This window comes from Anopheles bellator, chromosome 1 (genome assembly GCF_943735745.2).
Source record: "Anopheles bellator chromosome 1, idAnoBellAS_SP24_06.2, whole genome shotgun sequence".
Taxonomy (NCBI): Eukaryota; Metazoa; Arthropoda; class Insecta; order Diptera; family Culicidae; genus Anopheles; species Anopheles bellator.
The window spans coordinates 6,087,053-6,221,977 of NC_071285.1; the positions used below are offsets into that span (position 1 = coordinate 6,087,053).

The 134,925-nt window shown below is 51.3% G+C and overlaps 19 protein-coding genes and 1 long non-coding RNA gene across 22 annotated transcripts; 10 read left to right on the plus strand and 10 right to left on the minus strand.

Annotated features, from left to right (window-relative positions):
• Positions 1 to 469: 469 nt before the first annotated feature.
• On the plus strand, positions 470 to 4,189 carry LOC131213918 (equilibrative nucleoside transporter 4). The gene is made up of 6 exons (XM_058208150.1): positions 470 to 1,119; positions 1,568 to 1,722; positions 1,793 to 1,996; positions 2,060 to 2,274; positions 2,344 to 2,441; positions 2,500 to 4,189. The coding sequence occupies exons 1-6, from the start codon at positions 896 to 898 to the stop codon at positions 3,662 to 3,664; spliced, it is 2,061 nt and encodes a 686-aa protein (XP_058064133.1). The 5' UTR covers positions 470 to 895; the 3' UTR covers positions 3,665 to 4,189.
• Positions 4,190 to 4,309: 120 nt separating this feature from the next.
• LOC131214827 (uncharacterized) lies at positions 4,310 to 5,893 on the minus strand. Its single transcript, XM_058209189.1, has 3 exons — positions 5,698 to 5,893; positions 5,147 to 5,652; positions 4,310 to 5,071 (listed from the first exon to the last, which is right to left on the minus strand). The coding sequence occupies exons 1-3, from the start codon at positions 5,891 to 5,893 to the stop codon at positions 4,310 to 4,312; spliced, it is 1,464 nt and encodes a 487-aa protein (XP_058065172.1).
• Positions 5,894 to 7,236: 1,343 nt separating this feature from the next.
• LOC131206194 (phenoloxidase-activating factor 2-like) lies at positions 7,237 to 10,467 on the plus strand. Of its 2 annotated transcripts, none has more exons than XM_058198642.1 (5): positions 7,237 to 7,433; positions 7,535 to 7,618; positions 7,767 to 9,297; positions 9,406 to 9,740; positions 9,811 to 10,467. In XM_058198642.1, the coding sequence occupies exons 2-5, from the start codon at positions 7,550 to 7,552 to the stop codon at positions 10,366 to 10,368; spliced, it is 2,493 nt and encodes an 830-aa protein (XP_058054625.1). In that variant the 5' UTR covers positions 7,237 to 7,433; positions 7,535 to 7,549; the 3' UTR covers positions 10,369 to 10,467. The 2 variants fall into 2 exon arrangements, with proteins under 2 accessions (XP_058054625.1, XP_058054626.1); XM_058198643.1 differs by having other exon boundaries at positions 7,767 to 8,145.
• LOC131206198 (inactive CLIP domain-containing serine protease A30-like) lies at positions 10,468 to 13,514 on the minus strand. 2 transcript variants are annotated; one of them, XM_058198647.1, is made up of 3 exons: positions 12,351 to 13,514; positions 11,176 to 11,901; positions 10,468 to 11,098 (listed from the first exon to the last, which is right to left on the minus strand). In XM_058198647.1, the coding sequence occupies exons 2-3, from the start codon at positions 11,749 to 11,751 to the stop codon at positions 10,529 to 10,531; spliced, it is 1,146 nt and encodes a 381-aa protein (XP_058054630.1). In that variant the 5' UTR covers positions 11,752 to 11,901; positions 12,351 to 13,514; the 3' UTR covers positions 10,468 to 10,528. The 2 variants fall into 2 exon arrangements, with proteins under 2 accessions (XP_058054630.1, XP_058054631.1); XM_058198648.1 differs by lacking the exon at positions 12,351 to 13,514 and adding an exon at positions 11,964 to 12,163.
• On the plus strand, positions 12,315 to 18,432 carry LOC131214946 (uncharacterized). The gene is made up of 6 exons (XM_058209299.1): positions 12,315 to 12,663; positions 12,727 to 13,854; positions 14,730 to 14,876; positions 16,801 to 17,055; positions 17,121 to 17,270; positions 17,345 to 18,432. The coding sequence occupies exons 1-6, from the start codon at positions 12,571 to 12,573 to the stop codon at positions 18,329 to 18,331; spliced, it is 2,760 nt and encodes a 919-aa protein (XP_058065282.1). The 5' UTR covers positions 12,315 to 12,570; the 3' UTR covers positions 18,332 to 18,432.
• LOC131206195 (phenoloxidase-activating factor 2-like) lies at positions 13,524 to 15,596 on the minus strand. The gene is made up of 2 exons (XM_058198644.1): positions 15,432 to 15,596; positions 13,524 to 15,361 (listed from the first exon to the last, which is right to left on the minus strand). Exons 1-2 carry the CDS (start codon positions 15,531 to 15,533, stop codon positions 13,916 to 13,918), a joined length of 1,548 nt encoding a protein of 515 aa, XP_058054627.1. The 5' UTR covers positions 15,534 to 15,596; the 3' UTR covers positions 13,524 to 13,915.
• A 1,184-nt stretch (positions 18,433 to 19,616) lies between the features above and the next one.
• LOC131206196 (phenoloxidase-activating factor 2) lies at positions 19,617 to 21,608 on the plus strand. Its single transcript, XM_058198645.1, has 3 exons — positions 19,617 to 19,757; positions 20,149 to 20,404; positions 20,460 to 21,608. The coding sequence occupies exons 2-3, from the start codon at positions 20,174 to 20,176 to the stop codon at positions 21,510 to 21,512; spliced, it is 1,284 nt and encodes a 427-aa protein (XP_058054628.1). The 5' UTR covers positions 19,617 to 19,757; positions 20,149 to 20,173; the 3' UTR covers positions 21,513 to 21,608.
• A 27-nt stretch (positions 21,609 to 21,635) lies between these two features.
• On the minus strand, positions 21,636 to 22,927 carry LOC131214965 (uncharacterized). Its single transcript, XM_058209323.1, has 2 exons — positions 22,219 to 22,927; positions 21,636 to 22,142 (listed from the first exon to the last, which is right to left on the minus strand). The coding sequence occupies exons 1-2, from the start codon at positions 22,822 to 22,824 to the stop codon at positions 21,636 to 21,638; spliced, it is 1,113 nt and encodes a 370-aa protein (XP_058065306.1). The 5' UTR covers positions 22,825 to 22,927.
• An 857-nt stretch (positions 22,928 to 23,784) lies between these two features.
• LOC131206200 (phenoloxidase-activating factor 2-like) lies at positions 23,785 to 25,146 on the plus strand. Its single transcript, XM_058198649.1, has 3 exons — positions 23,785 to 23,893; positions 23,972 to 24,257; positions 24,314 to 25,146. The coding sequence occupies exons 1-3, from the start codon at positions 23,822 to 23,824 to the stop codon at positions 25,075 to 25,077; spliced, it is 1,122 nt and encodes a 373-aa protein (XP_058054632.1). The 5' UTR covers positions 23,785 to 23,821; the 3' UTR covers positions 25,078 to 25,146.
• An 806-nt stretch (positions 25,147 to 25,952) lies between these two features.
• LOC131206197 (phenoloxidase-activating factor 2-like) lies at positions 25,953 to 28,401 on the plus strand. The gene is made up of 4 exons (XM_058198646.1): positions 25,953 to 26,221; positions 26,901 to 27,235; positions 27,312 to 27,477; positions 27,546 to 28,401. Exons 2-4 carry the CDS (start codon positions 26,928 to 26,930, stop codon positions 28,332 to 28,334), a joined length of 1,263 nt encoding a protein of 420 aa, XP_058054629.1. The 5' UTR covers positions 25,953 to 26,221; positions 26,901 to 26,927; the 3' UTR covers positions 28,335 to 28,401.
• Positions 28,402 to 28,980: 579 nt separating this feature from the next.
• Positions 28,981 to 30,862, minus strand: LOC131216589 (uncharacterized). The gene is made up of 5 exons (XM_058211120.1): positions 30,764 to 30,862; positions 29,836 to 30,702; positions 29,548 to 29,781; positions 29,348 to 29,488; positions 28,981 to 29,261 (listed from the first exon to the last, which is right to left on the minus strand). The coding sequence occupies exons 1-5, from the start codon at positions 30,788 to 30,790 to the stop codon at positions 29,058 to 29,060; spliced, it is 1,473 nt and encodes a 490-aa protein (XP_058067103.1). The 5' UTR covers positions 30,791 to 30,862; the 3' UTR covers positions 28,981 to 29,057.
• Positions 30,863 to 64,480: 33,618 nt separating this feature from the next.
• Positions 64,481 to 92,882, plus strand: LOC131215061 (uncharacterized). Its single transcript, XM_058209440.1, has 11 exons — positions 64,481 to 64,527; positions 64,575 to 64,936; positions 65,021 to 65,354; positions 66,878 to 66,880; positions 70,557 to 70,746; positions 85,697 to 85,898; positions 87,332 to 87,699; positions 87,767 to 88,487; positions 88,557 to 90,977; positions 91,035 to 91,624; positions 91,679 to 92,882. The coding sequence occupies exons 1-11, from the start codon at positions 64,481 to 64,483 to the stop codon at positions 92,081 to 92,083; spliced, it is 5,643 nt and encodes a 1,880-aa protein (XP_058065423.1). The 3' UTR covers positions 92,084 to 92,882.
• LOC131207951 (uncharacterized) lies at positions 85,439 to 86,865 on the minus strand. The gene is made up of 2 exons (XM_058200590.1): positions 86,209 to 86,865; positions 85,439 to 86,044 (listed from the first exon to the last, which is right to left on the minus strand). The coding sequence occupies exons 1-2, from the start codon at positions 86,520 to 86,522 to the stop codon at positions 85,915 to 85,917; spliced, it is 444 nt and encodes a 147-aa protein (XP_058056573.1). The 5' UTR covers positions 86,523 to 86,865; the 3' UTR covers positions 85,439 to 85,914.
• A 118-nt stretch (positions 92,883 to 93,000) lies between the features above and the next one.
• Positions 93,001 to 94,503, minus strand: LOC131205211 (uncharacterized). Its single transcript, XR_009156735.1, has 4 exons — positions 94,262 to 94,503; positions 93,746 to 94,202; positions 93,486 to 93,691; positions 93,001 to 93,400 (listed from the first exon to the last, which is right to left on the minus strand). It is a non-coding gene; the product is annotated as an uncharacterized LOC131205211 (long non-coding RNA).
• Positions 94,504 to 94,701: 198 nt separating this feature from the next.
• LOC131216531 (uncharacterized) lies at positions 94,702 to 97,104 on the plus strand. The gene is made up of 6 exons (XM_058211040.1): positions 94,702 to 94,757; positions 94,817 to 95,677; positions 95,732 to 95,965; positions 96,041 to 96,172; positions 96,514 to 96,582; positions 96,676 to 97,104. The coding sequence occupies exons 1-6, from the start codon at positions 94,731 to 94,733 to the stop codon at positions 96,871 to 96,873; spliced, it is 1,521 nt and encodes a 506-aa protein (XP_058067023.1). The 5' UTR covers positions 94,702 to 94,730; the 3' UTR covers positions 96,874 to 97,104.
• A 301-nt stretch (positions 97,105 to 97,405) lies between these two features.
• LOC131215072 (lectizyme-like) lies at positions 97,406 to 98,270 on the plus strand. Its single transcript, XM_058209451.1, has 2 exons — positions 97,406 to 97,502; positions 97,552 to 98,270. Exons 1-2 carry the CDS (start codon positions 97,406 to 97,408, stop codon positions 98,268 to 98,270), a joined length of 816 nt encoding a protein of 271 aa, XP_058065434.1.
• Positions 98,271 to 98,340: 70 nt separating this feature from the next.
• LOC131216573 (uncharacterized) lies at positions 98,341 to 103,005 on the minus strand. Its single transcript, XM_058211101.1, has 3 exons — positions 102,279 to 103,005; positions 99,110 to 99,477; positions 98,341 to 98,941 (listed from the first exon to the last, which is right to left on the minus strand). Exons 1-3 carry the CDS (start codon positions 102,376 to 102,378, stop codon positions 98,816 to 98,818), a joined length of 594 nt encoding a protein of 197 aa, XP_058067084.1. The 5' UTR covers positions 102,379 to 103,005; the 3' UTR covers positions 98,341 to 98,815.
• Positions 103,006 to 104,131: 1,126 nt separating this feature from the next.
• Positions 104,132 to 106,637, minus strand: LOC131213444 (leucine-rich repeat neuronal protein 3). The gene has a single exon (XM_058207488.1). It carries the CDS (start codon positions 106,422 to 106,424, stop codon positions 104,979 to 104,981), a length of 1,446 nt encoding a protein of 481 aa, XP_058063471.1. The 5' UTR covers positions 106,425 to 106,637; the 3' UTR covers positions 104,132 to 104,978.
• A 3,314-nt stretch (positions 106,638 to 109,951) lies between these two features.
• LOC131210032 (general odorant-binding protein 56d-like) lies at positions 109,952 to 110,461 on the minus strand. Its single transcript, XM_058203222.1, has 2 exons — positions 110,374 to 110,461; positions 109,952 to 110,296 (listed from the first exon to the last, which is right to left on the minus strand). The coding sequence occupies exons 1-2, from the start codon at positions 110,434 to 110,436 to the stop codon at positions 109,952 to 109,954; spliced, it is 408 nt and encodes a 135-aa protein (XP_058059205.1). The 5' UTR covers positions 110,437 to 110,461.
• Positions 110,462 to 114,757: 4,296 nt separating this feature from the next.
• Positions 114,758 to 115,372, plus strand: LOC131215161 (general odorant-binding protein 56d-like). Its single transcript, XM_058209550.1, has 3 exons — positions 114,758 to 114,829; positions 114,898 to 115,035; positions 115,112 to 115,372. Exons 1-3 carry the CDS (start codon positions 114,758 to 114,760, stop codon positions 115,370 to 115,372), a joined length of 471 nt encoding a protein of 156 aa, XP_058065533.1.
• Positions 115,373 to 134,925: the final 19,553 nt, after the last annotated feature.

Consider the following 134,925-nt stretch of genomic DNA (forward strand, 5'->3'; position numbering starts at 1 on the left):
TGAGAGATTAATGTCTCTCTCTCTCTCTCTCGTTTTCGCTCTCTCTCTCCCAGCCGAGTTCACGCACACTCGCCGGTCCAATGCGCAGGACGTGTTTCGCGCGACGTGTGTGGACCAACCTGGGAAAAACAGAAACATAAATATCATCGCTTTTCCGATGCCACCGCGTTCGCCAGCGGCCAGTCTCGTGCGCCAGAGGCAGCTGACCGGGTTGCGGGTGGGATAAGGCATTGCAGCATTCCGTTATCAAGATGCACTCTGCCCATCCCGGTGGCGGGGACAATCTCTCCGTGCAGTAGTGGTTTTCCGGAACAGGTCCACGGGGCTGCTGTTTGTGCGGTGTGCCACAAGGAAAAGCGGGTGTCATCCGGGTCGGGAGTGTGAAAAACTGAAAAACGACAACACGCGGCCGCACGGGAATGAAATCGATTTCATATTAACCTTGCCCGATTGGCGGGGCTACCGCCTCCCCAGCAGCAACAAACAACAAAGGTGTTGGAAACAGAAAACAAAACGTTCGAACTTAGTGTGCCGACAGAGCAGGTGATGACGCAGAAGCAGCATGCCACGACTCGCAGCGCAGCCGGGATGATGGTGGAAAATCGAAATCGGCAAACTTTTCCAGTTCAATTCACCCCCCGCGTCGAAGTAGGCTGAGCCGACTGAGCTCTCCGGTTAGGTCGGTCGGTCGGTCTCTGTTTGTGCCAATGGCGACCGTTTTCAAGCAAACCCTCATCGTCAGTGGATCTTGTGAAGTGATTTACTAGGCAAAGGAACTGCTAAACAGACATCTCATCGCAGTGGTGCAAGTGCAAGTGGGCAACCGAAAGGTCATCAGAATCTCACTCCATCAGTCTCGTGTGGGAAGGACGACGGTGGGGAACAAGCAGACAGGATGATGGAAGCGTCGGAAAATGGCAGCACCGGTCGGGGAGTGGGTGGCAGTGGCAGCACCAGCGGTGGCCACAGCTCATCCTACGAGCCGCTGGAGGGGCGCCGCACCTTCGACAATGCCGACAGTCCCGATCTGGACGGGGGAGGGCCTCCGAAAGATCGGCGACGGCTCGTGTTCTTCGCCCTCATGACGGCCGGCGTCGGCTTCGTGCTTCCCTATAACAGGTGTGTATCGGCGAACGTGTGCATGCGAAGGCGCGCTCAGTACAGCTGCACTTGCTGGAGCCATTACGACATCGTTCAGGACGAGTGCACACGTACCGGGGGAGGTAGTCGACTGTTTGATTTTCCCCTATCGAGAAGAAACCGGCAATGGGGCTGGAATGGGACCTCCACCGTTTGACCAACGACCAAATAGGTCATCAGGATCTAATCATGGGTATTTTAAGGCTCGCTCGACGAGAGCCAATAGTAGGCTGCGCTGCTGGCTGTCACCAGCATTCCAGCTTCGCACCACGTAATTGGAAATGGACGGCCTACTACTATGTGAATGGGTTTGCAAGCAACAGGAATGAACATCGAGCTGTTTGTCCTGCGAAATCAATGATAACAGAATCCTCAGGGGTTGTCGTCGAGAGTAACGGTTCTCTTCTTCTCGACCTTCCCTCGCCAGCTTTATTATAGCCGCCGACTACTGGCAGTCCCGGTTTCCCGGTCAATCGGTGGCACTGGACATGTCGATGACTTACATCATCGTCGCACTGGCCACGGTACTGTTGAACAATGTGTTTCTTACGTTGGCACCGTTCCGGGTTCGCGTGGCGTTCGGTAAGTGCCACCACGCTGCTCATCATGTTTCCAACCCGTCCTTCACTTTGCGTCTCTCACCCTTTTACAGGCTACGCCGTGTCCTTCACGACGCTGGTGTTTGTGGCGCTGTGCGAAGTGGCCTGGCACATGTTTACGGCGAAAACTGCGTACTCGGTGAACCTGGCCGCCGTTTCGCTCGTCGCCATGGGCTGCACCATCCAGCAGTCGAGTTTCTACGGGTTCGCCAGCATGCTACCGAAGCAGTACACCCAGGCGGTGATGGCGGGCGAAAGTATGTCCCGAAAGTATGTGTCCCCCCCGGAAGGGTCCCGTAACCCGCCTGTTTCCGTTGCAGGTTTGGCCGGCTTCCTGGTCTCTTCCAACCGGGTCGTGACGAAGCTACTGATCAAGAGTGACCGCGCCTCGACCGCCATCTTTTTCCTCACCTCGACCGTGTACATTGCGTTCAGCTACGTGCTACACTCGATCACGACCCACTCACCCTTTGTGCGGTACTACATGAAGGCTTGTGCCAAAATTGTCCTGCGACCGGACGACGATCAGACGCTGGTGAGGCACGGCGGCCCGGAAGGAGTACGAGGTCGCGCAGCTTACGATTTTGTTGTACCCTCTTTGCAGAGTGAAACGCTCGAAGGAGGAGACCGGTACGGGGTGCTGACTCTGGATTCCAGCCCCCCGGTTCACATGCCACCGGGTTCTACGGCGCTAAGCTTCAGGTACGGCCACAGCGCAAACTGTACCGCAGTGAAGATTAACCCCTCCTTCCGCTTCCAGCAATCCCGTGTACGATCTCTCCAATCCGACGGCCAGCATTGAGACGGTGCTGGAGACGAACCTGACGTCCACGTCGAACGGGACACGCTCGGTAACGGCCACTGCGACCGTCCCGGTCGGATCCAGCGACGTTCCGAACGTGGCGTTCAAGGTGGAACACGTGATGACGCCGGACATTTGCAGCTCGGGCCGTTTCGGTAGCTTCCGCAGTGGGCTCGAGTCGCGGTGGAAGGTGGCCCACGCCATCTACCCGTACATGGCGTGCATCGCCATGGCGTACTGCGTCACCCTGTCGCTCTACCCGGGCATCGAGTCGGAGATCATTTCCTGCAACCTCGGCACCTGGATGCCGGTGCTGCTAATGTTCACGTTCAACGCGTCGGACGTGGCCGGGAAGCTCCTGGCGGCGGTCCCGTACTGCTGGTCCCGCCGGCAGCTCATACTCATGTCCGGTCTGCGGGCCCTTCTCGTGCCGCTCATTCTGCTGTGCTGCTCGCCCCGCGAGCAACCCGTGATTGCGGGCGAAGCGGCCGCATTCATCTTTACCGCGGCGCTCGGCATCAGCAACGGGTTGGCCGGTAGCCTCCCGATGATGCTCGCCCCGGACAAGGTGTCGGCCACGTTGCGCGAGGTGACCGGCAACATGATGACGCTCTCGTACAACATCGGTCTGACGGCCGGATCGCTCGTGGGCTACGTGTTCGAGTCGATGCTCGGACCGCAGCTTCCGAATCCTTGCCCGCAGTATCCGTTCGTACCGCCGAAGCCCAACCAACCGGCGGGCACGATCGGTCTGAACGCGAGCCATCCGTTTGCGACCGGAGGCACCAGCACTGGCGGTCAGCAGAGCACCAGCACGTCCGCCACCACACTGGCCTCCTCCTCCACCACCACCACCATGGCCACCTTGCTGACGACACTAACGGCGGCGGTGCTGCGCAGTACCACAGTGGCGAGTAGTAACTCCCCGGACACGACCACCTCCATATCATCGCTTTCCGCCGGCCCCAGCTCCACGAGCGCTTCCACGCTGCACGATATGCTGACCAGCACCACCACCGGCTCGCCGAGCGCGTTCGAGGGCAGCCAACTGGCGACGATGGCCGCCACGCTACTCTACAACGCCACCAGCTCTCTTCTCGATCCCTCCATGAACCCCGAGTAAGGGCGACCCCGACGAGCGCCACCCGCACGAGGACAGCTCCAAAGTATTAGAACAAGACATGAAAAGACGTGAATGTATATTGTACTCCTGTTACAGTAAATCCCTGACTCTTACTCTCATCCACGGCCGCCCGTGAACGCTCAGGCTCAGGCGGATGCGGCGGAGGAAACACATAATCGCTGTGCGAATGGGCGACGGTTCCACAGGAACACAGAACGCAGGAACATGTCCGCTCGTTTCCGTTTGGACTGAACTCTCCTGGGACTAGATACGTGGTAGAAACTAAAAGCTAGGAATGGCGACCGGAAGATGAAGTAGGGGCGATGCAGTTGTTGTAGGGCATGGCCGGTGCTAGGGGTAAGATTGATATTAGGATCACGGAACACAGGGGCACGCTACAAACCGAAACAGATGCGCAACGCGTCAAAATACCAAAGAAACAGACAATGGATGTGTGTGGGGAAAGGTGCAACGGACCGCGATTTGGTTCGGGATAAAGCGAGGCAACAACTACCGCCCGACCCATCCGAGGGCGCGACAATTTGTGACCGACGTAAAACCGTAGAAAATGTAAAAAAATAAACGCTATAATAATTAACTGTAATCTGTTGCTCCGAAGGCGCCGGGGGTTATGCAGAGCCCCTCTCAGACCGATTCATCGTGGCGACGGATGCAGAACAGGCTGGCCAGCTTGTGGCGTCTCGTTTTTCGCTTTCTCTTGTTCCGCTTGCGCCGACAGTCGCGGCACCCAAGGCTGCTGGTGGACCGGTCGAGAGTGCAGCCCGCATCGGAGTGATCCTCTTCCGGGCGAACCCGTCTCAAGTCGCGCCGGTAGCTGGTGGAGCCGACGTCGCTCCGCTCGATGGTCGGTATCAGTTCTTCGTAGTCAGGCGAAAACTCACCCAGGATCGGCGAGTCAGAGTGACCGTGCGTAGTACCGATTGCCGCAATTCCGCTGGCAGATGGATCGGAATTTCTCCGGAGTCCGGCGGACGAAAGATCGGCGGGACTGCTGGCGGCACGCCGACGGTCCTGCTCCGTGGGCCCCGCAGAGGCCGGCTCGTGATCGTGTTCCGCCAAGCCGGCCGGACTCGTCTGGGAGGCCACGGTGCTGGTGGCGTGCACCTTGTGAAGGGATGATTGGCTCCCGTAGCAGCAGACCGTCTCAGTTTGGCGCAGCAGTTGCCGCTGTTGGTCCCGGAACCGCTCCTGCTCGACCAGCTTATCGTTCTCCAGCCGGAGCGCACTGTTTTTGTACTTTAGAGCGGCCATCTCGCTGAACAGATTGCTCTGGTACAGGTCGCGCAGTGCCAGCTGCTGCTCCAGACTGCTCACCTGGAGCTTCGTCTCGCGCAGCAGCGTTCGAAGGGTCTCGACGCTCGTATCCTTTTCCACCAGAGGTACGGCCTGTCGGCGGGCAGAACGGAGAATGGAGTTGAACAATAGATCAGGGATCCCCCGTCCGCCCGTCTGCACACTCACCTGCACTTGCGGCTGATCGTCGTAGGTCTCGGGCATCGATTTGTGCCGCACGAACGTCCTCCGGTCCTGGTTCGCGGGCTTCAGCTGGTCGATCTGCTGCTTTACCTTGCTCTGCACGTGCCCATACTTGTGCCGGTGACGGTGATACTGGGCACTGCTCCAGTTGCTTCCGCCACTCCGACCACTGTCGGCCGGCACCGGATCACCTCCTTTCTTGCGGTTTTGCGTTAGCGGTGTCTTCAGCCGCTCGGAGCCGCTCCCGGGTTGCCGGTTGTCGAGCAGATTATCCAACGAGCGCATCTGGCGGTACTTGCTCCTGTCGTTCAGTGGCACTCCGCCACCGATCGCCGATCGGTCGAACGAATCCTCTTCCTTCGGGGCTTTCGTGCGATCGCGGCTCGTGTCGCGCTCGCTCGACGCACTCCGGGTGTCGCCCTCGGTCGAAAGCGACGAAAGGCCGCTGGAACTATTGGACGAGCCAGACACCACCATGCCATTTCCATCGTCTGTTGGAAACGGAACGCACCGAATCAGAACCACCGGACCTTCACCTGATCTACGATCGGACTCACCGGTCGCTTTGCCGGAAAGGGGCTCCTTCTTCTTCGAGTGGGGCCGCTGCTGGTACTCGGCCTGCTGGTGACGCTTCGGTAGCTCCGGGCTGACCGAGATTTCGTCACTTAACTCGTCGAACCCGATCAGCAGACTGCCGCCCGGGAAGGTTTCGTCACTCAAATCACGGCTCATGGTTCTTCCACGCCGGCACGCCACACGCGATTAACGGGCAGTGTGTCAAATGATCGGACCTCGATTGACCTCGTTCATCGAGTGCGTTGATCAAAAACTGCACGAAAACGCCTGACACTGAGACGGGGCATCGATATCAAACTGTCAGTTAGCGTATTGTTCGGTTGCTATGGTTATTTATTAATTAGTGGTGCTAGCAAAAGTGTGCTTTGCGTTCTTTGGCACTCCAATAGGCATTCAACCCGTGCATTTTACCGACGTAAATGGAAGAGAAGGGAATTTTATTTCTAAACTAGTTTAATTTCTTTTGCAGAGGTCCACACGAACCCAGCCGTGTTTGAATCAAACAACCTTCATCGGGTTTCCGTGCTTTGGTACGCGTGCGGGATTTCCCCATTGGCCGGGCCGATAACCGTTGTGGGCTGGTTTTTTCCAACCAACGGTGGGTATTGAAGGTTGTTGAAAGATTGTGCAGTCCCGGCATGCGTTCGGATTACATACAAATTAGGGCACTCATCTGTGTTCCGTCCGGCTCTCTCTGGCCAGGCGAGCGAGGATGTTGCTTACGTGGGCCTTACCGGTGTCTACTGTTTCGAGATCACTGGTGAAAGCAATGCTAAAAAACAATAGGCTGAAAGCCTAAAACCGGCCATCCACGAGGTTAGTGATTTGGCAAAAAGGTTATCGCCATAGAGTAGAAAACACGTCGTTTCGACGATTTGCTTTGGCACAATATATGACTACGAGCTAACTGTGCCTTCTATATTTTCTAGAAAATCGGCCTTGCAGCCGGACACACGGTAGCGAGGATATTATCCGCGGAAGGTATGCCTTCCGAAATGATGCGCTTCATCTCGGCCAGTAGAAACCCCAAAACAAAACTCGTTTCTGTAGGTTCAATATCTGGCTAGGTGGTTTACAAAACGTGGCGCGTAGAAAAGTTGTCAACAGCGCATTCTTTCGGTCACCGTGTGCGTGTCTCGAAGTATACGGCGATCCTGTTCCTGTCCGCACTCCGAGATGAACCACGGTGAGCGAGGGCAAGCGATCAGCTGGATCAGCGCTGTGTCTCGGGTCGAAATTTCCGACACATTTGATTGGAGAAGTAAACATGATCGCGTCGAAAAGTGGAAATTAAACAATTCCGCCAACGGCCACCACCGTGCGCGACACCTTCGGACAATCCGCGTAATCCGCGCTGTATGCGTGCGATCCTCAACTCGGTCGGCGCCTGTCGCTACTAGTGATCGTCTTGGTGATTGTCCAACCCCGGCGCGATCGACGATCGCTCGCTTACTCGCCACCGATCCGACGCACTGAAGATTCAGTTCGTTGCGAAACGTTCGACGCATCGGTCTGCTCCTGCGACCGGGGATCAACCGGAGTGTGCAGTAGGGCTGTTCTGGTTATCAGGCACTATCAAAACCGCACCGGTTTGCGTTCAGTTACACCGGAGCCCAGAGTGTGGTAGATTAGCATCGATTCTGACACGCGAACGTGAGATCCTCAGGGAGCCAGTTTTACGTGAAACCTTTTCAATGTAAGTGTACATTGGTGACGTTTGAACGATAAGATCGCGGAACGTCGTTTTAGAATAATCCACTATTTTAAGACTGTTACCGTTTTCGTATTTCCGAGCAGAGTCGTGGAGAAGCGATGCTCCTCCGAGTAGGCGTACTCGTGGGCCTGTGCCTGACCTTGAGTCATGCGGCGGAGGACGTGATTGTGAGTAGGAAATTCGGCCGCTCGGCGATCCGATTGTGGGGAGCGTCTTATCAACACCTCTGCCCTCGCCATGGTGTAACAAAACATTTCTTCTTATTTCGGTTCCTTTTCCGGCACGGCCGCTGCCACTGGTGTCCTGCTAACACAGCCATGCACAACCGACAAAGGGGGCAAGGGAGAGTGCGTCAAACTGCACCTCTGCCCGGATGGAATTTTGAACGTGGATGGCACCAACATAATCGACATTCGCTTCAATCCGGAAAACGAATGTGAAGACTACCTCTTGAAGTGTTGCCCGATTCCAGATGACGAGGATGACGACCGGGTCGTCGAGCCGCAGACTTCTCCGACGATCGATAAACCGGTTTTACCAACCACTGGAACGACTGGCCTCACCGGGCTTGCCACGGGACCGAATTCGGGCCCTGCACCACATCCAACGGCAACAGGCCCCGGTGTCCCGGGTACCACTGGCCAGAGTACTGTCCCTGGTGGTCTTCCTCCGAACACCGCAGACCTTGGCACGGGTAATTTAAAGCCTCCGGGCGGAACGGGTGGTGGTGAATGTACGGGTGGCGGTAGTCATCATGGTCACGGTCAAGCTCACGGATGCTGCAAGGGAAATAATGCTTGTCAAAGGCCCGGATCACCACACGATGAGCAGGTGGACATGGTTGGGGCGGATTTATTGCCGGCGGCAGGCGGTAAACCAGCATCTGCAGATCTTACCCACGACGTTGGAAAGCCACCGACAGTTCACGGAGGTGGTCCTCTGGTCACTGGCACAGGACTGAATCAGATTGCATCGGGCGGCAGTGGACCGAATCAAAAACCGGTTGGTTCGGGCACTAATCTGGCACCAGGTGGTTCAGGTGCTGGAGGTGCTGGCACTCAGCCAGTGGACAGTGGTGTCGGTAAACCTGGTGTTGGAGGAAGTGGGTCACCCACCGGTAGTGGATATGGACCTGGGCAAGGTGCTAGTGGATCTGGCTCGCAACCTGGCGCTGGAGGAGCTGTCACACAACCAGCTGGTAGTGGTGCAGGTAAACCAGGAGATCAGAAACTTCCTGGGCCTGGACCTAGTTCCGGTGTTGTTGGTCAAGGTGCTGGTGGACCTGGTTCTCAAGCTGGCGTTGGAGGAACTGGCACGCAACCAGCTGGTGGCGGTGTAGGTAAACCAGGAGATCAGAAACTGCCTGGGCCTGGACCTACTTCCGGTGTTGGTGGAAGTGGCGCACAACCCGGCGCTGGTGGAACTGGCCAAGGTGTTGGTGGACCTGGTGTCGGAGGTACTGGCACGCAACCAGCTGGTGGTGGATCTGGTCCTAGTTCCGGTGTTGGAGGCCAAGGCGCTGGTGGGCCTGGTCCTCAACCTGGCGCTGGAGGAAGTGGTTCCAAACCAGTCGTTGGTGGATCCAGTCCCCCATCCGCTGATCGCAATGTTCCTGGATCAGGACCTGTTTTAGCTAGCGGAGGAAGTGGCACGCAACCTGTTGGAGGTGGCTCTCAACCCGTCGGAAGTGGGTCTGGCCCAAGTGTTGGAGGAGCAGGTTCTCAGCCTGTAAAAGGCGGGGCTGGAAAACCAGGAGATCCTTCCGGTCATGGAACAAACCAAGGAGCAGGGGGGTCGCCTCCTGGTGGACATGGGGGACAATACGGTGGTGGTGTTACTAAACCAGGTAGCTTAAAGCACTAATCTTCCGGCGCTAACTAACCTATAACCGTTGCATGTATCGTATTTCCCTTCGAACTCCTTTGCTAACTATGTTTCCATGGACTTTACCCAGATCGACATGGCCAGGGTACAACCCACAACCCGCTGGATCCGAATCTTGTGCCGCAAAAATGTGGCCTGCGCAATGCCGACGGCGTTGGCTTCCGCATCACGGGCGACAAAGACGGCGAATCGGAGTACGGTGAGTTCCCGTGGATGGTCGCTATTCTGAAGCAAGAGAAGGCCCTGGATCAGGTCATCAACGTGTATCAGTGCGGCGGTTCCCTGATTCATCCTTCCGTCGTCCTGACGGCAGCGCACTGTCTGCAGGGCAAGAAACCGGAGGACGTTAGGATACGGCTCGGCGAGTGGGACACGCAAACCAAGAACGAGATGTTCGACTACCAGGTATGCCGAACTACGGAATTCGGGTTGGAGTGGCGCTGACCTAATTTTTCTCCCTTTTGCGCCGTTCTAGGATCGCAATGTTGTCGAGATCGTATCGCATCCCGAATTCTACAAGGGCGGTCTCTTCAACGACGTAGCACTCGTGTTCCTCGATCAGCCGGCCCAGCTGATGGAAACGGTGAACACCATCTGTCTGCCTCCGGCGGACTTCAACTTCGATGCGTCTCGCTGCTTCGCGTCGGGCTGGGGCAAGGATGTATTTGGCAAGCAGGGCACGTACCAGGTGATCCTGAAGAAGATCGAGCTACCGGTCATGCCCCGTCCAAAGTGCCAAGAAGCGCTTCGCACCACTCGCCTGGGTCATCGGTTTAAGCTGCACGGAAGCTTCATGTGTGCCGGTGGCGAAAAGGGACGCGATACGTGCAAAGGTGACGGTGGGTCGCCACTGGTCTGCCCGATCCCGGGCACGGTTAATCACTACTACCAAGCCGGCATGGTTGCCTGGGGCATCGGCTGCGGCGAGGATGGCATCCCCGGCGTGTACGTCAACGTACCGCTGTTCCGCGGGTGGATCGATCAGCATCTAACGCAGAGGAACGTTTCCCACAGTTCTTTCCTGTATGCATGATCGGGCTTCTGTGCAGTGGTAACGACCGCTCTAGGATCGCCGAAATGATCGATAGCCTTATCGGGCGAAATAAAACGAAGAAAATGGTTTCTTTATAGCTGTTAAGTTGTTTTTTTTTTGTATTTAGTCCGCAAGTCCGTTGCTTCGTTCAATTATCACCTTAGTGCCTCACCACCGGATCCGGATGGTAGAAGGAAGGGTGACGCGAGTGCTCTTTCATGTGCTTGTCGATCCACCGTTTGTAGTGCTTGACGCTCACAAACACGTTTATTTCGGTTACGTTTTGACATACACGCAGGGCATACGAAGCGATCCCTACCAAGAAGAACTGGCCGCTCCGATCGGGCGACTCACATATCAGCCCCGATCCTTCCGCCCGCGCGCACGGATGCTTCTCCATTTCGTCCAAATAAGCGGTACAGGTGTTCTCCTCCAGCAGATTGAAATGACTGAGCGATGCGTACCGCCTGATGGACGACTCGCAGACCTGGCGGCTCTGGAATTCCACCCGGAGCTTGAAGAGCGGGTTTGACGGTTTGGGAATAGCATTCCAGCCGACAATGTAGCACGTTTCGGTGCTGCCCACGTTTTGCTGTGGCTCGGGCAAGCAAACCCGATTCACCCACCGACCCAGCCGCGCGTTGTCGTCCAAGAAAAGCAGAGCGATATTGTGCTGCCGGCTGGAAGGTACGTACTTCGGGTGAAAGACTATTTCTTCCACGCTTAGTTCCTGATGAGGAGAGAGAGAGACAATTTTTCACAGTACTATTAAATGCCGACTGTAGTGGCCACACCTACGAACCGTACCTGGACGCACTGCTCTGTCCTATCGGTCAAATCCCACTTTCCGAACTGCACCCTTAACGTGGAGTTTTTCTCATTGCGCACACACTTGGCCGTTGTCACAACGATACCATCTTCGATCACTGAGCCACCGCAAAGGAACTGATTCATGCGTCTGTTACCGATCTCGATGATACTGAATACGGCCACACTCCACGGGAACTCCCAACGGTTGGTCTCCACCAGGCCCATACTTTCTTCCACGTCAGCCTTTTCGCCGCACTGTTGGCTCCAATCTTCGTCCCCGCACACCGGCGTCTCTGTGACGGAGTCGGTCGGAATGGGACAGCAAACCCTTCCGTATTGGTTGCACTCATCGAAGTCATCGCCGCTTAGTCGCGGCACCAGAATATCTTCTCCATCGACGTTTGCCTGGCCGTTTGGGCACTGTTCGATTGTCATACAAATCCCAGCGTTGCTGTTACACCTCGTGAACCCGGCCAGGATGTCCTCGTTCGCTAGCACAACTCCAGCGAAGACGATGGACAGGAGCAGCACCGCTAACCAGCGCCTGGGGCGAACTTCCTTCCGCTCGTTCATTGGGGTCCGTTGCGTTGTAGGAACTATGTTTTGCGTGGTGTCACTGGCGCGGTGCCTGCTGTGTAGCCGTTGACGTTTTCGTAGAGTGTGATAAGCGGTAATCGTGGCCTCCTTAGCCGCTGCTTTGCATCCAAGCTCGCGGACACGAAACTGTAAAATGAACATCGATTAAACGCCAATATGGCGAACTAACGCTTATCAAGAAGCCGCACCTCATGAGAGTACTAGTGACGATCAATGTCCCCGAACCGGTTGGCGGGTCGTTGGGTAAACTGAACGTTTGAACGTTTGATGTTTGAATCTATTTTAATTTATTTTATTGTAATAATTTAAAACATCCCCCAAAACAGGGCAACAAAAGCATGGCACTTTGGAACTTCGGTACGCGTTCGCCTCGTAATCAATACTTTGGCAAAAACACTGTGTGCCAATAGTAATCCTCGCCTCGGGAATCACCGCTTATCGCTGGGGATTTCCGCGGGTCGAAAGATTAGCACGCTTATCAAGGATTCACTAGGCGTTCGGTGTAAGCGGAACATGGGACGAAACGATCTTTTCCGCACAAATTCCCAACCGATTCAATTATCCAGCCTACTTACAAGTACTCGGCGGTAGTAAAACCGTACAATATTCGTCGAAATTTTCCTTCCGTTGTTGTTCGCTCCATCAGGCTCTGGTGACCACCGAGAAGACCGAACGAGTGTCTGAAACACTTATCACTGCGTTGCCTTCTAGATTCATCCAGCGTGCAGTCAGTAGTGGTTAAACCATTCGTTACAGGCACGTCTTGTGAGAAGGAAGTGCTGCGGCTCGGCAAGAATGGAGAAATGGCGGCAGCAAAGGCTGGGTTGCTACGTTTTCTGCGCGGTCTTCATGCTGTGCACCTTTGCCCTAGCTGCGGAGGACTACCAGGTGAGTTCGAAACTACACCACACGGGGTGCCGGTTGGCCTAATCAAACGGTTCTCTTTGACAGAACTGCACCACGAGTGACTCCAAGCCAGGCATCTGCGTCTATCAGTATCAGTGCATCAAAGGAGTCCTCGGTGCTTACGGTGAAAACATCATCGATGTGCGATTCTTCGATGACTGCAATGATTACCTCATGAAGTGCTGCAGTGAACCGGATGACGATGAGCCGGAAACGACGACGGTCCCTCTGACGCAGGAGCCGCTGCCCCCCACGGGTGGAAGTGACCGTGAAAAAGGGAACCGTCCCGGTGTGATAGTGCCACCGTACGTCCCGCAGGATTGTGGGCAGCGGAATCCACGGGGTGTTGTATTTCGAATCCAGAACGATGAATTTAGTGAGACCGAGTACGGCGAGTATCCGTGGGTGGTGGCCATCTTTCGCCGAGTGAACGGATCCTCGCTCCAGTATCTGTGCGGTGGAGCATTGCTTGATGGAGCGGCGGTCCTCACGACGAGCACCTGTCTTTACAAGTACCGCAACAACCCTGCCCAGCTGGTGGTCCGGCTGGGTGAGTGGGACATGAGCACGTCCCGCGAACCGATACCGCACGTGGACAGCGATGCCCAGACAGTGCACATCCACCCCCAGTACAGGGCGACGAGCAAGATCAACGACATCGCCATCGTCATTCTGACCGATACGGTGGAGTTCAATCACACGGTCGGCGCGGTGTGTCTACCGCCGCCAACTAGCGAGCAGTGGCCGGACGCTAGGGACGTCACCGGTGTTGGCTGGGGTGACGTACCCAAGTTTGTCCAAAAGCAGCCCCAGACCATTCTGAAGAAGGCTCAACTGGCGTCCTTAGACCACGAGTCCTGCCAGCGGAAGCTGCGCAAGCTGGTGGGGCCAAAGTTCACGCTGCACCCAAGCTTTCGGTGTGCCGAGGGTACACCGCCGGAGATGTTACCGTGCAACGGGGACAACGGATCGCCGTACATGGCGGAGATCGAACGGGGCAGCGAGCGGTACTATCTGGTGGGGCTCATCTCGTGGGGCTTCGACTGCAACCACCCGAACGCACCGGCCGTGATGACCAATGTGGCGTACAATCGAGCGTGGATCGATGAGGTGATACGAAGCGAGCATCTCAGCCCGTGGAGCTACACCTATCAACGGACGGAGGAGTTCGGAGATTAATAAAGCCACGCGCTTGAACAGGAACTCTGTGGTTTTATTCTCATCCTCGCGGTGGTTAATTAATTTTTTTCAGCGTTTTAGCAATCCACTTCCGGAAGTGAGCGACGCCCGTGAGGACAGTGTGTACGGTAACGTTCTGGTAGCATCCGTGGCCCCACGAAACCAAACCGTGAATGTAGTAGCGATCGTCGGAACGGGGCACTTCGATCACAGCCGGTGCTCCTGCATCACCGCTACAGGGCCGCTCGTCCAGCTGCGTACTGGCGCAAACGAAACTTTCGTCGAGTCGGAAGTTACCAGGCTGATGGCGCTTTCGTAGATCCTTCTGACAGATGGTCCGATCGATGGAATGCAATAGGACCGTCTTGAGGATGTTCGATCCCGTGGATTGGGCCTCCACCGGTTGCACCGTAGCACCCCATCCGGTGACCAGGATGTTTTCCGTACTACGCACCGAATATTCCGGCAATGGCAAGCACACGGGTTGAACGGTAGGACCGTAGGTGACGTGGTCGGTTAACTCCAGTACGGCTATGTTGTTGATCATCGAGGTAAACTGAAAGCCGGCGTGTTTGTGAACCCGCTGCACTCCGTAGTCCACCGGAGCCAGAGGCTCGACACTTGCGTTCAGATCCCACTCGCCAAGTCGAACTCGCAATTGATCCTTGGCACGATCGCAAAGGACAAGGCAGTACGCAGTCGTCAGCACGGCCCGCTCGCTGATGAGGGCACCGTTGCAGCAGTAGCGCTTTTGAGGCATTGCAAAAAGGGCCGCCATCCACGGAATCTCTCCGTACTCGGTGCGGTCCAGGACGTTCAACGATCGCTCAGCGATACCATTGGCGGTCCGTTGCCCACACTCTGTGTAGCTGAACAGCGCGCTGGATACGGTCGGTTTAAGCACCAGCGTACTGTTGCTTCCAGCATCGGGCGAAGGTGATGCGGCCATTGTTGATGGGGATTCCGGTGGCGACGACGATGGTGGCATGGTTCCACCGGACGTTAGTAATGGTTCGGTAGCGTGTTCTTCACTTTCCGTTCCGTTGCCGTGCTGATCGATGATCTCATCCAGATCGCCCATTACCGTGGTTGGAAGTTCGGGGTCTGGAGTCGAAGCGATCTCTTCCGACGGTTTCCATGTGGTGACGGACGGTGTTGGCGTTGCTGCTGGCAATATGCCGTTCGTCATTCCTCCGACCTGCTCAACAGTGGTGGACTCCTTCGGGCAGCACACCTCTTTATACGTTGCGCAAGCGTTGGTACGCAACCGGAAAACGCGAACCTGACACTCGCTCTTGAGAACACAGTATCCCCGTCCTCCATCACACTCCAGTATCCGGGTGGCAGGAGGTTTCGCTGGTCCCCCAGGAAGGGTGTTCGTCGCGCAACAGTGGTAACCCTTGGAACAGGTATCGGAAGTGCGAAGATCTATCCGTGCTTCTTCATCGCATTCCGACTGGGGAAGGCACTGGCCAGCGTACCCGTTGATTGTCGTGCAGCTCTAATGGAGATGCAAAATAACATATACCACCCAGCCTTGGTTGTGTCCTTCGGCTCCTTCTCCAATATACCTGAACGCCAGTGCCACCGGTAGTGGTTTGCTGTGCGGAAGTCCCGGCCCAGATCACGAACAGTACCGCGCACAGGACACGGCCAACGCATCTGCCGTGCATTGTGGTACAAGCTTAACTGACATTATTAGTTTCGCACGTCTCCTGGGCGATGGTCAGCTACCGGACACGGTTGTTGATAACCGCACACTGATAGCGGGACCGGCGTGGTCGTGACTCCGGCCCTCCGGAGAATGTTTTAAGTATCTCGAGAAAAAAACGGGAATCCCACTGACGGTGAATATGAAATGCGCGCAATCAAAGCAATCAAAACCACCGTAACGGCGATCTGGTGCTCTTGATCCGACAACGATCCTCGGAGGCAATGCTTGAGAAAACTGAGAATATTCGTTCGGGGAGCCCCACTTATTTTTGATCGATTTAAGAACCGCATTTGGGGTGATCGCTTGCTACCGTGGTGCTTCGGTCCGGAGTTAACGAATCTGACCCTCGATGACTCCTGTGCGTCCCAACTGATAGCCCTACTTCATCCCTGTTCGTGGGGATTTCGGGACTACTTTCCATTTGCGGTCACCAATTGTAGCTGTAAGTGTAGATCCCTCCCCGTGTCACTGTCCGATCGGAACCGATCGTTCGGAAGCCGGTGCATAGCCAATTGCAGGGCGGACGGCCGACAATATGCCGGATATCAAATGATCGCACCGCCAACCAGTGGTCAAACCGGTTGATCACGGGGGGTTTCGTTGTGGTGGCTTTTCCACAATCCTCATCAAAACCTGTTTGCCGCGCGCCGCGGTTCGATCGATCAACTGGATGAGCAAACGAGGGCCAGGGCCTTTACTTTGCCTTCGTAGAATATGATCACCACCGGGGGGTCAGACTGTATTGTCACACGTTTGTTTTTTTCAAATTCTTCTTGGACCTCACCCCATGGACGATCGTAGACTGATCGCACATCGCCAACTGCAGCCGCGCGAATCATAAAACGTAGAGGTCAATGGTAAACAGCAGGTTTTCGGAGCCCGCTCCGTCCGTCGGAACCGGTTTTCAGGCCGATTTGCGCGTTCCGGCCATCAAATTCGTTACGGCCGGTGCCGGTTTCGGACTGCTGCCCTCACGTTGCTGCTGTCACCGCTCCCATCTGGCCGTCGCTTTTTGTTTGTTTATTGTTAGCACTTGCGGCTCGGAGGTGTGCGTGCCTCGATCGAGCTTATCAGTCTGCGGCGGCTCGGCTGTGGTGGTACCGGATTCTCTCTCTCTCTCTCAGGCACGAATACTAGTTTGGCGAAAAAAAAAGTCCGGAACCCATTCGCCGCGCGAGATTCGGCCCCGTTAGCAGCCCGTGTGAAGTTAAAACATACCAACACGCCCCGAGCGGACCTCATTCTCGCTTCAACCGCTTGACCAGTTCGTGCTCGGAATGCGTACTCCGCGGACGGTGACATTGGCAGTGACGCTGCTGGGGGTTTCTATACTGCTCGGCTTCACCCCGGCAGCGGCGGACGAGCTCAGTTTGGACGATCTGATCAACAATGTGTTTACGACGGCCCCACCGGGAAAGGGGGCTCCGCCGGCAACTCCGGCCCCTCCACCACCGCCACCGGTACCGCCGGTAGGCCAGAAGGTAAGCGGTGCGATCGGTGGAAGATGGCCGTCCACGACGCGCTGACGTGCTTTTCCTTACTCCAGGGTGGACCGTGCGGTGGTGAGGCGGTGTGCATTCAGAAGTTCCTCTGCTCGAACGCCAGCACCTCGGGCGAAGGGCTCATCGATATTCGCTTCTCGGACGACAACCCGTGCGTGGACTATCTGCTGCAGTGCTGCTACGAGGATGACATTGTAAGTAGCAGAACAGGAAGTGCGAAGTGTCCCGGGTGTTAACGCCAATTGAACTGCTTGAATCCCGCCGACAGATCCAGCCACCGGGTGGTGAGGGTATCGGCGGGGGTGGAGGCGGTGGTGGAATCGGTGGTGGAGGCGGCAGTGATGGTGGCCGACCCCCAGTCGGGCCTCCCGTAGGACCTCCGACGGACGGATCTGGTGGACCGGTGCCCCGGGAACTACACTGTGGTTTGCGTAACGTGGACGGTATCGGGTTCCGGATCACCGGCTCGAAGGACAACGAAGCGGAGTACGGTGAGTTCCCGTGGATGATGGCGATCCTGAAGTCGGAGGAAGTGTTGGGGCAGCTGCGCGAGAACGTGTACCAGTGCGGCGGTTCCCTGATTCACGAGCAGGTCGTCCTGACCGGGGCTCACTGCGTCCAGAACAAGCAACCGTCGGAGCTGAAGGTCCGCGCCGGCGAATGGGACACGCAGACGAAGAACGAGATCTACCCGCACCAGGACCGCTCGGTGGTGGAGGTGATCGTCCACCCGGAGTTCTACAAGGGCGGCCTGTACAATGACGTGGCGCTGCTGTTCCTCGACTCACCGTTCAAGACGAACGAGGCCATCCAGCCGGTCTGCCTGCCGCCGCAGGACATGGCGTTCGATCACCAGACGTGCTTCGCTTCCGGCTGGGGCAAGGATGTGTTCGGGAAGGCCGGCTCCTACCAGGTGATTCTGAAGAAGATCGATCTTCCGGTCGTACCGAACGATCAGTGCCAGTCGGCCCTTCGCACGACCCGGCTCGGGGCCAAGTTTAACCTGCACAAGAGCTTCATGTGCGCGGGCGGTATCCCCGGCAAGGACACGTGCAAGGGTGACGGTGGCTCCCCGCTAGTGTGCCCGATCCCGAACCAGCAGCACCACTACTACCAGAGCGGACTGGTGGCGTGGGGCATCGGGTGCGGCGAGAACGGAAAGCCGGGCGTGTACGCCAATGTGGCCAAGTTCCGCGGATGGATCGACCAGCACATGAACCAGCGCAACTTTGGCACCGCCAGCTACACTTTTTAGTCAGCGCGCTGGGGGGCGCATCCCAATCCGACCCGGCCCATCCCGGGAGATGTTATCAATTCTCACAGAACTGTAGGCAATAAAATGACACGCGAAACTGACGGAAAGGTCCTGGCGTTCTGATCTTGAGAAAGCGCTCCGTCCCTCATTTGCATGTTATTCGACGATTTTCCGTGCTTGCTGTTTACCCGGAACCGCGATCTTCTAGACGGCCGATGGGACCATCTTATTTTACTCCGATCTCGACTGCGTCAGAAACCGACAATCCGGCAAAGTGAGGATCGGGCTTTGCATCCGCCAGCGAGGTGTTAATGGTGTTCTCATAGAACTATAGACAAAAGAATGAGACGCGAAACGGACAAACATCCTGCAATGTCTCTCCTCCGTATCTTCCACGAAAGCTTTCAATGGCTCATTTGCAAGTTGCAAGTGAAGACGGCTGAGTAAAGCAAATAACGAACCGGTTTTCTGTGTGCCGGACCGGTTCGGTCTGTGTGTCGGACCGCAGGACTCTTCAGGGCCACCGGAAGATCGTAAAAATCATGCACCTAGAGATACAAACCCCGCGGAGGTTAGTGACGTGGAAATTCCAGCGATCGACACCCGTTTGGTTCATTTTTCCCGTTTTCGCATATTAATGACTTGTATTCGATAGCTCTTCGATCGTTCGAACGTTGAGGACCAATTAAAAAACGGAATAATTCAGACCACAGGGGAATCACAGCTTGAGCGATCGGCCTTCTGCGGGTTTTATTGCATGAGGATCGTACGATCGCTAGGCTTTCCCAACTTGAGGGTTTCGGGTTTTCTGCTGTCCCGATAGGTCGATCTTCTTGACGGGGAAAAAGTGAGCACAATGTTTTTCTAAACAATCGATCTTATTATCAGTGGCCACCGGGGAAAACAGCTTCTCTTTGGACTGGCGCGCCACACCAGTGATTGTGAAAGGGGATTGTGGGCCGAAAACATTGTGGCCGATTTCGTGAATTAAGGTCGACGCAAGGTTATCGAGGGTTAAGCTTCTGCAAGGTTTCTAAATCGTGGCGACGCGCTCACGTCTACCGGGTCGTCTCCGGCAGCTTATCGGTGATCAGGTTTGGGCAGTTCCACGGACACCACAGTAGAGAGTCGGTTCTGAGTAACGGCCGAGCTGGCAGCAACAGTAGTAGTAGTAGTAGACCCGTGGCGATCGATCCGCTCTCCGGATCTCTGGCAGCCCCCGAAGGGAGATCGAGAGAATGAATGCCTTAAATCGTTACGATCGTCGCAGCGCTCGGCTCAATTGCGTTTCGACTGCGAACGGTGTCGCACGCGTTTTCGGGTGATCACACCTCAGCTGTGAAGCTCCGTGGCCAAACCGGCTTCCCGGGAGCAGCTTCCTCCTACTGCTGTTGTTGTTGTTGTTGTTATTGTGGTCGCTTCGAAGGTAAGCCCGGTGACCGGCGAAGGGTAGCGACGGTGGTCCCCCGCGCCGTTCGCCATTGCGTGCTGTAAGTGTGAGTGGTGTCCGTTTTCCGTATTCCGATCTCCGGGGCTGCAAACGAGTTTTTCGGTGAACCCGACAAGCGGATGGCTTTGCATCGATAAGCATCCGTATGACGCTAATTAAGAGGAATTCCCGGCTCGGATCGGTGCCCGTGGTGGCAGCGACAGCGACTATAATCCTTGCCGCTGTTTGGCTGATTACTTAGCAGCGGCTCGTTCGCTTAGCTTCATATGTTTGGGTTTTTCTGTGTTTGTTTGTTGGAAAGCCAGGCCGAGGTCATCTGCTGCTGCCCAACGTTGATTAGCATAACTTCTCTATTTCCCCTCCACAGTTTCCGAAGCTAGTGGGTCATAAAAATGTGGACAAAAAAGACGATGCCACTGGTGGCCGTCGTGCTGGCCGTCTCCCTGCTGGGTGTGGGCTTGGCCCAGGACAATCTGGACGATCTCTTCAACTCGGTATTCAACTTGACGGAGAATAAGAATACCCTTCCCGAGACGACGACGAGTGGACCGGTGGCACCGGCTGCACCGGTTGCACCGGTTGCACCGGCTGCACCGGCTGCACCGGCCGCCGCCGATCAATATGTAAGTGAACTGACTCCCATTCTGAACTGGCCAACTAACGTCCTTGCATTTGCAGACCTGCACGGGCGAGTGTGTCCTGTACTATCTGTGCAGTGACAACGAGATCGTCACGGACGGGGCCGGCATCATCGATATTCGCGTCGGCGAGGATCAGACGCAGGTGAGCGAGTGCCCGCACTACATGCAAACCTGCTGCGAGAAGCGCTCGGTGGTGGAGGAACCGCCGCCGTCGACGCAACCGCCGGCGGACCAGCAACGGCGCGCCTCCTGTGGGTTCCGGAACGCGAACGGGCTCGGCTTCCGCATCACCGGCAACAAGGGCGGCGAATCGGAGTACGGCGAGTTCCCGTGGATGGTGGCGGTGCTCCGTGAGGAGCAGGTGGTCGACAAGAATCTGAACGTGTACGAGTGCGGAGCGTCGCTGATCGCACCGAACGTCGTCCTGACCGCGGCCCACTGCGTGTTCAACAAGCAGCGCGAGCAGCTGCTGATCCGGGCCGGCGAGTGGGACACGCAAACGCGCAGCGAACTGCACGCCCACCAGGATCGCCGGGTGGCCCAGATGATCACGCACGAAGCGTTCAACAAGGCTTCGCTGGCGAACGATGTGGCCCTGCTCATCCTGACCGAACCGTTCCTGCTGGCCGAGAACGTGCAACCGATCTGTCTGCCGCCGCCGAACGCCAAGTTCGACGCGACCGAGTGTTTCGCGTCCGGCTGGGGCAAGAACATCTTCGGCAAGGAAGGCAAATATCAGGTGATCCTGAAGAAGGTCCAGCTGCCGGTCGTACCGCACGCCAAGTGCCAGGAATCGCTGCGCACGACACGCCTCGGCCGACGGTTCGTCCTGCACAACAGCTTCCTCTGTGCCGGGGGACGCGCCGGAGAGGATACGTGCCGCGGGGACGGTGGCTCGCCGCTGGTCTGCCCGATCCCGGGCTCACCGACCTACTACTACCAGGCCGGCATCGTGGCGTGGGGTATCGGTTGCGGCGAGAACAATATCCCCGGCGTGTACGGCAATGTGGCCTACTTCCGGGACTGGATCGACAAGCAGCTCCAGAGCCACAACGTGGCCGCCCGTGACTACGTGTTCGCGGCGCCCTAAGACGATCGATCGATGAAATAAAATTGCACCCCGTCCGGTCCGAGATGTGTCGGGACCAACACAGATGACAGAACCGAACTGGTGTCCCACTGTGGTAGCGAGATAAGCGTAAGCGTTTTCCATTTATTTTCCCTTCCCGTACAGCGGAAGGTATTGACGTGAGGGAACCGGTGGTTGAGGCATCTGCACGAAGGTGGGGTTTTCCTGGTGCCGAATCCAAGCCGACAGATGGTCCACCGCCAAACCGGTGCAGTTGTTAACGAGGAGCGCGTGTAGCTTCCCTCCCCGGCGGCGATCACCACAAACGACGGCTGAACCCTGCATCGAACGATCCTCACAGTTGGCTCCGGGTTCGAAGCAAACCGTACCACGATCGCATCCATTCACGTTGAACCTCGTTGGGTAGCTTCTGACGGGGCTTTTGGAGCCCGCTGCGTAAGCGTCCTTGTTCCAACCGAAGACGTAACATTCGCCCAGGGGATCACCTTGGGTGGTGAACCTTGCAAAACACTCTTCACCACCCTGTGGCCACACTTCTGCCGTCAGTCGAAGCAGGGCGACGTTATTGGGCGCTGCTTCCGTCGCTGGGTCGTAATCTTCGTGGTGGATCACGTTATCGATCGTGTGGGTCTGTTGAAAACAATGGATTGGAAAGGCAACGGTTTACGGTCTTGGTCTGCACTCTCTCCCCCCCGAAGCTACGTACATCCTCGTCCCGAATCGAAAACCGGTTCACAAGGTCATAGTTACTGTCGAGGATCACGTAAAGGTCACTGGACGCCGTACGGCCCACGCAGCTGGCCAACGTGAGCACGGCTTTTGGCGAAACCAGTACCCCACCGCAGAGGAACCGGTGACTGAAGAAGCCTTGCAGAACTTCCAGCCGTGCCCAAACCGATACGAACCAGGGCGGGGAACCGTTGACACCACAGCGGGTCTCGGGCAGCTTCACACCGCTTCCCGGGTGATCGATCGCATTGATCTCGTTTATGAGTCCTGTCCACACGTTTCGGTTCATCCGACAGCACACTTGGCCCCCGGTACACCCGACGGTTCCAGAGGATTCAAACATGGTGCACATGCCGCTCGCTACGCACGTTCCATTGCACACTGCTTGGATCGAGGGCTCCACGGACTTACAGCAGATGTAGCCGGCGGGACAGATCTCGTCGGACATTAGCCGCACATCGAGCAGATCTTCGCCGTACTCGTTGTCCAGATAGTCGCTCGAACACTGGTCTTCGTTCAATACGCACGCAGTCGCGCAGATTGACTGACTCTTGGGTACGTTCCCCACGGGTGACGTTTCCATGGATACGTCGCAGCACACTGCTCCCGGTTGGCAGTCGTCGTCGGTGTCAACCAACCGCAGATCCACTTCAGGCACCGGGCAAAGCTCTTCCGGGACGCAGACACATGCTCCCGAGATCGACACGATCAAGCGGAGAAGAACTATCGCCAGCGCCGCGAACAGCAGCGATCGAGTGAGAGCGGCCATCTTTCTTCGCTGACTTCTGTGGACACTGCCGTGGGGAACGTTCAAACGTTACTGAATGTTGAGCCACCACTTAGCTTAGTTGGGGGCCGATCTTCTCCAGTCTCATATCGGTCCGCTGGTGGAGGCCACGGAAATGTTACATCATTCAGCGATGTTTTAAGTACACAGTTACCCGTCACGACGTAATTGATAGCAAACCAACCTTGACGAGGCCCTACAAGGTGGGAAGATTTTATAACGTTCCTCAATTCCCAAGTGGGTTCGTACCGTGGGTTATAATTATGGAGCATCTCTAGTTGATGCTGGCTGGACCTAATGTCGAATGGCAGTGATAGACACTGGAACGGGTATGATCCACCAAGAGTCTCCACAGCCCCTTTTGGACACATTTTGGACTTTCCATTTTCATGTAGGTCAGCCACGAACCCTGTCAGGTTTCGTGGGTCGTCCGTAGATCAGCTCAGCGGCATTATCTTTAAGTCATCTGTTGATTGTTAAGGCGATTGCCAATTCTCTGCTCGGAAAGCCATAGACATTGGGTTTTATTCGCTCCAGCACGGTTCAGGAATTACTGTCGACCGGTCAGTGTCAAGATGGCTACGACGTTGCAGACCGGTTTGAGTGACTACACCCGATCGTAGCCCGAACCGTGATCGTCGCCGCCGTCATCGTTATAGTAATCGGACTCTGCTGCAGCCGATCGGATCGTTGTTTGTTTACCCCCTCTCGGCCGAGCTACGCGACGCCAGTAGCTTACATCGCGTTCGCGAAACACCATCGCAACGGGTTTGCGATCCGTCGGCTCTGCACCATGAACCTACTCGTGGCGGGATTTATTCCCCTGGTGATCCTCGGAACGCTGGCGGGAGACGTCCTCGGTCAGGTATGCGGTGGGGTGGGGGGGCTCAATCGGAGCATGACCGCGGAAAGTCAACGAACGTCTTTTCTTTGCTTCGGGTAGAGCACCTGCAGTGGTAAGTGTGTGCCGCTCAAGAACTGCCTCCAGGACGAAAACGATGCACCACCGGAAGTGGATCTGCGGATCGGGCAGGAGGAATCGACCGTCGTTGGCCAGTGTGCCCACTACCTGGATGTGTGCTGTGCGGACGATCACATCGAGGAGCAGTCAACATCACCGCCGAATGGTCCTAGAACGACGACGGAGGAACAGTTCCAACCGTGTGGTCAGCGTAACACGGACGGTGTTGGCTTCCGGCTCGGTGGTGTTGTGGATGAAGCGGAATATGGTATGTCACACGTGCAGCTGATGGGGACACTTTCCTTACCGTTGGTACACTTTCAGGCGAGTTCCCGTGGACCCTGCTCGTGATGGAGATGACGGATATCGGCGATTTCGGCAGGAAGGAGATATACGTGTGCGTCGCCTCGCTGCTGGCCCCCAACGTGGCCCTCACGGTGGCCCACAACGTCGTGAACAAGACGGCCACGAACCTGTTGGTGCGCGCCGGAGAATGGGACACCCGAAGCGACTCGGAGGTGCTACCGACCCAGGAAAGTGCCGTGCAGAACGTGCTGATACACGAGCGGTACAACCATCACCATCATTTCGACGTGGCGCTGCTCGTCCTGGCGAAACCATTCTATCCGGCCGAAAACGTCCAGACCATCTGTCTGCCTCCGCCGGGAGTTCGGCCGGCAGCGACCACCGAGTGCATCACCGGCGGCTGGGGCAAGGACAAGTTTGGCAAGGGTGGGGTTTACCAGCAGATCCTGAAGCGCGTAACGCTGCCCATCGTGCAGTCGGGCAAGTGTCAGGAGGCGCTACGAGCCACCCGGCTCGGGGCCAAGTACACCCTGCACAGTTCGTTCCTGTGCGCCGGCGGGAAGGAGGGGGCCGATGTGTGCTCCGGTGACGGTGGAGCCGCCCTCGTGTGTCCCATGCACGGTTCGTCGACGCGCTACTATCAGGCGGGTATCGTCGCTTGGGGCATCGGGTGCGGCGATAAGGTTCCCGGCGTTTACGTGGACGTTCCGTCCGTGCGGGACTGGATCGTGAGCAACCTGAAGTCGCTGTCCGTAAATCGCGTGTTCTACGAAGGGTCGTAACAGTGGGGGCTTATTTAAATTAGCGTAACACGTATCCTGATGAAAATACACAGAAGTCTAGCTGGTAGCTTGACAGTAACCATTTCTGTCCTTGATTTTAATGTCACAACCCGGAGCCTTCCTAATCATTCGTTCGGGCCTGGTCCTTGGGCAAACAACAAGTTCTACTTTTCCACAAATCAAACCAAAACCTGCCCCTTGACCTGCTCACGAGGTTATCGATAGAGCCCACCACCCAAAAGTCTGCTGCCTTTCGGCTTATCTTTTGAAGAAAAAAAATTTATGTGTCACGGACATTTCGGCCGCCGCCGAAAAAGTCCACAGAACCGGGCTCATTCGGGGCCTGGTGGTTTGGAAATGCGCTTAGAAGGGATCAACTCAAAGTTGAGTCTGTCTGACCTCGGGAAGGATTTTAAATTAAATCATTAATTGGTGCGGATCGCTGAAGATTTTGTTCATACTCGTACATTTATGTTATGGGTAAATCCTTCGTTGGGGTTATACTCAGACAACAACGGTAAAACCTCTCGCACTACACAAGCGACGGAACGAAACGGACGAATTGTAAACAAACAGAATTCCCAATCTCCTAATCTCCTCGCACGATCACTCGATCGAGCTCAGTTAGTGTTAGTGTGCGCTTCTACTTCACTCTTCAGAGAGCCTTGTGGGACAGGTTTGCCATCAATTTCGTGGGTAATCCCCGCCATTTGAGGAACGTGTTCGGTCGCAGATCAAGTTTGTAGCTCGGGGTGCTCAACCATGGCGAATCCAGTTATCGACGTGCTTCACAGCGGTTAATCCTTTTCCTACTTGCGCTGCTGCTGTGCATGTGTGCGAGAATTCGGTTGTTCATCTCTTGTTTCGCGAAAGAGAGCCACCAAAACAACGCCGCGCCGAACGCCCCACTCAACGCCATCGGAACACCTTCGCTGCGATCGTCGCGATCGCGGATCGCGGAGTTAGTTGCGTGCCGGCGCTCCAGCCAGTCAGCCAGTCGGATTCGTTTCCTGTGCTTGCGTGTGTGCGTAGCAGTGGCCGTGTTGCCTAGTGTTTCACCTCGCACCGTCGTCTCGACTTCACAGTTGATCGAGCAGCAACTGGCGTTCGTGCGTTCAGTTCGTTTGTTATTTTCCTCTTTCGGGTAAGTAGTGGCCCAATTTTCATTTGCCATTTGTTGGGTCACCACCAGCATTTGGCAGCTCGTTTTAGTGGCGGCCGTTTGCAACAAACTACGGATTGACTAACGCGCCGGCAATTGGCCCCGGTGCATGGTGCAAGCGAAATCGAAACCAAGGCTGATGTGTACCGCGAAACTGTTTTCCTATCCATCAAAAACTGCAGCATCCTTGAGATCTGTTGATGCCGGTGACCTTCTGATAAACCAGAACCGAATCAGATCGCCGATCGTGGCTCCCTTCAGGGAAACCGGATTGAGGGTCTGTACGGAGTCAGTGGGAAGATGGAGTGGTGCGTTGCAAATGGAACAGGTTTCGGTGGCGGCGTCTTATCGCAAGGTCAAGTCGAATATTGGCGAAACATAAGAATTAAACCTATGTTCGGTGCTACGGTGTAAATGAAAGAGCAAAACACTCAGCGAAGCACGATCGGCGATTGTTTTGACTGAAAAACGATGATCGATGATCTCTAAACACAAGTCAGGGAGATTTCGGATTCTCAGTTAGTCGAACTAATCGCATCGCACAGAGACAATGCAATAGAGACGCAAGCACTGGGTTTCCCTGCGTTGCGTAACCGAACGCGCCCATGTTGCCTCATGTTGATTCTATTTATTTTTCTCCTTTGTTTGCCTTCCCCAAAAGACGGTCAACAGCACTCGCGGCTCAAAAATGATCTACGCCTGGACGGTGTTGGTGACTCTCGGTGCGATCAGCACCTTCGCCACGGCGCAGGTTCCGATCGATCGGATCCTCTTCGCCGACAACGATACGATCCTGAACTTTGCCAACCGTGTCGGTGAGGAGGAGAACGTTGGTTCGCAGGCCACGAGCGATCCGCTGGATGCGATCATACCGACGCAACGCCCGACGACACTGCTGACGGCCCAGGGTGAGCGGTGCACCTGCGTGCCGTACTTTGCCTGCCGGCCCCAGCCCGAGTTTGCCGAGCAGAACAAATTCAACGAGATCGATGTCCAGTAGGTGCCGGAGGCGATGGAAACAGCACCGGGCAAGATCGTTTATCCGGTTTGGTGCTCTTCACCTCTTCCGCAGATACAACCCGGAAAGCTGCCAGGATGTGCTGGATGTTTGCTGCCGCGAAGTCGATTCGCTGGTGGTGCCCATGAACAACACTCCGGGGGTTCCGCCGGTCGGGCGGCCGAAAGGTTGTGGGTTGCGCAACATCGGTGGCATCGATTTCGCGTTGACGGGTAACTTCGTGAGTACCTAAGCCTGCGTTCTTTTCGGCCAAAGCACAATAAACTTACGTGTATTGTTTTGCTTCAGAACAACGAGGCCGGCTTCGGTGAGTTTCCGTGGACGGTGGCGATCGTCAAAACGCAGGACGGCAGCAGCAGCTGCGGTGGATCGCTGCTCCACCCGAACCTCGTCCTGACCGGGGCACACTGCGTACAGGGCTTCCGACAGGGTCAGCTAAAGGTCCGTGCAGGTGAATGGGACACCCAGACGACGAAGGAACGGCTCCCGTACCAGGAGCGGGCGATCACGCGCGTCAACAGCCACCCGGAGTATAACCCGCGCAGCTTGGCGTACGACGTAGCCATCGTGGAACTGGAAAGCCCGATCCAGTTGACCGAGCACATCAACGTGGTGTGCCTTCCGCCGGCCAACTTTGACACGCGCCGTACGGATTGCTTCGCCACGGGCTGGGGCAAGCAGCAGTTCGGGAAGGCGGGCAAGTACAGCGTGATCATGAAAAAGGTCCCGCTTCCGCTGGTGACGTCGTCCACGTGCGAGCGGCAACTGCAGGCCACGCGTCTCACCGCCCGGTTCCGGCTGCATCAGACGTTCATCTGTGCCGGCGGCGAACGAGGCGTGGACACGTGCGAGGGCGATGGAGGAGCTCCGCTGGTGTGCCCGATCGGGGCGGCCTCCGAAAGCCGCTACGCCCAGGTGGGTGCCGTGGCGTGGGGAATCGGTTGCCACGATGCCGTCCCGGCGGTGTACTCGAACGTTATCCTGTTCCGCTCGTGGATCGACAACATCGTACGAACGCTGGGCTTCGACACGAACGTGTACGATGCAACGCTATCCGCTTTGTCGGGACTGTTCTAGACAGAGGCGTGTGGCCACCCTTCCTACTCGCCCCCTAGCATGAGGGACTAATAAACGAAGTAACGTTGAATCCAATAACAGAATTGATCATATTTTGAACGTACCCAAAACGTGCGCCTAAGAAGTATGCAATCGCAATACACCTTCGTTTGACGAACTTTCGAACGAGCTTTCCCAGACTTTCGGCTTCCCGTTCTCTCCCATTTTGTTGCTCTTTAATCGGAATGTAGCGCGATTCATCATTTTGATTTAATCTTTCAAAATGATTCGAAAGTTTTGTAATTGAAAGAGTTGTTTAAATGCGAGCCAAGAGGGCCAAGGGGACGGACTAGCTTGCCTCCGCAACGCACCGCGACTCTTGCGTGGAGACCTTTGGGACCGTAGTTCAAGTCTAGCCAGATCCTGGCCTCGGAGTATCCTGGGAGAAGTATAGGTCGATGGCCCTTCGATGATGATTGACTGAGTCTACAGTCTGAGGAAACTATTTGGATCACATCTCGTGTCGAAGCTAGAACTGCACAGAATCCTTGCAATACCTGTCGCTACTGGCACGCGTCCGAAACTAACGAAGCCGTCTTAGCCAGGTGCTCATCAAAGTCTTGTTAGGCCGTGCAGCGGGATTTTTTATTGAAATGGATGAGGTGGATGGCTTTTTATTTGAATCAAATCACAAAATTTCATCTCCTTCCGAAGTTGCACCTTATTTCCGGTCCGCAACGTCTTTCAGTCCGCAGTCACATCGTCAATGGGATAGAAGCGTTCGTCCTCATAGTCGATTCTACACGAGGGCATCAATTTGTGTAGCCGTTCGACCGCATCCAAAGACACCGAGCAGTTCTCGAGGATCAATCGCTTCACCAAAGAGAACTTTTCCGGTATCTCGTAAAGATCATCATTCGTTATGTCCGTAGAATATGTAAATATGCTCTTTGGCGATGAAAGAATTGGGAAAAATTTATTTGATTAAACATCCCGTGGTTGCTCTCTCTCTCTGATATACAATACACACTTACCGAAGGACTGTACAATGTCAAGCTCCGAACGTTGTTGGGATGAATGGATCGAATTTTAATCTTGCCCGATAGTTTAAGCTCCTGTAAGTGCAACAATTTATCGAATCGCACAAAATCGTCGGCTACTGGTTCTTCCAGGAACTGGTAAAAGAAAATATTGAATCAGCGCATTTGCAGCTGCAATCCACATTTCAAATTACCTGATAACCGAAGACTAGTTCTAAGCGTCGAAGACAAGAAAACCTCTCGCAGATGAACTGTAATTCATCGCAAGATATGCGATACGTGATTTGCAAACAGCTCAATTGTGGCACAACTTCGAAAAGGTTCTTGAGTAGAACTTCAGGATAACTCATACGCAATCTAACTGTTTCGAGCGACGTCATAACTCCACGAAGAATTTTTCTATACACTTCTCCTTCTAATGAAAGGTGCTGTAAAAATAACATATTGAGCAAAATGTTCTTTATTGCTTTTTATTTGCTTACCTTAAACTTTTTTAGATGCACCAACGACTCCAACAATCCTTCGTTCGGACTCTCTAGAAAAAGGTTCAGATACGTCAGCTCAGGACAGTGCTGACTAATAGATTCAACCCATGCTACCGGAATAAACGGACTAGTGATGATAGAGAGTCGTCGAAGGAAGGGGTGCCTTCGAAAAAAACCATCAGCTACGCTTGAACTCATCAGCACTTGGACCGAATCAAAGACTGACTTCACGGACAAGTCCTCTAGCAGTGGGAACGTTAGCTTAAGAAGGGGCTGCAAAAAATCTCCATTCAAAACATCCACACGAACGAGCTTCAACTGTCCACTGAAGTATTTCCATGCTTCCAGTTCCAGATCTGTCGAGCAACTCATGTTTAGACATTGTAAATTGGGGGTATTGAGTTTGCTAGGGAAGAAGTAAAATTGAGACCCAACTAACACCAGCGATTTTAGCTTCGGTAAAACCGGAAACGGTCCATTCATTTTGCAGTTTCCAGTTAGCACTAGCCTCAAGTCAAACTGCATCGACAAATGCTGTAGTTCTGGAGCTTCCAGCAGAATCAATCGTGATTGCTCGGTAGTAACATCACATTGAAGATCCAACATTCGAACGTGCAACATTAACGTGAGCAGTAACGGTAATGCACTTTCAAGATGATCGGTTCGCATAAAAAACCTCGTTAGACGAACGTTGCGATACTCTCTTTTTGTGTTGCACAAAAAGTCACAATTGGAATGACGAATCACCAGCCACACACGGTCCATCCTTCGGCCCGAAAATGTAAGGTGCGACCATCGCCGACATACGGAGGAAGCTAGCTTCAACTCGTATAGATCGAGATGGTCGAAAATAGTGCATAAAACCTGCCGAAAAAAAACCCACATGTTAATTAGTTACATTTACTTTTTACTGTGAATCGCTTACTTCATCGGGCAAATCATTTAAGTTCATATTGTCCCGCGAATGTTTGCTGCGTAGAATTGTTTAAAACTGAAACGACCGATGGCAATGGGGGCTAGTTCCGAACTGCATGGAAAACCGAGCTATCAGAGTGAATGTGAAAAGACAACATTACTTCAGTGATAAAACGCTTCTATCCCATTGACGATGGAACTGCAAATTGAAAGACGTTCGGAGCGGAAAGAAGGTGCAGCTAGGCGCTGCAGCAGAAGGAGATAAAGTTAAGTGTTGTGGTTCAAGTAAAAAGCCACTCAAGTTATCTGTTGCAATACAAGTACCAGAATTACTCCAGTGTCGTCTGTGAACATTTTATTAGTTTTCCGGTTCTGTCGAAAACTGGCGAAACCCTTCTAGCCGCAAAACTAAGTAAGTAAGAAAATTATTTCCGATCCAAATAATGCACATATTTAAGACAAACGGGGAACTCATCAACCCTGTTCGGCTAATGCTCGTTTTACTCGAAAAGCACAGCGAGTCATCGAGTATTATTCCGGAACACGTAAATAAACACGTAAAGTCATCATCACGCACTCACACGCCCACCTTTCGCGTGTTCGCGAGAGAGAGAGCGAGAGAGAGAGAGTGAGAAACGAATCTATCACCTCGATCAAGGCGATGAGTATTTCGATGGTGTGCCAAACGTGCGAGAACGTGCAATTGGGGCAGCGTTTCTATGCGATTAATTCTTCCTATTTTTGAACCCTTCGAACAAGGGCTGAATCTCGCGGGACTTTAACGGAGCCGATGGTGTCTGGCGATGCTGCTGGAAGGGGCTAGGGCGATAATTAGCGGTCACCAGCGGCTCCCCTGGGGCTGCTCACTATCCGGCGCTGAGAAGAGAGGCACAAAAATATACGACAAAAAAACGGTAGCTCACCATCTCACTCACTCGCTCGCGCTCCTATCGCTCACGGTACTCTTGCATCTCTGTTTCGCGCGAATAAAGAAACAACCGGACTGAGCGAAGGGGGAGGGGAGGAGCGGGGCGCTGCACTCCCCTCGGCAGTACATTTCGACGTCACTTATGAGTTGCCCCTTGCCGTAATTAAATTTTTTCCATCTCACACGGAAGTCAGGAAACGCATAAATGAGCATTAACAGTGTCGCAAACCTGTCGCAATAATCGCCGTGTCCGGCCAGCGTAACAGAGTTAGAAATGCATCGCCGAAGGTTAATTGCAATAGCCATCGTAAGTGACTCTTGTGGGCCAAAACATGCGGACTGCAAACCGGCAAGTTCGGCAAGCGCATCGATTAAATTCGATCCCCTTTCCGCGCGGATGTGGCGAAGCACATTTTCTCATTTTCTCAGGAAATATGGCGCATAATCGTCGTCTCGGGGCGTCTCCGAGCCAAGGTGTGGCTACGGCAATTCTTCGAGTCTTCGCCGTCCTCAATAATGCGTTTGGTGGATCGAATTAAAATTAAACTCAATCTACAAAACCCTCCCCACGCGTGTTTGTGGCGGATTATTCTAAAGTAATCGAACACAGTTCATTTATTATTTCGACGCAATTTCCACGGCACTCGGTGTGGCGTGTTAGTGGAATTGGCACGAGCAGATTTACGCAGGCAGGACGCACGTTTCGACTCTTCTCGCGCTGCGTTAAATGTATTCCAACTGATTCGCCATTTGCTGTAATTTGATAACGAGCGAAACTATCTCATAAGCATTCGGCCGCCAAGATTTGAGTTTCGGTGATGGGCCGCACTATTCTAGTTAGCAAATGTTTGATTGGCCAAAATTGTAAAATCCAACCAAGTCTGTGGACGACTATGGTTTCTGCTTATCGCGAAAGCGAACTCGGGTTGCATATGACCTAATGTTTGTTTTTTCCCCACTGAGCCCATAATCGATTGCATCTTTTAATGGAGTATTATAATTCGGTTTTGCCGATTACGAACTGTTCGTTAAAATGTCCTTTTCCGCACGCTTTTTATGAGCAGCTTTTATTACACAGTTATCATTTGTTTTTCTTGCTATTTTCTGACGAAATCAAAATCAAGTATCGAGTACACAGGGTGCGACAAGGAGAGAAGAGCTGCTGTGGAATTGAAACGAATGCGAGAGGTGAGAAGGAAGTTCAAGAAGGTGAAGATGTGTGGTGATGCGGGGTGCGAGAGAGCGAGAGAGCGAGAGTGAAGCCGACGATGCGAGAGAGCGAGCCGGAACACTGCTGTGCGCAGCTTATGCTCTCGACTTGCGCTCTCTCGCTCGTGGACGAGTTGTTCAGCAGTTTGTTCGCTCTAGCGTCAGCTATCCTTTTCCCGTTCGTTGGTAACAAAAAGATCCTGGGAACGCACAAATGTTGAGTTTGCGAACCTAGTTCGAAAAACCAGAGAGAACGCAGCGAAATGAGAGAGAGAAAGAGACCGGGAAGGCAAAAACCGGAGACCGGGAACGTAGAGTGAGGGGTTTCAAAATCTTCAGGCGGTCCGAAAATACAGAGACTAGAGAGTTATTTCAAATTTCAAACAAAATGCAAGGCGTGTTGCGCTTTGCGTTCGTTCGGGCTGTTTGCGTATATTTTCGACGTCGAATGTATTTATTACAGTCAAATGTATGATCGATTTCCACTGCAGGCGTCGGATGTGTGCGTGACAGATAGATAATTTCCCGGCGAACAAATCGAAGAACGGTTGTCTTCCGATTCCGGTTGTGAAAAGTGGAACCGTCGTTGCACACGTTTCCGCTCTGTGTGCAATTCCGATGCTAAGAACTAAGAACGTCCCGCGAAACCGTAGGTGTTTTGTTTGCTTGAAGAGGCCGCAGCTCTACTGTGTGAGGCGAAGGGCTAGGGTTAAGCGGCGCATTAGAGAAGAAGAACGGGTGAAACAATAGTGGCCCAACTCGCCATCCGTTGGTGCGTAAAATCGTTTAGACCAGTGACAGAAGGGGATAAAGTACAATCAGCGTAACCCGCTGAGCGAGAGAGAGAGAGAGAACGAGTGAGAAAGTTAAGCAGCAAAAGAAACTTACCGAGTTTTGAACACAAGATGTCATTGCCGGGCGAGAGTGAGCGAGCAGGATGCGCAAAAAAGAAGGAATGAATTGTGTTGTTCGGCTGTGCCTGCGTGTGGTGCCCGAGGAATAAAGCATAATATATGCTGCTGTGTGTGGCGGCTGATAGGGTACCACATGGTCTGGTGTTCCGTTCCGTTCCGTCCCCGATAATGACCACAATATGTGCACCTAGAACGGTCGCCTCTTTGTTGTTCTCGCGATGAGCCCCATCATGAGCATAAACGTCACTCGCGAGTGAGCCAAAAGTGAGCCCGTTTCAATTTTTTTGGTTGATTTGTTTTCAGCAGTTGACGGGTGGTGAGAAGAAACAAAAGACACTCTCCGTCTCTCCGTCTGCCGCTCTGCGCTGTTGTGTTTTATGTCGGTCTTCAAATATTCATTTAACAAGTCCGTGCGCGCACACACAGGCACGCACATACCTGTGTGGCTCTGTGCGTGGCGTGTGTTTTGTGTTGCCTCGACAACGCAACCGAAAACAACGTAAACAGCGAGCGTGTGGGGAGTGATATGGTGGAGGGTCACGCGCGCGGGGGTGGTGGGCTCCGCGGACAGCCCCACGTGTGTGCATTGATGTGCATAATAACGGATTCGATAAGTCGGAGGTCAGGCGGGGGAAAACAATACTAGAGCCCAGGGAATGGCCCAAATAAGAAGCCGAAAGAGACCGAAGCAGCAAAGGTGCTGAAAAAGAAATGATAAAAGTTATTAAACATCCGTCTCGTCTCGATTTATTCAAAATGCTACCGTCTTTCCGTCGGAAATGGCTATTTTTCTTTTTAATTCCTTTTTTTCGGTCACTTGTGACAATGAGAACTACTGAGAATTGTGGAGCCATTGAATCCGCTGCGGTCTGTTGTGTTGGGTGACATTGAAGGAATTTCCATGCGAATTTAACGCGAAGTTGACCAACCGATCAGCTTGAGGTGCATTATGGCAAATTGCATATTATTGCATCTGCGGTATTGTGGCCGGATCATCGCCGGCTGTCAAAGTTTTGACCGGTGTGCAGAACAAAGCGGTTCTCGCAGTGAAGTCGTCATTGGCTCCGCTTTCGCTCTGCCCTGTAGCGCGCCATCTCTGTTCGACCTTCCCGCCGTGCGCCGTGCCCTCTCTTTCACGCGCACGCGCGCCGGCGAACGAGCGGGGACTCTCTCGAGATTCGTTATTCGTTATTGCTTTTTTGGGGAATTTTTATGTTGTTTATTTTCCGTCTCGCCACACCGCGAGTGGTGTGGTTGTGTGCGAAGAAGTAGAGCACGCAGTGAGACGGCGAACGGGGCAACAACGGGGGTAAAAAGAACCGTGCGGAAAGCATTGAATGAATAAAATTATATGAAAGAAAAGTTGGGTACACCGGGAAACCGGGAGAGCAACTTTATGTGGGGAAAATAAAAAAGAAAAAAAACATCATCGAGTGAGCGGTGATGAAACGGAGTAGCCCAGAAAAAATGAGAGTGGAAATTGCATAGTGAGCGAGCGAGAGACTCTGGCGTGTGGTGCAGTCCTTGTCTCTTGACTGCCGCGAGAGCCATTTATCGGAAGCCAGAGCACCCCCCCACCCCCAGCCCCTTCGAAAGTCGGCTTTCGATCTCGGCATAAGACCTCTCGGCATGCCGGAGACTAACAAGAGCACGAGCAGTGTGCCTGTGTGTGTGTGCGCGCTCCGAAGGATTATTAGTTGTTTGCTAATATTTTTTGTGATCTAATTTCCTTCCCCTCCGAAGCATTGGCGATTGTAAAAGCGAAAAAAATGGGGAAAAACGAGCAAAATGATGTGATGTGTGAAAGTAATCAGCTTGAGGTCTAGTTAACAGTGAGCTCGGAGTTGCAGAGTGCGTAAAGTGTAAGTTCATAAAAGCAAAGCGAAAAATTAAACAAAACGGTCGCTGACGCTGATAAGCCGGCTCCCTGGGGCGCGAGAGAGAGAGAGCGAGAGTGAGCGCGCATTGGCAGAGAGTGTAAGTGAGAGAGAGTGTGTCCGCGAAATACGCAAACCGCATTCCCGAGCAAGCGAGAAGAGCCCATTCCCCGAGCCCGTCGGTCTGTCTCGCTCAGTTGCACGACGCTCTTACAGCGCGCTAGCATAGCAAGCATAGCAACAGAAGCAACAAAAAGGAAGGAAAGAAAAAGTGCAGAGAAAGAAACATCAACAGCGACGACCGTTCGCTCAGGTGGAAATACCAACATCAATAGCACATCGAAGGCAGCGCCGACGACGGGCGGGCGGCGACGAGTGCAAGGAATAGCGGCAGCAGCCACAGCAACACCAACATCAACATCAGCAACGGCAGCAGCAGGAAGAACGCACCGATTATGGATATCAGGGTGAGTTGTTTAAATGACAGTTTTGACATTTAAGCCGAACCAAGGCGACGAGGGCGCAGAGGTTACTTTTTGTGCACTCGTTTTATACGCGTTTAGCGAAGGGAAAAAAGGGTCTCCTTGTTTGAGGGTAGCAATAACAAAGTAGGCCCTTCGATGGAGTTGGGAATGGGCCCGAGAAAATGGAGGCATTTCACTAATTTGGGAAGATTGGTCCCGAAAAACAAGAGGCTCATTTCAAGATACGTGCGATTCACGGATAATGCGCAGGCATTATTTGCAACAAAGTTGGACCGGTCCAATCTGCCCAATCCTTGGGGTCGTTTACCACATTCGACTGCACGCGATAACGGCGCGATGCTTTCCGTTATCAGCATGCTTTTCTCGCTGCAAGCTCGCGAGAAGACCTTTGAATGGCTCGCGTCTTATCAACTGGCGGCTTGGAATGCGTGTTAATAAATAGATGGGTACGAGGAAAGGTGAACAAATATTTTCCTTACTCGAAACTCTCTTTGTAATGTGTCAACCTTGCGGGCGCGAACTATTGCTTCGCGTAAACAATTGAAACCAATATTAAACAAAACAATTAACCGTAAAGACTGAGATATTGCAGTCAATATTCGATTCCCTTTCCTGTGTCGCTAATGGGCTTTTTCAATGGCAGGGTCTGTTCCCTCGTTTTTTACACCGAAAAGCCACACTCGGCGACGCGACGGGGCCAACAGATGAACAGATTTTTATATTTTACACCATCGAGACACGAAAAAAAAAACAAGTTCCTTCTTCTCGGTCGGGTCGTGGGTGCGCGGGTCAAGGTGAAGCGGGGCCGACCGCCACCGCCACCACCCGGCCCAGGGGTTCTGGTTGAGAAATCTTTTCCTTGGCCTTGGTTTGGCTCCTCTCTCGCCTGCGTTCAGAGTGCTGCTGCGCTGGTGTGTGCCACGTTGTCTAATCATCCGGTCGTGTTTCGTGCCCCGGGATCGATGTGTGTGCGCGGCCCCGTTCTCGGCGAAGCCCTTCAACAACAGCGCCCAATTTCATTGCCCGTCATCTTCGTCCGTTTTGATGAACTTCTACCGCATCAAAACCGGGCGTATCATTATGGAACCGTGGAATGCCGCCGCGTACAAGGGCCGAATATATTGTGGCTAATCTTCCTCTTTGCTGTTTTAATTGATAAACTTTATTATCGATTTCACTTGATACGAACTTTGCGTTCTTTTTGTTTAGTGCGCAAAGTTAAGGAAATGCGCAGCACAATGGTCTACGCAGCGGTCATACGCCACGGGTACTTCGTCGTATATCTTTACACTTCCGTTCGCGCAGACCCTTTTCCTGGGGTTTATTTTTTTGCCCAACCGGTTAGGAATCTGTTTTTTTCGTAGGTCACTTCTGCGTAGGGTTTGCCGTTTTTAGAGCAATACTGTTACGCCTGATTCGCATGGTTGAAACATTTTTATGTTTCTTTGTTAGACATGCTGCATAAACATGATATTCGATAATGTCTCGTAATTGGAACGGGACAAGTTCGTTTGTCCCTTCGCTCGCCGCGAGACACGCGGCGTTAGCATCTTGCGCTCGAGTAAGAAGAGACGAGATTGCAGCGGAGCGCAGCACGGCCAGCAAGGGGCCGTATCGGCCGCCGCCGGCGTGGTTAGGAAGTTATTTTCAGGATTCGACAAATACAACGCCCCACACAACAGCGCCACACCAATTGCAAGAACTTTTTGATCGAACGTCGCCGAGGGCCACATTGCACAGTGAGACGGCAGGGCGGCTGGCGCTGGTTAGAAAATGGATGTCAAGAGAAGGACAAAGAACGGTTGAAATTTAAATGTAACAATCCAATTTAGGGTACGCGAACGCATTTCACGTAACGAAGTTCAGCAGCAGCAGCGGTGTGTTCGGGGCAGCACTGCGTTCTGCTCTTTGTTTCGCAATCGGAACGAAATAATTGATGGCGAATGGCATAATGTTGCACATGAAATGTTGTGTGGCAAAAGCCACTTAATTATTAGCTTCCCCGGGAAACCACACTGTCGCTGTTGGTGCGCGGGTTGAGAGAAAATCAGTAAAAAATAGGGCCCGTTGGAGGCTGCCAACAACAAGTGGTTTAGAGGTTTAGTTCGCATCCGCAACTCTCTCTCTGGCCAGGTACACCCCGATGTCACGCACTGCGGAGTTAGCTACCTCGAATGCAGATACACATTTTTTTCCCAAATGTTCGCACCGAAAACCGCCCGAACCAGGACCCCTTTCGGGTGGGCAAAGCATAATCGATTCCATTGCGCGTGTTATGTCCATTTAATTACAGCCAGTGCCAGAATGTCCTGGCGTGCCGGGGGACCCGACCGTTGGGTTAATTTTGTACAAAGTTCAAAATAATGCAATCAGATTGTTGCGATGGGGAAATGTGTTAAGGGGTGGCCAGAAACACAGATATCTGTTCCAGTCCGCGCGCTGATGGCCAGAATGTCAGGCTCCATGATTATTACAAGCGCATACGAACATCGATTTTGGCGGGGAATGGTTTTATTACCAACTTCAGTCGATTATTTGCGCCTCTCGCTCGACCCTTTTCTCCACCGCCTCGTTGCAAGACCGAAATGCACTTTTATGCCGCCCAAGAGACGGTCAGCGGGACGAATGTGCCGGCCGTTAAACGGTTGCTGATGAGCCAAACCCGTATCATCTCGCGCACAGCGATCTCCTGCATCGCGCACGGTACAAACCCGTGAAATGCCCGAAATGTGGCAAACATGGCAAAGAGAAAGGACTGCAGCCGCCGGACCCCTGGGCATGGGGCCGGGCGCAATTCACAACACCATTAAGGGTCCTTTGATTTTCAATCTCTGCCAACCATCGGTGGCATTCGTTGCGCTTTTTTTATCACCGCGATTTTATGCCACACTCCGAAAGTATGCTAAGCGAACCGAAAGGGAGAAAGGAAGACACGGTGGCACCGCGCCCGATCGTTGGGTCTAAGAAATGTTTTGCTGTTTATGAACCCCGCCGTAGAAGACGCTAAGATGGGCTGCGCCCGCCCTTTGGGGTCCTTTTGCCAAATAAAAGGCCGTTTATTGCATGCTCCCTTCGGGGGGTCATATAGCTCTGTGCGTGACCAATTAAATCGTACCTTTCCCATCGTCGTCGTACGTGCTCAGCTCATCGATATGACCACAGACGGGGTCGAGAGCGCATCATCAACGAGGAAGCGTGTCAGATGGCCAAACATCTTCATCTTGCGCTTCATTTGGATTTTATCACGAATGATACTTTTCACCGCGATTCGAGTCCGCGATGAATCCGAATGACGTATCGACTCTGCACCTCCCCTTGGGCGGGAATAGACGGCGTGCCGTGCGCGACGACGACGAGCATCATGCTGCTCAGTGGGTCTCGGTCCACACGATGCGGATTGCTTTCGGGGGTTTCCGGAGCTCGCGGTGCTGCTGCTGCTGCTGCTGGTGGTGGTTATTGTGCCGCGAGAGTCTTTCACAATCTGGCGAGGTCAAATGAGGAGTAAATTCATAAATTGATGCTGGTATGGCAGCAATTTGATGTTGATGTGCTGCGCTGCATGCTTTTGGCCCTCCTGCTGGTCGGTCGACTGGCCTGGCCTGCCCTGGCCGTTTATCCGCTCTGTTTGGTTGTGTGCCTCCGCTGCGGTGTGCGGCTGTGTAAAACTGTAAAAACCGAATTATAACTCTACCATGACGGCTGCCGCGCTGCATTATTTCTTACCCTAAAAACCGGGCCATCCCCTAGCACGACGACACGAGTTGTGCCCCGAGAAGGTTGCAAAGTGATGTCACCACCGATTCTCAATCGTCACATCGGCTTTTCGTCGGCCCCCCTCTTTATCCAAATAATCATCGTTTTGCTATCGGTTGTTTAGTTTGACATTTATCACGTTTATTAGACGCGAAGAAGGTCGTAGCAGGTGTAATAAACAATAAGGCAAGGAAACAATAAAACACTGGCCACCATTCACTGATGGGAGCAAAAGCGTGATGAATGCCGCTACATTCACACCGTTCCGGCTTTCCGGCGTAAAGGAAGTTTTCGGAAACATTAGTTTGACGGAAAAGAAATCCATTACTGTTGCGCGAAATTGAATTTTTAAAGATATGTTCCTTTGTGTTGTGAAATCGGTTACTATTTTAAAGGAAGCCTTCGTAATGAGTTGGTCGGTGGATCATAATGGTCAGGTTTTACAAAGCGAGAAAACGGTGGTAAGGTGGATAGGTCCGTACTATATGGTCGAAGCAACTCATAATAAATGATTTCTTTCAAGTCCCACCAAATACACAGCAGAACTGTAACTGAATGGATCAAACCAGAAACAGTTGAAGACCTATTTTTCAGGCTGAAATGTCACCACTTAAAATTGTTTGATCAATACTTTCGCGAGACCTCGATCACCATCAGAGCCATCTACCGAGCAAGTAAAGGATTTCTTTTTCGCCACACTAATATCTTTCTTAACAGTAAACTTTATATCATCTGTAAAAGTGAGAACTTCACATCCTTGTATAAGCTAACTGGGGCTGATCGGTTCATAAAATCCCGTTAGCGTTATTCGCCAACCGGAAGCCTATGATTGTTACACGCCTCAAAGGATAACGGCCGGGCCCAGCAGTCAACGTGAGCGAGTGCCTCAGAAAAGGGGGGGAAAATGGCCTTTTTAACGTTCCTCGGAACGCTTCCGGATGGGAGGCCAACGACAACGGGAGGAGGCGGCTAAAGTGAGAAATGCAGCCACCAGGATGAGAGGGAAAATACTTTTGATTCTGCGCCCAGTTTTTCCAGTTCCCCCCGGCGCGCCACACGGCAATGCTTTCGATAACTTCCGCTTTTTCGTTCTCATAAATAGTTTGGGAGTTCTTCTTACTCTTCCTTCTCTGTCTCTCTCACACGCCTTGTCGCTGTCGTCCTTGTGCAATGCGTGTGCCGTGCCGTGGTGGTGGTGGCCTCTGCGCAACGGCGACGGATCTATTGCTTATTGCTCGTGCTCTTTCTGGTCCGTGGCCTTCGAGCACACATACATACACACGCAAACCGTCAGCAGTTGGCTCGTGGTGGAACCCATGGAATTGATACATTTTCCTTCCTCTCGCCCCCGGCTCACTCGTTGGCGGCGGCCCCCCAAGTTCAATTTGGCTTTCGGATTCCTATGGAAAACTCGTTTCGAGTGCGCCGAGTTCGAATGGAGCCGCCACCGAAAAGAGAGGATGTCCCTTCGAATGACAGCTTCCTGCTTCCGGGCAGCAAAGGATGAAATTCGCTCGGGAAATCTGGTGGAAAATAAATCAATAATGCACACAGCACAGCATAAGGGCAGGCAAAGGAACATTAAAGGGAAACGAGGGAGGATAGTGTATTTTTAGCTCACTTTAAGAAACACTCGCTTCATTGTTGTGGTCAGCTCGGGGTTTGTTTTTCAAATAATTCGTGATCGAAAATAATGATGGGTCGACGAGAGACTTCTCGTGAATGTCCTTCAACACTTATCCCAGGGTCTACGCGGTAATCATAGTCATTTTATTATTGAACAATATTTAAAAATTAATAAAATCGCTTAAGTTTACGTAAAATGAGAGCAAATGTCACTTTTTGACATTCCGGGCTGGCTGGCTGTCAAACTCTTGTACTCTAGCTTTTTGCTTCTTTCTGCAAAGCAAGCTTTGGTTGCTTTTTTATGCTTCTGAAGAAAGCACCACCAAATAGACACTCGAGGGGGAAGTGGCGCAGGCCAGGGAGCGGAGCGGTGATGGGATGTTTGCGCAGAAATCCATTTTTTTCGGGGTTCCATTTTGCTGCCCCCTCGACAAAGTTTGGCGTGCACCGGTGGGTGGGTTGACGGAGTGGGGCAAGTGGTGGTGGGAGCAACGTAACCGTTGCTCTACTGTGTCTGTGCTTGTGTGTGTTTGCCCCCGACATCCATACTTTTGACTTTATTTATTTTCCTATGCTGCCATTCTCTCTCGCTCCGTCCCGCTCGGTTTTATGTTTTTTCTGCTCTCGCTCTCTGTCTCCCTCTCCCTCTTGTTTCGCTATCGCTCACACGTCTATTACACTCGGTTTTATGAATCTCTCCCCTTCTCTGTCCCGCGCTGTTTGTTGTTGGTGGCTCGTTCCCGCGCGCGTGTGATGATAAACGGTTAAAGTTTTCGGTGCCTTCGTTCGCTTTTCCGAAAACCTTCCCGGCTCCTGCTGCAACATAAAAGAAGAATCCATCTATCCGTTCTTCCACCAGCCCCCCAGGCTGTGGAACACCGTTTTTTGTCTATATCTGGCCTCCATTCTAAGCGGGAACACGAATGCAGCCGGCTCGTCGTGTGGTGAAACTTTTCGAAAATTGCTTTAATATTTTAATGCGATCGATTTGTGGGTGTGTTTGTTCATTTATGTTGAGCCACCCGCCCCCCTCGGTTATGTTACTACCTGTAGCTGTTTCTTAGCGAGCCGTATTTTCAATATCGATTACAATCCGTCTTTAGAGTGTGCATATTAGCCTCAAAATAGAATTAGCCGGACAGAGTATGATCGATTTAATTAATTCAACTTGCAAAAGTTAATATGCAACAAAACTGAAGTGGCGAGCTGGAACTCGCGATCCCGCGATCAGACACGTGACCCCGCCGCCACATAAACATGGTCAAAGAAAATAAGTCAACTTTTCCGTGCGGAAAGCCCTTCTCCGATGGCGCCACAAACTTTTGGGGTAACAACTTTTGGGGCACTCCGTGGCGCAAATGTTTTCCCAGAGCCCATTACGGGGGCGCCTTCCAGCAACGACGGTCTCGCCGAAGCCGAGAAAATCCTCAACGACAAGCACCGGCACCCAACCCAACGCTCTCAACCAGATGGCATTTAATGTTTCACCGTATTTTTTTTTATTTTGTCGCCCATCGTTGGCCTTCCTTCCCACAAAAAAAAGGATGATAACATTACGGTGCTCTCGGTGGTCGCGCTGAAGGCACGGCACGGCATCGTCGTCCGCTGGTTTGGCTTTGCACCCACCATATCGGATTGGTGCTGTGCCATCTCCTTCGTATTGATTGTGGCAAAATTATTGTAACCCATTTTCTTCGCCAACTGTAGATTAATAGTTTAAACTTGTGAAAACTTTTAATTTCAATACTAAACTATTGGAAATCTTTCATCAAATAAGAAAATTGGGCAACTTATTTCTTAGACCATTATCAGGGAATGAAGAAAAGGAACTACAAAAACCATATTTAAGCAGTACATTGAGCAAATAAATGCTTAATTGGTTTCGAAACCAATAAGGTTATGAATTGTCTGAAAGTTTATGATAATTTCAATACCTAAAGCAACTACTTCTTAAACTTAAACGGCTGCCGTGTCCGTGGAAATGGCAACCTTTTTTGGGTTGAGAATCACTTTTGAAGAGCTTCTTTTTTAACGAAGCAACAGTTCCGCTCTCTGCCGTCGTCGTCGTCGTCGTCGAGCAACAAATACACAACATTTTCGGTGCGCTTATCCTCGTCCCGTTATTCCGACTCCGAGGACGAAGGATGCACACGTACAGTACGTACTCCGGTGCCCTGTGCACACCAACAGGGAGCCTACCCACACATACGCCAACATCGTTGCGCTCCAGTGGGCTCTGGTTTTGACGTAAAATGATATCGATTTTTCCAATCTTCGCTCCGGCTTCGCGCGGCGCTCCAACACGGTCCGGAAAACTCACTGCTGCTGCTGCTGCTTCTTCCTTAACTTGCGCGCCCGGCCTCGCTGTGTAGTTGCCGCCTTTCGTCGGTCGTTCGATGGGGAAAACTAGAAAACGGCGACGACGACGACGACGGCGAGGACACGGCGGCGCGGTGCTGCGACACGAGGAGTTTTGTTTCCTTGTTATTCCGCACACCACACCAGCGCACACCTCGCCTCTCTCTCTCTCTCTCTCCCTCACTCTCTTGTCTTTGTCGGTGGTGGGGACCCCGCACGACAGGGACCCCATCACAGCGCGCACCCCCCCGTTCGTCGTCGTCTTTCATTCTGATTTTGCACATTTTCCATTCGATTTTTTCTCCAAACTCCGGCTCCGGTTCCTTTCTTTCTTTGCCCCAGTCTCGCCTCGCTTCTCGTCCTTTCGACGTGCCAGGGAACTGTGTGCCGGGTTGTGGGCCGGGAAAATCATTTCGTTCAACTACGGGCCCGCCGTCGCCGTCCCGCAAACGGCTTTAGGAGAGAGAGAGTTGGGTTTTATATCAAATAAATTTGCTAACAGAGCAGCAGAGCGTCGTCGTCCTGTCGGCGGCACTGTGTTGGACATTGGCATAAAATTGTGGCAATTTGCAAGAACAATAACGGCGCGGGGACGCGGTGCTCGGCGTCACCTAATATAAAAGTAATTGTTTCGAATTAATCCCTTTTTTTGGCACGGTCTAAAAAATATTTTTTTGGCCGCCACCATTTTCCTTCGAACCACACATTATGGCCACTTCCGTGCGCTCAAGTAATGTGTCTGTGTTTGTGCCGAATGGAACGAATGGGGCACGACACGCGACGCTCTGGAATGGATGGATTATTGATTTATGTTCACACAAAGTCTCTCATCCACCCACTGCTGCGCTCTCTGGCCAGGCCAGGCCAGGCGGGGCTGGCTGGCTGGCTGGCTGGCTGTGTGGCTGCTGCGGAAATGAAGCGCGGTCGGGCGGGCACTCGGAAGTTTTCCATTACCATCTCCCGGGTGCGGGTGAATATGAATTCAGAGATTATGTTTCCGAGCTTTGCTTTTCCGGTGCGTCCACCGAGTTTCCGCGCAGGATGGGATTTTTCCAAAAATTGTTTTCCACAACACACAACGGCAGGCCGCCCACCGTGCGCACACCTTTCTTCGCCACCCCCTTGTCCCGTTTCGACCCGAGTTCCCGGTGTTTTCCAATTTCAGTACACCACAGAGAGCACCACGAACAAAAAAATAAAATAAGTTGCCGAGAGTTCTCAGCGATTGAATGGGTCGTGGGTGATGATGGTGGTTGGCAGCCTTTTGCCCCTTTTTTCCCTCTGGTGGAAAATGTACTCTTTTATCCCATTTCGTGGATATCGCAAGTGCAGGGAGGAGGAAAATCATCACACCCGCGGACGCACACTTCTGTGCTCCATTTGCGCTTCCACCTCGGTCGGCCGGCAGAATTGATGGCAAAAAGAAAACCTTCATCTTGACGGACACTAATCGGAACCGGACGTTGTGTCTTTGGGCATATTTAAAAGGGAGCGAGGGCACCTTCATGCAATATTCATTACGGGCTTTCGCAACTTTCGCGATACCGAAAACTGATCACCGAATTGTGAAGGAATTAATAGTTTTGTGAGGATCATTTTTAGATTGCCAACATCCTTTTTAAAGTGTTTCTTCATTCCATTTGGCTGGGCTTCACTAACTATTCATTAACTTTTGTATTGTAAGTCCAGTACCCTTACAAAGTTTCGGTGGATTGATATTTCTCAAAAGAATAATCAAAGATCCAACCTTCAAAGTATCTGACGACACGTCTGGTAAATTAGGCGAGTTAATAAATTCTGTTGAACAATTTACCGTTTCACGAACAGAACAGACACATGAACAGTGGAACAGACAATCATTTTTTTAATATCTAGATGAACGTGAATTTCGGCCAATCGGCAGCATGAGAATCGATATACAATAATAATGGTGTTGACTTCACCTTCAGTTCCCAAAGACTCCACCTTCTAATGATCGACTTTCTTCGGAACTCTTCGAATGTTAAAGTGACGCTCCAAACAGGCTCCCTTTACATTTGCACAATTGGACATGCGTCTTACTAAGATAAGAGGCCATTCGCAATACATCACCTTGTTAATCTGCTTGAGAAACAATTGTATAATATCCTGATAAGATAAAGTTCTTATTAAACTTTTTCCACCCTATCTCACTCCGTGTTTAAGCGTGTCCGCCGGCGATGGCGCAGGCAGAGTGTAGTATTTAATGTGTAAACTCTACCTGGGCACTAGGCACTGCGCTGTGACCTTAAAGCCAATTTAATCAGCCTCTTCCCCTTAGGTCTTGTTGCTGCTGCCGGCCGGCCCACAAGACGTTCCATCCAGAGTTTGATAATGCAATAAAGCGTTCGCTGCACAGGTTGTTGTATTTTTTCCGTTGCCTTCTGCCCGCTTCCGCTTTTCTGGTTCTCCGAGAAGCAGCACCTTCCAGGTTGAACCGAGAAGCTGCCGCATTCTGCAAATTCATGCAAACGAGACACCGCTGCGATAGGAACCGAGGCTAGGCCAGGCTGGGCCCGGCTGGGCTGGGCTGGGGTTGATCGAAGTGCACCGAAAACCTGTCGACCTTTTCCTCTCCTATGCCCTGCGTGTGTCTGCGGGAGTCTAGGACACTTTGAAGGTGGCCGGCGGGTGGTGGTGCTCCTGTGGGGAGTTCTACCACCCATTCGCACACATCCCTCCGGAATGCTCTACTGCTTTCTCTTTATCTTTCGCACGCTCTCTCTCTTTCTCTCCGCCTGGGTATCGATCGAATAAAGCGGACAAAAGCGAAGTCGAGAAGAGATGTGTTCTGTGGATGCACTTTTCTGCGCCTCTCGATGGCCACCGTGAGCAGGGGCGCGGCGGCAGCCATTACATATAGTTTCTTTGCTTCGATTTAAATTTCCCAACCCAACGCTCTCGCTCTAGCTCTCTCTCTCTCTCTATATATCTCTGTCTGTCTGTCGGCGGTGTGCGGCGGCAGGTCCCCAACATGATGCTCCACATGCTGCTCGAGAGTCACCACCCCGTGTCTTCTGTGTGTGGGGTGTGTGGGCTAGACTCCGACCGCCTCGGACGGAATGATTCCGGAGGCCGCGGGACCGGTTCTGGAACTATCTGCTGCCATTTCTGCCACTCGAAATGGGCTTTGCCGTCGGCAGCGCATTATTCATCGAAAAGTTTGCACGTGCAATTTCGGCTGCCAACAACCCCGATTCCTGCTGCGAGCTGTTGGTTTTGATTGTCTGTCTGCGAACACTGCAATGTCAGCGTTAAGTAATGCCCTGTTCGAAGGAATCGATCAGCGGCTTCGTGGGACGATGGAATTTCGGCAATTTCCTAATGCATTGTTTGGTTTGAGCTCCACAATGTTCTGTGCGAAAAAGGCGATGGATAGTTCCAGATAGTTAGATTGCCAGTCTGTGATCCTTTCGTGATCCCCGAAATATGCTTATTTCCACGCATGATGGCAACGTCACAACACACTCCTGTCCTTTTTCCATTCATTATTTAATCCGCTCACACTGTTTGTGGCCGACCGAGCGCGAGCCAGCGCCTGGGGCTGTTGGGAGTTTTTCACCAGTTTTCCCGATCCCGGTGAGATACGAAACTAACAAATCGAACTCCGCCGAGAGAGATACTTTGTGAATAAAATGCGCGCGCTGGCCCGGTTCGCAAAAAGCGAGAGACATTTTCGCAGAAAATGAGATTAAATTTATGTGTTTGGTTCAGCGAGCGGCGAGAAACATTAGTCGCCGAAGGAAAGCGTAACATCATTTTTAACAAACGATAAGCCACCCAACACACAGAGAGAGAGGAGAGGATGGGTTGGTTTGGCTTTGATGTTGCTGGCAAACCCGGTGTACCGGTGGCCGCCGCAACACATTGCGACAGGAGCAATCAGCACGAATTGCGAATCATGTCGCTTTTCGCGCGGTCCCACCGTGCCACATTTCCCACGCGGCCCCCGCCGCCGGAAACGGTTTCGGCAATAAATAAATTTTATTTTCATCGAATTTCCACGAAATCGATTTCCAATGCAAATGAGTCTCGCTCAGGCTCGGCTCGCGCTGACTCTCTCGGTTTGGCTCTGGTTGATTTTCGTGCTGTTTTTTAGTTTCCGATTTTGAAAACGGAGCTCTCATCCACCACGTGCCGGAAGCCCCGTTAAATGACCATACAGCCGATAGGTGGTGGCCGATTTTGAAGGCTGGTCGAATCGGATCATAATCATCCGGCTTAAAACATCCCCAAACGGTGTAGTCTCCGGATCATGGCACACAACGCCTCAAGTTCGTTAAAATCAATAATGACACTCGGCTCTAAACGCGTCCCGGCGTCCCGGGGAATATGTGGCGTGTGGTGGCCGGCGCACATATTGCCTTCGTCGAACCAACTCAAATCCCTACACCCTTGGGAGAGCGAGCGAGAGAAAGCCCATCGAGAGACAGAGACGAGAAAGAACTGAAATAAATTGAAGCAAAAGAAAAGTATGTACGGCGGCAGTCCGGAGGGGTCCGTCGTCGTCGTCGTCGTTGGGGCCGCGCCGGCAGACGAGACGACGGCGAAGAGTCTGTGCGGAGAGCGAGAGATGAATGGTGGCAGAAAAGATGGGTCGCCCTGCTATTTCGCCAGATGAAATGGACAAACCGGTGCCACAAGGGGAAGAAGTGCATCGTCGCCGTCGATGCACTCTCTTCTCCTGCACGGATGCAACACACGGATCCGAAATAGAAGGCGCGCACTCGGGACGAAAGCAAGAGGCCCTCGTCGTCGTCGTGCTTGCATTATTATTACTTTTTCTGTTATTTTATTTTATGTTCTGTGCCGGAGTTCTTCTGCGAGGCGGAGGTTTCCACCTGGATTGCTTCGGGAAATGTCCGCGGCCCGTGTGCATCCCGAACAAAAAAGTCACTCATATTTTCTATAGTGAGACGAAATATCTGAGCGCCGATTCGTTTCTCACCAAAGGCCAGAAAGAAAGCGCAACACCGAACAACTTTTTTGTCTCTGTCACGCTCATGTAGCATCCAGTCCGGCACTCCAACGCCAAACTGTTAGAAACTTAGTTTCATACAAAACGTACGACGCACGACGCAAGCAATTCGAAGAGGTTCAAATATTGGTGTAAAAATAATGTTTAATAGTGAATTCTAAGCTGTTGCTTATTTCGGTAAGTAAATTTAAGCATCGGGAAGCATTTCTTGAGAGGTATTTACTTCTAAATCGTAAAAGTAAACCGCATTTGTTTACATTTTCAGCCGACCATGAAATGGAACAAAGTGTCATCCTGCTATTGAATGCCGACAACACAGCGGACGATTACGATGGAGCGAACGATACGACGATGCAAGCGGAATATCGAAAGCGACAACGCAGTGCTAAACATTTGCCAAAAAAACAGTGCCATATAGAAAAGTGAAACAATTGTTCAAAAATCGTTGTTGTAAAAAACTGAATAAATGCAACACTTTGTTTACAACATCACAACGATTTGACAGTTCATGCATTGAGAGTATGTAGGTGAGAGGGTGTATGGAATGAGAGGAAGAGAGAATAAAAAATATAGGGGGAGACGCTCACGGAGCTAGTGAGACGGATTGGGATATAAACGCGATTTTTGGGATATACAAGAAGGAAAGTGAGCCGTTATATCTCAATCCAGCCATAGTGAGAGAGGTTGTCTCACAGGTTGAGATCTGGGGCCAGAAAAATGAAAAATTGAGTGACTTTTTTGTTCGGGATGTGTTGGTGCGCATTCTTCTCCGACTGGTTTCGACTGTTTTTGGAACAGAAAAACGACGGCGACAAGACGGGCTTTTTCACGCTCCCGGAGAGAGAGAGAGAGGAAGTTGTTTAATTCCCTGCCGTCATCATCGATGTTGGCGCGGCGCTGACTGGTTGGCTGGTGGGCGATCATTATGCTATGGTCCGAACGTTTGAATTTATCTGCTTCCATTCAATATTCAAGGTTCCGGGTTTTATCGAAAGATTGTCAACTTCCAGTATAGTTTAAATGCCAAATAGGAATACGACTAACTGCGCTAGAAGGAACTGTAGAAGGACAAACGACACGATTAATGTTCCAATAGAGAACGAACGGCGCGGGTAGTGAGAAAAAGAGAACACAAAAAGTGGAAGAAAACTTTAAACCCGTAAACGTCGATTGCTAACAAGAGAGACCGAGCGAGGAAGAGAATAAGAAAGGGAGGAAAATAGAGAGAGAGAGCGAGTGCAAGAGCGAGAGCGAAACATTTTATCAGCAAAAAGTGGTGGGCGTTAGGTGCCGCCGTTTGGATTATGTTGAAATTTTTCAATCATGTTATCGCCTCTCTAGGACCCCAAAGAGAGAGAGAGAGAGAGTGCCGTTATGTAGCGTTGAACACGGAGGGATTAGACCGCTCCGCGGATCATAACCCGATGGGGCGATGGAACGATCCGGCCGTGTGTTCTGTCAGATTTGAATGGAGGATATGCGTGTATTTAAAACAACGAAACCCGACGATGAATGTTTGATTGGGACCCTCAAATTGGATCAACGATTATGTTGGAGACCCTCCATTATCGTGCTTTTCAACGTTCACGCGCAACATTATGCTCGGTACGTGCAAAGAAAGTCTCAGCGCCACCAACACTACTGCCCTCCGGGCCAGGGAACAGACCTTCCGGTGAAAGAGGCCTCTTCTATGCACGCGAACTGGAGCATGATCTGATGAAGCGCTTCGCTCTCGGCGACGAGAAAGGAACACAGTTACCGAGAGCCGGGCCCTATCAGCTCATCAGAAGCAGCAGCTCATCATTATCCTCCCGGCGCCCACTGACTCCTACTGGCCTTTGGGCCACAGCCATCCATCCATCCAGCGCGGCGATGCTCGAGCATTATTTGCACTGGAAACGATATTGAAAATGTTTTCCCCAATTTCTCGGCCCCGAGCCGCACTGGAGCTGGAGATATGAAGGAAGGAGGTTCGATAGCCCTCGAGCAGGGACCCCCCTCAATAGGTCTCGACGGCGGTGGGGTCTTCATTCGCCTTTCCGTGTTGCGCCGATCGAAGGCGGAAGGGTGTTGAAATTAGTTGTTAGAGAAAATGGACGAACCAATCGACTAGTTTACGAAACGACGGCGGGTTTTACGGTGCACTGCGCGGTGCTTCCCGAAAGATGTCCCAAACACCCGAAACCGTTTCAGGGTGTGTCCCCGAGGGCCCATGATGCAATTGAAAAGTCGTTTAAAAATGGCTCAACGACGGAAGCGTGCGTATGCTTTTGCCACCATCTTAACCGCTCGCATCTCGAAACTCTCCGTGAAGAAGCCATCATCAACCGAGTAACGAAAGGTTAGCTGGTGGTCTCTGGGTACACGCGGAACTTGTTTCGGAACCGAACGAACGCTCGCCTTTTTTTGCCACTGCTTTCCGCACCGGAGGGGCGCGCGGCCACTTGGAGAGGACTCGCTGACTCGTGTTACGATCTCTGGTTGCTTTCTACCCGCCGGAACGCTTTCCTCTGCTCTTTGGCCCTCGCTCGAGGGCCTATGGACGGCGGGGACAGCGCGCGTAATGTCGTTATGCAGAGCAATTACATTCCACGTTGAGCTCTCGTTCGGCTGGCGAATGCGCGTGACTGCGAAATTATGCGTCCGTTAAGAGTTAAATAAGTTTTGTAGAATGTTAATCAATGAGCAGCCAGGCTGCTATTTGCTGCGTGGAATATGAACGCAAAGCGAAGCGAATTGAGGTCAACAGTTATTGATCTGGGAGAGGGCTAGATATTGAACTTAGTATACGACGCACCACAGATCAGAGAGAGACCCCAGTTCCTGACGGACACTACGCAGAGCTGTCACTACTCTCGGTAGTGTAACCTACTAACCGCCAAAAAGCAGAGATAAGATAACCACCATTCCGACTCCATATCTCCATTGTGTTGTTGGCCGCCGGTGACTGGGAAATAGGAGAACCCACCACACATAAGATTCTGACAAAGAACCCTCGAAACCCCCCCGGGGGGGGGGGAAAGCACCGACCGAATGCTCTTATGCTCGGCTTGGGTGTCTCTCTGTGTCTAAAAATAACGGCACATTGGAGCAGAGCAGCATTCCCTCTCGTGCCCTTATCGTTCCGCGTTACTCCCCAGCATCGAATAGTAGTTTGTCGATTATCTCTCGCTAATCGCGGTGAGTAACTCAATTACATTATCTCTCGAGTGTTGTTGGCGTTTTATTGTTTCACGTTTTACGCGGGCCCCAACAAAGCGAGCTTCAAGTGTTTTTGATGAGTCCGTTTCCAATTTTGTTGTTTAATTAAACATTTGTGAGGCAACCCTACACAACAAGGTGCGCGGCTCAACCCTGCCAAGCAGCCGCCTGACCCGCGAACCACCACAGCAGTCCTTGCACCAAAACAAACGGTACACGAACTGGAGCAGCCATTTTACTGCCGGATCCCAAATCTGTAATTTACTAAAGTTTATCCCCCGTGTCACACCCGATTGCGCGATAATAGAATATTTAAGATACTCGCGGTTCGAGTGTCGTCGTGTTGGCCATCTTTTTATTGCAGGCTTCGGTGGTTTTCGAGGCCGCGAGCGGCCGAGGTTCACACCGGAATTAAATATTCATCACGACCCGCTCCGTCCGTCGACGCATTTCGGACTCGACTTTCTCTTTCGTTGTCGAATCGAATATGTTGTCGCCTTTACCTTCGATGACGTTCTTCTGACCGAAGACCGGAAAGTTTAAAACTGGAATCCACGACCCGAAGACTGGTTGACATATGGGTGTTCACCTTCGCGAAGGTTAAACCGGGCCGGATGGAAGAGGATCACCACCAGACCCCCGCACCGGGTCGGGTCGGGCACTCGGGTCGGGCACTCGGATCTGGTTGTTGTGCGTATCGCCCCTGCATTAGGCTTTAAAGTTGCGAACATTTTCATAATGCGAACCAGTTTTGTTGTGCTCTTCTTGTAATGGTTGCCTCTAACCTTTGCTGAAATGCCGGATTTTCTACTCTTTTCGGGTGCTCCTCGAATGCCGATGCTGAAGAAGGTAAACAGAAAAGAAAGTTAAACGCGTGGCCTGGAACCGGCCTGGAAACCGGGTATTTATGTCGTATATCCGGCGGACTTCAATTATTCATATCTTCTGCTCACTTTCGCATCAGCGAGAACGAGACAGAAAGAGAGAGAGATGGCGGCGGTGCGTTACTATCGTCGGAGCGGAGCGCAGGTTCCGGAAATCGATTTAACGAACTCAACAAACGTTACCCATCGCGCGGAGGCGCGACGTGCGGCTGCACTGTCCGCTGATAGCAGGCCCTCTAACCGGCCTCTAGCAGGGCCTTGTAAGAGAGAGAGAGAGAGAGAGTGAGCAGCGATGGAGCGGATTCTTTTTCCGTTGTTGACGGAAGAGGAACGTGAAATACGAAATTTGGTTTGGCCGCTCCAAGATTACGCCCAAGACTCGCGCGCACATCGTCGAGTGGGTAAATTGGGGTCCGTATTTGCTTAATTTGAATATTTTGTTCAACAACAACGCTCGTCCTAGTACGCACCGCGCGCGCGCGCGCCTCTATTGTTTCCAGAGGGCCTCCACTTGGAGTGATGTTTTTTTATTTAACAACAAAATGTTATCATCGTGACAATGACGACGAAGCCGCGTCACTATCAGGCGTTCGTCGTAGAAAACACATCCACCTCCGGAACGACTCGCAAATGGTGAAATGGAATGCAAAAATAATGAACCCATTTATTTGTTAAGAACTTTTGGCTCTCTGGCACGCTGGCCCCCCGTTCCGTTGTTGCCAAGTTTGTCACACACTGGCCGCCACCCCCTGGGGAGGGGCCGGACGCGGGGAAATGCTAGTAGAAGCTCAGTGGCGCACTCCGACCACCCCGCTCGGTGTTACATAAAATCGCCGTCGCCGTCGCCGCCGCGTGTAGCAAAAAAACCCGAGTGAGCGAGCCCCGGGTTGAGCCGAAACGAGACGGAAGGGCCTGGCATGCGTCAAGCATAGGCAGAATGAATGAATAGAAAGTGGAAATAGGTAGGTGCCGGCCGAGCGGGGGGCATCGGCTTTATGTACGCGTTGGCCGGGCCGCGTGTGGTGTGATGCAGGTATGCTGCTCTGTGCTGGTACATAGAGGGCAAAGAGGGCCGGCACCACGGCACACACCACATTTGCACATGATTGGGAGTGGAAATTAATGTCCAGAAGAAGCCAGGGAGTCGTGTGTGAAAAGTGCAGAACTTTGGTCGGGTTTGATTAGGATCCACTTTAAAGTGGTCAAGAAATAGAAATGTGTACCGGACGGTGATCAACTCCGAATGATTAATTTGCTGGGGCCACTCAATCCCTTCCCTCAAGTCACAACATGGCCGCTGTTTAATGGGGAGCATCATGCTGTGAGGTTCGCACCGAAAATGGGACAAGCTGAAAGAGTCATGCTTTATTATGTATGCGAGGCGCGCGCGCGCCGAAATTTATTCACTTTTGGCAAGTGGCAGAGTCTTTCTTTTAATGTTCCTTACGCGCCACCCCCCGGCGGGGGCCTTGACAGATGCGCGCCACCGTCGCCGCCGCCGTCTCAGAAATGATCACAAAATCCGCGCGGCCGTCGTTCGATTATTTTGCTCCGCTCGGCGCACGTTATTTTCGATCTCCGCTCGCGGGGCCGTGTCGCTACTTTGGGTTAATGCTATTTGTTTCTAGCTTTGCGATTTTTTTTTGGCAACAGTTCCAAACCATGATGATGATGATGATGATGATGGTGGTGGTGGGCTATGTTCGGCTCGGTCGGTTGGTTGTGGCCGGGTTGGTAGAATCGAGTTGATCGGTTTCTTGCTGCGTTCCTTTCTCCTCGTACTTTGTAGGGTCGTTATGCTGTGGCCCCCGACGTCGTCAGCGACTAGAAGAGAGAGAGAGAGAGGGAGACAGAGAACGAGCGAGCGAGCGAAAAAGAAGAAGGATACAAATACCATAATAGTGAAAAATGGACCGCCTTATGGTTCATTGTTGGCAAGTGTTCAGTGTGTCGAGCGGCGTTTGTGTCGCGCGGGGCGAGATAGTGTTTGTGGCTTTTAACATGGCGAAGGTTGCCGAATGTGCGCTTTTGATGCGCTGAAGTGAAGTGCCTGGTTTAGGCCAACTCTTAGGCGCCCTTCTCGAGCGACTGATTGCAGCAAAAAATGGTTGCAAACTCAACTACCTGTTAGTTAGTCTACTTCTTAAAACAGGATTATATGATTCAATCATTAATTTATATTTTTTTAAATTTATCAATTGCACTGTTTTTATATAAAAACCTCAGATACACCGTCAATTTGTTTCATTCTTTCACTTTCCCCCCGAAAAAAAGCTTTCCCATTTCCCTTCGCCGAAACATGTTTCCTTTCCCCGACGGAGTTTCGAAGCACAAAGCCGATCTGATTGGGAAACATTTCAAGCATAAATGGGAAACACAAACAGAAAATTAAATCTTTTCGTCAATGCGCCCCGCCACCAAGTGTGTGCCGCAGGGCGACGGTGGTGAAGGGGGGGCCTGTAAATGGACAGAACAAAACCTTGAAACCTTGAATCGGACACGGGCACACATACACGGGCGCCGGGCTGGGGGTACGCGCTAGAGCAGGAGCGAGAACGATTCGTCGCGTCAAACAGAGATTACTACCAAACGTGGCAATCCGCATTTCAAACCAGCCTCCCGAGATCGAACGGCGAGAGCATGATGATGATGATGGCCAAAAGGCCAAACATTAAAAGACACATACAAAAAACCTGCTGCTGCTGCTGCACCGTTGGGAGCGTGAGGAGGAAAAGGACGAACGGTCCCGGTGAGTGAGTGCGTGCGAGCGGGACAGCGAAACGAGAAGGAAAACAAATCAAACGAATAACGCTCACTCTATCGTTGTCGCGCCGAGCGAGCGTGTGAGGGAGAGAGAGACCGAGCATGCAGGTTGAGCGCGTGCTTATGTTGCTCTCACTCTCATCTCATCTCGCGCTTATGATGAGATGTGTGATGAGCTCGGGCTCACGAAGAAGAAGCGTTTTAAATCGACAAATTGGCTCTGTGATCCTCTCGAGGGGGTTTTCGACCTACCAGATAACGGAAAAAGAAGAAAATGGAGGTGCCCCCCACAGCGGCCGCCGCCGTTGCAGGTGCAGAGAGTCTGCGGGGACTAATTTCTTTCGCAATGCAGCCGGGCGATGGAATTTTCGGAGCCGTTTGGTTTGTGCGATTGAAACTTGCATCACTCCCCCCGTTAACAGTAAAAAGAACACGGCTAACATGTTAGACAGGATTGTTAGATTGATAAATACACTGTCAAAGAGCTGACTTCCAACCCTCCAACGCGCCGTGCACGCCAAAGCATAAACAAACTTGCCGCAATTATTCGATGAAAAATATTCTCAACCGGGTCCGAAATGCGGTGGTGAGGTGAGCATGAGTTGGAAAATGAAAAATTATTTGCCATAACTCAATAACCGAAAATAACACAACACGGGAAGGTTAAATAATGATAATTTGTGATGCGCAACGAAAAAAAAAATGGTGAAAGGTAACACTTCTTTTGGGTAAACAAAGTCTCGCTTCGGGCGCACTCTAGAGATCCGTTCTCGATCTCGATGAGGTAAGCAGCGCCAACAGTGACTCACAGCATGTCAGCAGCATGTACAAAAAAAGGGGTCTTCTAGTCCCTCTTTGTTAACCCCCGGGAGGTACGTTATAAAGAGGGTCTTTAAGACCCGAGCATGTGCGGCTCGTGAACCGGTGAATGCTTATCAAAAGGGCCACTTTTATTGGGATGTGGCGAATCATACGTGTAAGCCGCACTACATCATCAACCAACGGTCTGTGACACCTTTTTTCAAATTTAAACCTCGCCTCGCACCTCGCCGGGGGGACGGTGTGGTTCGTTAGTGATTTTACGCAACCCGCCCAGAAACGTGACACTTTGCACTTTTCTGTCGAATGTGAGACATGTGCACACACATCGACCGCGAATGCACCACGAACCGGTGGGGAGTCGGTTAGTGCGTCGAGGAGGGGACATGGAGACTATAAAAATAAACCACCTTTTAGAGAGATGCTGCTGCTGCTGCTGCTGGCGGTGCATTCTCGATGATCAATTTTGTAGCCGTTAGACGGAACGAACATTTTACGGGGAAAGGCTGAGCAAGTTAGAAGCAATTTGTTCTAAAGTAGTTAACACAAGGTTATTTATTTTCTAGTTTCAGAAAAGGGCTTAAAAACACATAATGTTTTAAATTGTTAGTGAAGTATTTTATTATTTATTTTAGTATCGTTTGAAATGCTCGACAGTTGCAGGCTTGTCAGCATAAACTCGACCTTTTTTTACCTTCGCTTGTTTCGGTAGCCGTCAAGTGAAAAATTTGCCTCATCAGTGCATAACATTTTACTGAAAAAATTAACGTTTTCGAATGCCCATTTTTGTGCTAAGTTTCGATAATTTTATCTCGTTGCTCTGTTGTTAAACGATTCATTTTTTTTACAATCAACTAAAAGTTTGAAAAATTGTAAAGTGTCAGCACTGTGATTTCGAAGCTACGAAATGGATAACTAAATAATGTAGCCAACTAAACAATATCTTATAGATAATATCCAAAATCTAAAAATAAATCAATTATATAATCCAATAAAATAATATCTGATAAATAATATCTAAAGCCAACAAGTGAAACACTTTGACTAAAAATGGCACAGTAATAATGTTAGAAGTTGTATCATTTTCAACCGCTTTGTAACTCTAACTAACAGTTTTGATTGAGGTTCTTTACTATTACTATTTTTCTAAGTTTTTCGCCATTAGCTATTTCATTTTAAGCTAGCAATATTGTTAATACAATACGGAAGTAATAATCCCTTTTCATTTTTTAAAATATTTAATCATAAAATGGTTATGTTCGGACCATGCTTGTCAGCCATTAACTGGACTCTCTCTCTCGCTAAAGAGCGATCGAAATATCACATTTTCCCTGCCGGTTGCGGATCCGCCACGGGGCGCGCCCCACACACTCCGTTTATTGCCCACAAACGGCCTAACCCGTGCCTGCCTGCCTTCGCCCCAGGTTGAGTAATCGAATATCGTTCGGAGTTATTTCTATAACATCTTCAACAACAAAACACGCACGCAAACACATACACACACAGAGTCAGCACGCGGACACCGTTTCGATACTTCCGCAAGTGTAATGACGAAAGGCCCCAGTCACGGCTCTCGGTCGCTCGGTCGGTCGGTCGTGGCTGGGACGGGGAGAGAGAAACGACTTCACTTCCCTCCCAGCGGGGCGTTTGTTGAATATTCACCCCGTGTTTTTATGCACCCTCCCCCCGCCGCCGTGTCCGGCGTTTGTGCAAAGTTGCACTCGATGCCAACCACCACCTGCTGCTGCTGCACCTCACTTCACTTCACCGACCGACCGACCGACCGAATGCAGCGCTACATTTGCGTGTAGCAGCGCCGTTTGGCCGGATTGTTGTTTTGTGTTGTTTTACGCGAGTCTGCGCGGAAAGGGGTGTCGAGGTGCCGGGTGCCGGTGCTTGTGCCCCCCGTTGCCACCAATCGACTAAGACCAGTTCGCTTGCGCGCGTCTCAGGGTCGCGCGCGCGCGCTTCTTGCTGCTGGACCCTCTCGCTTTCTGCTGGGCCTTCGATTGGCTGGCGGAGCTCCGCGCTGCCTGCCGCCCGAGAGGGGCCTGTGGTTACGCATTTAAGACCCATAAGGGGTCTCCTTACGCGAGGCGAGTGAAGACAACAGCGAGAGAGAGAGAGCGAGAGAGACGATGATGATGACTCCACGACTCAAGGGTGAGGAGGACCGGCCCCCTTGGCCACGGGTGATAAGTCTCTCCGTGCGTCTCGTCCAATATGTCAATTTTTAATGAAGCTTAGGAAACAGGAAGAAGACACATGACCCACCTCGTGAGAAACGACGACACTCGGAACGTAGTTTTTGAACGGGTAAATCTTAATTAATCGAAACCACCTTCGGTTGGGTTGTTTGGTCTTCCTTTTCGGTGAATGATTCATTGTTCCATTGTTCTTCGTTACTTTAGTTAAGTTCGTCGTTTTCGGTATTGTAGTGGCAAATATCCCATTCGCCGCTTTATTCATTTTTTTTGTGTAACTGAGAGGGTTTTGTGATACCTTTTGACCTTCTTCGTGAAATTGTTTCATTTAAAAATTAATTCCATTTGCTTGAATCTTTGCAAAATTTATGTGTTTATGATGCAGAAGTTCTTTATTGCCTTCCGTGAACAGAGGGACACCTCACAGAGTTTCACTTTTATATATTATTAATCAATTATGTAGGCTCTCTACCCCTAACATAGGCATGCATAATGATGCATCGTTATGCACGTCGTTGGGTCTTGAGCTTTTATTGTCCCTGCTCGCAAAGCATCCTTCGAAGCATCGTCCCCCAAAAATGCATCGCCCTCACGTCGCCCCCCTCGGATAAGAACAATTTAAAGCCAAGCTTTTATTGACGCAATTTCTCGGATCCACGGATCGGGTGAGAGTTGCAGTGGCCGCCGGCCCGAGTATGTTTTGTTGCGGTGGAGGTCATAAATCAGTGCGAGTGCAATCGAGATGCATTTACGGACCTGATTCCAGAGAGAGACCAGGAGAGAGAGAGAGAGAGCGAAGCGAGATGAATTTCCAGAAACAATCCGGGCGAGAAAAAAAAAAAAACTGTGACGCGTCAACAAATCAAGCAACAAATGACCGAGTCCTAGCACACACATTGGCACTCGGGCCATGCAAATTGCAACTTTTGCTGCCGCTGCCGCTGGCCATTGTTGGTGTGGTGAAATATCGTTTTTTTCGCTTCACTTTTTCTTCGGCTTCTCGTGGCCGTCATCGTGGTCGTGTTTGGCGCGAGACGATCATCCGTTATCGGTCCCGCCGGCCAGGATCGATTATGCATTGGCATGGTGGCAAACACAATTGTTTTGACTAATTGGCGTGTTAACGCGCTCTCTTCCGCTCTCGCGTTGGCTTGCGTGGCATTTAATTGTAAAATTGCTTTCGATAATGGATGAGTGATCCCGAACGGTGTATGGGTGCCAGGGCGGATTATGATTACAACCCGCGCTCGCCAAGCTCACGGTCTGTTTTGGTGTTTGTTTGCGTTGCGAGTGACGCATGTGTTGGTCGTTGGTGAAGTGGTATGTATCGTATCCGCTTCGTTTGTTCGCGCGGATCGCGGTCAAGGGTCCAACTGATAGTGTTTCCGTTTCGTTTCTCTTTTTCCCCCGAGCATTAGGAAAAGCATGTTTAATGAATCGGGTTTGTTTTGCGGAATTTTTACCTGTTCGAACGCAACCGTTTTGAATTACAAGCTACTGGAGTGGTGTAATGTCATTGATGAACGTTTTATTGAGCAGTTTCATGCAAATGAAACGTTTCGCAGTTTTTCGTTAATCCCTCATTTCGCAATTCCAATTATTTTCCTGCCTTCAAACTTTATTAAAATAATTAAAACACAAGAAAATTATCAATGGAATTGTGTTAATATAATAAGTTGCGAAAAAGTTGCTCGATCCCCAGCAGAACCGATGCGGCGACTGATTTATCAACCGACCGATCGGGAGGGGGTATCGTAACCGGGTGAATAGCGAAACATTGCTCACCGCAGTTCTTAAAGCAACTCCTCTAGCGCGCGCTCAGACCCACCGACGTGGCATTGCAACATTGTCTGGGGTTCGGGGCGCACCAATAGCCAATAGTTGCTCAAGAGCTCACGATCACCACCACCAGCAGTGCGGATTCAATCGATTGCATGCCTTCGTGCCCGCGGACCGTCTGAGACGTTGATCGACCATTTTCAACATAACCGGCGCCGTTCTAAGCTAGATATTAATTTATGGGACAAATCGCCGTCGATCGGCCAGAAATTGCCCTTCATTCGTCCTGCGGTGATGAGTGCACATTGTGAGATGATCATTTGCTAATGACACGACCGGCCCTGGCAAGTCGGACTTAATTTGTCACAATTAGTCTTAGGAAAGGACACTTCGGGGTAGATGTAGACCAATCGTTAGCGGGCGCACTACAAAACGGCAAGTAAATGTTTTGAATTTTAAAGGGGCGTGTGATCGCCTGTTCTCGCTCTGTCCGCAGCTTGCAGGACGTCTTGGAGAATTCGAGAAAAAATTCGATCCCGAGGTAGCAGAACTCTCCCGGTACAAGAGGGGTACAAGGAACGGTTAAGGACGCTTCAGGAGTGTGCGCTGATAAATGAGCGTGATTCGAGGTAGATCTTTTTCTACTTGATCCTGAACAGGGTTTTAGGAATGTCTAGACAACGCGTCCATGTCCCGTGGTGGAGCCTCTTTATCGATTTCTACATTTTGTGGTAAAAACAAAGGATAATGACGCGTGTAATAAGCTGAAGCGATTAATCGCCCGAAGCGATTAATAAATCGATTCTCGAGAAGAGTCCTTGCTGTCGAAGATTCTCGGCGCTGTTTCGCTGGAATCAGACTGTGATCTGTGACGAAATAACAAATGGCCGTGTCAAACGCGAGGTACACAAAACCCCGAAGCTACCGAGGTAGCAAATCGGACATTGAATTTTAATGTACATCGAGCTGGAATTCTAAATTGGGCTGTCCGTCCGTCCATGTCCGGGCGGCGACGACGCGTACCTGATGCTTCTGAGGACTAATGGGTTCTCGTAAGCCACGGGGTAAACAGCTACATCCCGTGGCTAAGTTCTTATAAAACAAGCTATCCATTTGGTGGCCACCAACAGTTGCCGCTGACGTGTTGGCTCGCGAGAATGCGTCCGCCGATACTAGCTCTGCTGTGCTGCGTCCTGTGGATTCAGGGTGCGCCAGGATACGTGATTTCGCGTCGTTTGTCGCCGGGTCAGCGAGAGCTGACCAGTGTCGAAGCCACCGGAGAATCATCCGAGTCAGAGAATTGGTACGATGTGGCAAGCGCGTCCGAAGAAGAAGCAGAAGCAGAACAAGCAGTGGATGATGTCCGGGCGGGACTGCAGCGGTTGCGCGCGGAAAAGATGATCCTGCTGGAGCTGTACTATCTGGTGAAGGTGCTGCGGGCCTACCGTCGTCCGTGGACTCCCGCCAGCAGCCCACTGTTGGAGCAGACGGTCGCCCGGTTGATGCAGGACGATCTGCTGGAACGGCTAGAGCACACCCTGCGGCTCGACAGGCGACTGCGGGTGCTGCAGCTTATCGGTACGTACGAGAACTCGGCCCAGGAACGCTTGGCGAACGACGAACGGTTGCTGCTGCCGGTGCTGGTCCGAACGCTGCGCAAGGTGCTGACCCTGAAGCATCTCGGCGGTGGGCTGCAGATCGACGACAAGGACGATGTGGTCGGTGGATTGCAGCGTGGCAAGCAGAGGCAGTGGCGTGAAGTGGTGGAGGCTCTGGAGAAAACACAGGCCCCACTGGTGCTGAATCCGGCGAGTGTTCTCGGTGGGTTCCAGGTGGACAGTGTAGGAAATCCCTGGAGTGTCTCAATGCCCGAAGTAGAGCATCCCGAGGGCTACCAGTGGGCCGACGTTCTCGAAAGTGGCCACACTAAAAATCCCCTCGGCTGGAGTGATGCGTCGAACGGCCAGTGGGACAATCAGCAGTCGCTGGAGCACCTCAACGAAGTACCAGACTTGAACGACCTCGTCGGTGATCAGTACGAAGTGCACGACGGGGACAACATTCCACCGGACATGACGCTCGCATCGGTGTACGATCATCATCAACATCTCGGTGGCGCCTTCGACGAAGAGTCCGGCTCGGTTCCGCCGATCGGTGAAGATATGGTACTACAATCGATATTGGATCCTGGCCACTCTCTGCGCGAACTTGCATCGAAAGCTAAGGAGAAGGCTCCCGATCGTACGGAGGAGCTAGACATCCGGATCGGCGCGGGTTCAGATGACCAGCAGAAGCCTGATGAAAGCGTGGACACTTCGGCGGCGGCTCCAGCGGAAGACATTGGTCCTCTGATAAACAACGACGACGACGACGACCTCGCCTGGTTGTACGAGAATCTGCCGGAAATGGACGAAGACGAAAGCGCGGCAACGGAAAGCAGCTCCTCGACGACGGAGCCGACGGCCGAACAGCAGTTTGAGCTCGACGCGCAAGCAGCAGGACTGACCGCTGATCTAAAGAGCCAGGGGCAGGAGCAATCAGGGGCCAGCAGTGGCGAGGACGAACCCAAAACCATCGATGAGAGCAGACGATCCCGACCGAACCAGCAGGTGCCGGTGGTCATCATTCAGCAGCAGCCGGCACTGCAAACTCCTGCACCGGTAACGGTCCGCGTTCCGGTTCGTGTTCCGGTCCACGTACCGGTGGAAGTCCCCGTCCGCGTTCCGGTGCCCGTACGTCCCATCTCGGACTTTTCGTCGGTGCCGATCCGCGGCCAATCGTCTGGCTCGGCCGCCCGGCGACTGATTGCGGTCGAGCTGGACAAGTTCCTGCTGCTCGTCGAAGAGCTGTCGGAAGTGAACGGGCTGGCCCGGGAATTTGATCGGTCCGATCGACTGCGGATGATCGGGTGGGTCGAACAGGACTACTCACCGACGACCGGGCTCGATCAGCGCTACTTTATCGATGCGCTCACTAAGATGCTGAAGCGCAAGGAACTGAAGCGGGGCTACAATCGGGTGCTGCAGACGCTCGATTACCTCCAATCGCAGCTCGATTCCGCCGAAAGCACGCGTGCCGAGGATGACTACTTTGCGCGGAACTACGGCACCACCGGCAACAACGACAACGGGGCCGACAGTCCAGCAACCGAAAACGGAATCGATCCCCGAATGCAGTCGCCAGACGAAGAGAAGGAAACCGAAGCGCCGCCGCCGCCGCCGTTGCTGGACACCACGAGGATTAGCGACGATTTGAAGGATTTGAAAAGTAACGCCGACAACGACAGCTAACGGCACGACGGTGGTGCAGCGGAAAACGACGGAAGTCGACCAGCGGAGGGTTTCGTACGTGAAGCGCAACTTTTGGAAGTGGATCGGAGCGCTCGTGGACAGGGTCGTGTCTTGACAGGATTTTTATGTAAAATGCGGAATGTAAATAAAAGAATTACAACTTATACGTGGTCTGTTTGCTTTGCCTACTCATGTCAGTCACTTGTCAAGTTGACAAGTTTCGCCCACTTTGAATAATCAGTCAATTTTTTACCAGTCAGCTGTTTTGCTTGGCCGTTGTTTTCATCGTCGATTTTTCTCTGCCCCAAAAAATGGTTGGCAAAGAATCTTAATCAAATCCGCCCTAAATGGCCAGATTTTGTGGGAAAACATACATTGGCTTTTGCGACCCCCAGCAGCATTGTTGTTTCTGCGCGAATTTTCGGCCAAAACAACACACCAACGATGCCATCGTCACCATATTCCCCAAATTTGGCCCCCTGTGACTTTGTTCCGAAAATTGAAGTGGGCCATGAAAGGACGACGGTACGCTAAGATTTCGAAGATAAAGACGTCATCGAAGGAGCAGCTGAAATAGGTCACGAAAATTGATTTGTTGAAGTGCTTCGAGAATTGGAAAAAGGCTGACACAAGTGTATCTGATGGAGTTTACTTTAAAGGAATCCATACAGCGGGACTGCGGGTTTGGGTAGGGACACCACGTGCCATTATTCATGTCTCGATACCACCGTCCAGCAAGCCGTCTAATCCGATTCGCTATTTCTGTTCCGTTATCCTTCAGGTCGTCGGTGGACCCTGCGGCTACCATGGCTCGTACACCTTCTACAAGGGTCTCAAAGTGTCGTTCGGGTCGCACGGAGCGGAACCCGGAGCGGCGGCCTGCGAGAGCAACACTACTACCTCCAGCAATGGCACTGCTTCTTCCGTCGACATTCCTAGTAGTAGTGGTGGTGGTGATGGCGCAGAACCGGAAAAGCCTTCCGAACGGACACAACACCAGCAGGAGGAGAAGGGGTCGCCACAGCAAACCGAAGGTGCTGCGCCGGGCGAGTGTAGTAACCAAACCAATAACACCCAAACCGCCACTACTATCAACAGCAACAGCAACAACAACGGTGTTATCAGTAGTAACGCGGACGCCGCCGCCGGCAGCAATGTTAGTGTTAGTAACGGGAAAGAAGGCGGCAGCAGCGGTGGTGTAAGTGACAATGGCAGCAGTAGTGCGTTTGTGAACGGGAGTGGCAATAGTAGCAGTAATAGTAGTAATAGCAGTAATAGCAATAGTATTAGTAGCAGCAGCAGCAGCGGCAAAAGTCAAAATGGCAATCAAACGCCAAAAGTGAAACAGATGCAACGAAAATGTGTTACCGAAGCGTCCGGTGGCGGTGGCGGTGGCGGCGGCAGTGGGGGCACCGGGGGTAGTGGTGGTGGTGCTGCTGGCAACGGCACCCGCGGAGGCAGCATTAACAATAACCTGTGCGGCGGCATGCTGGCCCCGGCATCGGTCGATCGAGAGTAAGTATCCAGGTTTTCCAGGCATTCTTTACAGGGCGTTCCTGGGGTTCGTATTAAACCATTCCCTTTTCCCGCGATCTCTCTGGCTGGGATGGGTTTTGGTCTAGATTTTCTTGCTCTCGCACATCGTTAAAGCGGCGCTACTCGAGCGCGACCAGCTCCTCGAGAGAGGGCTAGTTTTTTGCCCCATTAAACCTTTCACCGAGCGGGCGCGCCATCATTTGCTAATCGAACTCTGTGCTGTGTGCCAGAGGCATTCTCAAGTGCATAAACCACCATGCTGTTGTGGGGGGCGCTCTCGCCGACCCCAGGCTATTCGAAGCTCAATTCATGTAATTTTCGAGCTCGATAGTCGATGAGTCACGCACATTCCAAAATATTTCCGTCCTAAACCTTCCACTGAGATGACGATCGCACTGATTTCGAAGCGAAGTGATGGATCCATGTGTTATCCATTGCCACATGTCGACATCGAAAATTGCGGTTTGTTACGTAAAGATTGGCACCGAATTTGAAAAATTTTCTTTTGAAGGAAACGCGATGAATGCAATAAGGGTCAACGCTATTTATGAGTTAGGCCCGGGACTTTTCAGGTTTGGCGTGAACATTTGAAAGTCCCATCATTTTATTGGTTGTAGACGTGGAACTGAAAATATGTTGTCGCTTTTTTGAGGTGTGTCTTCCGTCTAAATGTTCGGGTTTATCCATACGCAAACATTTGTTTCCCCCGCTACGTTGGTGAAAAGCTGGCCGTCTGTTTTGATTGCGCACGTCGGAAGTAATTGGCGTAACTTATCGACAGTAGACTTACGAAGATACCTGTGCGAGTTGATCAAGTTCAATCGGTCCAGCCGAGGGAAAGTTTCCGGCAGCCGAAGCAGGTCATCTTCATCGTACTATAAAAATCAGGGAAAATATTATTTATATTATTTGACAAGTTCATAGTTTTGATTCATAATGATCGCCTCATAAGATTCACTCACTTGAGAACGGAGGTGCAGCGTAAGGCCGCGAACTTTGTTTCGAGGAATGATGTTGGTAAATAATCTGTGTGTAACAATTAAGTTTAATTCCAAATACCAAAGATGCGGTAACCGGTCGATTCCAGAGAGATAATCGTGCGATACCTGAGAAAAAAAAAATCAAACCGAGATTTCTTTCGCGCATTTGCATGGCACTCGATTAATCTTCTTACGTCTTTCGAATATGCCAGGCTGAGGCGAGTGAGGTTTGTGAAGTTGTTGCAAATGAAATGAGTTGCCCTTTCACTCATTTTGAAAGAGCCTAATTCCAAACACCTCAATTGCGGTGCAATTTTGAAAACATCCTCAAGGAATTCGAGCGTGCCATCGTGATCTAACTTTATCAAATCAAAAGACAAAGATTGGAGCGAGGTGAGCGCTTCACATTCGCGAAAAATTGATGTGTCCAGATTTTGCAATCTTAGATGCTGCAAGCAAACACCACATTAAATATGATTACGCTGGAGCAGAGGGTTTACTTGCTGCTTACCTTCAGCTCAGGCAGTTGCGGCAGGGATTTTAACGATCCTGGTTCACTGTTTCCTGCTTCAAAATCATGAACGAAACCTATAATTTCTAAAGACGTCAACTTTTTACTGTGGTTCGTGATGTCCTTAACTAACGCTTCAGATAGGTAAATGCCGTGGAGGCAAAGACGCCCCAAAGAGGCGTTTCTTCGAAAAAACTTATGGTGCCTAAGCAAAGAGTGGCGTAGAACGAATGTTCCATATCCATCACAACCAAACAACGATCTTATTGTCAACTCCTCTAGAAGACTGAATGGCATTTGGCAAAAGCAATTCCATTCATAGTCTTGATGGAAAGTAACATCAACTTGCTTTAACTGGCCACTTAAAAGTGTCCACTGCGTTAAATGGTATTCAGAACAATACATTTTCAGACTTTGTAAAGAAGGGGCGATCGTATGCCAGGGTAGTGCACGTTCCGGAGGATTATAGTCGATCTCCAAGTGTTTTAACTTTTCCATAACTGGGAGCGGTTCAATCATTTTGTTCTTTTCGTCGGGTTGACGATCTATTGATAAATACTGAAGATTAGGGGACCCCAGCAAAATCGACCGTAACGATGAGTGTGATAAAAAAATGTCTGTTATGCGCAATGAGCAAACATTGAACGCTAGCAATAACTCCTTCACATGCCCTGAGTACTTCTCTGTTTGTCTGATTTCAAGGTGGCGATATTTTTGATTAGTTTTGATCAAATCCGACCATCGTCGGCAAACCAAGGATGCGTACATCAGGTCGTACATGTTGAGGAGGTTAAATATGACCTCCAAGAGCTACAAAAAAAAGAACTAGTTTTGAGCTACTTAACTTAAACAAATCACAAACCAGAATCACTCACTTCGTTCGGTAGGCCGTTAATCGTCGAATGCTCCATGATTATCGCAGAAATTATCCGTAGCGTCGCGCGTGTAACGTTTACACCGTCGGTTGAAAATTTGTCGGTTGTCGCTTCTGATCGGTCGCAATGGATGACTCAGTTGACTTCAGAAATTATCCCCTCAGAGCGTCCTGTTCCACTTGCAATTTCTAAATGAAAGGATACGGTAGCGTGAAGTGCTTTTATTGTGTTTTTGCACTTTAAAACCTGACCTCGAAACTGACCATGGTATAAATATAATTGTTTAAATTAATCCTGCATGGTGTCTGCATGAACATTACGGGCTTTGTGGGTAAGTTTCATTCTAAAATGCAAGAAATGCGGTAGTCCGAATATGCGGGTAGGTTTTGGTCCAGTGTCTTGCTGTGTCGTATAATCGGGCTGAATGGAAAGCGCTGCTGACCGTTTGAATCGTGGCAGTGGCAGTTGATGCGGAAAAGGCGGAATTGGTCAAAGTAGGATTTAGTCATCTATGTAATGTCCTTCAAGACTCACACAATCACTCCAGCGTCACTCTAGCATCGCAATACCGATTTGGTTAAAACGATCAATCTTTGGCCTCAGTTTCAACCATCTTCCTTCCAATTTTTTCATTGCGATCGTTTCCTTGCAATTTCGTTCTTCAAACGCTCGAATAATGGTATATAATATTTGCTGTTGATGGTATTTCCCTTCTCAAGATAGCCGTTGGATATTACATCACGCCAACATCCCAAAAAATATCGAGACCACCCTAGGTATTCCACTCGGACGACGATCGTTTTAGTTCCGGAGTGCAGTGATGGATCCACGCTCCATCCATTTTGTCACATGTCGGAGCGATGCTCTTAGAACACTTTTCAAGCCAGTACTTCACCCGAACGGTATTTTCCCCATCGAGAAGCAGTGTACATTAATGGTAGAGTATCACGAAATTTTACCAACTTTCTTTTGAAGATTAGAACTAACTGAAGAAGCGATGAATGCCATAAGACTAGCGCTATATGCGTGTTGGGCTCGGGACTTTTCAGCCCACGTGTCAGTGAGTGGATTGGGCAGTTTGTTACTGGACGCGAATTTGTGCCGATTCAATCAAGTGTAGAATGTTCTTGTCTGTAGCCGTTCTTTGTGTCAATCTATTTAAAATATTAGAAACCGGGTGGGCAGTATGTTGTCTTATTCCTTACATCATCCAGACCTTCTCGATTCCTTTAACGTTTGACGTTCATTGCTAGCTACTCGTGCTCCATTTTTACAAAGTAAATTTGTCACTCAAAACCGCCAGTTTAACGTTGTACCAATCTGCCAATCTTTATATTTCGTATCTGTTTTTGTATCTGTCGTTCAGCATTGGGCCATTTTCGATGAACATCTTCATTCCAACGCGCTGGAAAAACGTCGTTTCGCATGGCCGATCAATTGACCGGTATTGGCTGGCTCTAACGCTAAAACGATGTGTTCGTGACTGCGCCACGGAGAGATGTTTACGAGCTGTGCCCGAGGAGTTATGCTAATTAGACCATAAATGTTGTCTGATCTCTATGCATTCGGATTGTGTTCAACCTTTTTTGCGCCCCTCCGGCCCCGACCGGGCACACCACTTCGGGTCGTTCGGGACCCTAACTGGGGGAAACTTCTTCTTCACCAGGTGTGTCCAGAGTGTCGCCAGTGAGTTTCTCCCGTCTTCGGCCACGTTATTACATCTCTCGAGAATGCGGCCGATTTGCGGATGGATGATTTACTTTCGCATATGTGCTTAAGTTGTCGTGTGTCGCTTCGCCACTCGTCGCAAGAAGACCTGCCGGGGAAGTATCGAGCTCCGGCTCCGCCACAAGATTAAAAGGCGACATCATCACGCGGCCCTGCCCGTGGGGGGGTCGTCTATCGATTTGTTTGTGCTTCGTTTCGCGCGAATCGCATTACTCCCTTGTCCACTTGGCTCGCGTTTCTGCTGCTCCGGGAGCATGTGTGTGCCGTGGCCTACATACAGAGCATCTCGCCACGCCACAATGTTGTTGTTGTTGGTCCGTCCGTGGTGGTGATTTATGGAACACACTGCCTGCGACGAGTCGATTCCCGTTTTTCTCAATCTCGAATCTTTTGCGTGAACTGTTGAGGTTGGCACAATCGCCAAAAGTGGTGCGATAAGGTGATTTAATGTGGGGTCTCTCGCTCACTCGCGGTTAAGTTATGCTATCATATCATATGCTGGGGCTTTATTTCAATGTGCGACACCACAGTGCAATAATGGAATGTGCAAACAGAAGCATGACCCGGTGCTTTGTTTTTGCGTCCATTGTTTGTTCTACATTTTTTCTCATTCAATCATTTATCGCTTTGTTTCGGGACGCTTCGAGTGCGTATTGAATACCCGGTTCGGTCTAAAGCTTAATGATTTATTTATTACAATACAATTAAAGCAAAAATCATCACAACACCGATTGAGGGAAATAATACTCTTTTAACTGCCTGTTTAGTCTGTCCGAATTTCTTCGTCTATGTGGCGTTGAACCGAAGCTCTGATCGCGGGTAAACGTTTCCAAAACAGGAACTACGATCCGTATCCAAGTTGACCTGCTCCAAAGCTACTTTTATACTATCAACATCCCTCACCTACCTTAGTTACAAAGATGGAGTTTCTTTAATCTTCTCCCTTCCTCGGGGCCACATTGCCACAAAAAAAAAACAAAATATTTCTCAATCCGGTTCGGTTCGCGGGGGAATTCGTTTAGTGAACGGAAAATTGATTGCTTCTAATACGCGGTCGTTTATGCTCGTTTTTTTTTTGTTGTTGCAGAAACCTACGACCGCTGGTGCTGGCGCTCGGCGACTGCATTCCGGTCCGCCCGTGGTCCGACTCACCGATAGCGTGCCTGGCCGAGCTGCGGATGGTGTGGCGGGACCGGAACGAGCAGTGCCTGCTGATAGCCCTGCGGCTCTACTTCCTGCCGGAAAACACACCACTCGGCCGCAACTGTCACGGCGAGGTAAGTGTCTGCTGCATCGCTTCTCTTAAATCATTTTCCAATCGCAAACTCTAGCACCCAGTGCGACGGGGAATCAAAGCGAAATCAACCAACAGGCGGAATGCTGTGTCTCTTTGGGCTTGACTTGGAGCATGATCACTATTTGATGATGAATATTTTGCGCTTCGGTTGCGAGAATCGTTCGCAAAAAACATACGCTCTGGCGAATGAATTCGGCATTAAGCATTTTGGGATAATTCCTCACCACAGGGTGGTTCAGTTTGGCACGTCGCCAGAGTTAGAAGTAATGTGAACGGTGTGTGCGGTCCACCCGTTAAGCTGTCACTTCGCATTTGACGTTTAGCAGTGGCGAGTCGTCAGAGCAACCATCGGCCAATCTAACTCTGTACCCTGTAAAATGAGAATAGGGGGGGCTTCTAACATATGTGCTGTGAGCTGCTTGCGTGAAGCTGACGACGTGGCGTGTACGTGAATTCGGGTTTTTTTTTACCGTCTACTGGCCCGGCCGTCCGTCGTGTGGGGGGGACAGAAACTGGTGGTGCCACCAGCCAGTCAGCATACACCACACCCCACCAACCTGCGAGGCGTAAACACGGGGTGTTGCCAAAGAAAGTTCATCGCACCGTTTGAGGACAATCGAAGCACTAGAAACGTGCGCCGAAAAACGGCTATCCTTTGCACGCACATGGCCACAAGCCGGGGACACACAGTGTTGGTGTCTGCTTCTCTCTTCCCGCGACATCTCGCGAGGCAGAAGATCGGATTGCGTTCGTCGCACCCCGGACCAGAGAACAAGATGAGGTTCGTTCCGGTTTCTTTGGCCTTCCTTGCTCACACATGTTCTCTGGCCGGATCGCGAGCTAACACATTTTTTGTTTCAAGCATTAGAAACATAACCTCCACGGAACGGAAATAATTTATGCAATCACCGGCGCAGCGGCACCAGGTTTTTATTCTTCACTGGAGCTGACGTTCGCCGATTAGAGTGTGCGCCGGGGCCCTTCGGGTTTGCCACATGGCCCTTGTGCCAACATGATTCCTGGCAACAAAATAGGCAACAACAAGATCAGTTTACGGTCTTTTAAGTGTTGACGAGTCGGGGAAGGTCTTCTTGAGTATCGACTTGCCACACTTGCCGCGTTATGATTTTTGATAATTGAAAATGGGAACCAGTGTTAGAGTCATGAAAAAATCTCCCTCCAATCATAACTGCTTGCCATCAATTACGTCAATAGGTCTGCTTCGTGTCGATGTATGACCGCTACTTTGTCCACACTGGTTGGCTATGTAAATCTGGGCCCCGATAAGTCGCACCGAACGCAAGTGGTTCTCTCCTGCTTCTCCGATCCGGGTCCGGGGCTGATGTAATGCTTCCCTCGCTACTCCGCGCCACATTCCGGAGTGCCTGCGTTGTCGTCGTATATGCTGTCGGGTCCCGGGTAATGTTGATAAACTTTTGCAAATCGTACAGCCCCGTCCGTCCGTCCCGTACACAGAGAACGGATGGGGCCCTGATAACGGGTGTTTCCTCTTCTTCCGTGTAATTGCTTTTGGGATTGGTGTTGTTGGTATGTGTGCGTGGCTGCCAGGCCCGGCTGCGGTGAAGGAGGTAATAAACATGGGCAACATACGATGCTGCTGCTGGCCGCCGTGTATCGTCTCGTGGCCACTTTGATGGAATTTGCAATGAGTTTGGCCGGGTGTTTTGCTTTTGTGTTTCCTCTCTGTGGCCTTCGTTTCGTGTGTTGGAAGAGGGGCCGCCAAGTTTCGTTTCTCATTATGAAACCGTTAAACAATGCCCGCCGACCAACCGACCGACCGACGTCGGATTGCGCATTTATCATCCAATAAACGACCTCGAGAAACGGTATCGGAACTGCTGCTGCTGCTGGGGCCACGAATTGGAAGTGGTGTTGGCGTATGCCTTCAAGTCTTTGATTGGAAGTGATGTGTCTAGAATCGATATTTTAATTGTCAAATATGTTTTAACTCGTTTGTGAGGTGTTTTCCTCTCTATAAGTGACTCATCGACCGAATTGATTGGCTGATTGTTACTCCTTATGGTATTGTTGATTTTTAGACCATCATTTTTATTACAACAAGTATTTAGTATCCCAAAAGCGGAAATTGGCCAGCCAATGGATCACGTATTTTTTATTGAAACCAGACTTCCACAATGCGGAAGATCGTATATTTGTACGGGCTCAAAAGCAACAGAGATTTACATGGTCTCTGGTGACCGCTCGGAATGGGCAACTTGCTGACCCCCTTCTCAACGCTGGCGACTTCCGTTGTGGAGGGGCTTAGATTCAAAATGTGAAGTGGTCATTTTGTCACTTTTTTGAGGTCAGAATTTCATTTTCGAACACGTTTCGCTAAAACTTTTACGACTTTGCCCCGGTCCACATTAAAGCGTCGAGAGCGCATCATCCGAGCGCCGTGGACAACAATGCATTAGATAAGGGTCTCTGAGAAGTAGGGTGCTGCGCGATAGACAGAGAGAGGCCACCCGGCAGAGCGAGGATAATTTATGTTTGCCTTCCCCCGTTAGGGCCGCCACTGCTAGATGAAGGTGAGCGATAAGAAGGCATTCACTAATTTATTATCGCATTCGCAGTCATTCAGCTTTTTATGGCCTGTCCGGGTCGGGTGGTGTCACCCGAAGAGCTGCCATGCTGATAACGTTAACTGGGTGGTGGGTGGCACATATGTGTGTTGTGCGTGCACTTCTTGCCATCGCCTAATAAAAACACCGATCCGCGTTCGGTGCAACGGCGGATACTGGAGTTGATGAGTTTCTACGCTCTGCCCCGGTCAACAACGTAACTGGACTATTTTTAACCTCTGCCCGAAGTACAAATTACAAAGTGAAATAAAAGTACCAACAATATGAAACTGACCGACCAACAACAACCCACTGGTCGGAGTTGTGTGGAGTTGATTTTGCATGTTTTATTGACTGGCGGCCGACCGGCGGGTGTGTTGGTGCCACCATTTTGCCATCGGAGATCGCCCTCGGCTCTAATTATGGTGGTGCGTCTTGAAAACAAGTTTTTTATCGTGTCAGACGGCCCGGCCGAGCGGTTCCCAGGAGGTGGCTCGTCTAAGAGGAACGGCTTGTGACATAAATCAAATTCGCTGGGCGAATAAACAGATTTTATTTTGTTATTGTGTCCGTATTATGCCCGTATGTCGTGCCCTTGAAGGGAGCACAACATCGATCGATGTATCGTGCACAACAGACGTTTCACCTCCTCTTGTTCTCTCATATTTGTGGCAATAAAATGCCTCAGAATGTCACATTAAACTTTGTTCCGTTTCCCGAACGTGACCGATTTACTTTCGAGAGTCGCCTCGCCTCACAAAAGGGGTGATTCTTATTCGCCCGTCGTGCGCACCGATGACGTCAGCAGAAGGCGTGACGATGGCGGTCGGCAAAAATCGTAAGACACCGAATCGTAGGATTCGACATTGCAGCTGAAGAAGACGTTTTCATCATTGAAGGTGAGAATGGTTCACTGTTTGACGTTTGACAGTCGCGCAACGCTCGGTCGATGTGTATGTGCGTAGCAGGCTTTGCACAATAATGGCAGCTCCACAGTTGCAGTGCGCAACCTTCAATGAAATCTTGAAGGTCACATTCATTTGTTGAACTATTAAACTATACGAAAAGTGTTCTTATAGAACGAACGGAGCAGTATCGAGCTTCAGCTAAGTGCACAACAACAATCTCTTTATTCGGCAACATTGTTAGCATGCCCGACGGCGTATTGCCATTTAGCAAACATTTTTAAGTGCATTATCCTAGGCCGCCCCGGAAGAGCGTTTAATTATGGATGAGGATGAAATTGTGTATCGAATAATATCAAAACCACCAACTCAGCTCTCAGGAGGCACAGGAGGCCTCTTTGGCCGCGAAATATTTATGATGCTGCTGCCCGGGCGTGCGCTCGCTCGCTCCGCCAACTAATTTGCGTCACTTAATGTTGTGTGAAATCGAAAGAGGAAAAACAGAAATGCATCATAAAATTTAACGCAAATTAATGCCACTGCGAGCGCGCGTGAAGGGAAATGCCGAAAATATCGGAAACACCAGCCCCAACTGTGTGACTGTGTATGTGTTCTCATGCCCTCTCACTCTCTTTCTATTTTTTGTGCTGTATCTGCTAAAAAGCAACACTTGCTCTTGTTTCACATTGTTGTCTTGCCTCTAGCGCCGCCGCCGCGCCCGGCGGCGATGTCGTGATGATGTTCCTCTCGCGCCCCATCCGGATTTAAGCGGTTGTTGTGGGGTCGGGTGTGGGGGGCTGGTGGTCACATGGGTGGCGGAAGGGGGGTTGCACATACCGTGGATTGTGTGATTATCGTACCAAACGGGCGTTCGAGAGAGAGCGAGAAGAGCCGATAAAGTGGATGTTTAGCGGAAAAGAGCGAAGCGATTTGAAGAAGGCGCGAGAGAGAGAGCGTGCTGCGTGAGTATTTAGAGAGAGAAAAATAACAAAACAGAGACAGAGAGAGAGAGAGCGAGAGCGAGAGCGAGACAGCGGTGAACAATGAATTTGTCTAAAATCTGGTTTAGTTCGCAGCCGGAGCCCCGTCGAAAGGAAATGAATAAAGAGAGGTGTTTGATGAGATTGGCTAATGGCGGCCACTAGAGCGTTTCGGGTGTTCGGGGGTGCGGGGCCTGTTGGCACACATTCAACGATCGCCGCCTGCTAAGGACCCCCTTGAGTGTGTGGACTGCATGTTTTTGAACACAACACCCTGCTCTCGAGTCACGGAAATAAAAGCGAAAAGCGAACCACTCTCGCGTCATGTTGAAGGGAGTCATGTTTCGAAGTGCGAGAGGGAGAGAGAGAGAGCGTGCACCAAAGGGAGCATTAAATTGGCCCACTAAAGAATTGTCCGTTTGTTCGACATTTGCCTTGAAAAGAAGCTGGAGCATATTTCATGTTTTATTATTGGCCTTCGGCGCTGACCTTTTTCTGTGGGCGCAGTGAGTCGCATTTTGCAACGTCCTCACGGAAACACAGATATCTGGCCAATTTAATTACGCTTTTAACACCGAATCTCCCCCTTAACCCTTTTAGTGGGTGGTGGGTGGTGGGTGGTGGGTGGTTGTTGTTGGCGGTGAGGTCACCGCCGTGCGTGATAAGCGGAGCGAGCCGCGTGCGATGAGCATGAGCATGTTGAGCGTGAGAGTGAGCGAGAGTGAGCATGTTGAGCGTGAGAGTGAGTGAGCGAAAAAAGGCGTCCTCGCCTTTTTTGTTTGCTTCTCTCTTTCATCACTGCCAATGATGCATTTGAATGAATCAGAAATGCATTTTTTTCCCCCACCAACACATGACCAACTTTTTGGGGACACCAAAAAACGGGGCAGAATAAGAACTGATTAACGACAATCACCATAAGCAGAATAAGAACTGAGGGGTTTTCAATCACCATATAAATCGCTTAAACATGATCAATCTCCGGTCACGATCGGGCCGACCCAATGCAGTAAAAGTGAGAGCCGACCCGCGGTGGCCAACATCAGCATAATTCCACCCCAGAGATAAGATCACCACTCTTTCCACACTTTCACATGCTGAAACCTGCCTGCCTGTCGACTTGTTGAACGCGCGTAAGATTGATCGGCGCAGAGAGATGGTGCAATGGTGAGCACTAATGAAATGCGTTAATCAGCGCGGCAAGTTGTTCCTACTTTTCTGCTACCTTCCCTTGTTTGGGCAATGTATGGGTCCACTTTCCTTATTGTTGCTCGCTCGGTCATTCGTGTGTCGCTTGCAAGTGAGAGGAATCGGGTTTGAAGGCCACTGCCAATGTGACGTGCCGTAGGCCACCAAAATGGACTAGTAATATCAGATGAACTACAAAATGCGAGTGACAAGTGAACTGCATTAATCCATGCGATATAATGAGGATCAAAACGTGACTGATTTAATTAAACGCTGCTACAACTTGATAAGCCCCGTCAGCCACTTGCTTATAAAACCTTCATGGGGTTATCTTATCTAAGTAGAGATAGGAACAAGTATTAACACTGTAGTATATTCCCATTCACAAATTCTCCCCTCTTTAGTATCAGCGCTTAAACGTGGTTTAAATGATACCAAATGACGTGAGGTGAGTCGTTATGGGTCGCACATTCTGGTGGGTCTATTAATCAGGCGCAAGAGAAGAGCGACGCACAGCAGTTAACCCCTCGCGCCCCCCTGATCAAGGTTCGGTGCGTTGTCCGACTCGACCTGTGTCCGCCGTCGCCACTGACTTGCAATGCGTTGGTCCAAAGACGCAACAAACACACACCAGAGGCGTATGATTTAAAATCCCGAAATGCGCGGTTCACGCGCGCGGGGAGGAAGGCAGACGGTGGCAGCACATTGGTCATGGTTGTGCTGGCCCCGAACGAAGCATACCGCCATGTGCACCACATGGGAGTAAAGGAGCGAGAAACGGCAAAAAATGCTGATCAGCTTCTGTGTTAGAAGCTGCTCCTCTAACAGACCCCGCGGACGAGGCGGGCCTTTTTTTGCTGCCACACTGAAGGCCAGCAACGGGTTGAAGTGAACGAGAGAGAGAGAGAGAGAGAACAAAATTACCCATAACCCGAAAACCGCTTCCAACGCCTGTGATACTCTCGTCCGTTCTTGTCCGATGGTCCGGAGACCGGAGACCGAACGGCCCTTGGTGGGGGGAAGAACTAATTTATTGCGCTTTTCCGTCGTTTCCGGCGGCCTCCTGCCGATTTTCCCCCGATCTCGAGTGCCGAGTGGCGCGCTAGAGACACGTTGCATTTGCGTCTCAAGACGGGTTTACACGCGGATGCGACAAACGGGGCCGATGCATTACACACGAGCCAGAAGAAGGAGAAGAAGAAGTATGCAGCTGCACATAGTTCTGGGGTTGGCTCACTCAGAAGTAGATAACGAATTTTGGCACGGTGCCGAGCGGCGAGAGAGCTGGAGGTGGTGGTGCTTGATAACACTTGCTGCTGATAGCGACGACAACGAGGGCACTATTTATGTGGATGTAGGTTATCGGCTGACGAGGACAGGATTTTAAAGGGTCGTCCCACGTCATGTGTTTTCATAATTTGGGGTTTCAACTCTCTCTCTCTTATCTCCGTGATCGCTGCTCGACCGCAGGGTCGTGTCCCTTCCATCGAGATAAGATATAAATCCATAACCCAACCGGATCGTTAACAGGTTTTTGTAGGGCCGAGATTTGAACGGATGACCCAAAGCCGAACGGCAGCATAGTGATGGAAATGTCCAAATCGTTCAAATATAGAACAATTTAGAGCGACCGATCGATAGTAAACAATAGATAAACGGATAACATAAACATTCGATGCAAGAGAGTAAACAACGGCCCTCTCGTCCAACACTTGATGAAGCAGGAAAGTTCAGGAAATATGGTCCAGAGGTCCTCCTGGGTTGTGGTCGGAAGGTCGGTAATTTGTACGACGCTCGCGCAACGGATGCTCTCTAACTTTGACGTGTTTCTGCGCTTGTTTCTGACATATGCTTTACACCGACCCACCAGCAGCAGAAGTTCCATGAGCAGTTCGAAGAGAAGAGACCCCCGGCGGCCGGGGTGATGATAACGACGACGACGACGACAATAATGCACACAACTTGTTCGTGTTCGCTGCGATTTGTTACGGCTGGATGACGTGCCCCGCTGACGTCCCTCGGGGATGGCAAAGTAAACATTCCACTTCTTCGGCGTGTGTTGCGTTTGATATTGATATTTTTATGCTCCGTTACATGGTGCGCCGGTTGCCCTTTCGCTTGCAATTGTTTGAAGCAATGGTGCAGAGCGCGGGGCCTACTAAGACGTTGGGTGTTGACGTTGGTGCTGCTCATTTTACAGTCTTGTATGCCGATGACGTCACCGACTTTGGATCGGTTCTTATTCTGAAATCGTTACCATGGGTAACATTTAATTTAACGGCTATTGAATGTCTAATTGATGGGAGTTTTCATGAACATTGATTAAACACAACCATTTTAAGAACTCAATTATATACAGAAGAAAGCGAAAGAAGTTTTGTTCAAGACACACAAAAGATTTTATGAAACACGAGGATGAAAAATTTACTTTAGTCAGTCAAAAATAACCTAACCAGTCAAAAAATTACCTAAAATGTTATATAAGGCGTGTAAATGATAGTTTTACTACATATACGGATCATTGATACAAAAAAAAAGTTTTAACAATAACATTAAAATTTTAATAGTATTGTTTTGTCATCGTCAGGTATTGCTTTGGTCCAGATTCATTAATTTCGCTAATTCTCTTGAATTGAGTAGTTAATTTTTTTCTTCTTTTGTATTATAGAGGCTTTGAGAGCCATAGTGGCCTAACATTCGTCTCTTTTGAGTAGTTAATGAATATAACCACATGTTCTCAATGGCTGGCTCAGTCTGGATAGCGATGTTAATAGCCTAAAACTTTGCACTGGCACTGTCCTGTCGTAGGGTAGAATCTTCACCAATAATACTTGTTCCTTCTTGAATGATTTATGGTGATTGGGACCCCAAATACCAGACAAGTTCAACTCCTCATAATAATAGTTGAGTCATACCAAACAATTTATCACTTGAGAAGAGCTTTTCTCACAAAAAAGGAAGTTTCATGCCGATAGTAAAGTACCGTTCCTTTTTTGAAGTTACCTTGGTCAGGTGCGGAACAAGGGCCTTGTTTTGAAAACAAGGCCAGATTTGGCTACCTTCTACAGTCTACACGGAAGGGAGTTCTTTACCTTCTGATTGTTGTTTTTGTCGAATGTTTTAGGTGGATTGGAAAGTGTTTTTGGAGGATATATTCTCTGTCTTCATTAACGCGTTTTGTTGAGCCTTAATATAATTATTGACGACCTTCGTTTCCATAACCGTGGATTATTTAAACGATTTCTACCGCACCTTATCAAATATTTTTGAAATATTATCGGTTGTTTCAAGACCTAAACTCATATTGAGGACCGTTCGACATTTTTCTTCGGTTAGTTTACAATATTTCGAGGTTTTTGCCATCTTACAAATTTAAATGCAAATGGCCATACTAGTCTACGAGATCAATTCAAAATGACATGGTTCCAGATTTGAAATGAGCGAATCCAAAAGATTATATAGTAATATTTTCACACATGATTCAAATGCAAATCTTCTTCTCGTTATCCTCTTTAAATTTGAGGCATTGAAAACACGGATATTGGAAGGTAATAAACCAGAATCCAGAGTTAATCAGAATCTGGGAGAATCTGCCGTCCGTCCGTTCGAATGTGCGTCGCCAGCAGCGGGGACAGGAAACGTCGTCATCGTGCAATTTTTGGGTCAAGGCGCAAAAGGCGGTTTATGTACGCCCCGCGACACAAACACCCCCCGGTGGGGCGGACAACGGGAACCGGAACGACCGGGGCGAGGGATGCCCCTCCGATGCACTGGGGGTGGGAAGAGTTTCGGGGGGTGTAGCTGCGCTCAGATGTCAATATGCCGGTGGACACGACGTGGTGGAAGTGAAACATTCTAATTAAGCGTGAAATTTTCGCTAAACACCGGCCACGTCGCCGTCGTCGTCGTCGCCGAAATCTTTGAGGTTAAGGTTGCGCGCCTCGCGATGGTAACCAACCATTATTACCGCTTCACCGTCATCGTCGTCGTCGTCGTTGCCGTTAGTTTTCCACAGTTTCACTTGCGTGCCGGCTGGGGCCGTGGCGCTGGTCGGTAGCGGAGCGTGTGCCGATTATTCGAGCTCTCTCGGCGGGGGATGATGGCGACTCCGCGCATAGATAAAACCCGAGGCAGCATACCCGGGCGGAGAGCATAACAACACATTAACGCGCGTCCACGCGGAAAGAGAGGCCTCGGCTTCTCGCTCGCTCACTCAACGGGCGGACGACGAGTGGCCGCTCAAGTGCTGCTGCTTTTCGCTTTTTACTGAAACGGGTTTTTAATTGTGGCGCAATCTTCTCGCCGCCGCCGCCGCCGTGGCTTTACCTTGTCTTGCCCCCCTCAGGGAAGGGTTGAAGTTTTCTATTTTGCACCGAACAAATGATCGCTCAAACGTCATCACTTCCATCGCGCGGTGTCTGTGTTCTCTTTTAAAGGTGTAGCGAGTTTCTGGAGGTTCCTTTTTGGCGGTTGCGTGCTTGCGCCGCGCAGAACAGAACCGCGGTCGTGCGTTCGCGGATTCTTCTTGGTGTCTCAATTTCGCGGTTCGAATCGGACGCTTGCGAATGGATGTTTTGTAAACGTTTTAATTGCTTTCAACTTGTTAATTAAACTTTAATTGAGGATCGACTTTCGTCTAACCGTTTGTTAATGTTTGATTGCATGATCAAAATGCCCATCATTTATGATTTATTCTCCAACTGCTTACAAAACTTACGACCGTTAATTCTAAAAAATTTATTCGTAAAAATGCGATTCTTCGGTAAATAAAACATTTTCTACCTTCTCCTTTTCCGTACCTTCAGGCAACTTTTGAATAGATCTTTCCATAAATCGTTCACTCAAAACGTACGATATTTCCATAATGCGGCCGCTCTCCTTTAATGGCCTCCGAGCGGTGCGAAATCGGGAATGCAAATACCATAAAAAAGGGGCGCACAGAGAGTGAGAGAGAGAGACAGGATCAAAACAGGGAGATTTGCACTAATGATTAACATTCGCCGCCGTTGTCATTTGCATAACTTATCCGTTCTCCTCATCGATAGCCCCACAACCCACATACCGCCACCGTCGCCTCCGGGTCATCCGGCGGATCCATCAAACCGCCCGATGGTCACATATACACATACTCGCCATGGAGCAATATAATGTGCGCGCTGAATCCGTAAACATATTTTCATTGCCTCCAGTCCGGTCCAGTGTCAGTCCATCACACAAAAAGGAACACGCGGAACATAAAACTCCCCCCACGGCCGGCCAGCCAGCCAGCCAGTTCCTGTCTCTCGATTCTGTTGGCCGCCCGTCCAGCCACAAGGCAGCCTCTCGGAGCAGCCGAAGGAGAGCGATATTATGACGAATGTTCGACATCACTTCTTCTTTTTCGGGTGCTGGAACGAAAAGGGAACTCTAGTAGAACGCTGCTGCGGCTGGGTCCCGAGGGAATCATAATTGCCCTTTTTTTTCGGGGCCTTTGATGACGATGATTTTGTGGGCGCTCGATCCCGGAACAAGTTCGACTGGAGCGCAATGATTTAATGCGCTTACCTTGTGGTGGTGGTGGGCGGTTAGGGCAGGGTCTCTATCACATACCCGTGGGGCGGGTGGATGCAAATATTTATTGTGCGAGTGTTACACGATTGTTTTTTGTTTGTGTCCGTGGTTCCTCTTATGCGCGTGGGATTTCCCGCACATACCTTCCGCGAGCGTCGCGAGTGTCTTGAACGCAGCCCCTTTTATCTAAGCGTTGCACTTTGGTGCAGTTTCGCCAAAGAGAAAGAATCCCCGTGTGGCGTGTGTGGGTCGCTTGCGGTGCATCGGGAATGCATCGAGAGTGTGTAAAAATAACTGCAACTGCGCGCGCGATCTTTTGTGCAATTGATAGGGGCGCGCGCGCGCGGATGCAACGCCGGGCAGAGAGCTCTCGCCATTCGCTGCATTTAAACTAACATCGTCGTCGTCGTCGTCTTCATCGTCTTCAGCGTTCGAAAGGGCGACCATCGATTGGCCCCAAATGTTTGCCACTACGAGCAGTAACTGAAAATGAAATATTACAGTAACACCGCCTCGCGCTTCCAGTTCGAGAGAACGGAACATGACGCCCGAGACTTTGATGATCTGTTGTGTTCCCTTCATTTTTCAGATATGTTTTCTTAAGGCGTGTTTGGTTTGTTGTGGTCCTTGCCGCTGCCCCTCCTCGATTGAATGAGAGTTTATTTTTAACATTAAAGTTCTGTGGGTGAATGGAGAAACAATAACATCGGAACACAATCTTCAAACGTTTGCAAATTAGATCATCATCTGTCGATCCTGCTATTGATTCTGTCTACTGCCCACCGAGAGATTCTCAAGCCGAGGGCAATACTTTAGGCAAAAATTCCACAGCGCCTCAGTTTAGGGTTTGTGTTTACTCAACTGTTTGGGGGGAAACAAAAGTTTGACTAGTTAAAGTTGACAGAGCAACATGGCCGCCTCCAGCAAAATCCACTTTCAAACGCCTTCAAAATTCCACCAAAAAATGTGGCCACAATTTGAATTTTTTATATTACTTCACTTTTTATTGGACGAATTTTCTTGTCTGGGTTTGAATGTGGGTTTTTACAGCTTACAAAATGTGCGCACAGTAACACTGCAGCTTTTAATGGGTTTTGTTTTCTCTAACTTTGTGCTCCTCCGGAGGGTCACCTGCCGGGGTGTGTGTGCGTTGGCGGCAGCTGTATGTGTGCCGTGGTGCGTGCGCTAAAAGTAAAAGTTAAAAAGACGAACCAGACACACGAACGATAATGTTGATGTTTTTCGGTAAATCGTAAATTACGCGCGGCCCAGCTTTTTTCGGCCGTGTTCTCTCCGTGACCGTGGCGGCGTGGCGTTGCATGGCATGTGGAAGAAAGCAAAACGGGGTCAGCTTTTGCTCTGTTGTGTGCCTGCATGTATGTTTTTATCACACTCGACGATGTATGGGTTTTGGGAAAGTTTTCTGATTGAATAAGGAAGTCAGGTGTGCTTTGGCGGCTGGAAGAAACCTCCGGAACTTATTAAACTGGACCCGGTGGCTTCTTCATACTCTGGTTCTCCAACAATTGATCGGAATCGGTTGGTGTATGTTGCATTTCTATATCTCTTATCAATACACTGTCTATTCCAAAGTAAACAGGACTTTTTCAAAATAAGAACAACAAATGGGTTTTTTTTTTCTGCCAAATCGTTTTATTCTATTTTAAAATAGTCTCCTCGGAGGCATGGCTCGGAGTATGTCGGTACTCGGGCCTTCTGAATGGCCAAAATGTCAGCATAACATTTTCCTTTCATTGGCAAATGAAGTTTTCCGAACAGATAAAAGTCACAGGGTGCCGCCAGATCAGTCGAATACGGGGAATGATCGATAAAATGCGATTTTTGGCGCCACCCTATTTGAAAAAGTCCTACTTTGATTCAGACTGTGTACTTCTTCAACTTCCTTTCCAGTTTAGTTCGCCTGTTTCTCTGCTTGGGGCGCTTACTGAGCTATTTCCAGCTACACTTCCGACAGATTCCGTGGCGTTGTCGCGTCGCTTTACTTTTCCTTTTGTTCTGAGCATTTTCCTTGTCCTGTGTGCCTGTGTGTGCAGGGCCTGGTTTCTGGTTCTTTTCCATTTCTCCGCCATAGACATTCACCCATTTTCCCAACCGGCATGCGGAGCACGTCTTGGCATGCAACAGACAGTGCCCCTGTGGCCCGCCGCTCGGGAGAAAACTATTCGGTCCAGTTTTTTCTTCTGTTTCTTTCGGTCGCATGTTTTCCACGTCCGGCGGAGAGGAGCGCAGCCCGCCCCCCGAACCGACGATGATTCGCGTTCATTTTCCAATGAACGTCGTTACGACAGCGAAAGTGGACTTCGTTGTGGCCCTTTTCTTTTCCTCTCGAATGGCCAAACGGCCTCTTGGGTGGACGAAAGAGGGAGAGAGATTGAGAGAGAGAAAGAGAAGGACCCGTCGTTAGGTGAGCACAAAACTGTGGCCCTGGAGGAGCTGCCAGCATCATCAAGCGGATTAAGAAGTATCGATTCGTCGTCGTGCGACTTTGCCGACCGAGTTTTGTAATGTGATTCTAAATCGGAACAATTTAATTGACAACTGTCCGATTTTATCAGTTGAAAAAACCCAGCTAAAGAATTTGGATACATAATTTATTCACTTCCTGCCCATTTGCCTATGGACATTCCTTGTTTGAATAATAACTAAAATCATGAGTAGGTTTTTCAAACAGTTATACCATTATGTGGTGTTTACTGCAAAGAGTATAGGCGATCCTTTCTTCGCGTGCTGGGAAAGCGTGTCAATGAACCAACGGCAAGCCCCCCGTCGTTCCGAGCCCCTGAGTTTAGCCGAACTCATTTTAAATATTCAAAACACTGTTTCCGCAGTTCCCGCAGCCGCGCGCAATAATGTTGTGACGCGCGCGTTGGTTGGTAACAGCAATAAAAAAAATGCCATTCGCGTTTTGTGGGCCAAATCTCAACCGTCTGATTTGCCATTTGATTTGACGAATTATATTTGCCGAGCATATGATCTACGGTAATCAGGATCGTGTTAACCCGAACGGATGTTAAATAATTTTACATTTTTAATCGCAACAATGTAGCGACAGCATAAAAAGCGCGTTTCACCCAGGAGAGCGGCGCGATGGCCCTGCGTTGTGTAATCCGTCTTCCCGTGACGGATCGGAAATCAAAGGTGCTCGGGGTCGGTCGCTTATTTGCCAATAGAAGGCCTACAACTCGAGCGGTGCACAGTGAGAAGACAATTTGGCTGCGATAACTCAACTCGGAACTCTCTCTCTTTCGGAAGGGATATTGGATAATTAGATGGATTTATTTGTGTTTAGATCCTTTTTTGTCCTCCAGGCATTTCCCTTTGGCAGGAAAGATTGTTGCGCTTCCTGTTTTCCTCCGTCAGCAGAGACACTCGATCCGGTTCTGTTCCGCTTTTGCGGTTTGCGTCTTGGCTCAACTTATCGTTTTGGGTTTCCACGCTAAGTGCATTTTCGGCTAGCACCCGCCAGGGGGCGCTCCTATACGCTGTTTGAATCCACTTCGATCGTTCGTTTTGTGTTGATTCAATCGATTTATTAGGCTGTCTGGGGGTGGCGAATGTGGGCGAATAGTAGTTTTCCATCATCCAGTCACTGCAGCCACCAGGAGGAGGGGTTAATGTTTGAGTAATAATTATTAACACTGTTAATCTCACACTAAACTCTGTGCCCGGTTCGGTTCTCTCTCTCGCTCTCTTCGACGCAGGACGAGGTGCTGGCGATCTCGGACAAGGTGATACTGCGCGCCGAAGACCTGCTGAACTGGATCGTCACCGAGCAGGAGTGGAGCTGGGGCCTGCAGACGCTGTTCAACGAGGGAAGCGCCAAGGACTGTCTCGCGACGACGCGCCATCTCTGCAAAAACTCGTCCCTCGACTTCGGTGACATCGACCGGGAGAAGCACTCAGGTTGGTTTCGGGGGGGTTAGATTTCGTTGTCGCTAGCGAACGTCCCACCACCATCGGTGGCAGTGCCCGCCGGCTTCTCGCTGTCGGATTCGTACGCGTTCTCCAGCAGCTCGCAGCACACTTTTTCCCGGTGATGGCAATCGTGGCTGTGAAGACGAGCAAAGCACAAATCAATTAACCATCGCCGTTAACCGTCACGACGACGACGACGCCGCGTCGGCCGGCTATAAATACTGGGACCGAGCGGGGAGATGACTTCATTTTATCACGAATTTGTTTTCGGCCGCCCGAATCGATACGCGGCTCTTACTTGGAGAGGTAGAAGATGTTGCGGGGCACCCGGCACCGGTGGCGCAGCATACACTCGCACTGCTTGCGCAACAGTATGTCCGCCTGGACGATTGTCGTCACCTCCCAGAGGTTCGGCCCGATCTTGCGCTCGCCGACCGCGTTGTAGAAGGTGCGGTGGCGCGGCATCGGCAGCGCGTAACCGGCGTAGATGATGCTGGCCATCGCACCGCCCGCCGCTTCCTCCTGCTGGTGGTGGCCGGCCAGCAGCGTCAGGAGCGCCACCAGAACCAACAGAAACCAGCCGCGCTGGCAGCAGGGAGCCGACACCGCCATCAGCAGCACACTACTAGCTAGCGTGACACAATCGCGCGCCGCGGAACCACAAACACACTGCGCGGCGATCGGCACCGCACTGACCCTGGCGGGGATCGACGCGCGCGAAATGCTCTCCAGACTCTCCGAAAATACGGAGGACGGTTTATGCTGCTCGGATTCGTGTTTATGCCTGACGGATGGCGAAAAGATCACACATTTCAGTGCCGCTCGCGCGCGCGCTCGAGATCTTCGGCCTGGCCTTGAAATGCTCGATGTATGCTGCTCGCCCACCCGTGGCCGGTCCGGGACCACTTGCTAATCTCCGCGCGGGGACTTGACTCCGAAACGGGCACGCGAGAGAGACCTTCGAGCAAGGAATGGGAAGCATGTTCCCTATTTGGCAACCGTTTGGCCGCGCTGCGCGTGGCAGTCACAACATCGCTCCTCCAGCGACGCTCGGAGTGCTCGCGTTCCAGTAACTGTGTGTTTGTGGCGCACGGAACCACGGAGTGCTTGGTCAGCAAATTTTTGCGCCACCCCAGAAGTCGGAATGTTTATTTTACTTTTGGTGCGAAAGCGCGCGTCCGCTGATGATGATAATGATGATGATGGGTTTTACGACTGTGTGTTGACCCAGAGGCCGTTGAAAGATAAGTCGGAGTGGTGGAGAGCTAATGAGAATGAGAGGGCTGTTTAGACAATTGCCCGTCGATCCGCCAAAAACCACCGCCGTGTGGTACGGGGAGCGTGGCCTAAGATACGGACCCCGTGGGGTTTCGTGCGCGAAAAGAGCGATCTCAACTCTTGTCTCTCTCTCTCTCTTGTAGGTGAAAACTTCTCCTCGAAGGTGGCGGTACTGAGCTTCTCGCGGTACTGCCGCTACCGGGCGATCCTCAAGCGGCTCGAGGGCGTCCAGGATGGCTGGCTGCGGAACGCGCTGGTCGAAACGCTCGGTGGCTTCGTGGCCCCGTCGCCCAACATGCGCATCATGTTCTGCAAGGAAACGTTTGACTATCCGGAACTGGAAACGCACGAGCTGCTCTGCAACCACCTGGCCCCGAAGCTGAAGGGGCGACCGCGTGGCAAACGGAAGAAGACGCTCTCCGACTCGTCGCAGTACACCAAGAAGGAGGGCGCCGGATCGGACGAGACCGAGTCGAACGAATCGGACGTCTCGGACTACTCCTACAGCAAGGTAACCCCGCGGCGACGACGACGACCAACCCGGGTGTTCATTAATTCTTTCTTCCGCTTCGTTTTAGATATCGCCCGGCAAGAAGGTGATCGATCTGCAGCCGACACCTCGCTACAACCCGCGGCCATCGCGAGGCTCGTCGCAGACGAAACAGGAACCGCTCAGTGTCGTCATTTCGGCCTCGGCCGGCACCGTCAAGTCGAGTGCGGCCCATCACAACCACCACCAGCAGCCGACCGGCGGCGGCGGCGGCCCCCCCGCCAACCACCTTTCGCAGCGCAATCGATCCAAATCGTCCTCGAAATCGATCGTCCCGAAGCCGGCGCCACCGAAGGCGAAAACGAAAGCCATCGCTGGCGGAAAGTCCGGCAAGAAGGGGGTGACGAAGAATGGTGGTGGCGGCGGCGGCAGAAAGGCGGTGGTCGAGGAGGACTCGGATGAGGACGAGCCGGATGACGCGGATGGCGAAGGAGAGGATGAACCTTCGCCGCCGCCACCAGCGCCGCCCCGACGCGGCCCCTCGAAGGATCGCGATCGGTTGCTGTTGCTGCGGCGCGGTGCCGGCGCTGACGAGGACGCGGCCGGGGACGACGACGAAGGGGAGGAGGAAGACGAGGATCACGACTACGAGGACGATGACGATGACGAGGAGGAGGAGGACGATAATCTGTTCCGGGTGAACGATCGGATGGGTACCACCGAGCGGGAGTTCCTGCAGCGGTTGCAGGAGTTCCTTGACCCGCGGGCCCTCCAGTACGCGGACAGTCAGGCTTCGTCGCTGAAAAATGGTCAGTATGCGCCGCGTGTGGTGACGGTTTCCGTTCGGCATGTTTTAACCCAACATCCTTTTCTTCCAGTGAGCCTGTACGCGGTGTACGCGAAGGTGCAGAAGATCGGTGGCTACGGTGCGGTCACCGATAAGGACGTGTGGAACCAGCTGCTGCAGGGGACGGGCGGCGAGAACGGGGTGCTGAGCCGGCGGAAGTACGAGAAGATTGTGCTGCCGTTCGAGAAGCACCTCCACGAGCTGCTGGCGGCGGGCGACGAGGACAACGGCGTTGCCGATGGTGATCGGAGCGCGGTGAAGCGGGAATCGGTGCTGTTGCTGCTCGGGGACGACGGTGAGCTGGAGAGCAAGATCCGGATGTTGCGCGACGTCAAGGTGGAAAAGCGCGATCCGGACGAGCAGCGGCATCAGGCGGCGCCGCGCGTCGTGCACTCTTCCGGGCTCGATTTCTCCGTCAAGCGCGAGCTGGTGGAGAAGGACGAAGGACCGGTCGGGAAGGGCAGCCCGCCGAACGTGCACCTCGGCATGTCGCCCGTGTCCGTGCCGCTGACCGTGATCGTGCGGCCGAACCTGGACGAGAAGGACCAGCAGTCGTCGCAGATTCAGATCAACCAGCCGCACACGACGATCACCGTGCACCAGACGACGATCCACCCGGCGCACAACAACCATCACCACCACCACCACCACCATCACGGCCACCACCATCATCCGCTGCTGCACCACTCGGGGGCGCAGGGCGTGAACCATCAGCCGGGCGGCCAGCTGAGTGGCCAGAGCCCGCCGCAGCACATCACCAACCAGATCCAGATCACGAACCAGATCCAGATCCAGCAGATTACGGTGCAGTCGAGCGAGAAGGCCAACGGGACGACGGCGGGCGGTGGGGGGGCAAATGGTGGTGGCGCTCCCGGCACCGGATCCGGTTCCGACGGCGGGGCACCCCAGTTTAAGTACAGTTTCAAGCAGGACAAATCGGGCCAGGAGCTGAACATCGAGCCGGCGGCGATGGCAGCCAAATCGGCCACGGCCACCACACCGCTCGGGTCGCCCTCGGAGGCCCACTCGTCGTCGTCGGCCTCGCTCAGCCTGTTCCCGCAGCTCGGCAATCGCCCCGGCACCGATCCGGATCTTACCATCAAGGAGGTGTCGGTATGTCCGACCAGCGGCACACTGTCGATCACCTCCAGCGCCTGTATTCCGACGTCGGCCGCCAACAGCAGCAGTCTGCAGCCGTCGAGGACGAGCTCGCTGCGGCACGTGCGGATGAAGAACGATCGCAAAACGGGTGCCGGATCCGCGAATGCCGGTGATCACCACCACCACCGGGGCGGTGGGTTGCTGATGGACGGAAGCTTCCTGAATGCGGGTCCGGGCCAGAAGGGGGGCGCACCGTACGAGAAGGAAAACATTCCGCTGCTCGGTGCCGGATCGGCCAGTCTGTTCGGTGGCCAAAGCCTGACGACGATCACACCGATTCCGGCGAATCTGATGATGACCGGCGGTGGTGGCTATCTCCCCGGGGGAGCAGCCGCCATTGGAGGTGGACGGTCCGGATTCGAGGACCACATGAAACAGCAGCACGGGGCGGCATCTTCGATGATGCACCCGTCGATGATCGGGCCGGCCACGGAGGTGATCGACCTCGTGGACAGTGACAACGAGAGCGACCAGTCGCCGACCCAGGCCAGCAGGAAGCAGGTGGGCCAGGCGATGCGCCCGATCCCTTCGCTGCTGCCACCGATGAAGAAGCGCAAGCTGGACATTCTGCGCGAGGGAGGCCTCGAGGTGACGCCGATCTCGAACGGGGCCAGCATCTTCTCGGCCATCAGCAAAAACGCGCAGCAGCAAGCGGCGCGCGTGGCACCGAACCCGATGCGGATCAACATTACGGCCGAACTGAACACCGCCGCTCCGGGCCCGGAGCGGCGGCCACCGGAAGGCCGCCGTGAGGCGGCCCGCAAGTGCATTCCCACGCCCCTCGAGTTCCAGACGCACTGCATGTACACGCGGACGGGCAAGATCTTTGGCGACCCGAAAGAGGTGATGCCCGTGCGGGCACCGGCCCCGATTCCGGAGCTGCTCGATCTGACTGGCCTGAAGGGAGCGGTGGGGGGCATCGCGCCGGTCGCTTCGAACCTCTCGGCGAAAGGGCCTCCCGGTGGCCTGGACTTCTCCGGCGGTCAGTCCACTTCCCGGCACAATCGTACGGTGGGAGCGACAGCATCGCCGGCAACCTCGCGGACCGCTTCCAGTCTGCAGATCACCCTGGTGTCGTCCGGGCCACCGAACGGAGCTGCTGGCCCGAGTGCCGTCGGGCTTCCGATGCCCTCCGTGCCTCCGCTGATGACACCCCTTAACATTCCCGTGCCGGTGCCAAGCAGCCATCAGCAGCAGCAGTTCGCGGCGACCCAATCCGCACCCTTCGGCCATAAGAAACAGAAACCGTACGAAATTGTGCCATTGCGAGAGGGAGGCCTGCCGGTCGGTGGTAGCGGCGGCGGCGGCGGCATTGGGTTGGTGCCACCGTCCAGTTTGATGCCGAAAGAGCCATCGAACCCGCCGAAGGTTACGATCGGCCCGTCGTCCTCGTCGTCCTCGTCGTCGTCGTCGACGACGACCAATGGAACCACCAGCAGCAGCACCCTGCCGCCCGGCGCGCCCTCGGCGAATTCGCTCCTCGAAACGGGGCTCATGCTGGCGAACCTACAGAAAGCCAACCCCGTGCTGGTGGCCAGCATCCTGTCCTCGTCGGGCCTCTCGAAATCGTCCATTCCGGGCCTCACGCAACTGCTCGGCACGCTGGCCGATCAGCCGCCACTGGCCGCGCCGAAGAAATCGCAACGACGGCGCTCCAACTCGCAGGCGGCGGCGGCAGCTGCGGCCGCAGCGTCGGCCCTCAACGTTCCTCCTCCTCCGGCGGCGGTGGCCGGTGGCCAGATGGCGCCATTCTCCATGCCAGCGCCACCGACGGGCCCGATGCTGGGGCCTCCTCCGCCCGGATCGATCGGCTCTCCTCAGCTGCACCATCCGCCGCAGGCCGATTCGCCGACGTCCACCAACTATCCGCTCAGTCAGCAGATTAAGCTCCTGCAGCAGGTGCAGCTGCAACAGCAGCAGAAACAGAAGGAACTGTTGGCCCAGTTCCTTCCGCAGCCGCCGCCCCAGCACCTCCACCACCAGCAGCAACAGCAGCAGCAGCAGCATCATCATTCTGGTCATGTTTCACCCGTGTCACCTTCGCTGCCGACCAGCGGTGCCGGGGCCGGGTCACCGCTCCCCGGCACCCCACCGCTGTCGCATCCCTCGCCACCGACGCTGTCACTGGCCCCGGTGCAGGTACCGCGACTTCCACCCGGCGTCGTGCCACCCGGCGTCGTTGGCCCATCGGCGGCGGCTGCAGCCGCAGCCGTGCTCGCTGGGCTGCCACCGGGAGCGGCCGCGGTGGCCGCAGCCGGCGGCTTCCCGCCACCGTTCGATCCCCTGTACCTGCAGCTGTACGCCAACTCGGGCCTCTACCTGCAGAGCCTGCCGCCCGAGCAGCTGCTGCAGCTGTACAAGAACCTTCCCCAAGGCATTCCAATCACCAAGAGCTAGTCGTCCGGCCGGCGACCATCGGACAACGGCGACGACGGAAGCGCGATCGTCACTGGCTAACGGGAATCGTCCCCGTCCGAACTGCAAGTTGTTACTCTCAGCCATCCGACCGCTGCGTGGCTAGGGCTTCCTCCGCGGCGAGGCTGGCACTCTCTCTAGGTTTAAGGGCTGTGGACCACCGGTGGTGTCAGGCGAAGGCCGTTTCTCCGGGCTTTCGCCACCTTTCTTCTCTGCCTTTCCTTTTTTCGCGTTTACTTACGTTTTTCCCTCCTTTATGTCGTTACGTTTCGCAAGCTTCTATTATTTGTTCTTTAAGCGATGGGACAGCATGCTGCAAGGGCACGAGGCACGATCGGTAGACAATTGGACGCTAACGGTGAGCGGCCAATTGCTGTGTATACAATGTAACAAACAAGAGACGATCGGGGGGCAGCGGGGCGACAGTAGCAATAGTAAACTAATACCGAGGATTAACGGTCGCTAGTGTGTAAGGATAACCTACGGAGATAATGTACGGAGGAGCATTTCAACGAGAGGATCTCGTGAACAGGAATTAGCCAAGCGATTGAGGAGCGCGCGAACCTTCCATACTAACTGATATCGGAGTCAAGTCGAGCGAACCATGGATCAGTGCATTACGGAGATCCCGGCACCCGTTTGGAGCACTGAGTCACAACATTCGGCTGCTAATAATATTGGCCCCAACCAACCGCAAGTGTGAGTCTGGCGCGTGCGTGCGCGCGCGCTGTTCAGCAGATCAGTATACACCGGGGAGGATCGTTCGCGATCCTCTGCAGCAGCCCCCTCGTGCCAGTAGCAGGAGCGAGGGTGGCCACCAGTTGTCTATTTGTCATATTGTACGAGTGGATAATACAAACAAAATATTGAAACCAAAAAAAAAGGATCGTTTCGTGTGTTTTCTTATTGTTTCAGCGCAACACGTGAGCCAGGCTACCGGCCACGGCTTCCATCGCTCGCGATTCTCACCTCAGATCTGTTTCTTTCTCTTTCTGATGGAATCCGCAGTGATAGCTTGCAACTATCTCATCTCTTAGGAGTTTTAGCGCAAAACTTTATCTCCTTCCGAAGCTGCATCTTCTTTACGCTCCGCGCTTATTTTCAGTTCACGGGCACATCGTCAATGGGATAGAACCGTTAGTTGCAGTAGTCTATTCTACACGAGGGCATCAATTTATGTAGCCGTTCGACCGCATCCAAAGACACCGAGCAGTCCTCGAGGATCAATCTCTTCAGCACAGGGAACGTTTCCGGTATCTGGTTAAGATCATCAACCGTTATGTCAGTAGTATGTGTAAGCTTTGGCGACGAAAGAAATGGGAAGAATTTATTTGATTAAACTTCCCTTGGTGCATTAGTAGCTCCAATCCACGTTTCAAATTACCTCATGATCGATGGACAGTTCTTATCGTCGAAGACCAGAAAACAAGATATGGGATAAGTGGCTTTCAAACAGCTCAATCGTGGCACAATTTCGAAAAGCTTCTCGAGCAAAACTTCAGGATTGCTCATGCACAATCTAACTGATTCGAGCGAGCTCATCGGTGCACGAAGAATCTTCCTATTCACTGTTCCTTCCAATGAAAGGTGCTGCAAAAAAAGCATATTGAGTAAAATATTCCTTTTTACTTTTTATTTGCTTACCTTAGCTTGCTTAGCTGCACCAACGACTCCAAAAGATCCTTCTTCCGGGTTCCGGACGAGTAATAGATTCTACCGGAATCATCATCCCGGAGATAAAGAGTCGTCGAAGGAAAGGGTGCCTTCGAAAAAAATCGTCAACCAAGCTTGAAATAACCGCCGCTTGGGCCGTGCAGGGTTTTATAGCCACCTTCAAGTCCTCTAGCCGTGGGAACATTAGCTTGCCGCAAATCAGGGGTAAGCAAGGATTGTACGTTCAACCATCGGACGTGAAGCTTTAGTGTGTGCAGTAATCGTACGAAGCTTTCTAGCCGATTGACCGGTAAATAAGCCCGTATACAAACGTTGCGATACCTCCTTTGGCTGCTTTGCAAAAAAACCATTCGGATTGTCGTAATGAGAAGCGAACACTACACGGTTCATCCTTCGGCCCGAAAATGTTACCCGAATTGCACAAGATCTAGCAAAAACAAACAGTTGTTAGTTGGCTGCACTTACATTTGATTATGAAATACTTACTTCATCGGGCCATTCCACATTGGAATGTTGGCTTTCACAAATGCGCGAAACATAAAATTTCACCGAAAGGAAAAATAATGTTATCTTTGCCCAAAAATTGATCATGTCGATGTTGACGCGAAACCGGCTAGATCGGCTGTCAGAATAAATGTTAAAACGACAGGATTACTTGACCGCAGTCCAGGGTCTTACTCTCAGACAAGGAAATTGTCTTAGCAGACCCCGTGTAGTAATTAAACCAAACTCTTTAGTAAATATTTGGCAGAGAAAAGTTGTAGCAAGAAAATTGTTTTGATTTGGAAAACATTACATAATTATCATGACCGTTGACGTTTAGCCAATTAGCTGACGATCGAGTAATCCTGTCCTTTTGACATTCATTCTGACAGCTCGGTTTTTGATACTGTTTTGATCAGGACAACATTTAAAAGAGCATTTTTGTGGAGTGTGAAGCACAATTTGTGGGAAAATGAATGTAAACGATTTGCCGTGTGAAGTAAGTAATTCACAGTGAAAGGTAACTGTAACTGACTAACAAGAGTTTGTTTTTGCTAGATCTTATGCAGTATTTTTGATGAGCTCGATTTGCGCGAGCTAAAGATAGCGTCCCTCGTGTGCCGGCGTTGGTCGGACCTTACTTTTTCGGGCCGAAGGATGGACCGTGTGTGGCTGGTGAAGCGTAATTCTAGTTGTGAATTTTTTATTAACTCCAAGAGGAACTATCGCAACGTTCGTCAACCGTCGTGGACGATGGCCACGATAGATGATCAGCATAAAAGCCTAGTACGGTTACTGCACACGCTGAAGCCACACGTCCGAATGGTGGAGATTCAAACTCGTATATGTTCTCAGCAATTACTATCGATTCTTCTGGAAATTCCTACACTACAGCATTTGTCGATTGCTGGTGGCATTGACCACGAATATCGCAAAGATAATGCAACTGTCCGTGTTTTAGCGGAGCTAAAGAGCCCAAATGGGCGACAGCTATTCAGTTTCTGCCGTACGAATTTTCGAAATTTACAGTTTCTTAATATGAACTGCATGAAAGATGTGGAACTAGAGGCTTGGAAAATACTGAGTGGACAGTTGAAACTTGCTCATGTGAAGTCGTTAAGGGAAACATATTTGCATTCTCTTCTCGAGCTATCGTTCCCGTTTGTAGAGGATTTTACCTTGGTCTTATTTTACCTTCCTTTTTATTTTGGAGACCAAGGGATGACTTCAGGCTTAGGTGCAGCTTTTTTTCGAAGACATCCCTTGCTTCGCCGACTGTCCCTTTCCGGTATGATTATTTCGGTACAATGGGTTGAATCTATTAGCCAACACTGCCCTGAGCTAACACATCTAGAACTTGCTCTAAATGATCAGAACGAAGGATTTTTGGAGCCGTTGGTGCAGTTGCGTAAGCTGAAGGTAAGCCAATAGAAAGCGAAAAGGAATATTTTACTAAATATGTTATTTTTACAGCACCTTTCATTAGCAGGACCAGTGGATAGCAAAGTTCTTCGCGGAGTTATGACGTCGCTAAAATCTGTTGAATTGAAAATGAATCCTCCTCACATGCTGCTCGAGAACCTTTGCGAAGTTGTTCCACAATTGAGCTGTTTGCAAGTGAAGGAACGCATACCTTACGTTGAAATTCAGTTCATCTGCGAGAGGTTTTCTTGTCTTCGACGCTTGGTACTAGACTACGATTGCAGGGTAATTTGGAACGCTGTTTGAAGACCATCATTGCTACAAATGCGCTGATTCGATCTTTTTGATTTCATTTACCAGTCTTCACCAGCAGATGATTCCGTCCGACTGGATAGATTGGTACATTTACAGGAACTTGAAATGTCGGACACTATTCGAGTTTGTTGGATTCATCGCAACAACGTTCGGTGCTTGACAATAACGCGTTTTAGGGTAAGTGTATATTATATCAGAGAGAGACCATGTTTCCGTCTTCTCCTTCTTCGGCGCTACAACCGCAGTGTGGCCTTGGCCTGCACCAGAGACATTGTTAATATCTCTGGTGCTATTCGTAACAGTTCGTTTTTACGGGCGGTGTTGTTAGCCTTGCACCAACCCCCTAAAACTAAAACCCGAAACGACATCACATGACACTCGCAGGACTCTTTCCGCCACGTCCTGTGATCGGAGACGAAACGTGGCGCGTATTATTAATTCACCGAAAATTAATTTGAACCCAGTTTTATAGAGTAACAGACGATTCTGTCCGATTTAATAGATTGGTACATTTGCAGGAACCTGTACCCGATTTAGAAATTATCACTCATCCCAACAACGGTCGGTTCTTGATATCGCCCAGTCCGGTAAGTGTGTATAACAGAGAAAGAGAGAGAGAGAGAGATCAACCACGGGATGTCTAATCGAATAAATTCTTTCCCTTTTCTTTCATCGCCAAGGATATATCTTTTCCGACGATAACGGACGATGATCTTATGCAGATACCGACAAAGTTCCCCGTGCTGAAGATATTGATCCTCAACTGCGATGTGTACTCGCTGTCCGTGGCTGCGGTCGAACGGCTACACCAATTGATGCCCTCGTGTAGAATCGAGTATGGCAACAAACGCTTCTATCCCACGATGACTGCGGACTGAAAGACGTTCGGAGCGAAGCAGCGAACCAGCAGGAGATAAAGTTTTGCAATTTGATTCAAATAAAACGACAACGTCATGTAAACTCTTTCAATACAAATCCGCGCTTGACGGCCCAAGAAGACTTTGGGGGCTTCGTTCGTCCCCTCGCATGCATTCGATCTGCAGCATCAGCCTCTCGGAAGCGGCAAAGACGGATTCGTCAATTTCGGACGCGTCCATGTTTTAGATGCGTGTGCCAGTAGCGATTGGCATTTTAATCGTTCTGTAAAACCCTAGCTTCGGCACGAGATGTGAGCCGAATGGATGGTGGACAAAATGAAAATAAACTAAATTGCGTTCCTCTCACACCGACGACCGTGTTTGACGTTGGCCGCCACGGCGGCAACTTGAAAAGGCCCAGAAGCGGAACGACGGAGGCTTTTCGAATTTCCGTTAATTAGTTGGTAGGCGGCAAACTTAACCCAGCAGCCATCGTCAAGAGGCCACGATACTCGGCACACACAGTCTCAGTCCCTAAGGGCACCGTGGCAGTATGAGAATTGCAGCACTGGCGACTTTCGTTCCGATTTTCGGACTCGGGATTGCGGTGGTTCACGGCATCAGTTCGGTGTTCGGCGAGCAGCCCGATTGTAGGTTCAGCAGTTGATTTGTGTTCCTCTTTTGCCATCATCCCACCAGATACCCGGGGCGAAGGCAGTGCCGCGACACCCGGTGCCTTTCCGTTCATGGTGCAGCTGCAGCGTCACTACGTCGTCAGCTTCCTGTGCGAATGCGGCGGCGCCTTGATCCAGCCTCGCTGGGTGCTGACGGCGGCCCACTGCAACCCGTGGCGGTCGAGCGAGCTCCAGGTGCTGGCCGGGACGATCCGGCGCGACGATAGGCACGGCGGACAGCGGCGACCGGTGGTTCACTTTTGGGCGCACGAGATGTACACGTTCGGGGGGCAGACCGGCCCGTACGATATAGCGCTAGCGGAGGTAGACAAGCCGTTCACGGTGGACGGGCGGCAGAGTGTGGCGCTCGTACCGCTGGCAAACCCGGAAACGGTTGCCAGTCCGGGGGACAGCGTTTTCGTGCTCGGGTTCGGAAAGATCGATGCCGAAGATCGGTTGCCCGACGTTCTGCAGGTTGTTGAAGGGCGCGTCGTGGGAAGGGACAACTGTAGCCGGGCCCTGTCCGTCGGGACGGTTTGTGTGGGGGGTCCGCGGACCAGCGCGTGTCAGGGAGACTCCGGTGGACCGGTGGTGGCGATCCGACACGGCAGCCCCGTTGCGATTGGGCTGATCTCGTACGGACCGTGGAACTGTGGCGTTGGGCCAATCGTTTGCACGGATGTTGCGGCCTACGGTGAGTGGATTGAGGCGACGATCGATCGCTCAGCGCCGGCCGAAAACTAGGAACGCGCTAAATGAACGTGTGTTTAAAATTGTTGCTCAAAATGCATTTTGTTTTAACAACTCCTTCTCTAGACTAACTAATTACCGGACACGAATGCTTTTTGCCATTTTCAATCAAACTGGTTCGGTACAGGGTGAGTTACGTTCAAGCGATTACTTTAACAGAATGATCTCCGATCCGATCATTCGCCACAGAACTTAAATGCAAAAGGCCCCGTTTGTTGGGCACAGTGTTTCACTGAGTATAAATTAAATTTAAATCTGAACCAAAAAAGGGTCTTGAGGGGGTGAGGGCCCCTTATTTGCCACTTTGCCTTGGGGCGATCGTGTGTTGTCCTTGCTGGTGAGCGGAAGCGCGACACTGCAAAGTGGCGCAAAGTTGAGTTGAGGTTGCTGATTGGCTGCGGTGAGCACTGTTTGTGGAACTCCTGGTTGGGGTCCTGCTTACGGTCTTAAAAATAGGTTAAAAACGGTCCACAAAACATCGGTAGCAATGCAACGAAAATAACAAACAAGTGACGCGGCATGAGGGCCGGCCATTCCGTTCAAATAAACGAATACCGCGGTTGGGTCGCTGTTGTGGTCCGCTGTGTTGATTCCTCGCCAGGGGCACCGCTCATCGTCGTCGGGTCTCCCTTGATTGGTGTCGATTCTCGTCCCTGCGTTGGTCCCTGTTGCGCGCCCACCGGAAAAGCGAGCAAAAGAAAAAAGAACGCAAAAGGATAAGCGGAATCCGGCCACAAATAAACCGGGCCATCGGGTGCGCGTTAATTAGGTTCATTATTTGGAACACGGTTTGCCCCGATTCTGTCGTGTGGCCAGTCCCCCCGCACCTGTACCTGTGCGTACGCTGCGAACGGGACCGAGCCGTTCTTTAGTCCGTCGCCCGTCGAATCGGCCGGGGTGCCGTGGCTGGCCGGGCCAACTGGTGCGGCAGGCACGGTGCCGGCCACCGTGGGTTGATGGACGCGCGTCAGGCTGAACTTTTGCTGCTCGTACGTGCGACGCATCGCGAGCGCCCGGTTCCGCTGCCAGCGGAAGTAGACGAACGTGGCCAGCCCGATCACGGCGAGCGTTACGAGCAGGATCAGCAGCATCAGGTTGCTGTTGGCGGTGAGCAGAAAGACTGGAACGCAACCGACGAGCAGCAGCAGGATGATGGCCAGCGCGAAGAAGATGCCCGCCTTGTAGCAGCCATAGTGTTTCTCTGGTTCGTGACGGAAGTTGACCGGAAAGTAAAATTTAGGCATTAATTTCTTCCTAGTTGCAGTTATTGAAATTACGATCGACTCCACTGTCACGGCCGTTCATCATCAAGTTCGTCAAATCGTGTGGAATCCTCAAATACCTTCGCGGAGAAACCCTTCCCGGACGATGCATGGCCCTCTGGCAGATGAATCAATTCGAACGACTGATCGGATTCACGCAACATTAAACCCGCCGCAACCGTTGCGCGAATATTAATCAACATCCGATTGGGGGAAGAATGTTACCTTTAAAGGTGACACCGTCCTGCACAGCCCACGGTTCTTTTTACGTTACTTCAAAGGACGGGTCACCCGGTTTCACTCGATGCTCATTGGCTCGGCATTTCGTACGTCGCTGACCGAACATATAATTTCCTTCCCGATTCCCGTGCGGCCCGTACCAAACCGAATGCCTTCTGTCCCGGGCGCCGCTAAATCTACATAAACGTCCACCGACAACGACCGCTTCCGACGTGGCTGTCCGGGTGTGGCTCTAATTAAAAGCCATATTTTGTCGTCGGCCGCTGCGGAAGTTACGGGTTACCGGGGCGGTGGCGAAACGGTAGCGGATGTCGAATTACAGGAGATGTCCTTGCTTTTTTTTTTCTTGCTGGCTGGCCCACCGGAAGCGAGCGTCCCATTAGCCACTGACCTGCGGCTAGAAGTCGTGTAGATCTATCGATCGGCCGGACGGGACCGGCGAGATTCATGCTCACCCAGATGTCCCTTTTCCGCCCAAAACGGACCAAATTTATTCTTTTCAATATTCGCATCGTCCTCCGGGTGCCCTGGCAGCGGATGCTCGCATGAGCGAGGATTGCTTTTTTCCGTTTTTCGCTGGCCAACCGACGAAGGATCAAACGGACGAACGGTCCGGAGTGTCGGCCGGGGGGTGGGATGAGCTTTTAATTACAACCAAACTTACATCCGGGACATGCAGCCGATGTGCACTGTCCCTTTTTCGGGCCGATGTGGCTGTTCGGTGCCCGGTTGGATGGTGTCCGAAAACTGGGTTCCGATTGCAAAAGGATCGCTAGGTGAAAAGATAATCGAGCGAACCGGGGGAATGTCGAGTCCCGGAAAGGAATCATTCTTTGCGAGCCCAACTCCATGGATGTTGGCCGTTGTTCATTTGGTCTGGTGGCCGAACTTTTGCCACTCCACCGCGGACCTCCAGTCCGGAGCAACAGACAAGAAACGGGATAATTGGTGTCCTTTCGTCTATCGTCGACGGGAAAAAAACGGAAATGGCTGATGAATCGCCGACATCTGTTGATTTACGTCCGTTCCGTTCGTTCCGTTAGTAACCCGTTCCGCGGACGCGCGGGAAGGACCACCGGAACCCCCCTTCCTGTTCTGTTCCGTTCTCGGGCCGCAACGAGCAGATGAATTAGTCGTTCATTACGGCCAGCAAAATGGGGCATTATTTGGTCGTCAGCGAGCCGTTGGTCAGTTTTTTTTTCGGCGGGTGGGGAAAGTAATTTTGTGTTAATTTCGATCACACAATGAAGGTTTTTCTTACTTTGCCAACTAATTTTCGATCAGGGCCCGTGTTCTTATGTTGGAATTCGGCGAACGACGACGGTATCGAAATAGCTTACATAATGTGTACTTTTTGTGATATGTTGCAGACCAATTATTTTGGATTTGTTTAACAGAAATCCGTGTTGTTAAAAATACTTAACCGTTTCGTAAATGTCAAAGTCTCTACTAGATGTTTACAATTTCCGAAATGAAGTTTGACGTTTTAAACGTCAAGTAATCAGTTCAGTTAAAATCAAAACATTCGTAGGACCACCCTTTGGAATCACTGTGGAATGGCCGACTTTCTTAGTGTTTTTCATTTCTGTTTCATTTCTGAATCTCTTTATGTTTTCTCCCTTTTTCGTTACAGAATAAGGGTTTGCTTTGAATAATTAATTTTGTGTTCGCAATTTGGTTTCTCTCTGAACGTGCCGTGCCCAGTTTGCAAATACTGGTCACAGCACACTCCGTTCGAAATCACTCGAAGCCAGTCGATGAGATAATGAACCGTATGGGTTGGCCCAAGACCCAAGAAAGATCAATTGAACTGGACTCAGACCGGCCGCTGCGACGATACATGTTGTCGTGGCGCAATGTGGCGCTAAATTTGCATTCTCACCGCCGCCGTCGTCTTGGCGACTGCAAGATGCCGTTTGGCGTGCGCGTGTTGGGATTATGATGACTCTGCGTCGGTCGGTGTCGGCGGTTGACCGACTTTCGGGGCGCCTGATGACCTCCCAACCGGCACCGACAGTTGCAACTGGAACCGGTACTAATTTCGCTGACTACATCGGCCACGCTCATCAGAGTGCATCCGACCGCCGTCGTACGGCCGAGGGAATTGGTTTGTGACCGGGAAAGTCGCACGCCGCTCTGACCCAGAGACGCATACGAGACCGGTGACGAGCGGCCCATTATCTCGTTCCCCCGATTCCCAGCAAGGGTCACCCGGTGGAGACCCGTGGAGTTGGAATTTATTGGATAACGAGAATCGTAAGGTGGCCGCCGCGCTTAGGCTAGGTTAGGTTTAACAAGTTTCTAATCAGCTCCCTCGCTCTGCTGGCCAGGAGGAATTGCCGGCTCCGCGTAGTTGGAGGTTGAAAAGAGGAACGCAAAAGGAAGGTTTTTGGCGAAAGCTTTGGATTCTGGTTGTCACAGGGAACACGATTACCAATTCATTTTACGCCGTAGGTTCTTCTTCACAGGGACTGACCGCTTAACACCATCCAGCTCTTACCTGTCACGTTGGCACTGTCCGAACCGTACGGATATCGGTGACCATCGGCCCGGTCCGGTTCGCCGGAGCTGAAGGAACAACAGGACACCGCACTGGGCATTTTACAGGATGCGCTGTCGTCAACTTGTGTAATAGGACTCGATCCGGGGTCGCGGCCCCGGAACACGCTACAGCGCGGGGCCGTTGATGTTCGCAATTAGCTGGCGTCGACACTGACACTGACCGCCCAAAACTTGGCCCGGTTCTGTATGGTGCTTGTAGTCCACCGGGAGCCGGTTTTGCTACGAGAACGCGAACCAACAACTAACACCTTTCGGAAAGTCCAATTAGTTCGTCGTGTTTTCTCTGCCCGCTCGCGCCACTAGTCCGGTCCGTACGCATAGAACCACATGTCACTGCCAGCCAGCCCAGCCAGCCACTAACCGGATGCCGGATCAATTCAACGGTCAGCTAATTAGCTTTTTGGACGGAATCCACGCAGTCGGACCGTAAGTTTTGTAGACCCCCGATATCCGACCCGGTTGTCACCATGGTACTGCGTACTTTCTAGCCGCCGCCCTCCAGGCACACACCGTCCGGGTCTGCTTTGGCAAAACTTTGGCACTTTGTCGACGGTTCACGCCATCGCGAGAGGCCTACGCTGTAGCCGATGTTCCCACTGGCCGATCGCACACGATTTGAATGTGATTAAAGTCCCCGCCACGCGGCACAGCCTGACGCGTGGAACCGGCTGCCAACACTGGACCGGAGCCGCGTCCTCGATTAGATAATTCCCGCTTCCCCCCCACCGGAGGGTCGCCTTGATCGTTTGCGTGTCACCTGCGAAAGGCCCATCATCCACAGGCACAGCGCGCCTCTCCGGGGCTCTCCCGGAGTCCGTAGCGAGTCCACCACCGGGTTCTCCGTCGTGCTCCGTTGGGGCCCCTCGGCGCTCTCTCGATCTCGGGCGCTTCTGGGGTAGAAACAGAAAGAAACTAAAACTCGCGGGGTGCTACGATCTTGAAGATCGCACACGATCTCTAACAGCTGACGGAATAAGCGGCGCCCATTCGCTCATTGTCTCTCTCTCTCTCAGCTCCCGGCGAAGTGCGCCGGATACTGTTGACGTGGGCAAAAAATCCGAAAGTAAACGAATGCTTGGCCTCTGAAAACGCCTCCAGAGGGTGGCTTGGGAATGGAAATGGAGAAGTCGGAGAAAGAGTTCCCTCCCGTTTGGATTTTACGCACCTTGCTTTTTGGGTTAGAGGAAGGAAAACAAACTGGCCACAAACACACGACGCTGTTGGGTGAAATTTGAGCTACCGGGAGGGGCTGGGCGTGGAATGCTACGCAAATCCGAAACCCGAGGCCACGCAACAACTCGGGTTTAAATGCATGGGAAGTTTACCGAATCTCTGCTTTTGCCAGGTCCGCTAAAGTAGTTTGTTAATAAATTGTTTTTAAATTTTCCAACTTTGTAAATTCACGTTTTTCTGTACGATTCGGACCTACACGGGGGCAGCAAAACAGGAAATTTCATATCATCCGAATTCCACGGTTCCAAACATAACGGCGTTTAAAGGCCCGGCCAGAGCGGGCTGGCTTGCGTTTGTTTCTCTTTCGCTCTTGGGTAACGCAGCCCGCGTTGGCGCATTGGGTCAACAAACACAAGATGCCCACACTCAACTCTCTTAGCCCCCCGTGTCGACTCGGCGAAACGGTAGAACACTGGCCCGGTGAGTCGCCGGTGGTCGCCCCAATCTCGTACGCAACTCGCATCATCTTTCGCTTAAGTAGGACACTCGGGAAAAGGGGGGGCTCAGTGGCCAGCCCCATTGTATGGTGAATGTAGCATAACTTTGCAACGTCAGTTTTTATTATATTTCTCACTCATTTCACAATTCTTATATGAAAGGTCGTCATTAATATAAAGTTGGTGAAAAAGTAATCTATTATTTTTGGGTGAAATTCAAAACTTCATTTAAGATGTCTCCAATTGTCCGATTTATGATGGATCGACTCATAATAAATTATTCCTTTGAAGTCCCATCATATGCACCGTAGACCCTTCCTGGCCGTTAGTCCTGGTTTAGCCGTTAAAAAGTAGGGCGATTTCCTTCCGTTTGTCCACAACTTTTGTTGATGGTTAACCTTTAGCTCCTGGGCTTCCTAGCTTCTGTGATTTTATCAACATTTTCGATGCTGTGTCTGCCCAGGATTTAACATAAAAAATAACTGAAACGGGTTGATGAAACCAAAATTTCGCGTAACTAGCTGTTAGAGTATCGGCACCATAAACACCATGCACAATTTCAACGGCCTAGCTAAAATGTTCGCCTTTATCAGACAAAAATTGTAAAATGTTTCGACTTTTCTCTTTGTAGACTTCCTCTGTTGACCCTACAACTCTGATCTGCAACGGTATGATCGATATATCGAGAAAATAGTAAATTACTTTTTCCCCAACCTTAACCACCCGTTACACAACCGTTACTTAGGGTTAAAATGGGGGCGCAACTTAAGCTAAACTTAGCGTCCGTAAGGGTTACCACTAATCCGGAGCTTTACGAACAGAGCATAAACCTTTTGGAGATTTGCCTTTTAATTTTGAAATCATTTAAGTCTATTACAAATCCGGCAATAGATAAGCTTATTTTAATGGAATGTGTTGCTTCGCCTTCGACTTAAACCTAACCTAACCTACCACATCTCGGCGGTCCACTACAAGTTCTCGGCCTGGTTCGGTTCTATCGTGACCCGAGCGTACGGACTGTTTTCGCCTACCTTGCGCAGCTGCACATTCGAAGGTGGCCGGACGGCACGCACGATCAGATAGATGCCCACGCCGACACCGACTACGAGCAGGATCGCCAGGATCACGTTGAACAAGGTGTAGACCCACGATTGTTCCGCCCGGCACTCGAACTGATGCGGTTCGATCGTACCGAATAGCCGGCGGCGCACCGTACTCGGCTTCAGGCAGATACCGAGTATGGTCAGGTTGTGCATCTCCCGAAGCCACCTCAGCTGGCAGTCACAGCGTAAGGGTGCACCACGCAGATCTATCATCCGGACGTTTTCGAACGCAAACGCGAGCGACCCGTTCAGCGTCCGTATGTTGGTGCCCTTCAGGATGAGGCGCTTCAGTGCGGTGTCCGTTTCGTTGCGTACCACGTTCTGGCCGAAGGTGTGCGCGTGGATGACGGAAAGGTTCCGGGAGCCCTGCAGATTGAGCAACGCCAGGCGTGGCAACCCGTACAGTGAGTACGCTTCCAGTGTGTACAGGATCGGCATATCCTGCATGACCAGTGTCTCGAGGTGCAACAGATGGGGCAGGAACTTGGGCGAAAGGCTCCGGATCGGAGTACCGCTGACGTCGAGATACGAGAGCTGCTTCGGTAGCTGGGTGACCTGCGCGAGCCGATTGTGCCCGAGCAAGGCCTTCCCGAGACCGGCCCCGTTCGTGAGGCTAATGTCCATCAAATCGCAGCGCTCGAGCTCGATCGTGGCGAGGCGCGTAGTTACCCCGAGCCGCAGGTACAGATCGGTCTCCGCGGTCCGGTTGAAGAACTCCCCGAGGGAGTTGTTGGACAGCACCAAATGTTCCAGGTGAATCGCACCCGAGAAGGCGTTCACTTCGATGGCGGTGATGCGGTTGTGGCCCAGGTTGATCAGCTTCACCAGGCCGAGCCCGGTCAGAGCGTCCGCCCCGAGGACCTCGAGCCGGTTCCAGCTCAGGTCTAGCTCGAGTAGGCCGTCCAAACCAGCGAACACCTTATCGGGTACGGTCGCTATCTCGTTGTGGTTAAGATGCAGATAACGGAGCGATTCACCGATGAGTCGCGGAACGCGCGAAAGGGAATTCTGCGAGAGATCCACCAGAACCGTGCCCTGTGGCAGATGCTCGCGGCTGTCCTCCGGCCAGCGCGCGTCCGTGAGGTTGTGCTTCCGGCAGCTGATCACCACCACCAGCACACCCCAGGGTGAAGTGTTCTTTAGATCACAATCGCAGTAACCATCGCCTTCGGTGTCGGTCGGATCGAGCAGTGAATTGTTGAAGTTGCACAGACGAGACACCGCCTGCTGAGGCTCGACATCGTCAGCACGCAGCCAGCTACCGGCGAGCAGCAGGAGCGGCAGCGAAAGAACGCTCACTTTCTTCCACATTCCTCGGGTTCGGTTCCGTGACCAAGAATCGTTCAAATTACGTCACGCCACTAGTCAAATATTGGCACTGGTTCGCGTTCACGGGTCACTTCCAATTAGATGTTCACCAAAGTTCACTGGCACTGTTCGTCACTTTGCTTCGGAGGTCCTTCCAAAGAACGGTAACATCTTGAGCCCCTGGAGTCTTGAATCGTCGACGCAAACCGATGACATATCGTGTCGCGAACGGCCGGGAACCAACTGGAACTCTGATAAACTCTGGCTCACCCTCGGGGCAAGGGGTGAGAATTTTTTAGGATTGCGATATCACCGATCCGTTATCTGGACAAAGGCGACACCAACACAGCGACACCACACGCCGTTGCAACGCAGTGCGATTTGGTCGCAACTTGGTCGCCCTGATAACAGGAAGTGAAGGCAGTCTTATCAGCCCAACGTATCGGTAGACTGGCTGCCCCAGTGTGAAGCAGCTGCTGTAGTACCGCCAATCACTTCTCACGGGTTGACCGTTACCGTACTGTATTGCGAAGAAACTGACTCACGCCGCTGCAGATGGCAACCGGTGTACCCAAGTTCCGGGAACCGATGATTCTGGACGCCTGAGCCGATCTGACTGTCCTGAGGCCGCTGGTTCCGATGGTTTATCGATTCCGATGAAAACTCCACCACCGAATGCTTCGGTTTGATATGTGTCTCTGTGTGGCCTCCAAAGCTTCGATTCGCAAACACAACCACCGTGTCATCTGTTGGCTTCCTCCTGAAAGTGAAATCTGAGACCTCTTATCAGTGAGGCCACACCTTGAGTCTTGCTTATTTACGCTACACGGCAATCGACACCGAATAATAGTTTCGACAATTCCACTGAGTTGTAGAGGCTTCCCTTGGCGGACACTGGATTCTGAAACACTGGGTGACACTGCTTCTGAGTTACATTAAGCAGCTTCCAGAGATTTCGCTTCATTTCCACCGATTGCACAACGCCATTAGTGGCTGTCGTCGCCGAGCTTCTCTGCCGGCCGATAACGCAACGCCTCACGCAACAATGGCTCAGCACAAAACTTGTCAATCTGAAAACGTGACCGATTGTCCGGATAGGCCGGAGCATGTTCCGGATCGGGACACGATACGATTGATGTTAATATTGGCATCCGAATCCCCCATCCCGGGGCTGTGTCGAGGTTAGTTTTAATAGGTTACATAAATAAGCGAGAGCGGGAGCAGAAAAACCTCGAATCAATCCCGGTCCGGTCAGTAATTGGTAGCCGACGCACCGTATGGCGGTGATTGGACTGGCGGCAAAACATACCATGCTCCGGTACCGTGTTGCGCAAGAAAATGGTTCCATCTTTTGTGTCCCATCTCTGTCAGAACTGCCGGTCACACTATGGGGTCCCTCCCCAAGGACCAGCACCAGCGACGAGCAGATCCTTCCGCTTGATGAATCTTGCTTGACATTCGATATAAACTCATAAATCAATCCGGGGGCTGCCTCGGTATCTTGGTGAAAGAAAAGGACATCAATGGCCGCTCCGGTAGCTGGTGGACCCTCATCCCCCCTGTATGGGGTGAAGAGTGGCAGTGACTGGTACGTAGGTACACGCTGATGAATAAGCTCCGAGCATGTTTCTCCGGATAACGCCATACAACCGGCCCTGCCGTCGGTCGTCCTGTGCAAGGATTAAAATCCAATTATTAATTACTTCAGCTTGTTCGAGCTTGTCCATGTCCCCGGGCTGATGTAATCTTTCATCCCATTGGCTTTGATCGACCCCAGTGATAGTGACCGGCAATCAACACGCACACTTGGGTCTGATATGGTGGCGCTCAACGTGATCGGGCGATACCGGGGGCCGGAGCAACATTAATCAATGAAAAGCTTGCCACTTGTTTCTCCGGGAACACAGAAAGGAGCTGTGTGGTCGGCACTGAGAATGGGAACCGATTGTCAGAATGCCGTCATCGGTTTCTACAGTCTGCCGACAGCACCACAAACGGGGCTATCAATTGTGAGCCAGGAATAGAAATCGGATCCAGGCTTTGGTTCTCGACTACTTCTCTAAGGCTTTATCTGGCGGATTGTGGTCCAGTGTTCTATGAATTCTTAATACTAATGTTTATGCCATTGGTTAAAAAAATTAAAGTCATTTCGAGGGCTAAAAAAGATCCATAGTTAGTTCCGGGTAGTCCAGACAATTCATCACTGCGAAAAGCGAATCTTGAAACGGAACGTTTCGGTCGCTTCTGTCTGGCCACGTCCTATAAGTCCCCAGTCCAGTCTGGAGCCCCGGCACGTGCGTCCTCGTTGAGCCTATGTCCTTTTTGGGCGAGTCTAGCTATGAGTGGCCTCAGACTGTGGCATTCCGTTTGTTGTTTGGCGGGTTTTTTCTTCCCCTTCCGAGGGCGTTTCCGAGTTCCCGGGAGCTTTCTACTTTCTCTGGACGTCCCGTTTGAAGCCGTGCACCGATGCGAACAGCAATGCAAATAGTGCATCTGCAGGGATGCGGCTGTCTGGCTTTTCGGGAGCGGCATCCTGACCCCGGTATCCGGTCAGGGTGAACACATTGCTTAAGGCTTCAATCACAGCTCCGCGAAATTCCCATAGATTTCTTTGGAACATCCGAAATTGATGCAAGCATTATTAATTATTTCCACCTAATGCCATCCACCCTTCTCGGGGTGGTCCGCCCCGTGAAAATGCTAAAAAACTGTGAACAGCTGAAAATAGCGAAAAGGTAAATTCCCGTTCCCGGACTAGCAGTTCCGCTGCGAGGCAGATTGCAAGATCGCAGGTGATAAATGGTGCACTGCAATGGGTTTGTAGCGCCACCAGCTTGCAGTGTGCCAGATGCACCGTCCGTCGCCGGTGCTGACTCTGTTGCAGTCGGAGCCGGCCGGCACCGAGAAACCGTTCCCTAATCCCACTGCATAATCACAGCGGCACGGCATGTATGAAGTTTGCTATCTTGCAGTGGCACGGTCAGTAAGTGGTTGCTGTGTGGTTTTGGCCAGGGACCTGCCGGTCCCCGGGTCCAGGTTCCGGGCGGCAGATGATAAACGAAGCCGCTTATTCACGCCACCGTTCACTGCGGCCCGTAGAAATCCAACCGTTCCGACTTGACATTTTGCATTTCCGACCCCGGGGAAGGCCACCAACCGTTGCCGCGAACTGATGTTATTCATTCATAATCTTCAAGGTCTTTGAAGAAGTGTTGGCAAATGTTGGTCCCACCGCCGTAGACAGTCTTACAGGAAACTTATTTTAACCCGATTTTCGAGGGACCCAGGGTGTGTATGCCGACAGGATTTATGAGAGCAAGATTTATGATTATGATTATTGCAGCTCAGCGTTTGCCGTGTGACTTCCATTTATCAACCGGGGGGGTAGTGTCTAGGTCCATGCGAGCCGTGACAGACCCGTGATGAGCTTCGATGTCATTTGGAAATCCCGGTTTTTGTTCGATTTACGCGACTGAAGATCACTTTATTCGAGGAGTACACTGGCCACCTGGGCATGGCTGGGACGGGCGTTACAGGTTTTGATAGTGATCGTGATAACACTCGTACGCGTGGAACGCCGTCTCGCACGGATCCTCCTTTTGGACACCGCACTTGACCAACATCTCCTCGATCTTGGCCCGCTCGTAGTCCTTCTCCAGCGCTGCGGTGATGTTCTCCAGCTGCAGGAATCCTTCGCCGTCGATGAAGCTTTCCTTCTCGAAGAAACACTTCATGAAACATTTCGCCGCACGATCGTTGGCCGCTCCGAGGTCGCCGTCGCGTAGCTTCGTGATGGACGCCACATCGATGCCGGTTTCGGCCATACACTCGAGCGCGTAGATGCTGACCATCTTTTGCTGGCGCAGCGTAAATGCCTTTCGGTGGGATTTTGGGGAACATTAAATTGTTAGTTCGATTCGGCCGATCGATGGCGACTACGTGTGGAACTTACATTGATTTCTGCCAGCAGCACCAGCGCAGCAGCAGCCGTGAGGGCGAGGACGAAGAGGTTCATCGCGGGAGAAGGCGTATAGGTCGTTTGATAACCTACTGACCTAATCCGACGCGTTTTATACTCTGGAAACTACAGCCAGCCAAGTGCCGTTGGAAGGGAAGAGGGCAGATGCATCTCCAGCCAGCCGACTGCACTCTGGTACCTGGGAATCGCTAATTACTGCGCGCTGCTGCGCTGCGGTGAAGGTTTCGGTATGCACACGAGCATGAGAGCGATCCGTCAGCAGCTGGCCAGACCTCATTTCGCATGCATTCGTTTTGCATTTACAAAACGGCCTTCTGGTTTCGGTGCGGCTCCGAAGGGTGTTCCGGTGGCGATACATAATTGATCGGAGCATCGGGACGGAATGGAAAATTGGGTTCGGCACTGGTTCTGGCACGTGCAGCGTGGAAAACAATGGGCACCTCGGTGACTTAAAGGGTTGGTTATCGGTACCAGAGTTACTGTCAGTCTTTAATATACGATTCGGTCAATTCAAGACCATATCGAAGGGGGGTTTCAAAACTTTTACCAAACTTTTTCCCTACATTTGCTCAACTTCTCTTTCGCGAAAAGTTTGGCAAAGTTTTTGGGCAAAATCATCCAATCCTGGCCATCAGGCCATAAGACTATATGCAACGATGATCTAACTCTTACGCAAACGCATCATCGTTCGACTTTTCCCATTCTGTCCACTGTGCAAGTACCCGCCCCGGCTCCGTGGAATGCTTATGCAAAAAATGCTGCACATAACATAACAACTTTGCCACAATATTATCGTTGATGGCGCACTCGGCTACCGAGGGTACCGGGTCCTCTATTGGACCTTCTGAAGGTTGTCAAAAGTGGCTGTGGTTGAAGCAAAACTTTCGTGGCCCCCCGTGTTGTGTAGTCTACAGAGAAGCGGTGGAATGCATCGTCGGAACATTCTAAACCGCGTGGAGAATGCACCGTAACGACCCATGCTGAAGGTTAAGTTGAAGCGACTCACCGAGTTATCGCACAAAGTTTGAAGAAATCCTTGACTGCACGTGTTTGTTTCTTTTATTGTTTATCTAAACTTTAAGACCGCATTGTTGGCTAATACACTAACACTAGATACACCACCGTTTTCAATAGGGTGACCCATATATGATAAACTTCTTCATTTAGTTATTAAAAACGTACGGCTTAATACCTTTCGATGCTTGAACTTTTATTTGAAAGGTTCATTCAACACATTTTTTTAGAAACACAGTTTTGGTCAAATATGCAACACGGCTTCACCTATCAAATCACATGTCACAGTTTACACGGTCAGCTGTGGTAATGCACTGTGGCATTCTAGTTGGTCAGCTGTGGTAAGCAGGCGACGGATTCGAGCTGTCAAACTGTCTGACACTGATCCATTTCCGGATTCTACCTTCGCCCGTTCCACTTCGATTCGCAGAAAGTGCACACGCTCGATAAGTTGTCCATCTTAAAGCTAAAAAGGTGCCGGGAACTGATTAGCCATTGCGACCCAATCGAAACAGTGACAACCGACAAGTTTTAACACGGTGCAAACGTTACACGCGCGAAGCTACGGATCATTTCTTGCGATAATCATGGAGCACCCGACGATTAACGACCTACCAAGCGAAGTGAGTGATTCTATTTTGCGGCCTGTTCCTGTAAAGGTATTAAAAGTATTTATATTTTGTAGCTGTTGGAGGTGATATTTGACCACCTCGACGTGGACGACCTGAAGGACGCATCTATAGTCTGCAAACGATGGTCGGATTTGGCCTTTTCGGGGCGGCGAATGGAGCGTGTGGAGCTAGTGCCCGATTTTCCGTTGGACAAAGATTTGCTCCAAAGCAACCGAAAATATCGCCACCTTGTACTCAAGAACACTACAGAGGTCTTTGCGTATGTGAAGAACTTATTCCAAATGTTTGGTGTTACGTCATTGCGTATAGAAGACTGCAATTTGACACTCTCTTCATTACGGTTCATTTTACTGGAGGTACCTAACCTGCAGCATTTGTCGATTGAACAGGAACGCGATGAAATGGACGAAATGATTGAACCGTTCCCGGTTATGGGAAATTTGAAATACTTGGAGATCGACTATGGCATCACTTACAGTGGACTCCCCTGGCATACGATCGCCCCTTCTTTACAAGGTCTGAGAATGCATTGTAAATCTGACACCCAGTTGGAGCAGTGGAGACTTTTTAGTGGCCAGTTCAAACAAGTTTATTTTACATTCCGTGGAGAAAATTCCTTGAATCGATTTTGCGAAATGACATTCCCTCTTCTAGAGGAGTTGTCAATTAAATCGTTTCTAATTTGGGATGGAGTTGAGGATGATTTGCTTACGCGCCACGAGTTTTTTCGAAGACACGGCTCTTTGCAACGTCTTTTCCTCGACGGATTTGACCTATCTAAAACGTTACTGCAAGACATCACGAATCACAACAAAAAGTTGACGCATCTACAAATCTTTGGTAATCCTCATCAATTTGGAAGTAACAGTGAACCAGGATCGTTGGAATCCCTGTCGCAATTGCCTGAGCTAAAGGTAAGCAAGTAATGTATGACCCTCTGTTCCAACGTAATCATATTTAATGTGGTGTTTTCTTGCAGCATCTAAGATTAAAAAGTCTGGACATACACATTTTTCGCGGATGTGAAGCGCTGATCTCGCTCCAATCTTTGTCTATTAATTTTATAAAGTTTGAGCAGAAAGGCACGCTCGGATTCTTAAAGGATGTTTTGAAAATTGCACCGCAATTGAGGTGTCTGGAATTAGGGTCTTTCAAAATGAGAGAAAGGGCCGTGCATTTCATTTGCAACAACTTCTCAAAATTAACTCGTCTGCAGCTGACATTGTCGGAAGTGGTAAGAAGATTAACCGATTGCCATGCCTGTGCCACCTAACCTCGTTTTGATTTTCTTTCTCAGGTATCGTGCCATTGTCTCTCCGGAATCGACCGGTTACCGCATCTTTGGTGTTTGGAATTAGACTTGTCTTATACCGACACATTGTTTATCAGGCCCATTCCTCAAAACAAAGTTCGTTACCTTACACTGCACCTCCCTAATAGAGTAAGTAAATGATGCATCGGACCCATGCTGGGATCATTATGAATCAGCTTTTCTCTTATCAAATCCCTTCTTCTTTTTCCTCGACTTTTTAGTACGGTGAAGATGACTTTCTGCAGCTGCCGGAAATTTTCCCTCTACTCGATCGATTGAATTTGATCAGCCGGAGCGAGTGTCTTCCTGAGTCTACTGTCGATAGGTTACGCAAATTACTTCCGACGTGCGCGATCAAATTATATGGCTGTCTTCTCATCGTCACAGGAACGAAAACATATGGTCAGATACGGCGAAGAGCCAAAATTATGCCAGTCTTGCAGAAAGAATGGCTATGGAATGAGCCGGACGAATTGGAATGGATCTAGATGGACGACACAGCCCAGAAAAGCTACCGCATCTTTTTAAGAAAACGCGCATCGGCAAAATCCTCCGATAATAATAATGCACAAATAACAATAATAAAATAGGGCCGATAATGTCGCTAGATCAAAATCCTTACGAAACAGTCAGTCGTTGTGGGTGCACAATCACCGAGGAAGAAATAAGCTTAAATTAAATGTGCTTTTCAGACATTGTACCGTTTGAGTTGAAGACCTACCACTTTGGAAAAAAGTTTTTCATATTTTCCAATTTTCTGCAATCAAAATTGTATTTTATACAAAAATTTTTTGAACGAACCTTTCAAATAAAAGCTTACCCTAGTACCAGGTCGGTCAAAATGATCAGTGTGGTATATCTAGTGTTAAATAAGGTATTTTTAATACTTTTTAGAAAAACATCGTATAGTTTGACCTTCCGTTGTTTTCAAACTGTGTGCAATTTTATCATCAGCTGCAAATTAGCACAGATAAGGGTGAGATTGGCCGCTGACGCCATTTCCACGCTAAATGCTTCACATACAACGGCAAGCTCCAAAACAAACCCACCGAGGAAAGTATTTGAACTTGAGACCCCCACGGAAAGCTGGCATTCATGAGCAACTGGCATTTCACTTAACGGGCCGCCCTGGCACGCGACGTGGTGGCCATGGCTCAGCATAGGGCTCGTGCCCCTTTCCATTCAAGGGCGGCCACCCGACCCGGGGAGAACTGAATGAATCAGCGCGAAAAATGTTTGCAGCGCCCGCGAAAAATGCCAACCTCGGCCGACCTGGCCGGCCGGATGGCGATGGTGGCCGCTATAAGTATCGTTGGCCCCACCGTCAATGGCGCTAAAACGGTACGTACGTGCGCCCCCGGTGGAGGTTGTCCAGGTTGATTAAATCATTCTCGCAGAGATGCACGGCACGGAGCTAACCCTCGTCGTAACCCTCGTGGTCGGGTTGCTGCTACCCGTGGGCCCTTCGGAGGTAAGCAATCACTCGGCGGACGGCCAGCCAATGGGCACCCTGTACGAACCATTCCACTTCCCGTGTAGGCTGCGCAACTGGAAGCGGACCAAATTCGGCGTATCCACCAGAACGCCCGGGAGTGCGTCAAGGAAACGGGCATACTGCCGAAAAATGCGTTCCGCGTGCTGAGCGGTGATTTTTCCGTGGACACCCTTAAGGCGAAGGTTCGTATTGGGTTTACGAGGAGGGGGCATCCGTTCGTTAGTAACCCTTTATCCGATCGTTGCCCGGGTTTCGCAGTGCTTCGTGAAGTGTTTCTTCGACAAGGCCGGCTTCATCGACGACGACGGTGCGTTCCAGCATGACGTCATCCGGGAGAAGCTCACGGTGGGAATCGAGGCGGCCAAGGTGAACGAGCTGATCAAGAAGTGCAACGTCGAGGGTACGGACGTGTGCGACACGGCCTTCCAGATGTACAAGTGCTTCCTGAGCAACCACAAGGTGCCGAAGGAGCTGTTCCAGATGCGCAAAGGCATCGGGCGCCGCAACATGCAGCAGTGACAGTCGGCAGGGGACTCTCCGTGGGTCTCTGAGTGGTTAGTTTAGAATTTAGCTAAAGTAGGGCAATTTATAGACATTTAAAACGTTCGACTGTGGCTCGATAAATGCTTCAATCTTATTTTTTAAAATCGAAAAGCTCATTCGAATGCGCTAGGCCCAGGATCGAGTGAAAAAACCACCGGATGGTGATTTCGGAAGATGGTGAAGATATCGGAAACTGTCGTGCCGAAAGCGACACTGCAACACTGTCCCCGTGTCGACACCCCTGATGAGTGCGGTGATGTTTGAAATGGCTTTCCACCGAATGCACCGGAAAAGTCAACCGAAAGCCGTTTTTTGGCTTTGCCAGAGAACTCACCTCGCTCGCCCTATCCGTGGGAAAATTGATAATGTTATTCACAGGGCGGAAAAAAACCCGGGGAAAATTGGAAGGACAGGCGCATTGCCGATAAGGTTTTCCGATCTTTCGTCGGTGGACCGAAGCGAAGCGACCGAAACGTGACACACTGGGCAGGTCGGCTTTGGACCGACGACAGCTGCATTGCATTGTTTGCCATTCGCGTCCGTTGTTAGTGGTCGGATATTTGCTTAAAACAATAGACGGGGAAGCGTGACCGAGAGCAACCGGGGTGGAAGACAAGGACACATGCATGCATGCTGATTTGAGGCTCCAGAAAATTGGCCACGGCCCGCAAAAAAAGGCTACTGCAAACCGAACGGAACGGAAAGCCAGGCGTCTCCATCTAGGAGGAGCCACAAAAATCTTGAGCCACTCTTCAGCACCGGCCCCGCCAGCGTCCTTAAAAAGGACCGAAGGCGAATCGGCAAAAAAATGCCGCCATGCGTCGGGTGGGAAAAGTGCATCCTTTTGTGTGGTGTGGAAAACGTGACCCCACGTGTTTTTGTTTGGCTTTTGGCCGCCGGATCGAAGCTGGATGTGCGTTGTGCGGAATAAGTATGTGCCACACGGGGACCGGCATCACGTTTCCGGCCTTCCGGGGGAAAGAAACCCGTCCTTAAAATAAGCAGAAGATGAGGTGCCCCAAAATGTGTTCCTAATTTGAGTGACTCGTTTGTGGCGTGAAAGACTCTCGTCTCGCGCCGAGTCAGGTTCGGCCTCCGCCTCCTGGTTTCCGGTGTGCACGGAACAGCTTCACCGGAAATTGGTACGAGGATGCGATCTCCAAGATTGCGTTTTTATTTTTTTTTTTTTCGGGAGCGCCCGGGTTTTTGTCAGTCTCTGTTTGGGGCCCCCCTCCGGAGCGGAGACACGGAAACTGCACAACCCAAACAAACTGGCAAAATGAAGGGAAAACACACATACAGACACACGGAGGGGTCGGGACAGGAAATGAAAGTTGAAATGAAAAGCGGAAAGCTCGATGACAGGAAGCGCCATGAACATCTGCAATTTATTCAAATTTTATTGCCCAGCCAAGCCGCTCGCTGGCTGGCTCGCTGGCTGGCCCCGCGGTCCTGGCGGGCGGACGTGTCATTCCCCCGGCCGCCCCGCTGCGGGGTCGGGTTTGTTCAGCTTTCCTTCGCCAGGGCCGTCGGTCCCCCTGCGGCGAGGGGTTTGTTTTCCTTTGGCTCCGCTCCTCTCCGGTCCGTGGTTGTTATTGTTTTTCCATCCCATTCATCCTTTTCGATTTCGATTCTGACGATTCGTGTGGCGCTGTCCCTAGTGAAACGTGGGCCAAGCCCCCGCTCTGTGTTGTTGTTTTTTTTGGGGCCGCTATTCCGCTTTGCTGCCCGTCGTTTGAAGGGAGGATCCCATTTTCGGTGTTCCGGTGGCAGTAAAAAATCGAAACACAAAATATGCTTCAGCCTTTAGCCGCACCACTGGCCGGCCGGCCGGGCGGGGTGGAAAAACGGCAGCACCAACTTCGGATAGCTTCTTCAGAAATGGTGGCGGGGTCGGCGTAAACTTCGTATGACAACCGCACGCCGCACACGCCAACGCCAAACGTCACGTTGCATGCGGGAACTGCGGCATAAATGGTGCATTGAAAGTTTTATTCCACATACTTTACGCTACTTACTGTGCCAGCCCTGTCAGGACATCAGTGCGCCACGGGACAACGCTCCGCAACGGCAGCTAAGGGGCGCGGCGTCAGAAAGGACAGACAGAGACCGTTTAGTGCGCATTAGGAGGTCCGGGGTTGTTTTTTTTATTCAATTTACAACCTTCAAGCTAACAGGCCGGTAACGGAGCTACGGAGCGAATATGGGGAAGCCTCGTGTCGTGTTGCTTTTTTTCAATCGGAACCTATCAACGCCATGTCGTTGGTGGTGCGCGACTTCACGACCTGAAATGATAAATGGGCAAAATTAACAGCTAAAAGTGATTGGAACGAATGATATAAATTATTAGGAATTTCTATTGAAAAATGTACGTAAAGGATTCTCGGTGCGAACGGGGTGTTAATCCGTCGTAGGCACCGGAGCTCTGAGTCACCGGGTTCGTGAACGCATTCCGAACGCACAGCAACCAGCAGCGAAATGTCCGGCCAAATGAAGCCGTTCAGTTTTATGGGCTCGTTGTCATGTTGCCGCCTCCTTTTTTCAATGTCCTTACCAAACATTATCCATTCCTTCGGGAGTGCCGATCGCGAACAGGGTTGACGGGGCCACTCGACCGCTCACGTATTCCGGGCACAGCCCTCGTGTCCGTTGTGCACCGGATTGGTATGCGCACGGTCGTCACGCGCCGTGGAATGCGGCGTCGTCCTGGCGTCCTGAAGTATATTATTACACTCCCGATTATCCACTCGGAGTGGCCGGCGGAAAAAAACCCGGACCAACCGCCGATGGTGCATCGGTTCCGCTATGATTGCGTCGCGTTCGGTGCACGTTTTTCGATTCGCTGTCGCCGAATGTTGCTGTGCTCCGGATGTGGCCATTTCCATCCTCGGTTTCCATCGATGTTCCTCGCCCGGTATAATTGATTTGATAGAAAGAGTGAAAAACTAGACCGTTCGTGAGCAGAAGAATGATGAGGTTGCTGTGGGACGAGATTTCGCTGTGTACGAGTAAATGCGGGCCGTGTAGTAACCATGGTTTCTTTAAGTCGATAAGTTTCTGCTCATGAATACTTGGATTCGCAGCATCGACGGTCCGAGTAACTTTTTAACCAAAAACTGGCACCCATCATTCACCGGTCGCTCTTAATTTTGCCTTCATTATTCTGATTTAAATGTTCCCTTTTATCCATATACCATTACGGTTATGGGTTGCTTTCGGGGCCTTCCATCATGCTAAGCACTTTTCAACTCAGTCAGCGAGCCACCTAAAACACGGCCGGTCCGGGGCCGTTTTTTCCCCAGCCGATCAACAAATGCCTGCTTCGATTACGCTTATCCCATGCTTATGGGTAGCGATTTTCGTTTCATTTTGCTCCCTTTCGAACTAGTTCCCATTGGGCAGCATGCTAGTTGCAGGTTGCAGGGGAAAAAGTGCGCTCCACAAAGTGCGAGTGAATGGGAACGGGTGTTTTTTTGCAAACAATTTGGCCCACCAGTTACAAGGAGAACCGAGAGGGGCAACGCAGCATCTGCGACAGGAGCATTGATGATGTGTCCGCGTGTGTTGCGGCCGGGCGCCGGGCGTATCGGTAATGGAAAAATCATACGTGACCGGAATGGAAGTGGCCTTTCGTCAGTTGACTGTTTTAATATTTACTCAGTGGCGTGTCCTTACGTACCGTTGCCGGGCGAACACGGGGAGGCCGAGGACCAAGGACCACCGCCGTTCACGTTCACACCGAACACGGGACTGCTGAAAGCCGGCGCTGTCGTGAGCCAAATTTATGGACCTCTGTCCGCCGCGGCCGCCTGAAGCGCAAGGATGTGAGTAAAAGAAGTTTTCCTTCCATTTTTCTTCTCGCTGGTCGAAAGTTATTATAAAAGTTGATGATGTTTCTGCAAAGATAGAGAGCGCGCGAAAGAGAGAGAACGAGGAGAGCACTCTTCTCGAATAAAACTCTTATTTAATGCTTAATCTGTCTGGCTTCCGGGCTCCGGCGACGTGTGGGGACAATGTATTTGCCCGACATTTGCCCAATGCCCAGTTTTCTTGGTCGTCTTCTCTTCTCAACATTTTCCACAAAGATGCACGCGGCGTTTTCAATTATTTGACCACGTCCCCCCCGGTAGGTTGCACCTTTTTGCACCCGAACCGGCTTCTCCGGATTCGATCGAAAGTGTTTCCGTTCGAATTAAGACAACGACCAGATGCCTTCCTGCGGTTCCTCGTACTCGAATTTTCACGCTCTTGCCTCGCTAGCGTTTTGATTTCGTTTTCTTCTACGTGGCCGTGGGAAAAGCATCCTTTTCGGGGCCGCACGTGGCTCAATGTGGCGCGCAGCAGCAAGACACTTTCAATAACAATAATTTAATTTAAGCGTGCCATTTGCTGAATATTAATCCTGGGGCCCTGCTCCTGGAGCGGTATTGTTTCGTTTCCGTTCCGCTTCGCCGACGCCGAATCTCGTCCGTTTGGCGGTTGGGCGAAATGGAAAGAAAATCCGGCGGCACCCGCTGGCGTTCGCGGGAAAGGTACGTAGGCAACACTTTCGTTTGCGTTTCAATCACCGTTCCGCACGGTGCTGGCAGCGACCGCGGCTAATCAAGTGAACGTGAATAAATTTCATGCCCTTCCGAACTGGCCCCCGGCGGTTGCTGGGAGAAGTCGGTGTCTGATGGGCGCAGGGACTTGTTGAAGGCACTATGGGCGAGCTGAGAGTATACAATTCTTTTCCCCTTCCGATTTTCCCGTTTCGAATTCTTTAGGTTTTACTCTCCATTAGGATTCGATCATATGATCATTAAATTTATAAAATTAATTTCATTTATTCACTGAAGAATGACCAAACGAGAGGAGCTGCCCGCTGTGGACTACAGAATCAATGATACGCAATCACCCTTTCAGTGTTGGAACTGGCATTCCTCGGCTTCACCGAGGGGAGCAACATGTACTTTCCACGCTTGGAAAGTACCTTTTTGTTAAGCAAATCAGCGCCTGCGACTGAGTATGACTTACTTCTTAACTATTCGGCGGAACGAAGGAAACTTCGTCTGTTTGGAAATTAGTTTAACTTCACCGGAACGCGACCGGAAGCCGGATACAGGACGAAACTAACCCGAACGAAAGCGAACGAGGTGGTTAATTGAACGATGATTAAGTGGCACCGTGTTGTGACGTGAGTCCCCACCGCCCCGGGGGCCACAATTGAGCTGTCGCCAATTCCGATGGATTCTGGCCCCTCCGTCCAACCCGGAACGATTTAACGACACGACGGTGGGCGAATCATAATGCTACAGGACCCCGTCGTCGTCGGTGACACGAGAAACGTGCATTAAATTCTAATTTGCTTGGCCCACAATTATGATGGAACACGCTCCTGCTCCGGTCCGTTTTCCAGGCTTGTCCGATTGAGAGCACTGCTGTTTTGCACAACCGTGAAGCGTTTCATCCAAATTGAAGAGTTTTTCATTTTTCACACTTAATCAAAACGTGCCACAGAATTGCACCATTAATCGCGTAACAGAAAAAAAAAACCGGAGCCACGTGGGGCCTTTTGCGACAACTGCGATCTGCGACGGTGATTATGCTTTCGGCGTGCGGCCGATGTGGGGCCTGTGGCCGCATTATCCGGGGAAGGTGCTCCATTTTTTTTCCATGTTCGCACTTCACCGCAACCGGATTGTGCATGATACATTAGCGAAGATAAACCGAGAGCCGAGCGCCGAATGCAGTGGCCAGTGTGCCCGAAAAAAAAAACGAAAGGAAACCCAGATTATGGCCACACTCGCGCCTCTCGCCATCGATGATTTATTTGCTAATGCTCCGCGCCTGGTGCCATTAAAGTTCCATTTGCAGCGACGACTGGCGGCGGCCACTAATGGATGCCAGGGTTGACTGGTTCCGCGGGGGGTGTGGTTTCGGTGGGCAAAACTCTAGCACTGATTGTGACGTTACGTGCGCCAACAACAAATGACTAAATTAGCCGAGGGCCCACCGGATGGATGGAGCCGGTTGGAATTCGATGTGCGATGTGTTGAACCTATTTTAACTTTTGTCTTAGAACTTGAGGCATTGGGCATGTTAATCCTTGTGGCCTTGCTTCGGATGTAGACATAAGGAAGTTAACAATAGGGTTCCCGGGGGTTCCAGGTCAGTCTTCAATTCTCTAGACAAAAAAATATGCAACGAAATCGGTGCGCGATGCACAGCGCGGATATGCTTCGGTGGGTCGGTGGCCGCGCGGCCGTGTCATCCATTTTCGTAATGGAAAACGAATAGCTCATAGCGATATGTGTTTGACCTTTGCCCTGCAGCGCGCTCCGTACCCGTGGCCTCCAGCATCCGCACAAAGAACATGCTCCCCTATGGTTGCGCATATTGCAACAGGCTCCCGACCCCGGGACAAGGGACGATGAAAGATCGATTTGGAGCATCCTCGTTGCGCTTGGGGCTGGTCTCGGGAGCGAAATCTCGCCGTCGCCCGGCTGTTTCGAGTTGTTTTTAATCACTTTTTCGCGAAACGCCACAGGAAACGTCAAGACGCAGCGCTGGAGTGGCTGAGAGGAGCAGAGTGCATCGCGCAGTTCGCGGAAAGCAAGAACGACTCGTCTAGCCGCCCGGAATACGGAAGGACAAAACATGCTGTAAATGTTGAAACATTAAGCAACATGCTGTCGACGGGTCGCCGCCCGTCTTCTCGCGGCGGGCCACTCGACACGACCGAACGGAAACAAATGACTTTATCAGTAGTTTGGCTTTATGAAACGGTGCAACATGACCCTCCCGTGGCGGACTGCCGGTGCTCCAAAGCGCGATTTATGGAGCCTGCTCCATGGTGACGGGACGTTAAGCAGCAAAAGGAGCATAAAGAAGGACACCGGGGAAAAAACGCTCACATATTTATGGCGCGCTCGTAACGAGCGCAAATAGAAAGAATTCCGAATCCGAAGGCGAACAGCGAACATGTGCCGGCCACCGGAGTGAACTTATATTGTTTGACAAAATATTTATGAATTTTTCGGAATTCATTTCACCTTTCCAGCGCCGGAGTGTGCACCATATGTGTGGGGCTGTCGGTTATCAAAAGGGTGTGCTTGCCAGCGCCGGCCAAAGTCGGGAGATTTATGCTCACTCAGCAGACAGCGTCACGAACCCGGTCGGTCGCACGTTTGATAAATATTGCCTGCCCCCGGTACGCCTTCGAGCCAAGCCGTTAAGTTTGACAAACAAGCGCTCCCGCCGGCAAGGTAACCAGGGTTCCAATGGTGTCGCTATCTGAACCCCTCACGCGCGCCCCGGGCCGTTTGATGTGTGAGTATTTATTTTTTTCTTAAATCCAAATTTAATCATAACTTTACATCCCTCGCCCAAACACACCCCAAACAAACATCCTGCCAGCGTGCGCCCGTGGCCGGAAAAGTAGTTTTCCTTCCGCTCTGCCAAGCAACTATTGGGCTCCTGCGCCCGCCCGTGGCATATAGTTCCTCTGGATCCGTTACAATGTTTGACATTCCAAGCACTTAACAGTGCACGGGGTTCGGTTGCAAAAGTTACTACGTGCGTCCGTGCCGCCCGGTTTGAGCCGCTGGCCTTTTCTTGAAACGGGGGATGGTGGTGATGGTGCCAACGGAACACGTGTTCGTGCATTCGGTTCAATAGTGAACTGAATGAACTGAATTTAAATTTAAATATACACTATCTCCTTCGGCCGTAACGACGGAATCGTTGATTGGTTAAGCGCAAGGACAGTGTTTAAGGACACAATCGATTGACTTCGCACCGAGATTAGTGAGCAGCAACATAAATGCATTATGAGTTTTGTCACACGACATTGGCATTTTCGAATAAAAAATGAAATGATAATTATACTATGTTTCTCACATCAAAACAACTGTTTTAGTTGTAAATTAAGCTTGCCGAACATGGCGTTTTGGTTTAACACGCGGTCTGCTACGATGATTTCCATGTCTGAGAGTACAACCCTGGAAACCGGTCAAGTAATCCTGTCTTTTTGACACTCTTTCTGACAGCGCGGATTTTAATACACTCCTTGCCTTCGGTTGATTGAGTTGTAAACAATTTTACGCAGTTAACTTCGTGGAACAATATGAATCTAAACGTTTTGCCCGATGAAGTAAGTAATTTACAATTTCAAGCAAATGTAGTAGTCTAACAAGTGTTTGTTTTCGGCAGGTTTTATGCGCAATATTCGACAAGCTAGATGTGTATAACCTGAAGCTAGCGGCCCTCGTGTGCCGGCGTTGGTCCGAGCTAACATTTTCGGGCCGAAGGATGAATCGTGTGTTGTTGGTTCTTCCTGGTCTCAAACATTGGAATGAGTTTTTGATCAACAGCAAAAGGTCTTATCGAAACGTTCGTCTAACACATTCTTGGGGGGACGATGACTCGAATCGTCATGAAAGCTTAGTACAGTTACTGCACAAGATAAAGCCACACGTCCGAATGTTGGAGATTGAAATTGGTATATCTTCTCAGCAATTAAGATCGGTTCTGTTGGAAGTTCCTGAACTGCAACGGCTGTCGATTGTTTACAACAGTGACCAAATATACTGCAGAACTAAGGCGCCTTTCGGGTTTTTACCGGAGCTAAAGAGCCCAAATCGGCGACAGCTATTTAGTTTCTTCGGTGCGAATCTTCCAAATTTACAGTTTCTTAAGATGAACTGCAGGATAGATGTGGAACTGAATGCATGGAAAATACTGAGCGGACAGTTGAAACTTGCTCGTGTGAAGTGTTTGGAAGGAAAATATTTGCAATCTTTTCTTGAGCTAACGTTCCCATTAGTAGAAGACTTTACCTTGGACTTAATAGAATGCAGTTTTCATATTGGAGGCCAAGGGATGATTTCAGGCTTAGGTGCAGCTTTTTTTCGAAGACATCCCTTGCTTCGCCGACTGTTCATCTCCGGTATGAATGTTCCGGTAGAATGGGTTGCATCTATTAGCCAACACTGTCCTGAGATAACACATCTAGAGCTTCGTCTAAGTGATCCGAGCGAAGGATTTTTGGAGCCGTTGGTGCAGTTGCGTAAGCTGAAGGTAAGCTAATAGAAAGCGAAAAGGAATATTTTGCTAAATACGTTATTTTTACAGCACCTTTCATTAGCAGGACCAGTGGATAGCAAAGTTCTTCGCGGAGTTATGACGTCGCTAGAGTCTGTGGAATTGCAAATGAATCCTCATCGAGTGCTGCTCGAGAACCTTTTCGAAGTTGTTCCACAATTGAGCTGTCTGCAAATCAAGGAACGCACACCCTGCGATAAATTTCAGTTCATCTGCGAGAGGTTTTCTAGTCTTCGACGCTTAGAACTAGACTTCGATCGCCGGGTAATTTGGATCGTTGATTGTAGACCATCATTGCCACAAATGCGCTGATTCGATCTTTTTGATTTCATTTACCAGTCTTCACCTGCAGATGATTCTGTCCGATTGGATAGATTGGTACATTTGCAGGAACTTAAAATGTCCGACACTATTCGAATTCGTTGGATTCGTCGCAACAACGTTCGGTGTTTGATAATAACGCGTTATAACGTAAGTGTATATTATATCAGAGAGAGATTGTGAGAGAGCATGTTTAATACAATAAATTGTTCCCATTTTTTTCATTAACAGAGCGAATGGAATCTGATGCAGAATATGAAGGACGATGAGCTTTTCGAGATACCTGGAAAGTTCCCTTTGCTGAAGAGATTGAACCTCGAGTCTCTACATTGGTGGGGCTGCTCGCTGTCTGTGGCTGCGATCGAACCGCTACAAAAGTTGATACCGTCATGCAGAATCGACCGGTATGGCCAACGCTTCTATCCCATTGCCGGAGTGACTGCGGATTGAATGCCGTTCATCGTTGAAAAAAAAAGTCCAGCTTAGAACGGTTTCAACTCCTGATGGGTTACGCGAGCCAGCTAACCCAGCTCAGGATAAGTACACATTCCACACAAGAATGTTTCGACTCAGTCTTTTTGGATTCCATTCCTGTTTGGCATCTTGAAAATGTTTTTTTAACGAATGTGGAGCGTTTCCTTCGCTCGAAAAGATCACTTTAAAGTTTCCGATGTTTTCGTTCATTGAATTGATTTACTACTCTCGCCCAGACTAGATCAAATTTGAAATATTGGCGATTCAGCGATAAAGGCATGATCAGATTAATGGATTTAATACAATAATTTTGGTCAAACTTTTGAAGAGAAAAGCTGTTTGAATAAATAATTCACTGGCACACGGATTGAGTTCCTTGTATGGCCGCAAGAGTCCTATTTGTATAAAATTCCTTCTACCAGCAGGGATCCAACATCCGGTTTCAAGGTAGCAGAATAACTTGGGACTCGATACAGGATACAGTCGCCTTCACGGCACATGGCTAATACCGTAAACCTCGCGAGTCGTGGAGGACGAAGGATACGACCTAAAGACATGCACACAGTTACACAGAGCTAGGCGGCAGCTAGAGAGACAAGGAACAGGCCAGATCGATACAACTTATCTCGTTACACCTTGTACGGTTGCCCTTGTGGAACGCAAGTCGCTGGCCGCAGGGCTCGTTGCAGTTGGCTAGGTAATCGTCTAGGGAAGGGACACTGCATGCAGGCCACGACCACATGCGAGACAGATTCAGGGCACTGCGGCATCGCCAGCTCTAGTGTCATGAATCATCGGGCCCGAAGCCTTTTTAGCCTGGTTACTTCAGCCCACTAAGAGGTACTGACGATTAACTCCGTCCCAGGGCTTGGGTCAGGAGCGTACCATCGTAGGGCTGTGGTTGGTTCTCGTGGAACGGATATTGAAATTTTTACTCTTACCTGCAGTGTTTGGTGTGTGCTACCGATACCATCGTGGAAGTGTCCAGCTATCCTAGGTGTGTCTCTCGACCGACGGTGCCGCTGGTTCCACAGTGCATGGGGAAAGAAATGTAATTTCGTAAATAAGTTTCATAATTTTATCGTTTATGTTTGTATCGCAGAGAATGGTCTCGGTCTCGGACCGGGACCGATGCTCTGAAGCGCACGGTACCACATAACGTAGTACTGCAGCCTGCAGCTGCTCTGTAGGGTACTGTCCACCGAGGGACACAAGAAGAGTTGCAAGTCCGCTCAAGTGGAACTGTGAAGAAAACCGATTCAAATCGATAAACCAAACCAGAGACCGTAACGTCAGGGCCGACTGTTGAGTGATCTTCGAATATTAGTTTGGTTTATGTATGTACCTTGTAAATGCGAGGATACGGTTGATAATAATTACTTCCAAAATTGTTGTAAATTTATTATTCGCAGATTTATGGTGAAATTACCAGCGTTAGACAACGAAGCTTGCTGAATGGTTTGCTCGTGAACGAACCACTTCACCGCTTGGCCTCTTCCAGAGGACAAGATGGAAACACCGTCTGGAGATGTGCTCCCGGAATCGGATTCTCATGCGTGATGTTAAATTTACTTGCTGAAACGCAGTTCGCCTGTGGACCGACCGACGACGGATCGGCATCCGGAGGTGATGCGGGATGATTCGATGGACCGGAACACGCTGACGCCCGTCCACGAAGCCCGGGCAAAGAAATACATTCCGTGCGGCTCACGACCGCAATAGGGGCGCGGAACGCGCATTGTTTGGCTGGTAAATTGGGTCTCGCCCTCGAAGCGTGGCCCGCATCTCAACATACTTCAGTGCATAATTTCGCTCCCGGTCGCTTCCACATCCTTCCACACGCGGGGCTACCGACCGCCAGAATTCCGGAACCAGAAAAGAACAACAGCCGCGAACGCACCGACGCGTCCACCGTGCCACTGCCGCTGACAGTGAACCGCCGTGTGATCCATTACCGGAAGCAGTCGAGCGCAAAGATGACTCCCCGGATATTCGCTGCCCGCGGGCCCCCGGGATGGGCCACGTTACTTCCGCCGCATTTAATTGGCAGGCGCAAAAGCGGGGGAAATCACCAACGACACCATCGCGCAAACGTCAATCGTCACCGTGTCACCGGCCGGCCGGCCGGCGGTGGCGGTCGTAGGGAAGCGGCCCCTCTCCCGCTCGCGACTCCGGCAGAGCGCGGCCGTTTAGCGGTGGACCAGCACGGAAGCACCGAAAATCAAAGGACCCGCAGGCGGGACGAAGTATGGCGGCGTCACGTGGCTGATAAATTTCTGTTTACACTGACATTTATGCAGTGTCCCGGTGGGGCGAGGACGGGGCCCCTTCCCCTGTGGCCATTGTTTACCGGTGCGAAGGAAATCGTCGTTTCCTTCATCCCGGCCGGGCAAAAGTTTGCGATTCATTAAATTTTCACTTCTGATGAATTGCAAATACTCATTAAAATCGGAGTCTTTTGTTTTGCTGTCGGTGTCACTTCGGTTTAGTTGTCCTCGTCCGCGTGTGGGCCCATGGCGTACCCTCCGGGAGGATCCCATTCGTCACGGATTTGCGCTGATGATGGATTCCGCCAGCCAGAGGCGAGGCCGCAGTAACAGGCTACGGTTTATTACGAACAAGGCAGTGCAGTGTTACTTGTCGTTTCACAGTTCTGCTTGGTGCGTTGGATGGACCAGCTGGGAGTTGTTCACTACGAGCTGGGCGATCGAACCGAACAAACCCCGTCAACAAGGCCGCTTCCCAGCTACACCGTAAAGCGTATCATGAACTTCTGAACTTCGATTTTAATGGGCAGCATTCCCGGCGGCTACGATGAGGACGCGTGCCACGAATTTATATGTTTATTTTTCTGCAACTCACGACCACCGGAAGCCACCAGCGGAGTAATAAAGTCCAATTGAAACGGGGACCGGTCCCGGCGGGGGAAGGAACGGCCCCGCGAAGTTTACGCTTATCATGTTCGGTACGGCGTGACACGGCGACGTGGTGCCGCATTTTTAAGACCGCGGGTTCCGCGGTTGACGCGCCGACGACAAAGGGGCCGGGCCGCCGTCGTTGAGTTAGATTAATGAAGTGCGGATGTGTGCTTGTGAGGATGTGGCGGGAGGGCCCCATTGTCTTTCCCCCCCTCTCTCTCCGTGCCCTGGTTCTGGTTCCGGCCCGAGGCCCGTGTGGGGCTAACTTTTTCGTCAGGCCGCGGGAACAAAGCGGCAGCGAAGGCAACGAAAAACCGTGTCACCGCATCAAATCATCGCTCGTGAAAAATGGGCTCCACTTTGGCTTTTCCGCCGTTTTTCCGGGCACCGATCCCGGGGTGGTGCAGCAGCACGGACGACTTAAGACATTTACCACCACCCCGAGATCGCTCATTACGATCGGTGCGTGTCGAGTCAGCAACGTCGCTCACTTTTTTGTCCTCGTGTCCTTTGTTGGCTTCCGTTTATTCCGCCCTGGGGACTTGGGGTGTTTATCTTGCCGGCGTGGCATCAGAGGACGATGTTTAATGGCCATGTTTTGTGTTTGGGGGGCCGCCCGTTTGTGAGTGTTTGTTGTTTTTTTCTTACGCTCGAAGTTCGACGAAGGAGGTCCTTTTGGTGGTTCTGGTTCGTCCTGGAGGGCTTGGTTCGCCACGGTGTCTGTCACGAATTTGAAGCCAATTAACGGCCGGAAGGCGTTGCTGCCGTTGCTGATTAGCGCGTGTGAGGCCGTTGCTGATTAGCGCGTGTGAGGTTTGGGGCGATCCGAGTCGTCCGTTTGATGATTGAGTAGCTTGACGCTGAAGGAACGTTGATTGGCCGTTTTGGGTGAGTGCACTTTCAAAAGGGCCCTCAGGGCACCCAAAAGGCACTAATACGGTGGCAAGAATCTATATATTTTAAGAACGGACAGAAGATTGATTCAAATTAACCAGTAAACTGGTACCGGGCCAAACATTGGAATGTAATTGAATTTCGTTGGGATCGAAATGAGCTCACCGTGGGGTCTTAATTTTCCCTCATTTTTTAAACGTCACTTTCCAGTGCATCGAAGGCCACCCGAGGACACTCGACGGCGAGATGATGATCGCATTATCCCCGAATCAATCACTCAGCGCCGAGCCGGGCCGAGTACGGAGGAGTTTTCATCGGTTTACATACGGTTTTCCACTCACGACCCACAGCTTTACACCCTTCCGTGGTCTGTGCCAGAAAAGGGGTTCCACAACACTCCGGAAAACCCACAGCCGTGATGGTGCACAGCACACAAACTATTCCATTCAGCCCATCCAATTAATTTCCCCCATTAATTGTCGATACAAATTGCGCCGCATTAGTCTCGCTTCCTGCCTTGCCAGCCAACCCGTCATCATCATCATCATCCCCCTGTGGCAATCCTTGGAATCGTCCCGCCCGGCACACGGCTTCCGAACCCCGGGCAGCATTCAAATCGAACAAGAGATTTCAAAGTCAACGGTGAATGGTGAACCCTTTCCAAGGGGACCACCATTTTCCGCGCACCGGACCGGGGAAATTCTGAGGCGGCCACAGGGCGCAACGAAACACTTCCTACAGCACTCGCGCCCGCTGGCCCAAATTTAATCATTTTCTTTTTCAATTTTCCATCCCCCGTTTTCCGCGTTTTAGCTTGCGCCGAGCTGGTCAGTTGGACTGCCTGGGGTTTGGAATTTTCCGTGCCGTGCGTGCGGCGGGAAAATTAAACGCCATCCACGTCGAGTTTGGTGGCGCGCCACGTCAGGCGTCACTGAATTCTGTATGAGTTTCCGCCGAACCCGGTGCCGGCTGGGGCTGGGAATCCGCAATCGCAATTCCCGCTGCCACGGCCATCGGCCTTTGGGCGGGATCTTTTGACTTTCCCTGGTGACCCACGGGAAAGGCAAAGTGCAAGGAAAAAGTTTCTGGGAAAACTGGGAAAGGCCCACCGGAAAACGGGGCGTCGGGACAATGGATTTAATGGGCGGCAGGCAGAGAGAGAGGGAGGGAGGGAGAAGGAGGGAGAGAGTGCACGCACCATTAAAGTAAATGAGCGGAAGAATTGAGTGCCTTCGGCGGCTTTCCGGTCCGGGAGGACGAATCGGGACGGGAAGTAGATTTTTGGGAATGTTTTTTTTCCAATCTTCACGATTGCTCGAAACAAGTTGAGGCTCCCCTTTGGTTGCCGTTGATGCGTTTTATCGACCGAGCGCTGCGCTAAGGAGCAGCAAACGCACCTTAAACCCGGAAGTGGCCAACAAACTGCCGGCCCACAAACTCCGGGTGGCATCGTTTTCGCTCCCATTTGTGTGATTGTTTTCCCCAAAATAACATGAAATAAAAAACAAACAACAACGGACGTAAGGGGATCGCGCATGATGGCCACTTGCTTGCCGGCCATTCGGGATCCGGCGATAATGGGGAGGAACAATTACATTTGCTCCTTGAGATAATGCTGCCTGCGCCGGGGATTGGGGCGCACCGTTTAAAGCAATTAACGGCCGTCGGAATCGGATCCGGCCCCTACACAAATACACGGGTGCATGATTAAAGGTGACTCGGCACAGGGGTGGACCCTCGTGAAGACGATTGGCGAACAGTTGGCCAGCCATCGCCCCCAATCGATCCGGATTGTTGTTTCACTTTAGGAAAATCAATATTTGCTCTGCTCTCGTCTCGTCGGAGCCGAAAAATTTACATTATTCATCGGAGAAGGAAGTGTTCGGCAACCGGGGGGTGCCGTATCCGGGTGGTGGCCCCGGGTAGCCAAGCGTGAAGGTGCTGATGATCAAATGAATTTCCGCTTCCCGTCCCGGGACGGAGCACGTGTGTGTGGTTGGGGCCCACCGAGAGACTTGGGGCGATGTTTTAATTCTGATTCCGGATTGTGTTCGACCGCGGTGCCGAGATGCGGGACTTGAGCCAGAATATCGAAACCGTGTGTAACGAACGCTTGAAATGTAATGAAGCCCCGAGCATGTAATGCTAACTGTGCACTGCTTACGGTGAATTGATAGCTTTTTCCAAGTGTTTTTCCTGCTCTTGGCACCAATTTCTATTCGTTCCCTCAGTGGTTCCGGTGGAATTGCTTACGCTTTTGTGTTGCTTTATAGTTGTAATTGCGTCACAAGCAGTCGATCCGGAAGTTAGTCTTCGAGACTCGGATCAGAATTTTGTTGAACAACTGAAATAATGAAAACTCGATTTGATTATCGAAAAAAACATTGATTCGCTCTCGTCGTCAATAAGGCTTCAGCCGATCGGTCTTCTCCTGGGCTCCCAGCGGATGCTGGCCATCCTTTTCGTTCGTTTCATCGATGGAAATTTTTTTCGCAGCTTTCGCATACGAAGGAAGCCGCACCGGGAGCTCTTCACGATCTACGAGGCTGGCCACGTTTATTTTCGCTCTCGGCTTTGCCGGTAAATTGAGCTTATTTAACGAGTGACCGGACGCTGCATCGAACCATTTCATGCGCATTTCGGGATCGTTTCGTTTAAACCGATCTTCAAGCATCAGCCAGCGACATTCCATCAAGAGCACGCATGTCCGCCTTATCCGGCGATCGTGATGCGAATCTTCCGATGGCCGTACCTCGGAAAGGCCAGCCACCGCGAATTATCACCGACCATTTCGTTACTGCTCTTCACTTCGCGCAGAGATGAAGGATGAAGCTCCACACCATTAAGCTACGCAAACGATGATGGAGGGCCCCGGAAAAGGACAAACTGCAAGCTGCCTGCAGCTTCCGACGTCCGCGCGCCGAGAAAATTCCGACCGACCAATTGGCCCGGACGCTGCCGGAAGCCGGCGCCCTGAAAGTGAAAAGGAAGCCGCAGGGTACGCGGCATGGCAGGGACTAAGTGAAGCAGATGGTCGCTTCGCAAGAATATTGCAGCCACGGGAAAATGCAAATGGAGGTGAACTGGCGAAAAGTAGTTCAGCGAAGGCCGGGCGGTGCGACGGAAGGTGCTAAGTGGCCAGGGGACGGAGCAGGCCGGCACCGGCTGCGGCAGGATGGCCAGAAGCCGGTTACAGCTAGTTGGCCGCCAGCCCGACCGACCGACCGCCCGGGACCCACCTTTTGCGGAATGCGGACAACAGCGCGTGGCCGGAGAAGGCTGAAGAAAAACGAAATGCATAATTCAAAAGTTTTCCAGCATTTCCACCCCATTTCCGGCCACCACCGCCCATTCAGTGGAAATGTGTTTTCTGCGCCGGTTTTTTGTCTCCTTCCTCGCTCGGTCTCGGCACTGCACTTGAGCTTTTCTTTTGAGGCCGGTAAAGTACCTCGTTTTCGGTCCGAAACCTTTCCGCTTCCCGATGGTTCCGGTGGATCGCAGTCGAGGCGCCTTTTCTTCCTGCCGGGCGCGGAGAGCATAAATCGTTGGGTTCGGATGCTGGAGCATGGTGCTGGTGGGTCTGCGTTGCGTTGAAGCGACCCAGTCGGAGTCCCGTTGGACCCGGCTAGGACTCAGCTGGTGTTTGTTTATATTTGTTTCCTCGCTGGACGCTGCGAGAGAGGTGTTCCTCGTCGTTTCAAATCGCGCACGGTGCATCTATCGAGTGGTTAGACCCGGAATTTTGTTTCGCACAGCTCCGACCTTGTAGAAAGACGTAGAGCTATTGAGCGTTACAGACAGAAATTGATCTTGGGCTCATGAAAACGTTTGAATGTGGTAGAAAGTTTGAGATTTGTTATACAATTTCATTACAGGACACAAGCGTCTTGTCATATAAAATATACTTTTTTATCAATTAACCGTGCTTTTGATTTTTAGGAATTAGTTCTGATCGGAAAGACGTAAATGATGGACAATAGCAGAATACAGGCCACTGGATGAAATTATGCCGTTTCCGGCACAACATTGATCGCGTTTCTCTTTCTGGTTTTGATTGCTTTCCAAACACATAGAACGATATTCGAAGATTTCGGTGCAATATTTCCTTTATCGTAAGTACAATAACACGTTAGCGATAGTGTAAGTATTTAATGAACATTGAACAATATTCTATCTCTGCCTGCCATCTCTTATGCCTACTTGAAAGATAATTTAGTTTTCTTAAACATTGTGGCGGAATAAGCTAGCTTAAGTATTGTCAACAATCAATAACTCAGACTATTTGAACGGAGCGTGAATCGAGTCAAGTTTCCGTTATCTTGCACTGTTTAATTTCGAATAGAATGTCTGCATTGAAATAAATTATTTTTTTATAGATTTACGCAAATACGAGAGGATAACGCTAATCAGTCATCGCAGTAATCTGCATCTGCATTTACGAATGCTCTTATCAAGCAACATGGCTGGTGTGTGAAGGTCGGGAATTAAGAAATGTCACCGCTTCCGTTAGATGATGCCCACATCCATTCACGGAATTGGCTGTTGACAAATGGTCCCATAAGTGGAAAATTATGCATCAAGAACCTGTGCGGCGGCGCCGACACTGACCACCGGTAATCAGCAGCGCACTGAGGCACTGGCTCATTGCGGATCGATATTTTGGCTCCCCCGGCTCTGCCTGGGTCCGTTTTCCGTGCCTGATCTGCATTAATTGCTCATTATCAGCTCGCCACTGGGGTGGCCGTGATTTGTGCCGTCCGGCTGCGTGCTTTGGTGACCGTAATTGATGGGGCCACCTTAAAACCGGCGCTACCGGCACACCGTACACTACTTCTTGACTTATCACGCTCACGTGTGCCGGGCGAATGGTGACCGTTAATGCCACCATTTAGTTTGCTTCATATTTGAAACCAACGGCTCTATTACGCGGACATCCCGGCCGATGGCCGGTTCGTGAGAGTGCGTGAATGCCAGGGAGTAATTTATCATGGAAAAAAGAAATGGCCCAACATTCGCATAATAAACCCATTCGCCGGCGCGTTGATCTACGAAAGGATTAAAAATGTTGGACGCTTGCGTTGCGATTTAATTTGCCCTCCCCCCCGGGCCGGAATGCCAAAGGAATGGTCAATCTTGTAGCTCCTGTTTGAGGAAGGTCCCCATTCCGTGTGGCTAAAAGGGCCACATTACTTATACATTCCGTAACCATTCCAAACACACCGTTCGCGCGCTTTCCGTTACTCGAGCCGCAGTCATCCTGGAGGCGCTTTTCACCAGAGAATCGCACATGGACCTTCGGGCAGCGAAAACGTAACGATGAAACTGAAGAGAGTTTTGCAAGAAAAATAAAACATTTCCTGCGTGACGTATTGGCATTGATCATGCACGTAACGGGCGGTGCGCGCCACTGAAGCAAACATTGCGCCATCGTGCCTTAGAATCGTAGGAACCCGGTACATTCTGCTGTTTGGCTAAGAGTGCCCACCTTCTTGGGGCTCGATCGTTGATGGCATCCACAAAGAACCGGCCCGATAATGGGCAGGGAAGAAACGAACCCAGCCCAGCTATCGGACAGGAAGTAGCCTAAGGTGTTTATATGCACGTTATTTTAACAAACATTTCATGTGAGCCACTTAACCACTCCAGTCGGTCGGTCGGTCAGCCCGCTTGGTTTATGAGTTTATTTTTAGCACCGAATGTTGCGACGGCTTCACCGGGTCCTTTGCGGGCCCAAGAAAAACGGGGTGCCGGACCCAGAAAGCGTCACTAAAATGAGCGTAATTTATGTATTTGTTTTCGTTTGTGGCCTGGCCCGAGACAGGATCTACTCCCCGGGCA

Coding starts and splice junctions, on each gene's coding strand:
- LOC131213918 (XM_058208150.1), top strand. CDS start 896: ATGATGGAAGCGTCGGAAAATGGCAGCACCGGTCGGGGAGTGGGTGGC. Junction 1,997..2,059: donor GGCGGTGATGGCGGGCGAAA/GTATGTCCCGAA, acceptor TTTCCGTTGCAG/GTTTGGCCGGCTTCCTGGTC. Junction 2,442..2,499: donor TCTACGGCGCTAAGCTTCAG/GTACGGCCACAG, acceptor TTCCGCTTCCAG/CAATCCCGTGTACGATCTCT.
- LOC131214827 (XM_058209189.1), bottom strand. CDS start 5,893: ATGAGCCGTGATTTGAGTGACGAAACCTTCCCGGGCGGCAGTCTGCTG. Junction 5,653..5,697: donor TGAGTCCGATCGTAGATCAG/GTGAAGGTCCGG, acceptor CGTTTCCAACAG/ACGATGGAAATGGCATGGTG. Junction 5,072..5,146: donor ACGATCAGCCGCAAGTGCAG/GTGAGTGTGCAG, acceptor GCCCGCCGACAG/GCCGTACCTCTGGTGGAAAA.
- LOC131206194 (XM_058198642.1), top strand. CDS start 7,550: ATGCTCCTCCGAGTAGGCGTACTCGTGGGCCTGTGCCTGACCTTGAGT. Junction 7,619..7,766: donor ATGCGGCGGAGGACGTGATT/GTGAGTAGGAAA, acceptor CTGCTAACACAG/CCATGCACAACCGACAAAGG. Junction 9,741..9,810: donor ACGAGATGTTCGACTACCAG/GTATGCCGAACT, acceptor GCGCCGTTCTAG/GATCGCAATGTTGTCGAGAT.
- LOC131206198 (XM_058198647.1), bottom strand. CDS start 11,751: ATGAACGAGCGGAAGGAAGTTCGCCCCAGGCGCTGGTTAGCGGTGCTG. Junction 11,099..11,175: donor GGACAGAGCAGTGCGTCCAG/GTACGGTTCGTA, acceptor TCTCCTCATCAG/GAACTAAGCGTGGAAGAAAT.
- LOC131214946 (XM_058209299.1), top strand. CDS start 12,571: ATGGAGAAATGGCGGCAGCAAAGGCTGGGTTGCTACGTTTTCTGCGCG. Junction 14,877..16,800: donor CGGACGTTAGTAATGGTTCG/GTAGCGTGTTCT, acceptor ATACCAACACGC/CCCGAGCGGACCTCATTCTC. Junction 17,271..17,344: donor GCTGCTACGAGGATGACATT/GTAAGTAGCAGA, acceptor TCCCGCCGACAG/ATCCAGCCACCGGGTGGTGA.
- LOC131206195 (XM_058198644.1), bottom strand. CDS start 15,533: ATGCACGGCAGATGCGTTGGCCGTGTCCTGTGCGCGGTACTGTTCGTG. Junction 15,362..15,431: donor CCGGTGGCACTGGCGTTCAG/GTATATTGGAGA, acceptor CATCTCCATTAG/AGCTGCACGACAATCAACGG.
- LOC131206196 (XM_058198645.1), top strand. CDS start 20,174: ATGTGGACAAAAAAGACGATGCCACTGGTGGCCGTCGTGCTGGCCGTC. Junction 20,405..20,459: donor CGGCCGCCGCCGATCAATAT/GTAAGTGAACTG, acceptor TTGCATTTGCAG/ACCTGCACGGGCGAGTGTGT.
- LOC131214965 (XM_058209323.1), bottom strand. CDS start 22,824: ATGGAAACGTCACCCGTGGGGAACGTACCCAAGAGTCAGTCAATCTGC. Junction 22,143..22,218: donor TTTCGATTCGGGACGAGGAT/GTACGTAGCTTC, acceptor TGTTTTCAACAG/ACCCACACGATCGATAACGT.
- LOC131206200 (XM_058198649.1), top strand. CDS start 23,822: ATGAACCTACTCGTGGCGGGATTTATTCCCCTGGTGATCCTCGGAACG. Junction 23,894..23,971: donor CGGGAGACGTCCTCGGTCAG/GTATGCGGTGGG, acceptor TGCTTCGGGTAG/AGCACCTGCAGTGGTAAGTG. Junction 24,258..24,313: donor TGTGGATGAAGCGGAATATG/GTATGTCACACG, acceptor GTACACTTTCAG/GCGAGTTCCCGTGGACCCTG.
- LOC131206197 (XM_058198646.1), top strand. CDS start 26,928: ATGATCTACGCCTGGACGGTGTTGGTGACTCTCGGTGCGATCAGCACC. Junction 27,236..27,311: donor TTCAACGAGATCGATGTCCA/GTAGGTGCCGGA, acceptor CCTCTTCCGCAG/ATACAACCCGGAAAGCTGCC. Junction 27,478..27,545: donor TCGCGTTGACGGGTAACTTC/GTGAGTACCTAA, acceptor GTTTTGCTTCAG/AACAACGAGGCCGGCTTCGG.
- LOC131216589 (XM_058211120.1), bottom strand. CDS start 30,790: ATGAACTTAAATGATTTGCCCGATGAA. Junction 29,489..29,547: donor AACTAGTCTTCGGTTATCAG/GTAATTTGAAAT, acceptor TTCTTTTACCAG/TTCCTGGAAGAACCAGTAGC. Junction 29,262..29,347: donor TGACATTGTACAGTCCTTCG/GTAAGTGTGTAT, acceptor TCATCGCCAAAG/AGCATATTTACATATTCTAC.
- LOC131215061 (XM_058209440.1), top strand. CDS start 64,481: ATGGAGTTTACTTTAAAGGAATCCATACAGCGGGACTGCGGGTTTGG. Junction 90,978..91,034: donor GGGAGGCCTGCCGGTCGGTG/GTAGCGGCGGCG, acceptor TGATGCCGAAAG/AGCCATCGAACCCGCCGAAG. Junction 91,625..91,678: donor AGAAACAGAAGGAACTGTTG/GCCCAGTTCCTT, acceptor CAGCAGCAACAG/CAGCAGCAGCAGCATCATCA.
- LOC131207951 (XM_058200590.1), bottom strand. CDS start 86,522: ATGGCGGTGTCGGCTCCCTGCTGCCAGCGCGGCTGGTTTCTGTTGGTT. Junction 86,045..86,208: donor AACATCTTCTACCTCTCCAA/GTAAGAGCCGCG, acceptor TCGTCTTCACAG/CCACGATTGCCATCACCGGG.
- LOC131216531 (XM_058211040.1), top strand. CDS start 94,731: ATGAATGTAAACGATTTGCCGTGTGAA. Junction 95,966..96,040: donor TACTAGACTACGATTGCAGG/GTAATTTGGAAC, acceptor TTCATTTACCAG/TCTTCACCAGCAGATGATTC. Junction 96,583..96,675: donor TCTTGATATCGCCCAGTCCG/GTAAGTGTGTAT, acceptor TTCATCGCCAAG/GATATATCTTTTCCGACGAT.
- LOC131215072 (XM_058209451.1), top strand. CDS start 97,406: ATGAGAATTGCAGCACTGGCGACTTTCGTTCCGATTTTCGGACTCGGG. Junction 97,503..97,551: donor GTTCGGCGAGCAGCCCGATT/GTAGGTTCAGCA, acceptor TCATCCCACCAG/ATACCCGGGGCGAAGGCAGT.
- LOC131216573 (XM_058211101.1), bottom strand. CDS start 102,378: ATGCCCAGTGCGGTGTCCTGTTGTTCCTTCAGCTCCGGCGAACCGGAC. Junction 99,478..102,278: donor GGACAGTGCCAACGTGACAG/GTAAGAGCTGGA, acceptor GTCACGAACCAG/AGAAACACTATGGCTGCTAC. Junction 98,942..99,109: donor CGTTCGCAGCGTACGCACAG/GTACAGGTGCGG, acceptor GGCGCGCAACAG/GGACCAACGCAGGGACGAGA.
- LOC131213444 (XM_058207488.1), bottom strand. CDS start 106,424: ATGTGGAAGAAAGTGAGCGTTCTTTCGCTGCCGCTCCTGCTGCTCGCC.
- LOC131210032 (XM_058203222.1), bottom strand. CDS start 110,436: ATGAACCTCTTCGTCCTCGCCCTCACGGCTGCTGCTGCGCTGGTGCTG. Junction 110,297..110,373: donor TGCTGCTGGCAGAAATCAAT/GTAAGTTCCACA, acceptor TCCCACCGAAAG/GCATTTACGCTGCGCCAGCA.
- LOC131215161 (XM_058209550.1), top strand. CDS start 114,758: ATGCACGGCACGGAGCTAACCCTCGTCGTAACCCTCGTGGTCGGGTTG. Junction 114,830..114,897: donor TACCCGTGGGCCCTTCGGAG/GTAAGCAATCAC, acceptor CTTCCCGTGTAG/GCTGCGCAACTGGAAGCGGA. Junction 115,036..115,111: donor TGGACACCCTTAAGGCGAAG/GTTCGTATTGGG, acceptor CGGGTTTCGCAG/TGCTTCGTGAAGTGTTTCTT.